This window comes from Phoca vitulina, unplaced genomic scaffold (genome assembly GCF_004348235.1).
Source record: "Phoca vitulina isolate PV1807 unplaced genomic scaffold, GSC_HSeal_1.0 scaffold35, whole genome shotgun sequence".
NCBI lineage: Eukaryota > Metazoa > Chordata > Mammalia > Carnivora > Phocidae > Phoca > Phoca vitulina.
The window spans coordinates 11,652,414-11,796,592 of NW_022589738.1; the positions used below are offsets into that span (position 1 = coordinate 11,652,414).

General features: G+C 38.8%; 1 protein-coding gene, 1 non-coding gene and 1 pseudogene across 2 annotated transcripts; 2 read left to right on the forward strand and 1 right to left on the reverse strand.

Moving 5' to 3' along the window:
• The first annotated feature begins 21,402 nt into the window (after positions 1-21,402).
• OTC (ornithine carbamoyltransferase) lies at positions 21,403-82,046 on the forward strand. The gene is made up of 10 exons (XM_032426679.1): positions 21,403-21,643; positions 33,272-33,410; positions 34,864-34,945; positions 44,511-44,598; positions 63,614-63,767; positions 65,676-65,798; positions 72,139-72,192; positions 72,273-72,422; positions 74,894-75,031; positions 81,370-82,046. The coding sequence occupies exons 1-10, from the start codon at positions 21,567-21,569 to the stop codon at positions 81,427-81,429; spliced, it is 1,065 nt and encodes a 354-aa protein (XP_032282570.1). The 5' UTR covers positions 21,403-21,566; the 3' UTR covers positions 81,430-82,046.
• Positions 44,928-48,613, forward strand: LOC116645974 (annotated as a pseudogene).
• Positions 82,047-100,097: 18,051 nt separating the features above from the next.
• On the reverse strand, positions 100,098-100,241 carry LOC116646184. Its single transcript, XR_004302081.1, has one exon. It is a non-coding gene; the product is annotated as a U4 spliceosomal RNA (small nuclear RNA).
• Between the last annotated feature and the right edge of the window lie 43,938 nt (positions 100,242-144,179).

Genomic DNA, 144,179 nt, shown 5'->3' on the forward strand with positions numbered 1-144,179 from the left:
TTGACGCAGCTCTACTCCCGGGTTTTCAACATAAGCAAATAGGGGAAGGGTGGTGCCATTCACTAAGATGGGGAACACCGAGGAAAGAGAAGGAAGGGTGGAGTTAGGTAGGCGGGGTGGGGAGAACATTACAGTTCAGCCTTGAGCACACTAAAGCATCAAAGTGGAGGTGCTGAGCTGAGCAGCCAATTGGCAAGTAGGAGCCCCAGATGGAGAGACGTATTTGGGGGTGCCTGGGTCTAGGTAGCCTCGGGAAAGACTTCTAGGTGAAAGACTGGAAAGTGACTATAGAATGAAAAGGAAAGAGAGGCTAGGATGAATCGTGCTAAAGGCCAACATTTAATGGCCCAGCAAGAGATGATGAAGCTGGAAAGCAGAGAGGAGCCACAGAGAGAGAGCCGACAGAATAGGGTTTCAACAGGAGGGTGTGGTCAGTTGTGTCACGTGATGCTGAGAAATGCAGTAAGGTGGAAACTGCCCCCTGAATTTCTCAATGCATATCATTAATGCTGAAAAGAAGTGTTTGGTAGAGTGATGAAGGAAGAAACAATACTGGAGTAGAGAGTGGGAAAAGATGAAAGAAACAAGTGTGGGTGAACAGTTTGGACATCCAGGAGACTGAAAGGACAGGAGATAGTATTTGGAGGGGCAAGAGAGGTAGATGGAGAGCTTCTCTTAAGTTTGGAGAGACCTGAGAATGGTGAGGGGCAAAGCAAATAGGTGAGAAAACACAGATTGAGGAGAGTGAAGGAATAACCAATACTATAAGGGACGAAGAGATGGTATCCAGATTGCCTGTGGAGGGACTAGTCTTAGCTAGAAGGGGAGACACTACTTTAGCATAACAAGAAGAAAGGCAGAAAACCTCCTTGCACAATATACCGCATATATATATGATATATATATAGACATATCTATATCTATCTATATATCATATATATATCATATCTATATCTTACATATGATATATATATACATATAAAAAAGATGGTATCTACATAAACTTGATACATATGATACAGATACATATTGCATATGTCATATAATATATAATACTATTGTCTGTCCTGGAAGGGGAGGTACTAGATCATGCACATGGAACACAGTGTGGTGCCTGGGCTAGGGAGTAACACTCAACAGTGTTAGCTCTCATGAATAAGGCAGAGTCAGCTACACTCCCTGTATGCGCATAACCCAGGCTATGCTACATCGCAAGCAACACTCAAATCTCAGTGGCTTAACACAAACAAAAGGGTTTTTTCCCTCACTCATGCTACATGTCCAACATGGGTCAGTGGGGAGGATCTGCTTTACCTGATCACTCAGGGGCCAGGACCACTGATCTCGTAGCTGCACCATTTGTGACTCCTGACCTCTTTGCTTGCCGTAGCAGGTCTAGAGAGAGAGGAAGCAGGAAATGAAATGTTTCAGGCCAGAGGGAACACGTTTCTGCTTCTTACCACCCCTTGGCCAGATCCAGTGTTCTGTGCCCCTGCATACTACGGGCAGGCGGGGATAGGGGGGAGCATCCGTGACATTCAGGAAGGAGGACGTATTTCCACCACACCCCCGTAGCCAGATGGTCTCAACCTGTGGAGTCACTTCCCTCGTGCTGGAGAAAGCAGGGAGTTCTGAGGTATAATTTTACGACTCTCGGCTGCAGTCCTGTGTTCTCACCGTGTGTGCTCCCCTTCCTAGCTGGCCAACCTCAGGAAATCATGTTGATATAGAGGAGTCATCACATGTCTGACGACATGCACAACTCTGGGCAGTTTCCCCTATTAATTCTAGTTGTTATTCATTTCTGGAGCATTCTGTGTCAACTTAAAAATAGAGGCATGTACGAACAAGGAAGACATTTGATGGATTATGCTTCCTGGCTGAACTAGTTCCTTTCTTGGCAGCATTCAACAAAACCTCCAAGGCTTGCATTTTGAATTGCATTACAATGCAGTTGCCAACACTGTTTCTTTCTTGGGAATCAGAAAAACAGGTGTATCTCCACTTTGAAAACCCCACTACGAAATCCCATAAACATCCAGACTTACAAATCAGATTCTTTTTTTTATATTTAAGATTTATTTATCTGAGAGAGAGCACACGTGCACACTGGGGGGCAGAGGGAGGCAGAGGGAGAGAGAATCTTAAGCAGACTCTGTGCTGAGCGGGGAGCCTGCTTCTCCCTCTCCCTCTACTGTTCCCCCTGCTTGTGCTCTCTCGCTCTATCAAATAAATAAATAAAATCTTAAAAAAAAAAAAAAGCAGCAGAAAGCAGGTGGGGACTACTATGCTATTACCCCAGGGAAGAAAATTTGCACTTTCTTAATCACTTAATCCAGTATTTAAAAATCTTTAATGCACATAAAAATCATCTAGTGGTCTTGTTAAAATTAAGATTCTGATTTAGCAGATCTCGGGTGGGCCCTAAGAATCTGCATTTTTAACAAATTCCCAGCTGATGCTGATGCTCCTGGCCCATGGATCACACTTTATGTAGCAAGAGTTTAACTCACAGAAAAGCCTAAGAAGTACTTTATTGAAGCAATAAACAAACAGGCTGGTAAATGTGACTATAGATAATTTGTTGGATAAAGGATCTAGTATTCAGAATACGTATAGAATACTAATGAGTCAATAAGAAAAAGACAAAAATATAAGAAATACAAAATAATCAAAGAATATTGCATTCGCAGAGATAAAAATCCAAATGGCCAATAAACATATAAAAAGATATTTAATCTCATTGGAAATAACGAAAATGCAAAATAAGGAATCATGAGATAACGTTTTATACTCATATTATTGGCAAAAATAGTAACATTATTGACTTTAAGTGTGTTTGGGTATTTAGGAAAACAGGAAGCTTGCTAGTGAGCATGCAAATTATTATGATCCCATTATTTAAATAATTTGCCAAAACAAAATAAAGCTGAACACGTAACTGTGCCCAAAGAGTCATACGTGAAGTTGTTCACAGCAGCATTGTTTATCCTAGAAAAAAGTGGAAATAACCTACATGTCCATCAGTAGAGGAATGGAAAGACTGTTTATTCACACAGGAATGAATATTGTATAGCAGTTGTAACAAATGAACCAGTTCTACATGTATGGACATGAAGAATTCTCTAAAAAATGTAATGTTGAGAAAAATAAAATTACAAAGTGATATGCACTATATGATGCTATTTTATTGAAAATAATTTAAACATGAAAAATAGAACATTTGTAGGGGTGCCTGGGTGGCTCAGTCCGTTAAGCATCTGCCTTCGGCTCAGGTCATGATCCCAGGGTCCTGGGATCAAGCCCCGAGTCAGACTCCCTGCTTAGTGAGGAGCCTGCTTCTCCCTTTTCCTCTGCCGCTCCCCCTGCTTGTGCTCTCTCTCGTGCTCTCTCTTTCTCTCAAATAAATAAAATCTTAAAAAAATAAGAAACAAAACAATTTTTTCTTTTTAAGTCAACTTGATTGGACATAACCGAAATAAAATAAACGCACCCATTTAAGTGTATACTTTGATGAGCTTTGGCAGAGGTTTATACCATTACACCATGTGACCACCACCCTAAGCCAGGTAAACATTTCCCCCTCCCCCTCCCACTCCCCTCTCCTAGAAAAAAAACCCATTCTGATTTTTCACCAGTCATAGATTAGTATTGTCTTTTGTGTAATTTCATGTCTAGTTTCTTTTACTCAGCATAGTGTTTTTGAAATGATTTCACGTTGTTGTGTTTATCAATAATTTGTTCCTTTTTATGGATATACCTTAATTTATTTATCCATTTACCTGTTGATGGACCTTTGGGTCCTTTCCAGTTTAGGGCACTCATAAATAAAGCTGCTATGGCTATTCATGGGTTTGTGTGTGTGTGTGTGTGTGGACAAATGCTCAAACTTCTTTTGAGTAGATACTTAGTGTTTGTTGTCAGTTTTATGTATTGCGAATATTTTCTCCCAGCCTATGGCTTGCTTTTTCCAGAACTTAAAGAAGAGAAAAGGAAAAAATAAAAAGAACCCAACCAAAAAAAAAAATCAATGCAGAAAAATAGGGAGTATGTACAAAAAAAAAAAATTAAACTTTAAACATTTGAAAAGACAATGAACTCTACTATTAAAAGTGCAAATAAAACCATAAAACTTATATTTATTTTTCCTACTAAACTGGCAAAGATTAAAAAGATTGCCAGGAGGGCGCCTGGGTGGCTCAGATGGTTAAGCGTCTGCCTTCGGCTCAGGTCATGATCCCAGTGTCCTGGGATCGAGTCCCGCATCGGGCTCCCTGCTCCTTGGGAGCCTGCTTCTCCCTCTGCCTCTCTCTCTCTCTGTCTCTCATGAATAAATAAATAAAATCTTAAAAAAAAAAAAAAGATTGCCAGGATATGGTTAGTAGGAGAATAAGCACATTTATTCACAGTTTTTAGAAATTCAGAAAAAATATCATCTTTTCAAAAGGTCATTTGGCAATATAAATTATAATTTTTTAAAAAAAGGTATATCATTGTTACTCAGTGTAACCATTTCTATAGATAAGTTCTTTCAGAACTTTTTCCTACAGAAATATAGAAATTTACACCAAGAATATGGGCAAGGATGTTACTGTAGCATTGTTTTTACAGTGAAAAAGAAAAATAAAGACAACTAAATGACTTCACGAAGCTACTGAATGAATACATTATTGGGCTTCCATACAAGGGGATACTATGCAATCACAAAAATCAATATAATAGTTTTATGTGAACTTAAATGGAAAAAATATCTAAGATCAAATTTTAAGTGATCAAAACACATTGCAAAATAGTATGCAGAGTACTATCCCATTTCATAAAAAGTAAATTAACATATGTGCATATATGGATAGGTGTGATAAACACATAGGTAAAAATCTGGAGCAACATTTACTACACTGTTTAATAGTAGTTCCCTCTGGGGTGTGGAATTAAGAGGCCTTCTAATTTCTTTTCTTTTTTTTTTTTATTTTTATTTTTATTTTTTTTTTAAAGATTTTATTTATTTATTTGACAGAGAGAGATACAGCAAGAGAGGGAGCACAAGCAGGGGGAGTGGGAGAGGGAGAAGCAGGCTTCCTGCGGAGCAGGGAGCCTGATGTGGGGCTCAATCCCAGGACCCTGGGATCATGACCTGAGCCGAAGGCAGACGCCTAATGACTGAGCCACCCAGGCGTCCCCATTGCCACCACTTCTTAATCGGTGTCCCTGCTTCCATCCTAACAGTCAGAAGGATTCTTTTTTTTTTTTTTTTTAAAGATTTTATTTATTTGACAGAGAGAGACAGCGAGAGAGGGAACACAAGCAGGGAGGGTGGGAGAGGGAGAAGCAGGCTTCCCACGGAGCAGGGAGCCCGATGTGGGGCTCGATCCCAGGACCCTAGGATCATGACCTGAGCCGAAGGCAGACGCTTAATGACTGAGCCACCCAGGCGCCCCTCAGAAGGATTCTTTTAAGAGCATGACATGCCTTCCTCTTTCTCAAGACCCTCTAATGGCTTCCCTGCTCACTGAAAATAAAAGCCATAGTCCTAACAGTAGTCTACATCATCTGGCTCTCCACCTCACTGAGCTCATCTCCCACTCAGAACCTGCAGCAAGGAATTTTTAAATCACTTTACAGATGTTAATGATCTGTAAGTGATTCTATTAGCAAATACTGAACCAGGAATAAAACTTGGTTTTATTTGACACTGATGATTAGACTCCCTATATTACACCATGCTCTAATAAAATGGTTAATTTTTTTGCAGTAAAATGACCATTACTTTTGCTAGACATAAAAGACATCCAAATGAGACATTTCCCCTTCTTCAGGAGGTCACTTAGTCTAGCACCACTGAAATTGTTGAGAACGTGCTTTGACCGTCTTGGAAGAAACTCCAGAGCTTGAGGTATGTTTCTGTAAAAAGTTACAGAAATGTAAGTCCTTAATCTTTGCATTTGTATTAGATTTTAGAAAATAGATTTGTTTTGAAAAATAACTTGAAACTTCAGTTGATGTAAAGTATAAAAAAATTTCAAGAAGAAAAATATCCTTTGGGGCAATAAATAAAGTGTGACTATTAAGAAATGGATCTGATGATCTCAGGTGGCTCACAAACTAACTCAGGAGCCAGGTACCAAAGAAGAGCTGTAAGGGAAATATGGCAGTAGTTTTATGACAAGGTGCTTTCCTGGATGATGACTTTGAAGGATCATGTAATGTGATGATAATGGCTTATATTATTATATTCTTATTTTGCCAGATATTGATCTAAGCACTCTATGTATTAATTATTAAATCTGCATATTGTGTAAGAGAAAACTGAGGTGCAGAGAAGTTAAGTTATCCAGCGTCTCTCAGCTAAAACATGGTAGCTGAGGTTTGAACACGTGCAGCCTGGTTCCAGAACCTATGCTCCCCACAACTACACTATACTGCCTTTTGAAAGAGCACAGAGCAGTGGTCTTCAAATTTTTTGGATCACACATCACTTATAACCAACAAGAAGTCAGATGATATAAGAGCTCATTGATGTGGCCCATACAAATCGGTTTTCCTGAGTCTATACCTAGTACGTGAGGCTATCAGCTGGTGTAGAGAATCAGTGAGTAGTTTGAGGGATGAGGCTCAGAAAAAATAAAGACAAAGATCAAGGAAAACTACCCAGTAGAAGCAATACACTTGCATTTACATATTTGTCTGCCTGTACTACTGTATGAATATATTACGTATATTATAAAACATGCACACAAAGATTTCAGATAATCTGATAAAAATTAAAATAACTAAAAGTTCTAACATTGGCTTCGCTCCACCAAAATGGATTGTCTTGACGATCTCCTGGGGGATACATGCCTCAATTTCAAAAATAGGCTTGGAATAGCATGGCTTTGAGTTGTGGCTTTACCACTTGTTATGTGAGTAATCTGGGAAAGTTGCTTACTCTTTGCCTCTGATTCTTCACCTGTTAAATCAGGAGAATAACTACTAATTTGCAAGACTGTACGGTTTAAATGAGATTATGGGTACAAAATCTGTGGGGCCTGGCTTTCAGCAGGCTCTTCACATATTGTTTATTTTCTTCCATAACTTTAATTCCCAGTTTTTGTTTCACGGTCCGTGTTTGTAGAATTTCATTACTTTGTATATACTCTAATAATGAAGCTGGAGGCAGCCCTGCAGTTAGGCTTGGTGCGTCTAGATGGAGCTAGATTAATAGCTTTTTCATGCTGCATTGTTCCAAACATGGTGCAGCTGTGTCTCTCTGACAGCGAAGAAAACTGTAGAGGAGACATGTGGAAGAACCTATGTGCATTTTCCTTTGTGTAAAACACCATAGGACTTGGGAGAGAGGGAGGGAAGACTTAATGACTGTCCAGACACTTAAAAATGAATGGCCCGACTATTCAGCAATTGTATGTCTGTGAACAGAAGCTTCCTTTTACAATCAACTGTTAGCCATTGCCCTTTATGATTAGGGGTCAGGTTTGAAGACTCTAAGTGGATTTTGAGCTATTTTTATCTATGCCTTTCCATGGGTGACTTTTTCCTAACAGAGTCCCTTGGCTATATTCAGTCTCATTTATTACCATTCACTGAAAATTTCACCCTTGACCCCAACTCTGGGCTTTGGCTCCTTCTTTATCCTCCTGTCAGAATGCTAAGTCTGTTGGGTTTCTTTGGCACAAAGTTAACCGGAAAATGAAGGCGTATCAGTCAGGTTTCTGACAAACAGATGACACCCTCTTATTAGGATAATTGGAGAAGGGTTTATTTACAAAGGAACTCATTTCAAAGTGTTGGGGGGTTGGGGCAACCACAAGGCATAGTGCAAGGACCCAGGGCTGACAGCTTTGGCCCCAAAAGACGAAGAGATGGTGAGCTTATTAGAACTTGGAAGGAGAGAGAGTTGTGTAGAGTAGGCCACCTTGGGAGGAACAGTGAATTTCTGTTGAGGAACAGCCAACCCAAGGTGACCTCATGAGAAACCAGAAGGATAAATCTTTTGACTTCACTCTACTCCCTCCCTCTATTCTCCAGCTCAACCAGAAGCTAGAAGAAAAGGGAGCTCATTGATGTAGCCCATGCAAATCAACTTTCCTGGTTGATATCTAGCACTTGAGGTTATCAACTAATGCAGAGAATCAGTGGGAAGATTGGGGAATGGGGCTCGGAAAAAAAAAAAAAAAAGTCATAGATCAAGGAAAGCTACCCAGCAGGAGCAATCTGGCTAGGACACCACTGCTAGACAAAGCCACTGCTTTCACCATGCTTCTAATCTCATTGTCCCTTCGTTTTTTGGCCACATTCTTGAGAGCAAAGTACTGGGTGGAAGCATCCAATTGGCTGGGGCTAGTTCACCTACTAGTTCACCTTCTTTGCCAAGGGGAGAGAAGACAGGGAATATTGCTTCCTTTGGCTTCCTTGATGAGAATTGGGCTGCTGCTTTCTTTCAAAACTCACACATTTGGGGATTTCTAGAAATTTGGAAAGAGCTCAAAAACAAGACAATGCTGTCTCCTCTTAAAAAAAAAAAGACAAATCTCCATTAACAAATGACCTCCTAGATATCCTTTATTAATCTGCAACAGTAAGACTATCAGCAAGAGTACAGAGATTTAGTTTTTGTTTCTAGTTCTCTGCTTGTTCTCTCTCTCTCTCATTTCCTTCCTTCCCCCATTTCCCAATCTTAGGAAGTTCCCTTTATGTCTCTAGATCCTTACATAAGAGAGCGGGAATAAGATTTTTAAGTCTAATTGGGCGTTCAAATGCTGGGCAGCCAAAAAAATATATATATATATTAGCCCACCCAATAAAATGCCCTAATCAGTGTTTTCCTGATAGAACACCTAAACCTCTTGGGTTGTTAATACCTAAACTCCATTGAACATATATTTCTCTCAACACAATGTTGGTGTTTTTCAGCTGCTATTCATATAGGAAACACTTGTCTCCAGTCTTTAATCTTGTCCCTTCCATGTCTCTAATCATCTGGCCAAACCATTAACAACTGCTTGTGAATTCCTATAGATTCATGCCTCAGGGCTTCTCTCCTTCCAGGTTAAATGCCAGTCAAGGTACTCTACTTGAAGTTTTGCCCACTAGGAGCATTTCCCTTCTTTACTCCTTGGATTCAATATAGCTACCCAATCTACAGTGAATCTTGAACTGTTGGATCCAGACCAACCCAAAATTATATCTCTCATCCTTGATCAAGCATCCTTTTACTCTATTCTCACACACCCTTTCAGAGTTTTTTCAATATAAACTAGAAATCCAGGAGTTCTTTGCCCTCCTTGGCTTCTGACTTTATCATTGCCATCCCCCTCCCAGAATTATGATGAGATCTGACAATCTTGGAAATTGGTGGGGGAGGATGAGGAGAACTGCCTTCATCTTACAAGGTAGCTCCCTTCAGTAAAAATACATCTTCAATCAAGGGAAGAACAGGGTCATTAGACAGGGTAGGAGAGATTTCTTGAGCTGGCAAGGGAGAGTCAATGAGAATGAAGGGTTCTCTAAATCCTCTCATATATTTCCATGTGAATTTTCTAGCGTTCAGTCTAACCCAGATAATGCCACAATATGCACCTCTGAAACCAGGGCTGTGAATACCACTGATATTGTAATTCATCAGCACACAGGATCAAACCAAAGTCTGAGTTTATCTTTGACCATCTCAGATCTGCTGAGGCAGATGACTTTTTTCACCATTAAGAAGCAGCCACCTCATTGGCTATCACTGAACTCCTCATACCCTTCACACGCTTCTCCTTAAATTGTACTCTCAACCAGCATTCCAGGTGACCATAAGCAATTATTTAATTGGCTGTTTTGCCACTGTATGTCTAAGGGGAGGTCAACCAACCCTGATTTTATCACTTTTCCCTGAGGGTCAGTTGCCTGCAGCTCACTTTGTGGTACCAATTTCTGAATCAGCCAGAGTTCTTGCAGGGGAGTGGAGAAGAGGATTAGTAGGAAATCATCAGGGAACCCATAGAATTAACAGAGGGTCTGTCTGGAGAGGAATAGCTTGGGCAAAGGGGGGAGACTAGGAAGGCAAGGCAGCCAGAGATTGGGGGAGGATGTTTCTGCTGACTTCGCTGTAGTCCACAGCCACCACTGGGCCTAGTCACCATGGCAAGAGGGTGTTAGCCACTGGACACAGCCAGAAATGCTGGTAGATTATAGCACTGTAAATCTCATCTCCCTGGCTCTTTTTCTTTTGGTCCTTCAAGGTTCAAAGCCCCAGATGGGAATGTCTGCTGGATTGATTATGTGTCCATGACCTGGATTTGCAGGGAGTGGAGGGAGGGAGGGAAGAGTTTTACACTAAGACTCTACACTAAGATTCCACAGTGAGAACTAGAGGGGGCAGAGAAGACTCCTCCTTTTCTGTCAATCAGTGAAGGAAAGAGCTTTCCCTAACAGTCAAGAAGCCACTTTATTTCTTGCTCTCTCACTTGCTTTTTCTCTCTTTCTCCCTCCTTTACCTGACTTTGAGTACGTCACGGTATTTCCCTGGTCCTCTGGAGAAGAGAGTTGGATTAAGATATTCAGGGTCCATCTATGTCTAATATTCCATGATCTCAGAACTCTCAAGAATCTAGTAAGGAAGATACTATGCTTACATTAAACGTTTAATAAATGCATAGCCTAAAATATTTCCTTTTTTCTAATGAGTAGTTCTAAACAGTCAGTTTGACCCAGTTTCTCATTGTCTATGAAACTTCTACCTATATCAGCAAGTCATAGTATTTGTGGAATTCCTCCTATGACATTAGATATTGAAGCATTCTAACCGTACTTGCCTTTTGACATTTCATGTTGATTTTTTTTTTTTTTTAAAGATTTTATTTATTTATTTGAGACAGAGAGAATGAGAGAGAGAGAGCACATGAGATGGGGGAGGGTCAGAGGGAGAAGCAGGCTCCCTGCCGAGCAGGGAGCCCGATGCGGGACTCGATCCAGGGACTCCAGGATCATGACCTGAGCCGAAGGCAGTCGCTTAACCAACTGAGCCACCCAGGCGCCCTCATGTTGATTTTAATAGCTTCCCCAGTATCCCCCATCCAAGTTAAGAGGTGTGTAAAAATCAAGGTGAACCTTAGGGAGAACAGTGATAAAGCAAGTTAATATTCCAGGAGGCCTTAGGGTCTTATCAAGGTTGATACATCAGTTTTACTTTAAATCTCTTATCTATCTAATTATTTCACCACTTTGATTAAATGAAGCTAAAATTGGTATTGATGAAAAGAGAAAGCACAATCAAAGAGGCAGATAAGCAAATAATTGAACGTAAATAACTTTTAATTATACTTACTTAATAGAGTTAAAGAAGAGTCTCAGGTGCCAATATTACTTTGTTAAATGAAAAGGCAGAGTCGGGATGAAAAAGAAAAAAATAGCACAGAATGTTCTGAAAATTGTGATCAATTTCAAAATTGTTAAACACTTTTATATGAGTTGGGTTCCAAAACAACCCTGAATCCTGGGTGGTGAATCTATCCAGAGCCTCTAACGGAAACCCAATTCTTTGGATCCTTCACCATGTCTCAGCCATTTGTAGAATCATACTAAAGTTCCCAGGCTTCCCCAAACACAAAGAAATAGGTGGCCTTCCAGGTATGGCAGTTATACCTAGCAAGTTCAAAATGTTGTCCCATTTGGAATTACAATAGGAAAACGAGCAAAGAGCTTTCACTTTAAGTTGATCAAACAGTTTCTTCTAAACTCAATAATGCATTTACTCTTTGCCCCCTACCTAACCTAAGGTTGCCTAGATTATTCATCCTCTGTGTCCAGTGTCCTGCTGTTATGATGCATGGTGCACAAAAACACCTGCAAGTGGGCGCCTGGGGGGCTCAGTCGGTGAAGCGTCTGCCTTCAGCTCAGGTCATGATCCCAGGGTCCTGGGATCGAGCCCCACATCAGGCTCCCTGCTCGAAGGGGAGTCTGCTTCTCCCTCTCCCATTCCCCCCTGCTCATTCTCTCTCTCAAATAAATAAAAGAAAATAAATAAAATAAAACACCTGGTAGTGAAATAAACTAACTCATACAAGACATGAGATGTGAACGGCACATTCCTTGCAGAAAAAGAGCTTGTGGGTGGGGGAAGAGTCAGTCATATCATTGGAAACTGAAGGTGATCATGAGGTGTTATTATACGAAATTTGCAAAATGTATTGCTGATGTCTCCAGACTTTTTGTGTTCAATTGATTAGGGACACCTACTTTGGAAAATCGACTGGACTGTTTTCATGTCCCTCATTGCTTTGCACAAACAGGCAATAATTATAAATTTTAACTGGCAAAAAGAGTAGTGGCCAGGATAGCAAAAAGATTTTATGATCTGTTTTTATTACACTGTTTCATTATACTGGAAAGCAACACTGGCTGTTGGCATTTACAGAGTCCTTTGTATTTTCAAAGCACTTAATCATTAATTACTTTATCTTATTTCCATCTCAAATGGGATAGGTTGGTTAGCATGGTAGGGTTACAGAAGGAAAATACTATAGGCAGTAAAAGATTCGAAACATGAAAAGTTAGTTGAAGTACTGAGGGAGAACAAAGTCCCTGGTTTTCCCATCACTGAGGGGGAAAAGGAAGAGAGAAGAAAACACATCATAGGTCCTCACTGAGAAACACTGGTTTTCTTTCTTTCTTATTTTTGATTAATTTAGAGGACAATGGTGATAAAAAAAAAAGTAGGGCGCACCTCTCTCTTATCTCTAGGAAAGTGACTATAATAAACCAACAACCGGGGTGGGGGTAGGGGCTCTCACTGCATGTTCTGATGCCAGTAACTACTAAAAGCTAACATTTATTGAACTGCTATAGTACTCTGTATCCATCAGTCACATTTCGTCTTCACAACAAAGTCATGAGATAGTACCACCAGTTAACAGAGGACAAAACAGGTTTAGAGATGAAGAATTTTCTCATAATAAATAGATCTTCAACTGTAATTGACTGACTCTGAAATCTCTGGATTAATTCTCTTTGTACGGCTTCCCAGATGATTTGCTTATTTCTTAATGGTAATACACTGAGGAACTATAGAGGATGGCCTGGGAATCCAGGAACTCCTTGGTTCTTTGGAAGAAAGGATGTTGAATTCCAGTTGAAGAATTCTGAAGGATGGAATCAGTCATGATGAGTGCCTAATCCCCATGACCCAGACTCCAAATGGTCAACAAAGCTCCAGGAAAAGGGCTTGTTTCTCTTTCACTTTAGAAACAAGATTCTCATAGTTTATCGTCTGGACCCTGGTTAGGTCCCATCTTTATAGGCCACAAAATGTTACCAGTAGAGGGGCGCCTGGGTGGCTCAGTCGTTAAGCGTCTGCTTTCAGCTCAGGTCATGATCCCAGGGTCCTGGGATCGAGCCCCGCATCAGGCTCCCTGCTCCGCGGGAAGCCTGCTTCTCCCTCTCCCACTCCCCCTGCTTGTGTTCCCTCTCTCGCTCTGTCTCTCTCTGTCAAATAAATAAATAAAATCTTTAAAAAAAAAAAAAGTTACCAGTAGAGCAGCCTTAAAAGAAGGCTATGTTTAGCTAGTCACTTAAGGTGAGAGCAGAGCTTAGAAGATATGGTCAAATAAAACAATTACTTAGAAGATATGGTCAAATAAAACAATCTTGAACAGATAAAGAGGACTTTGCAGGTAGTGTCTGAAGAGAGGGACCAACCACAAAGAGGACTGTAGCTTTCATCAAGAGCCAGAACAGGGTGGGGAAGGCATTCACCAGTGATTTTTGAGGACATCCAGGAAATGTGTCCTGGGCTCAAGGTGAGAATATTGCCACAGATACTACTTTTGGGACAGTGCTTCTAGACCAAGGGCTGGGCAGCGGGAAGCAATGCCAATAGCCTCACAGGGCCCCCACATCACTCAAATTCTAGAAGTATCTGGGGTCCTAGGGAGCATCAGGTGTAATTGTTGAGGCCCTTGGTGGACTTTGAACCGCTATGATTTCCCTGTTTGCTTAATGCCTGATAGCCTTTGGTTTGCTAATAAATCTCCTTTATGCACAGATTGACCTCTGTGCTTCCGAGGGGAGGAATTGGAATTAGCCTATTGGGAAAGAGATGGCTCTAGGATTCTGGGTGGGAGCTTAAGCAAATAAAAGGGCACCCATAAAAGATAACCTCACCTTTTGCATCTCATCTGCCTCTGACACTAAGGTTGGATCATTAACCACATTTATTTGCCCTTTTCCTACCTCATAAATTGTGTGTGCATTTCCTAATATTGCCTTCTAAGGCCAGAATTTACTGGATCACAAAACAAAGAACACCAGGTAGGAAAACTTGAGATTTCTGTCCTTATCTAAGCTCTGAAAAATTTGAGGTCCTGCTTAAAATCACTAACTGCCAGAGTAAATGATTAACAGAAGAGTGACTTCAATGGAAATGTGATTTTATGACAAGAGAAAAAAGAGATTACACTTGAATTTGATAATCAGCATTTCATGCTCTCATTCAGAATTTGGGATTTCACGTAGGACTCTGTCTACCTTCTTCACATGCCTCAATTGAAAGGATATGGTGGGAAAAAAGGTGGAGAGGGGATCAGAGATAATCTTCACTGATTTCACAATTTCCCCTACGGCCTGCATGTTTGAACAAATACTTAGCAGTGATGCAGCAAGAAAACACCCCTGAATCAATATTGTGACAAAGTCCTATTAATATCTGTTAATTAAAAAGTAATTTTCAAATTCTCTGTAAAGCAGGAGCTCTGTGAGTGATATATATATGAGAGAGAAACATGGTAGCCAGCTGATGGGTGATTTATTTCACAATCATAATCCTAATTTATTTTCTATTGTCAATTCCCATGCATATCCAAGCCACATCAAAATATGTTCTTACAATAGAACACAGCTTTACAGTTCACAAAGCATTTCAGGGACATTAACATACAAGGATTTTTTGAATTCTTCAGCAAATTGGATATGACCTAGGACATAGAGGGCTTTTAAGTAAAGGGAAAATGGATTCCTATATGCCCACCCCCTCCCCCAAACCCTCAACCTAAACTTCATACCTCAACAAAACTTAACTCAGAATGGATTGTAGATCTAAATGTAATTTGTAAGGTTATAAAACTTTCAGAAGACACAGGAGAAAATCTTTGTGACCTTGGCTTAGGCAAAGAGCTCATGGATATAGCATTGAGTTGAACTTTCCAAAATTTAAAACTTTTGTTCTGCAAAATACACTATCAAGATAATGAAAAGACAAGCTGCAGACTGGAAGAAAATATTTGCAAATTGAATATCTAATAAAGATTTGTATCAAGAATATATAAAGAATTCTCAAAACTAAACAGTAAGAAAACAAATGACTCAATTAAAAATTCAAATAGGCATGCTATATGAAATGTAGGAAAGTAATAGTTCTCATCACAAAGAGAAAAATTTTTCCCTTTTTTCTATTCTTTTTATTGTATGTATATGAGAAGATGGATGTCAGCTGAACCTATTGTGGTGATCATTTCTCAACATATATAAATCAAACCATCATGCTGTATGCCTTAAACATATGCAGTGATGTATGTCAATTATTTCTCAATAAAACTGGACAAAAAATTAAGTAGGCAAAAGATTTGACAGACACTTCACCAAAGAAGATATATGGATGGCAAATAAGCACATGGAAAGATGCTTAACATCATTAGCCTTTAGGGAAATGCAAACTAAAACCACAATTAGAAACTACTACATACCTATCTGGATGGCAACAATGAAAAATACGGACGATACCAAGTGCTGCCAAGGACCCAGGGCAACTGGAGCTCTCATGCATTACTAGGCAAACTGCAAAATGGTATAGCCACTCTGGAAAATATTTTGGCAGTTTCTTCAAAAGTTAAATGTATACCTACCACATAACCCAGCCACTCTACTCCTAAATATTTACCCTAGAGAAATAAAACTTATGCTCACACAGAAACCTATATACAAATGTTTGTGACAGCTCTATTTATAAGTTCTAAAACCAGGAAACAACCTAAATGTCCTTTAATGGGGAATGAATAAACAAACTATGACACACACACACACACACGCACACACACACACACACACACACACACACACACACTGGAATACTATTCAGCAAGAAAAAGGAACAAACTAGTGATAAACACAGTAATACAATGAATCTCAAAGGTAAGACACTGAGTGAAAGAAGCTAATGTCAGAAGATTACATACTGTATGATTCCATTTATGTTACATTCTGGAAATGGGAAAAGCATAGGAGAAAGAGAAAAGATCAGTGTGCCAGGGATTGGAGGTGAAAGGAGGGGGTGCCTACAAAAGAATTTAAAGGGGAATTTTGGGGGGAGATGGAACTGTTCCGTGTCTGATTGTGGTAGTGGTTACACGGATCTATAGATGTGCTACAACTCATAGCTCTTTGTATGCTGAGTACGCTAAATGTATGCTAAACATGTATTACATATTTACATATTTACTGTATGCTAATTTAAAAATTTTTTAAAACTTTAAATTACACAACATATTAAGTATGTTCTTTTAATCAAAATAAAAATATTTAATCAAAATAAATTTAATCAAAATTGAAAAAAATGAAGATGGGGCACCTGGGTGGCACAGTTGGTTAAGCGTCAGACTCTTGGTTTCTGCTCAGTTTGTGATCTCAGGGTCATGAGATTGAGCCCTACATGGGGCTCTCTGCTCAGAGGGGTCTGCTTGAGATTCTGTCTCCCTCTGCCCTTCCCGCTCATGCTCTCTCACGCTCTCTCTCTCTCAAATAAATAAATCTTTTTCAAAAAAAGAAGAGAAAAAGAGTATTGTTTTTGTTTGCAGATAGGAAACTGACTTGCCCAAGGTCATTCAATAAATAAATGATAGGTTCTGAACTAAAACCCACCTCTTTGAAGGACATTATTGTTTTCCTGTTGTTATATGAGAAATAAACCTTCAAAAACCTAAGCCAAATTGTGTATTAGTTAGCATGTATTTGGTTGTAAGTGACAAAAACCTCAATCCAAAGTGACTTAAACAAAAAGGACATGTATTATTTTATATAACAAGGTGTCTAGCGGTAGGGAGGGTCATGAGGATGGTTGATTTTGCAATTCAATGATGTCATAAATGACCAAGATTCCTTCCTTCTTGCATTCTGGCCAACCACAACTTCATTCTAAGGCTGCTTCTCCTCACGGTCACAGGATGGCCTCTGGTGTTGTTTCTCCTCATGGTCACAGGATGGCTTCTGGTCTCAGATAGGGATACATGATTTTTTTGTTCTTATCTAGTGTAAGATAGAGAGCCAGCAACAATCCCATAGAGCTGGTAACTAAAGTGTATACTGCATGCAAAAGCTTTATGTTTCTTAGGATCCTAAAGATTTCAGACAACCAGCTATAAAAAGTATTTATGTAATTAGTAACACTGAAATAAACAGAGTTTCTCACTGCAGTAACAGCCATATGTCTTATTTGTACAGAGCTGAAATTTGCAATAGATCTTTGGCAATAGCTATGCCAAGGCTCTTAGACACCGTACCTCATGTTTGGTTAGCATGTTAAACCTTCCCAAGTAGTGTAATAGCTCATTTTGTAAAACCTTTATTTAGACAGGTGAGGACTCTGAGGGTCTTAAAGGAACCAAGTGATTTGGCCAAATTCACTATCTGTTAGCAAGCCAGCCAGAGGTCACATTTGATCTTCAAGCATCCTTCCCACAATTCTTTACATCACATTGATTCCCCCTTCAATGCCTGGACTTCACTAGGGAAACAGTAAGCAATTTCAAAGGAATATTGCAAATTCATACATGATGCTTCTAAGCTTTAAATGTCAAGAAACTAACATTCTTTATATCCCCAATGGTAACATTTGGCCATTTGGAATTTTAGACTCAAATGTCAAGCGACAGGATAAACTTGAAATTCTGGAGTCTCATTAACTTTATCATCTCCCTTCTGTCAACATCCTATCAACTGTTCTGATAGGTGGAATCTAATCGCTAAATCTCTCTTGCATCCATCCTGTTTTCTATTTCCACATCCTCAGTATGTGCTCATGTCCTTGTTATAACACAATAACCTTTGTCTCTTTGCCTCAATTTTCTGTCCACTGTACTTCTTACACAATGCTGCTGGATTGATATTTTCAAAATACAATGCAGATAATAACATATGTCCACCTGTCTGCCCCAGCTCTAAAACTTTAGTAATCTTCTTTTGACTACAGATTAAATTCTTAACCTCATAATTTGGCTTTCAAGGCCCTCAACAATCTGGCTCCAATATCCCTTTTCAAACTGAGAGAGGATTCTCCTTTCTGGGTGGGAGTCACAGGCGGTGGTGTGCTCACAATGGCCTGCAAGAGCCAATTTTACACCTCTCTTCCCAACTCCATGTTCGGTGATGTCACTTTGGTAGCCTGAATCTGGCCATGGTGGGAGCATATACACCACACAAATTGGTCAATGCCACAGATCAGAGCTTTTTTTTTTTCTTTTTTTTAAAGAGCTGGTTATTAAACATTTACTAGCACACTACCAGTTTCAAGGTAACCAGGGCTCAGTCTGAGAGTGAGGGTTCCATATGGTGTAGGGAACGAAGATGTTGACACTGAAAGCCCAGGTACCAAATAAGAGATAAGAGGGTCTGCGGGAAGAGAACACAAGACAGCATTGAAAAGTTACTGAAAAGGTAGATCTGGGCAAATATTGAGTTCCCACAGAAGCAGATATTGAGAGAGGAATTTGAGGTCAAGTGATTTATTTGGAAGATGATCCCAGGAAGCACTGGCGGGGGAACAAGGGAAGGGAGAAAATGAAGGGACGGCAGCTCCTACAGGGTACACGGATGAGCAGGTTACTACTGTGGATAATCAATGCTCAGTCCCACCAGGGCCCTTTAAGGGATTGTGTCAAGTATGCCCCATGGTTGCCACACAGGGGTGAGGAGTGTCTTGAGGCAGACAGCTGTGGGTGCTCTCCTTAAGAAGCGGCAGGTACGTAGGGGGAGACTGAACGCAAAGGGGATACAAACAGGACATGGACACTCATGGTTTTATGTTTTTCATAATTTCCTGGGTGGTAGTGGGGCCTCATTTAAATGGTCAATGATGAGGTGGATTCATCACTGTGAAAGTTGTTGTTACCCCACACACCCTATTTATTCCTTCCTCTGGGTCTACTCACAGGTTCCTTCCTTTGCTGTAATATCTTTGGTAGCTCCCTCCAGTTTTGACAACTCCATAACTCTTCCCAACTCATCCAGGATCAACGCCACCGCCTCCAGGAACCGCATCTAATCCCTACCCCACCCCCCGCTGATGGAAGCTGGATGAAGAGCAAGCCAAGCTGGAGGTCCCATGGGGCCTGATGCAAGGAAGCAGAGAACAAGCCCCTCCCCCTTGGTTAGAATGCCTGGGTTCAGGGGAGGGAGACAAAATTTGTCCTCTGGAGTCATTCCAAATGGTTGACTCCATTTCCATGTGGGAAAGTACTCATCACTCTTGTTTATCACTCTATCCCTCAGAGCCCACCTGGTACAGAGACCCAGCCTGTGGCAGCTGCACAGCTGTTGTTGGTGGAAGAGAAAAATGAGTGAATGGAGGACTGGGTGAACAAAGGGAACGAGGTAGGGAGCCAAACCAGGCGTCGACATGGAATTAGAGGAGTCATGGTGTGGGTCAATAAAAGCCTCTGGATGAATTCTGAGGACTAATGTCAAATCCTGTAAGGTGCTTTCCCACATGTTACCCGGATATTTTGCCTCTTGAGAGTCAATGAAATTGCCTCTAACCTCATCCCACTTGTGGTGCAGCTTCTCTCTTCCAATCTCTCTTGGGGTTATGGGTGGTTTCAGTTTTCTTAGTCCCCGCTGGGGGACTGAGCTCCTACCTCCACAGAATTACAAGGGTTTCTGAGTTGCTTTGGCATCTCAGAAGTGCTGCCCCCTTTCAGACACTTCTCGATTTCTTCCCCAGCATTGCTAACATGAGTTGTTTGTGGAGGTAGCACACTTGACTAAGATAGAGGATTTACATTAGCATGCCGTTTGAACTCTTTTCCCTGAATCTCACTGCAAACATCCAGTTTCCTTCCTTGTATTACGTAGAACAATTTCACTCTCGGAAACCTATCCAACTGGCTTCTTTTGCCTCTTCAAAGATGCTTTACAGTCTTTTCCAACAAAGCAGTCATCTCTTCTCCCACTTGGAACATTCACTCTCTACCTTCTTACCTCTGTACCCTTGCAAACACTTGCCTCTACCTGGAATATTCTTTCCAGGACAGAAGATTTAGTAAAGGTTTGGACATTTCAGTCTTTCCCTCTCTGTTTCACATCATTCTTTGTAAGTAGAAGGGAATAGTATCAAGATTTATTTCCCTGCTGATATTAATTATGACATCACAACCATCCCTGCCCTTGTAGTGGCCATTATTGATTTTTAAATAACACCTTTTTTTTTTTTTTGCATTGCATAAACTTCTAGCATGTGCTTACCTGGGTTTGCCAAAGTTGTATAAATCGATCAGAAGAGGCAGCCCCCACCCCTTTCGCTCTTTCCCTGCCTCCCACCCTTCCCAGCTTAGAATACTTTCTCTTCCCTGTGATATGGCAGCACTTTATCTGGACCTCTCCTATGGGTCTGTATTATGGATATTTATTTACAAATCATATCACCCTTACTGAACTGTAAACTCTGTGAGAGTGAGATCATTTTCCTTCACTGAAATTCCAGCCTAGTCCAGTATCTGATACAGAACAGATTTTGAATAATATCTGACTTACAACTGTGGATGAATGAATAAATGTAAAGTGTTGAATGACCACTTAGTGATCTGGAGAGGCTACCAGGGGAGGAGGAACATATGGTACTCCGTCCCCACGTCTACTGATGGTGGGTCCCTGCAAGAATTAATAGGCAACTACTTGCTTATTGAAGACCTGCTATGTGCGAGGCACAGTGGGAGCTACAGGACTGAGATCTTTTTATTAGACCTCTATCCCCACTCCAGCTTCTTGCCACCAAAAAATAGCTCCAGGGCACTTCTTTCTATTTGTTTTTGTGGGAAAGCTGAGACTTAGAGTTACAAAAGTAATATCACTGGAAATACTCAGGGCTGTCATGTCTACCTCTGGGGTTTTGCACTGATGATTCACATTTTCTGAAAGGGTTATTTCTGTGTATCTTCACAGCAGCTAGTACTGCAATGCCCTGCATATATATGCTCAATGAGTACTTGTCAATTGATTTCATACAAGCATATGACAGCATAAATATATTATGAAAAATGAGGAGTCTGGGCACCAAAAGAATCAGGATTCCTTCTACACACACACACACACACACACACACACACTCACACACAGAGGGGTGGAGCTTGGCTTAAAGTTCAGGTGTCCCTGTACCCTGCCCTGCAGTATCGCTAACCAGGGGAATTTGATTAGTTGAAGGCTGATACTACCTTTGCTCTCTCACCACAATTGAAATCGTTCTTAGCTTTTAGGTGGACCCCACTGTCTACCTTGGTGAGGCGTTTTCAAGAGCATAGAATCATCTTTTTCATTATCAAAAGAAGATGCTGTTTAATTTGAGGATCCTGTTGAACAATGCAGCTCTTAGAAATGGTCACAGTTTCGTGGTTCGAAATTTTCGGTAAGTGATGGCCAGAGATTTGAGTCTGACTTAGGAACCATGGTGATAACTGAAGTTCTATTCTGAAAAGGAGTGCAGCCTGAAAAGGCCTCTTTCTGCAGGGTGTAGTGCCGGGTTCTACCCTTATTTGAGACAGCTGTCTCTAATTCCAGCTGAGCTTTCATTTCTCAGTCCTCTGTAATCAGATTTCATAGCAGGCTGTTTGTGGGGTGGGCGGGGGGGACGTTAACCTCGGCAGGTAAAACAGACTAAATGTTCTGGACATCTTCCATTTGGGTACATTTTAAGCAGGCTACTGGCTGAAGAAAATTAGAACTAATTTACACAGGGCCTTCAGTTTGTATTTGGGTTTGCTGGAAAATTATCATTCTAGGGAGTGTGGATTAATCAGTTCTTTATAAAATAAAAAAACCAGACTCCAAATAACAATTGGATAAATATTTACGAAGCTGCTGCAAAGGAGCCTTAGGTGTGATGAGGATAATGATATTTTTTTAAATGAAATCCATATTTGAAATCTATCCCTGAAATTCTTGGTAGCATATGAATGGAGGCTGTTTCCAATGAATTCATTATAAAAGCGACATCCTGTTTACAGCCACTGAACGTGCAGTGGAAGGTGGCGTGGAGTGTGTCTGTGGGGAAGGGGACAGGGATAATAAGTTAACCAAGGTAGGAAGGCCATGAAATGTGCACATCATTGCTAGAAAGCTTCTGGAGTAATGGCACGTTAACAATCACATAGAATTTTCCCAGAGACTCTTTACAACCAACCTCAAAACAACTTCACTGACTTCCTAAAGGGAGAAGCTTCTAGTCTGGAAGTTCTCTCCCACTGTTAGGAAGCAGACCTGTGACAGTGGCCCTGAGTACCTCCTCTGGGGCCACCTGGCAGCTTTGTGTTCTTTGGACTCTACCACGAGCACCATTTCTTCAGTGAAGAGAAGACTCTCGGAAGCCAGATGACATTGTAAATGATACTGTAAATTAAGCCTGTAGTATTAGACCTAGATGGGACCGCAGAGCCACAGAATATTAGCCTTCTCTTATTTTACAGATAAGGTCAGTGAGGCCCAGACGGATTATGGCATTTACTGATTAGTACTAGAGTTAGATCACATAACCTAAAGATGTGGAGTAAAGCTCAGGTTTTGGAGTCTAAACTAGATTCAAAGCCTGGCACCACCACTTGCTGGCTATATTGACCTTGAGCAAGTCACTAAAATTTTCTGTAATGTTGCTTCACCTATAAAATGGGAAAAAGAGTAATATCTGCTCTGCTTACATCACAAGGTCGTTCAACAAGTCATTTAATAAATACTTATTGAGCACCTACTTTGTGCCACACTCTCTGCAAGGTTTGGGGATACAGTGGCAAAGAAGGTAAGGAAGGTCCTTCATACCAGACACATGAAGTCATAGTCTATTGATAATCAGTGAGATAATATGTGTGAAAACTGTAAAGTGACAGACGAATGTTCATTATTTTATTATTCCATCCCACTGAGGTACATCAGATAAAAGTATGATGAAATTTTATTCCCGAGTTTTTAACAAAGAATCATCACTGAGCTGAAAATAATCAACTGAATGAATAACCAAAGCTTGGAGCTTAAACTTATACTCTTCTTTGAAAATTACAGTGATGATTGATTTTTAAAATAAGGACAACAAGTTCAATTTTTGCAAGTAAAACCCCTTCCAAACATTTGGGCTTCTTTGGTATTTACTAATATTCTATCGTCTCTATCCAATAGCCAGACTGTAATTCACAGAGTCTTGGCGAGCCATCTCTCACAGTGAATGGGGGCTGAGGCAAAAGCATGGCTAAATCAGCCTGAATCTATACCTGCTATTTGAAAATATGAAAGCCTCGAATCACCCATGTCATTAGAAACTTAAGAGCATAAGCCTCTTGTGAAAATGGGATAATGTTGAAATGGTATCGTTCTCATGTGGCATGGGTATTTTTTTTCCAACTATTTTAGTTAGCTATGCTACCTGCCAGCGAGATGAACTCAGAATTGCTGATCTCCAGTAAGACCTCTGGCTTTTGATGACCTCTCAACAACAGAGAAAAGCTCCTTGTCAACTCTGCCTGTATTGTACTTTTACTTTGATTTTCAGCCTTCCACCGAGATTCGAGCTCTTTATTTCCTCCATATCTCTTGGGAAAGGTGGAGAGACCTTGCTATAGAATGTACCACATGATCTTAACACTAGAGCATAATAAGAAATGTGTGGTGAGGTTGTGGCAATGCCACAAAATAGGGACTGCCCAGTTTTGAAGTGAGCAGCCATATTGCCATGGACAGGATAAAAATAACAGCTTAAGTGAGGCTGAAGCCATTCAGGCAGGCTCCCAAATCAATCATTTTTAGTCAATTATTATTTCTTTTTTTCTCCAAAATCAATAGGCTCAGACACCAAGACTGCCGAAAACACCCAATCCATAGGCTTTTCATCTCACAAACAAGGCTCTAGAGCCTGGCGGTGTTTGGATAATAGACAGTGTCCCATGATTTGTTGCCTATTAGGGAAACCACTTATAGCTTTTAAAGAAACCACTAAAAAAATCTCTTTCTTTATCAGAGAAGACCAATTTGTAAGTGCAGTTCAATTTCATCTCACAAATAGAAATTTCTTCAGAGAATATTGAGCTAAGCCACCCAATTTTGTGGAGGTTATGGATTGGGGTGGAGGTGACTCGTTTTCAGGTATTTCATTCCAGACCTCTCTTAAGGGCTTACATAACTCATTATGCTCCCTTCATCCCACACACATACTATCTCTATGCACGTGGACACATGGATGAAGCAATTATAGGCCATCCATGCTCTTGCCTAGAGGAGAGAAAATAATCCTCTTTGATTATTCACATCTTCTGTCATAGCTGAAAATGAATGCCCTTTTAAAAACATATTTCCTGACTTCAGAAAACTAGACAAGGTCTGAGATCAGACATGGAACCGGGTCATGATGTTTCCCTTGGCCAACAGTAAAATTTGAGTCTATTTCTAGTTTGTTATTTTTAGTAATTTAGTGATTTAACTGAGATAGAAGAAGTAGAGGCAGATACAGATTTTCAACAGTTTCGGGGTTCCAGCCCTTTAATAGTATCTGTACAAATCTAACCCTCTTCAATTTTCAGATGATGGGAAGTCGTGCCAGTTTAGAAGGCTGACGATCTCAGGTTTCTTAGAAACCACCTGTCACCCAGTTATAACAGTGACTTAGACCACATAAGAGCATGAGGCAACAGTGAGAAAGGTTGCAGGTCAATTTTTAGTAATAGACTACTGTTATTGTTGTTAATGAAGTAAAGAAATTTGGAGATAATTAGTGCTTTATATTTTCAAATCAGTATAGGATGAGATTCAAGGGTTTTGTGAAAATAAAGTCACTCTCCCTTGCATGCATTGCAGTATGACTTCTTGAGATGGCAAGAAAGGGATGAAATTAAAGGCAGTCACTGAGAATTCAGATGGCTCCAGTATGACCCATGGGAAGTCTTGCGTTTATAAACTTCATGGATGTTGTGGAAGACGAAGACAAGATGGATCACTGATTTTGAGTTGATTTTCTTAATTTTTCAGATGAGGAATTGAGGCCAAAGATAGAAAATGATCTTCCCAAGGTCACAGTTGAACTAGGACTAGAATTGGAATAATTAAAACCACTGCTCTTTTTTTCCGCTGCTTTGATTACTTTGATCTTTTCAAACTGATCAAGTTGGCCATTCTACCCTTGTACAATCTCCTTTTTAAAAATACAGCCAAAATATCTCAGTAAAGGAAAAAAAAAAAACACCAAGAAAATATGCTTTAATGGTTGCATCAATCTGCAACATTAAAGAAAGACAAAAATCTCAGCCATAAGGCCCACTGTCTCCCTCTTATGCCTCCAGAAGATAAAGTCTTCATCTCAAATTTTCCATGGGGATCAAAATACCATTTAACACTGAATTTTTTCCTATTCTGGCAAAGTCTGTTTCTGACTGACCACATTTTACTCGAATCAAGCACTTTCTCTTCCAACAAAATATAATTATACAAGGGAACACATCCAGATCTCCTTCCATGCTCCAAACAATTTACCAGAGTTGGAAAACACAGACTCTTGCAATGAAAGGTTTTATTCTGCCAATACAGAATATGCTTCCATTTTCTAGCTAGGAAGATATTTGGGTAAAGCTAACACAAAGGTCTACTATTACCTTGGCTTAACTTCTTAGCATTCAGTGATTTGAGGTTGAGAAATCTATGTAATTATTTTTTCAAGGGATAAAATTAATATAAGGAACTAGTCTTGCTTTTTTCAAAAGCTCTGGCTTTAGCCAGACTGCAATGACAGTTTTGACAGAAAATCTGCCCATGGTTCTCATTGTTTTCTCCAATATTGTATCCTCCCTATTGTGTGTTGGCTGAAAAATGATAATGTGGTTTAGGTCTGGTTTACCAAGGAGACACACTGAAGTATAAGAAAACCAAGTATTTTATGGGAGCACTAAAATAGTAATTCTGGCCCTGGTTCAGGTGCTCCAGAACCAGAGTAGGCTGCTTCCAACTGAGGCATGGGGTCTCTATAAGAACTTAGAAGCCATTTATGCCAGTGGCTTTAGCTGGCTGATTTGAGTTATCGATTTATCACCAGAAAGCAAGAAATGCTTGATACAGACCAGAAAAAAAGGGGGCCTGTGGCAGAGGCATTTCAACATGGTACAATTGTGGAACTCTTCTACTTTTCTCGAATTTTTAAATAGCTTAGGAAAGAGGTGTGGCAGCTCCATTTCAGAGCCAAGAGGAGGTCTATGAGGAGACAGTAAACAGGATAGGAACTTAAACTTGAACCATTGTGTTTGCTTTCCTTCCAGTGATAAATTTTCCTGGTTAGTTCTTGATATCTATGAAAAACAGCTATCTTTCCTATGCAAACATTTCCTGCCCCACCTCCTGAATAGAATCGAGAAAGGTGGTGACTCCTCTAATGATTTTTCAATGGTATGACTCCCCTTCACTGGTTGAGATGCAATTAAAAAATTTCCAGAATCTACCTCTCTACCCTTTTTGTCCCCAAGTACCCTGGGGACTTACTCTGTACAAGAGGGGCTCATGGAGAGAGGGAACCAAAGTATTGGTATAATTCACTGTTACTGTACTTTAGATTTGGCTCTCATGGTGCTATGGGCAGAAGTTTGTCCCACCAGGTCCTCTCACCAGTTTTCCAGGTTTTTGCACTTGACTCAGACTGCTGTGCCTGAGATCCAAGGTTATAATGCTCTTGTTTCACATGCATATGTCCAACTATTATTCCCAGGAGTGTAAATACTGTCTGAGAATAGTTGAGCCCTGGGGAATTTCAACTTTAACAACACACTAGGCCACAGTCAGTTTTCCTCCATGACTCTCAAGCCTTGTGTTCAGCCTGGGCCACAGCCCATACTTGCTTTTCCCTTAACATTAATTCTGTTTGGGGAGCTCTTGGTATTTTTTTTTTTTTTTTTTTTGTCATCAGAGTTTGATCAGGATATTGAAAATCCATCATGGCAAATCTCTCTAAATTCATTCTCAGAAATCTGCTGAATTCATTCATATACAAATTGTTCTACTTCTTCCCAGAGATATATTCATCCTTTTACCTAAGAAATATTTATTGAATACCTACTATATCCCAGACATTGCAATAAGGACTGCATATATATTAATAAATAAAACAGGCAGGATCCCTGCCATCATGGATCATATAGTTCAATGGGAAGGTAAAAAGTAAGTAATATAAAGAGACACATAAATATATATTTAAGAATTGTGGTAAATATCATGAACAAAATGAAGGCAAAACAGAGACTACTTAGTACAGTCAGGGAAGGAATCTCCCAGGAGGTGGTATTTAAGCCTAAGGATGAGAAGGAGCCAGCATTGAGAGCTGAGGGAATAGTGTTCTGGACAGAAAGAATGGTATGTGAAAGAGTCCTACAATGAGAAAGCATTTGGAGCATAGGCAGTCCTTCCTTTGCAAGGTCCCAACGTGCAGGAATTTCAATTAGTGCAGTTGAGTCAAATAACACCAGTCTTTCGAGTACACAGTTCAAGTTTCAGCTGCCATAGTATATTAATTGTGAGTAGCTGCATAAAGTAAAAACCTCATTGCTGGCACTTTTGTATACAAATCACTATGTAAATCACTATGTAAATAACAGCTGCACATCATGATCAGTGACCAATCACATCAAGTTTCGGTGATTGCTCACTGTGCATCTGTTATTCAGTCTACGTAAACAGCAAAGAGTATAGTTGTGCTGCTTTTTTCCCCAATGACAAACTGATGTGCCATTTTATAAAAATGAATAACTGAAAGGAGGAATTGTCTGACAGAGACCAAAGTGCAGCAGAGAAATAAAAAATAACACTGGCAGTTACATTTGAATCAAATGGGAATGCATTTATAGAAGAAATAGCTGATGGTGGGATTGTTGACCCTGCTACTGTTTGAGAGGCTCTAGCTATGCAGTCAGAGGAATTGAGTGAAGATAAACTTACCGACATAAATGAGGAAAATGGTTGTGACATAAAGTATAAAGATGTTCCAGAGGAAGTGACACCAGCAAAACACTTAGACATTCAAGGAATTATCAGAGATATTTTACATATTGGAAGTGCAAAGGATAAAATATTGGAAGTTGATCCAAACTTAGAAAGTACGGCAATTCACCAGAGCATAGACAAGATGTTTGCTCTGTAACATATGCTATATAATAAGAAGACAGCACGCACGGTTCAAACTACTCTTGACAGTTTTACAAAAAATAAAACACTCTAAGTCTCAATATTTCTAATGTTTTAAATTACAGTGTAATAAATATATTTTACTCTTTCATTTCCCTACACATTTATAACTGAAAATATGAGAGTGTTTCATGTCTTGACAAAAAATTAAAAGTCACGGAACAATTGTGATTTTTTTCCAACTTACTATTAAGGTTGCTCTGCACGGTTGCAGATATAATGGTCATTTACAGTCCCACACTACCATGCAAAGCCAGAATGATCTGTATTTAAAAAAAAAAAAAAGAAAAGAGAAAAGAAAAGAAAAAGCTTATCTGCTAATACTATTAGAGGCGCAATCCCAGGGCAAGAGTGAAGGCGATATTATCAGTAACTGCCCTATGGAGATTGGAGTCACAAGGAGGTATTCTTCTGATTACTTGTGGTCTGAAAGAAATAATTTGAAATAAGGTTTCTCTTGCTATATAAATTTTAAAATGGAAGGTCTGGACAAAATGGGAAGATTCAAGCAGAATGTTTGTATCTTCCTTTTATCTTTAAACTTGAATCTGTCAATGGAGAAATAACAAGAACATCATCTCACAGTGCAATCCCAACAGCACAACATTAACCCAACCCTAAACCCAACCCTAATCCCAACTTCTTGGAGTATAAGGACAAATCTGAGAAACACCCAGAGACCTTTTACTTCTCCCAATCTGTCTCCTGCTTATAAGAGCTGGAAGTTGGAGGTTTTTTGAAGTAGCTGAAGATGATGTTGGGTCTCCTCTTTCACCATTATTTTCCTGCTTTCTCTCATGGGAAGGGGGAGAAAAATTAAGTTCCATGCATCCTTTCTTTTTCTCTGAGATTCAACACCACCACCACCACCACAATTCCAAGATCTACGCTATTCTCTTGAATGAAACTTGTAGTCCTGTGTTTAGAAGGAAGTAGATACAACACAACCCTGCAAGGGCTGAGAGTGTGGGAGGGTACTGAATCCCTTAAGTGTTGCCCTGATGACTCAGCTTTTCTGGGCTCCAAAATTGCCAGGAGAATGAGCTTGAGCTCTCAGCAAAAAATAATTCCTCAAAATTAGCATATGAGTGGTTTCTCCTGTTGTCGATGGGAGTTCAACAACCATAGTGATGTTTCACAAATATTATATGTTGGCTAATTGAACATAATAAAAAAATTTCTCAAATCCTGGGGAGCAGGGTTTTCCAGCAAAGCTTTTTCCCTTTTAAAAATAATACTGGAGGAAGTCTTAAGTCATAGAATATTAATGTTTTATTTGAGATACAGAGTCAAGAGAGTTTATCCCCTGTGATTTTATCTTACTTGGACCTTATTCCAGAAAAAAAAAATTTTTTTTGCAAAGATGCCCTAAATGTGAATTGGGAAAGTTTAAGCTGCATGCCTCCACTTCAACTCAGACATGTTAAACCTGTTTACAGATACCCAAATTCAGTTGACTGTAAAAAATGCAAGAATATCAGTTTAAGGGTTTACTTCTCAACAATATCAGTACTTGTTTATTCCAAGTGTTGCTTAATGTTATCACTAATTAACATTATCAGAACCAAACACATAACCAAAATACATATGTAAAAATACATTTTCTGCCTAAATGTCATATCTTTAAATTATCAAATTTCTGAATAGTATTATCCAAATCTTGGACACAGTTTTGTAAGATTTTTACTAGGCTTCAAGTGGAAGGAAGAAAATGAAGGTCTATTCCAGAAACTTGTTTAGCCCGCAAAATATTTTTGTATATTTACAAATTTATTTTTTAAATATTTGGTTCTTCTCAGTCTAAACTTTTACATTTTCTAATGTTTTGTTTCGTACACAGTCTACTAGGGTAGTAACACATATATTATATAAATAAGTAAACATACATTGTAGATCCATGTCCAAAATGCTTTAATGTTGGGGGTCTGTAATAAAAATAAATTGTGGACCACTGCTTTAAAGAAACTTCAATTTAGAGAGTAGATGAATGACATATTTTTAAAAGTTGTAAGTGATGGGCACACCTGGGTGGCTCAGTCGGTTAGGCATCTGCCTTCGACTCAGGTCATGATCCCAGGGTTCTGGGATCGAGTCCCACATCTGGCTCCCTGCTCAGCGGGGAGTCTGCTTCTCCCTCTCCCTCTGCCTGCCGCTCCCCCTGCTTGTGCTTTCTCTTTCTCTCTCTCTGTCAAACAAATAAATAAAATCCTTTAAAAAAAGTTGTAAGTGATGAATCACTGAATTCTATTTCTAAAACCAATATTGCACTGTATGTCAATAAAAATTTAAATAAAAAATTTAAAAATAATAAAAAAATAAAAGTTGAAGGCTATGGTACATCTTTGAAACAGGTATGTTGACCAAAATTTTGATCCACATATTAGCTGAAAACACTAATTTCTATTGGAATTGAATATCATTAGTATCTTTTCTTAAAAGATATTTTATTTATTCATTTGAGAGAGAGAGAGAGGAAGCGAGAGTGTGAGCAGGGGAGAGGGTCGGAGGGAGAGGGAGAAGCAGACTCCCCACTGAGAAGGGTGCCTGACAGGGGGCTTGGTCCCAGGACCCCAAGATCATGACCTTAGTTGAAGGCAGCCACTTAACCAACTGAGCCACCCAGGCGCCCCTGTCATTAGTATCTTATATTAAATCAATCAGTCAACCATTAGCCAACTAACTCATAAACCCTCGATCTTTATGGAAGTTCCTTTCCTTACTAACTAGAATCTCTGAAGGGCTTAACGTCACAAAAAGTCAACTGAAAAAAATCTATTCATCTATCAAAGACTAAATGAACCAATCAACTCTGCCAGAAAGTTGGATGTTTAGTGAAATATTCCTTTATCTAAGTTATTTGACATCATGCATTGGAAACAACAAATTGAGTGAATTTGTGATTTTCCTACCTATCCTCTTGTCATCATTGCAAGACATACATAAATCCCACTAAAGAATTTACTCTTCATCTCAAGTAGTCCAAGCTCTTTCATTAAGCTGAAATTCAAGCATGATCATTTTGTGACAGTTGTTTTACTTCTAGTAAGATTAATGTTTAGTGCCTGTGGTGAACCACAATTTGCCCTTCATTATTCATAATTTCTAATTGTATACAATATAATTATTGTTAAATAGAGATAACACTGGGAAAATGAAAGAATAAACATTTTCAATCTTAGATACTGATTACCCCAAATAATAATTATTGTGATCACAATGTTACCAAATGTTAAAATGGGACTCTTTCCATCTCAGTTTCTGCTCAGGCCCAATAGGTGTTACTCTTCCCTCATTCCAAAGTGAGATGCTATGCCATTAAAACAGGAACAAAGGAGATACATAAGAATTAGTTTTGCAACCCACTGGTGACCACTTCCAGCTTCTAAAATGGACTGCAGAAACTAAGAGATGGGTTGTAGATTAGAAGAGGACTTTTAAAGTGTTACCACTGTGTATGACAGGGAGAGGTACTCTCCCCTCACCTCCAGCCTAAGGAAAGTGGCTCCAAGGGCATCGGTATCTTTAATAGGACAGCTTGAGGACACCATACACCAAATCCAGGCCTATACCTGGGAAATCTAGAGTAAGAAGGACAGGTTGCCTAGCTGTTTTGATGGCAGAACAAGAGGAGAGTCTATACTGGAATGAAACTGACTCTTGTCACAGCAAAGAGCATGAAGAGCTTCCCATGAACCAATACAGACTGAGAAAGAGACCTAGCATGGTATTGTTTCACATGATGGCCAAGAGACCTCTGGAGGTTGGGGAGATCTCTGCAAAAGGAGTCTGGATGCGTTCCCTCAGATGGCACGAGCAATGTAATTGTCCACCACCAAGGACTACTGTGAGAAATTCCCAGTGATGACAGAGTTCTCCGAAGGACCCTCCAAAGCACCCCACAAGAGAGAGAGCCTCAAGTACCTATACCAGTACTAGATTGCTAGAACAGAACCAGACTTTGTCTGACCCTTAACTCCTCGCCTTCCCTAGGCTTTACTTGGAGGGACTAAAGGCAGGGAAATAGAGGAAACAGCTCAAGGTCCCTCTTCCCTCTAGAGGGGGCCAGCTTGAATTAGGCATGAGCTGGAAGGAAAAAGGGTGTTAACTTGCAGTACATTTCTTAAAGTTAAAAAAAGTCATTATTATTATTACACATTATTTTACTGAGACTCTTAGGGGAGGAATAAAGTAAGCACAGAGGATTGTTTTTAATTTTATTTTCTGAAAGTTACTAGAAAAGCCACAAGGCCCATTGTATTTGACCAGGGACAAGTAAAGAACAAATCTCCCAGAATAGATTTGAAGGGCGGTAGGGTAAAAAGAATGGAAATGTTTTCTATTGTATGGACATTGTAAATTCTGTTTGTATAATCAATCATATAATCAATCAATAAAAGAGCTAAAATTTATCGAATGCTTATTATATGCCAGGCATTGTCTGATTTCCATGCATTCAATCATTTCATCCTCACAACCCTATAAGATTATTATACTCATTTTCTAGGTGAGGGAGAAATTTAGGTGCAGAGAGAGATTAGGTAACTTGTCTGAAGTTGCACAGTTCGTAAGTGGCAAAGCCCAGCAAATGGCTATTCCCAGCAAATAAGAATTCACCTCCTTCCTCAAATGTTTCTTTTCTCTCAACATCCAAAATATTGGCTATCTAAAATGTAAACCAAAGCCATATCAATTTTAATGCATTAGCACTTTGCAGAGACACATGAGGCTCCGTGTGATTTGCTATGTTTTGTTTCAAGAACAAAACAATGAATCACCATAGGTCATGGTTTTTTTTTTTCTTAAATATATATTTCTCTTTCTTTTTCTTTTTTCTTTTTTGTAGATGTGGACAACCACTACAAAATAAAGTACAGCTGAAGGGTCGTGACCTCCTCACTCTAAAGAACTTTACAGGAGAAGAAATTAAGTATATGTTATGGCTATCGGCAGATCTAAAATTTAGGATAAAACAGAAAGGAGAGGTATGTAGCATTTTCATCTTACTTTCTGATACTACCAACCAGCCTTTTTAAAGACAGCCTTTCCGAAGAAGGAGGGGAAAGAAAATATATTAAAATTCCTAAACAGTAGCTAAGTAATGAAATCACACAGTCAAGGTAATTGATTATCACCGAGTGTACAGACATATAAAAAGCATAAGAATCAGTTATTCAATGACAAGTCATTGCACTTCTTTCATGTGGAATGTTGAAATTCATTATTAATTGGATCAGAACCTAAGGAAGCATTTCTCTGGAAAGATTTTATTTTTATACCTTCATTCTCGTCTCTGTGCGTTTTCTATCAAGTTAAAAATAAGGATGATACTTTTTTTCCTGGCAAAAAATTTCAGTTGTGAATAACTATCAGCTATATGATCATTAGGATAATGTCCAAAAATTCATAGTGATGTGACAGTGTTAAAAATAATTTAGATTAGCAAAGAAACAATTAAGTGGTAACCAAGTAGGAGAAGAGATGGGATATGGTGCTTAGCTGTAAGCATTATTCTGCATTTTGAGCAATTTATGTTTGAAACACAATTAATGCAGCAGCTTCATTTAGGCTGCTTAATTGTGAAAGCATTTTCGTGTTCCAAGCTGGTTCAAAAGCATTTTAAAGAGCTGGTTTCAGGTTGAGGAAGTTTTACACAACCTTGGTTCTCTTATCTAGTTCATTAGCTCTCCAAGTTTAGAAAACAGGAGTGTCTCCAACTATTATGAGTTGACATTCTCATATAAGACCTGAAATAAGGAGAAAAGGTCCCCCACTACCCCAGGCCTATTCTTCATACTTTGTGTGTAAGGAAAGTTAGCTGGCAGGAATCTATTTGTTCCAGAACTCATCCTATCGGGAAGTCTATCTACGAGAAGAGGAAGGAGGAAAAGCCCCACCCCACACCCAAACTCTCCAGATCGTTTCCAAATGATTTCCAGAAACAAAGCGTTTGCACTCCCACAAGGATGCATGATGAAAGTGTAGTTGGGGCTTCATCTTTAGGAGTCTTAATGCCCCATGTTGTGACAGAGTAGCATTGTTTCTAGCTGAGAAAACACTTCTGAACCAAGCATCTTCAAGGTCATTGAGCATTGATATGGGTTTCCATGGATTTAGGTAAAAAGATGGCTCCAGTTGGAAATATTAACATACTTTGGAACAAGTGTTCAGGTTGAACCCAGAGCAACTAATATTTTCTAATTACAAGTCAATAAGCTGTAGGAGTTTTCCTGTTCCCTTCCTCCATTTGTATAGAACATGAAAAAAAAAACCACTTTAAATTCACTTTTTAAGTAATATTTTGAATGCTTATTTGGAAGCAGTGATTAATTATTCTACATCTTCTGGTAATGTAAAGAATAACTTTTGAAACATAATCTTTGATATTGGATATAAAATATTTTTCATTTTAATTGTATTCTTGTCCTTAATTTTCAGTATTTGCCCTTATTACAAGGGAAGTCCTTAGGCATGATTTTTGAAAAAAGAAGTACTCGAACAAGACTGTCCACAGAAACAGGTGAGTCCCCAGACAAACTCGCACTTATGCTGAAGAGGGGGCCAGAGGGTGAGGATTTGGGAGGAGTTGCCCAGTGGGGGAATTTGTCTGTCTTGTTAGCAAGCACAAAGGGAAAACACTGTCACTGGGAGTAGCAGTGTGAGCCTCTGAGTGTTCTTTCCAATTCTCAAAGAAGCTGTAAGCAGAAAGATTAGCGTCATCTGTAGGAATTCCATGAAGAATTGATTACAAGTCCCAAAGAGCTTTTCATGTTCAGTACAAAATATGAGTGGACACAAATTCTCAGCCTTCAAACTCATGTGGGTAAGAAATGTGTCCTAATAGGTAAAGAATTTTTTCTTGCTTGCTCCAATTTTGCAGGATGGTGGAAACCGAATCTCTGCAATGTTTGGCATCCTCAGTCATTTCAGGGTTTACTTTGTCAATGTAGGCTCTCCTCTTCCTTTCCCCACAGTCATGGGTAAGCCCTGGAGAGTATGTGAAGGAGATGTCTAGAGCTATGGGAATCTGAGCGTTGGTAATCAGGACATCATCATCAGATATCCACACTGGAGTCCACTGGGACTTCTATATCCCCATTGGACCTTGGCTGTCTCCCATTCACTGGAGTTTGCTTCACTTGGATCACAAGACCTGAAATGTTTCTTGGTTTGACTCTCTCAACCCTTGGCAGCTCTCCATGTCATACTGGGTACAGAGATACTGCAAGGCTTTCTCTATCCTTCCTTCTTCAGGCTGAGTGCCAGGGAGTTCTATAACATGTGTTGCCTCCTAGAGCTCTGTCTTAAAAATGAGACACAGGTGTTATCAACTCTGGGGTTCCCCAGACTCATCTGAAATTTCCATCATGCTTCCCACCCCTCAGTAGTTGGCCTGGGGGGCAGACAGCAGGGCACAGTGTCAAAGGTCCATCAATTTCTATTTCTGTTGTTGCTTCTCTCTTGCTTCTCTTTTTCTGCTCTAAGGTCCCAGTATTGGAGGCTAGGTGATGAAGCAGGAAGAAAAAACTGGCTCTGACTATCCAAGATTTCTTTCAAATCTACTGTTTGTGCCTGGAATCGTAAGCTATTGAAACTCAAAATTTCTTTTTTCTCAAACTATTATCTCTGTTATGTTTCAAAAAGTCCATTTTGAAACTCATAAACCACATATCACCTCTTTTCTTTTTCTCTGCATTTCTGCTCTGTCAGATCTCCCTTGAATCAATAACATGACTGCCCAAATGGACGAATGGATAGGATCAAAGAGGAGGTACCACAAACAAAAACACATTGGTTGATTCTTCAAATATTTCATCCTATCTACAAGCATCAGAGCTTTCTAGGGTTAATTAATTAATTAATTAATTAATTTTAGAGAGGGAAAGAGAGAGAGGAGGGGCAGAGAGAGAATCTTAAGCAGGTTCCATATCCAGGGCAGAACCCAACGCGGGGCTCGACCTCACAACCCTGAGATCATGACCTGAGTCGAAATCAAGTCAGACGCTTAACAAACTGAGCCACCCAGGTGCCCCATAAGAGCTTTCTAGGGTTTAGAAGCAAACAACTATTTTACGCAGTTCTTGCCTTGTAATAATCAGTAATGAGGTTCATCAAATATATAACAAAATAAAGTTCAGAGGGATTAAGTGACTTGGTAATACAAATAGCACCAGGATACAGATCTCAAGTTCACTGTTCTTGCTAATGCACTCCCCTTGCCCCTGGAGAGAAGAAAGGAGGGTGAGGGGAACCATATAAGGTGTCACCTAGTCTTTAAGTCTCAGGAAGAAAACAGATGAGAACATTTTGCTCTTTAAAGATGGCTCCTTTAAGAAATCATGTTGACATTTGAGGAAAAATGAATGTTGCATAAACCAGTCAGTAATTCTCATATTCTGCTCCTTTTCAATGCCAGCCTTCTATGAGTTGGGCAGAATTTTATTTTATCATTAGTACTTAAGAGAGGTGTTCTTTTTTGAAGTCATCAGAAGAATGGATTAATACATAGACATTTCTCAATTTTAAGGTTTTTAAAATTAATTTTTCTTAGTTGTTGGTGTTTTCTGCAACTTTTCTCTGTTCAGATGCTATGCTATTTTTGATGTCAAATATCCCTGAATAAGTGATCAGTTTTACCATTCACATATAATGTGGTAGTTAAGCTATTAATAAAACTAAGAGTGAAGACTTAATAAGCCTTCGGGTGCAGACCCTGTGCCAAGTGCTCTACATTAATTACAGGGATTATCTCATTTAATCCTTATGAAAATTCCATGAGGACAAGACAATTGAGGAAAACAGGCTGAAACGGGTTCAGCAAATGGCCCACAGACACATAGGTAATAAATGGCAGACCTAGGATTGGAAGCTATGATTAAATGTATTTTTTAAGGATCTAATTTAATTTGAACAGGTAATAGTCATGTTTTATTCCAGTAAAATTGTTTCTACAGATGGCATTAAGCAGTTTGTTGGATGATGGTTTTGTATCTAGAAGCGCTCTAAAACTGGCACAAAATTGCAAACTGTAACAACAAATACATGAGAAAAGCAACATCTGACCATAAAAAGTTATGGTTCACAGAGTATTCATCATTATCTTCAATAAATATCCATGAGTCTAATTGTACATGGCATCCTGCCAAACTCAACAGGAGGAGAATCTGTCAGAATAAGTAGTTGCTTTAAATGCTTACAGAAACAGTAAACCTCAACCAAACCCATAGCAGAGCATTTCTATAATGCGCATGTGCATCTTATTTGTTGTCCTTTGGCACAATTTTCCATCAAAACCTGTTACCTTGGTATTTAGAATGAAAGTAGGATGTAATTAAAACTGTCTATTATTGCCTCAGATTTGTGCCAGCCTCCTCATAGGAAAGTCCTTGAGGATTCCATCCCCAGCCTGAGTTGCAGAGATACAACCGTATTTCTACTTACCTCAGGGGACAGAATAAAATTCGCCACTTAACTTAAGCCATCTGAATTGTTCATGTAATATTTTTATTAAAGTGTAACATGCCTACAGAAAAGTGCACAAATCCTGAAGCTCACATAGTTCAATGAATTCTTACAGTAAACACATCTTCATAATTAATACCCAGAAAGAGAAACAGGACATTAAGAGTGCCCAGAAGCCTCCCTTGTATCTCCTTCTAGTTGCTACTCCCCCTACCCAAGGTAACGATGATCCTGGTTTCTAACATCACAGGTTAGTTTTGCCTGTGATGGAATCATTCAGCATATGCTCCTTTCTGTGTGGTTTCTTTTGCTCGGCATTATGTTTGTGAGATGTACCGACGTCGCTGTGGTAGTTGTAGATCATTCATTCCTCCCCCATTCTGTGTGTACGCCTGCCAGGCAAACTGCAATTCTCCTATGTGTCTACTGATGATTATATTCTTTTATTGCAAATTAAGTGAGCAGATAGAAGGATACATTTATTAATCTCGGTAAGTGCTGTAGCTGATAGAAAAAATGCACAAGGCATCCTAAGAGATGGTTCTTTTCATTATTTAACTTTGGTATTTCACTTTCAAGGTGACAGAGAAGCTGGTGCTTTCCAAGCTATTTCAAATGCATCATCTTTACAAAGGTGACAATGTAAAAAATCGTGATGCTGTACTGCAGGTATGAAAGTGAAGCACAGAGAGGCTCATGCTGCCTTAGTTCTACCAGCAAGAGCCCTCAGAGCCCTCACATTTCCAGTTCATGACTTCTATTTAAATACAAATAAAGCTTGCACAGATCTGTGAGGAAAAGAGAAAAATCAGATGTACACTTATTTTCCCAGGCAGAAACTAAGATATTAACAGAATAAACCCTTTGTTCAAAAAATATCCAACATGCATGCATAAACAAATGACAGATAAAAGCAGACTTCTCTGGATGAAGGGTGAAGAGAGAGGCAAGCCCTGTCCCTCTGCCCTCCTCTCCTCAGCAATGGCGGCTCCAGGAGTGGCTCTGAACCCCTGGTACTCTCCGGAAGCACTTATCACCAGCCAGGTCTGAGAAGGTGGCAAATGCTTGACCTGTGCTTTTAAACTGGGGTCTGAGGCTCCTTTCTGACAAGTGACCACAATTGCAGAAGAAATTCCTTCTCAGAGGCAATGTCCCCCCATCTTATCTCCTTCGAGAACTGCTGAAGGCTTGGACTCCTACTTCTTTTTTTTTTTTTTTTTTTAAGATTTTATTTATTTATTTGACAGAGAGACAGCAAGAGAGAGAGAGCACAAGGAGGGGGAGTGGGAGAGGGAGAAGCAGGCTCCCCACTGAGCAAGGAGCCCAATGAGGGGCTCGATCCCAGGACCCCGGGATCATGACCCAAGTAGAAGGCAGACACTTAACGACTGAGGCACCCAGGCGCCCCTTGGACTCCTACTTCTTAACATTTTCTATAACCCCTCTCCCTACCCCTACCTCATAAGTCCAGGCTTGATGTGAGTCTTCCTTGTAGCACAAAGAGGAAAGTGAAAAGGCAGCAACCTAATCCTGCATTGTTATAGCAAAATGACTTCTAGTCAAAGTAAGAGTATGACTTGGAGCAGACTTGCCAGGAGGTCTTAAACTCTTTGAAACCTTCCTCCATAGTTTCCAACCCTCAGTGACATTCATTTCTGTGCTAGGCAAACAGTAGGTGCACAGTAAGTACTTTCTTGGTGAATGTGCAGTATTCACATTTGTGTAGGTGATATTCCCTGTTTAGAAACAGATTAAATACTCAAGAGTGATTAGTGATTATAATCATCACTAAATTCCATCAGCTCACTTCACACATAATAGAAAATTCTGTTCTTTCTGTTAACAATATTAAGAGATGTTTGCAAGTGAAAAGAATGGGTCCCCTCCCCAGAGTCAAAATCCCTCCTACATTTGTTCAATAAGTATTTGTTGAGTCCTTACTATGTACCGGTATTTATTCTAGGTTCTTGAGAATGATAAATCAGTGAACGAAAGAGAGGAAAATTCCTGCCTTCGTTGAGCTTATGTTCTAGTGGGTACACAGACAATAAACAATAGACATAATAAATAAGTGGATGATATAGTATGTTGGAAACAAGGAGAAGAATGTTCCTGGAACTGAGGGCAAAACACGTACTCCATTATTTGGATTTGGCTTTTACTCCGAGTGAAATGAAGAATCTTTGGAAGGTTTTGAACAGAGGGACATGATCTAACTTGCATTTTATTTTTTACTTTTTTAACTTTTTTAAAGATTTTATTTTATTTATTTATTTTTTAAAGATTTCTTTATTTATTTGAGAGAGCAAGAATGAGAGAGAGTACATGAGAGTGGGGAGGGTCAGAGGGAGAAGCAGGCTCCTCGCTGAGCAGGGAGCCCGATGCGGGACTCGATCCTGGGACTCCAGGATCATGACCTGAGCCGAAGGCAGTTGCTTAACCAACTGAGCCACCCAGGCGCCCCTAAAGATTTTATTTATTTATTTGAGATAGAGAGCGAGAGCGAGAGAGAGAGCACGAGCTGGGGTGGGGGGCAAAGGGAGAGGGAGAAGCAGGCTCTCCACTGAGCAGGGAGCCCAACACAGGGCTCGATCCTAGGACCCTGGGATCATGACCTGAGCAGAAGGCAGATGCTTAACCGACTGAGCCACCCAGGCACCTCTAACTTGCATTTTAAAAGGCTCTCTTGGACTGCTCTGTTGAAAATAAACTGCAGAGGTTGGGGGTTGAGACAAGACAGAATCAGTGAAATCCATCAGTAGGTAGCTATAATACATGGAGGCAAGGGCCAGAGTGGTAGCAGTGGAAGGGGTAAGAGGGACACATTCTGGATATGTTTTGAAGGGACAGCCATCAAGATTTCTGATGTATTGGGTAAGAGAAGAGATGTTAAGGATGACTTCAAGGTTTCTGCCTGAGCAACTGTGGACAGGATGGACCAGGTAGAGCAAGATAGAGGGGAAGATCAAGGGTTCAGTTTGGGAAGTATTGAGTTTAAGACGTCTGTTAGATACATGAGCAAAGATGTTGAGAAGGCAGTGAGATTTACCCTAGAGATATTTGGGAGTCATCAGCATATAGATGGTATTTCAGGCTATGAGACTGGATATGATTAGAGAGGGATTAAGTATAGATGGAGAGAAGAAGACCAAGGACTGGCCCTGGGGGATATCAACATTAAGGGGTCAAGGAAAAGAGAAGAAACCAGCAATGGAGATTGAGAAGGAGCAACTACTAAGGTAGATGTAAAAGCAAGAAGGTGTGGTATCCTGGGCAGTGTGTGAAGAAAGTTTATCAAGGAGAAGGTGGTGAACAACTTTGTTAAATGCTGGTAATTCAAGAAAACTGAGAACTGAAGTGGCCATTAGCTGAATTATTGGTAACTGGCGAGAGGAGTTTTGGTGCAGTGTTGTCGGGGGGGGGGGGGGAGGTGCGTGCAAAGTGTTATGGGGATATGAGAAAAGAGGCACCGAAGAGAGAAAGAAAAAACAGTTTTGCTGCAAAGTGAGCAAAGAGTTAAAGGGGTACATAGCAGGGGAAAGAGGGACAAGAGGAAATTTGCATTTGTTTTTTATTAATGAGTGAAAAAATGAGAATAGCATATTCATGATGAAGGTAATGTAAGGGAGAAAGGAAAGAATTGCTAGAGCAATGTTCTTGAGTATGCAAGGAAGCATGGCTTCTAGTACATACATAGGGCATGAAAAGATCATCTATGCTTAATAGGAAGGAAAGCAGAATATATAGGTACAGATGCTGGCAGGTGGAGAAATGGGGGGTGGAATCCGGAAGTTCTCTGATTGCTACCATTTTATAGTGACACATGAAGCAAGGTCATCTGCTGAGTGCTGGCTCTACTTTCAAAATATATCAAGAATCCAATCACTTTCTCATCATTTCAGCTGCTACCATCCTGGTCCAAGCTATCAACTGTCACCCAGAGTTTTGCAAACGGGTCTAGGGACTGGTCTCCCTGCTTCTGCCCTTGCCCCACCACAGATGTTATATTAAAACATAAGTCCATCATGTGAGTCTTGTGCTCTAATCCTCCAATGGCTTTCTATCTTACTCAGACAAAAGTCAAAGTTGTTGTTTCCTTTCTACCTTCCTTCTGCAACCTCACCTCCTACTACTCTCCTCCTCACACACTCTGTACCTTCCCTACCAATCTTCTTGTGCCTTGAACCCACCAGTCATGCTCCTTTCTAAGGACCTCAGGACATGCTCTTTCCACTGTCTGGTATGTTTCAGTGTGGCTTCTTTGACCACATTCAAATTACAACTCATATTCCCTACATTCCCTATCTCCCCTCCCTGCTCTATTTTTCTTATGGCACTTACCAACGTCTACCATACAACATATTTAATTTACTCATTCAGTTTATTATTTGGCTCTCCCCATTGGAATGTAAGTTCTGGGTAAGCAGGGACTTGTACCCTGTTGTTTATAATGCTTTTCCCAATGCCTAGAATATCACCAGGCACATTCTTTTAGAATGAATGAATAAATTTCAGAACTATGCTGTGATGCCAGGGCCTATTGTGATCACTCCACAGAGACGAAATGTGCCTTCCACCAAAATTTGGTTTGACTGTTGACAGTGAGGATGCCACACACGCACCAGGAGAGTATGAAAAGGTTTGTTACTCACATAATGTGGCTTCCTGGGTAGGGTAGGACTCTCTCCCACGCTGGTCTCAAAGTGGCATTAGAGAGTGGAGAAATGATACTGGCCTGGGCTTTTTGTGTGGGTAGGAGGTGAGGCTGGGGTGAAGCTTCCCATGCACAGGGCAGGCCTTGTTTAGTTTGAACCTCCTGCTAGTGCCAAGGGAGGGAGCATGTGCACTTTCTTACCAGCTTGCCCAGATATAGGGCAGAAGGATAAGGGAGTGTGATGTTTGGCTTGAAAACTGGTAGCAGTGAAACATCATAAATGGAGTCAGACTCTTTACTACAGGATCCATTGCAAGTAGAATTGTTAGTGTGTTTCATGTTCTCTGACTCTACCTGGGACGTAGCACATCACATCTGTGAGGGATCTCAGGGCTCTAGGCAAATTGTTTGATTTTCCGGATGAAAATGACTGAGTACAATTTCACTATATTGTCCTGTCTTTGCAAATTCCAATGGAAGTTGGCTCAGAGGCTGGCTCCCCTGTGGCAAGCCCTAGGGCTGTAAGTTCTTAAAAACAATCTTGAACAAGGTTTTAAACTCTTGACTCTCAGAACCTTTGTGTATAAAATTCTTTTTTTAAATTTTATTTTATTATGTTATGTTAACCACCATACATTACACCATTAGTTTTTGATGTAGTGTTCCATGATTCATTGTTTGCATATAACACCCAGTGCTCCATTCAGTACGTGCCCTCTTTAACACCCATCACCAGGCTAACCCATCCCCCCACCCCCCTCCCCTCTAGAACCCTCAGTTTGTTTCTCAGAGTCCATAGTCTCTCATGGTTCGTCTTCCCCTCCAATTCCCCCCCCCCTTCATTTTTCCCTTCCTACTATCTTCTTCTTCTTTTTTTTTTTAACATATAATGTATTATTCGTTTCAGAGGTACAGATCTGTGATTCATCAGTCTTACACAATTCATAGCGCTCACCATAGCACATATCCTCCCCAATGTCCATCACCCAGCCACCCCATCCCTCCCACCCCCCACCACGCCAGCAACCCTCAGTTTGTTTCCTGAGATTAAGAATTCCTTATATCAGTGAGGTCATATGATACATGTCTTTCTCTGTTTGACTTATAAAATTCTTATATAGTAATATCTACTGTGCTTTTGTTAGAGTGAAGGTTTTAATGGAAGAATGTTTATAAAGTGCCAGCACATGGTAGTGCTCTGTGAATAGTCATTGCTAGAGTCAGAACATAGTACCCTCTAGCTAAAAACCATTTGGTCTGGGCATATTTAAGAGAACACTCTTAAACTGTATAAGATAGGTAGAATATAATTATTTCATTCCATTTCAGAAGGAACTACTTACTTTATTTTCCTTTTTTTTGGCCTACAAACTCTATCGAGGTATAAAACATTCCCATTACCCTAGGAAGTTCACCAGTGTTCCTTCCCAGGTACCCACACTCTCCAGAAGCAACTGCTCTTTTAATTTCCGCCACTCTCTGGTAGTTTTGCCTGTTCCAGAACTTCATATAAATGGAATTATACATTATCTACTCTTTTGTATGTAGCTTCTTTCATCTAGCATAATGTTTGGGAGATTCATCCATGTTGTATGTATTAGTAGCTCATTCCTCTTTATTACTGATTAGTATTCCACTGTAATTCACGATGAATATCATCATATATTTTAAAGAACCAAAACCAGGCATGGCCTCCAAAAGGAAACAATGCCCCATTATTGCCAGGTTCTGAACAATAGGGTGGAGAAATGGACACACATCTGAAGGAGAGTTGGGTGTACAGAAAATTTCATCTACCTCTCTCAGTTCCTCACTTTGCTTTGCCTGGGAATTCCCTAGCAGAGATGTTACAGAGCTTTAAAGAGTTTGACTTCTCAGTTGAGATGGTGTCAATTCCTCATAATTTTGTTTTCTACTTTAGTTCTTTTTTTTCAAAGTGCTATTTTTTTTCCTTTTTCTTTTATTGTAGGCTTTGCACTTCTGGGAGGACACCCTTGTTTTCTTACCACACAAGATATTCATTTGGGTGTGAATGAAAGTCTCACGGACACAGCCCGGTTTGTAAATCTTCTCTTCAAAGCTTATTTCAGAAGTGATGAATTTCAAAAAGAAAATATGCTTCTCTTTAAATAAGGTTTTTTTTTTTTTTCCTCTCAGCATCCTTTGTACTGTTCTCTGTTTCCTCCTTTCTCTCTTTACCTGATGTTCTGAATGCTTCTCCCCTCATCCTCTGGTCACTTTCTATCTGTTAAGATAATTTTTTTCTTAGCAATTTGAAGAGGTTTCTGATTATAAAATTTCAAACTTAGGGAAACCTAGAAAGCGTCAAGTGTAACTCATATTTGACAGTTGAAGAAATAGATGTCCAGGGAAACTGACATGGTCAATGACTCATAACTTAGTTAGCATCCCAGAGCAGGTAATACTATTAACAGCTAACATTTATTGAGCATTTATTATGTGTTAGGCATTGTTCTAACTCACTTAATCCTATAACAACCCAAATAGATTGGCATAACGAGGTGAAACAACTTAATTAGGAATGTACTAGCTACTATAACATAAAATCTCAAAACGTCAGCATTGGGTGTTATACGCAAACAATGAATCATGGAACACTACATCAAAAACTAATGATGTATTGTATAGTGATTAATATAACATAATAAAATAAAATAAAATAAAAATGTCAGTGGCTAACATAGTGTGGATATTCCTGATTGGTAAGAGGGAAGGATTAATTATTCATGTGGCCCTTCAGGGACGCTGAATGAGAATGGCTCTACCATTTTCAGCGTGTAGCCTCCAAGGTTGTTCTGGGTGTTAACATCCCATCAGGACCTAGGGGAAGAGAGGATGGAGATGGGATACTTGCTTCAAACTCATCTTAGCAGAGAAGTGACACAATCACATCCACTCCCATTCTATTGGCAAGTACTAGTAGCTCACCCCTACTCAGATGAAAGTAGAAGTAGGAAAAGCCTCTTAACAATTATATTATAAAGACTGAAACATAGGCCCCCTGATTCCCCATGCAATGATGTCACCATTATATCATGTTTGGTTGAGAAATACAAAGCAAATGTCTTTGTTTAAATATTTCGCCCTTGATATCAAAGACTAATGACTTTTTTTCCTGAAAATGATGTGCCATCAGTAACTCCTTGCAACACTACTTTTTATGGTACCTGCTCTAGTATATACTAAAGAATCTACCCCATTTGAATTGCTAAAGAGATTTGAAATAACTCATCTTTAAGTCTTTTAGTGACATTATTTCAGATGGACAATGTTAGTATTAAGAAGTGTGGCGTTCATCTTCTGGATGCATGGAACTAAAAGAATAAATAAACATAAATGAGTTTTTTTTTTCCAATTATGCTGCCACTGACTGGGATTACATTTGCCTACTAATTCTGCTTCCACAAAAGTAAACTATACTTTACTCAAATGCAAATATTACAGGCTGGTTAAGGGATGAAGCCAGGGGCACATCCAGGAGAGAAGTTTCAGTAGGGATCCTCCATATAGAACCAAGAGAACGATGGTGAATAAATCCTGTGTGAAGTAGTGGTTGGAAAAGGATAAAGTTGGAGGAATAGCTGAGCATCCAATAAAGAGTTAAGGAGTGCATATTGGCAGCCAGAAAGAGGTCAGGACCCAGAAATCAGTGGAGTGGGACCCAAAAGCAAGAGACAAATAGGGGTTGAAAGCTGAGAATGAGTATAAACATATTCTTTGCTGTGCTTGCTGTTCACACAATTCCCACTTCAAGTCCTTAGTTAGAGGAACTCTACACAGAACCTGAGAAAAACAATCTGCTCACAAGTTCTAACATAATTGGAACCTTTTAGTCTATATAATTAGTTCCATTGCTACATAGATATATGGATACATAAAAGTGGATCCATAGAATTCATTCTGATCGTTCCATCTTATCCAAAAGACTCTGAATAAAAATAATAGCTCCTCCCTAAAGGATGGGTTTCTTATACTATTATCTCTAAATCTTTGTAAAAACCTTAAAAATTATATATTATTGGCCCAGCTTTATAGACGACAAAACCACAACTCAGAAAAGTAATGGAGCTTAGCAGCTAAATCAGCATTTAGATCATGCTTTTTTTTTTTTTTAAGCGATGCTGTTTTGACTACCCCTACTACCTCTTATATATAGCCCACAAGAGGGGAAGTGAAATACATTATGGAAAGCATTGGCTTGCATGTCATGAAGTCCCCAAGACCACCCCCATGTTTGATGATTCACTAGGAGGATTCATGGACTCAGCATATAGTCGTAATACTCACAGCTATGATTTATTACAGTGGAAGTATAAGCACAATCAATGAAGGGAAAATGCACATGTAGCAAAGTTCAAGGGAAACCAGGTGCAAGATTCTAAGAGTCCTTTCCCAGTGGAGTCACTCAGGACATGTTTAATTCCCTTAGTAATGAGTTGTGACAACACCTGTGAAATGTTACCAACCAGGGAAGCTCCTTAGAGACTCAGTACCCAGGGTTTTTATTGGGGGCTGATCACATAGCATCCTCTGTTTGACATATACCCAAATCCAGACTCTCAGAAGGAAAGCTGGTGTTCACTTTAAACCATATTGTTTATAAGAAAAAAAATTTAGGCACAGTGAGCCACTCTTATCAGTCCTGGAAACCCTCCCCAAATCAAAGTTCCCAGATGCCATCCAAAGGCCAACCTTACATGCAGGCCTTTCTTTTAAAAAATATATTTATTTATTTATTTGAGAGAGAGAGAGTAGGAGGATGGGCAGATGGGGAGGATCTCAAGCAGACTCTGCTCCACGCTGAGCGCCTAGCCTGACACCAGGTTCGATCTCACAACCCTGAGATCATAACCTGAGCCGAAATCAAGAATCGGACGCTTAAGTGACTGAGCCACCCAGGCGCCCCGACACAGGCCTTTAAAAGGCTATTAGTCAGGCATGGATTGAAAATCACAAAGCTTGAGATCTAGTCCAAGCTTTGCCACTTACCTACTGTGACTCATAGGTGAAAACTTCCCTGGTTTATTTTCTATAAGATGAGGGCATTCTGAAAACTTCCCTTAGTTTACTTTTCTATAAGATGAGGGCATTCTGATCCTTAAGGTCCAATTTATACTCTCCAGTGCATGTGAGTGTATTAGATGTCAAGTGGTGGTCCTTACACAGAGGTGTATCCCAATGCAGAAAACTGCAGAATTCTGGGCCCCACACTCAGAAATTCTAATTCTACAGTGAGAGCTCAGATCGTTTTGAAGAATCTATATTTTAACAAGCCCCTCAAATGATTCTTTTGCATGGGTGGTTGGACCACACTTTGCAAAACCCTGAATTAGAAGGCTGTGTAGTGATCCTGGGCTGTTGTGCTGTCAATCTATGGTAGTGTGTGAGTGAAGGGAATGGTAAAGAAGGGTCAGCTAATAAAATATGTATATGGTTTCATGATAACTGATTGTGAAGGGTACATTGATAGTGGAGGCAAAATGATTTCAGATTTGTTATTCTTAAAATATATGTGGACACATTAGCAGAAGCAGAAAAATGAAAGGAGTTTCTGCTTTGGAGAGTAGGTGCTAGATTAGGTATTAGATATGTTGCATTAAAGGCTGAACCTCCAATGCAAATGTCCACAAGCCACCGGAGATAGACCTTGGGTGAAGTCGAGAGCTGGATAAGTAGAACTGTAAGCTCAGTGGTAGAAAATGAGCTCCAGAATCTCCCTGTGGGAGAACTGCAGAAAGTTGAACCTTGAGGACAGGTGCAGTTAGGGAAGGGCAGGGAGGAAATGCTTAGGGTACAAAGAGAATAAGGATAGTGCAATAACAGAAGAGGCTGAAATGGGCAATGGGGATGTCAGAAAGAGGGGCACAGTAGCTACTGTGGAATCTGACTTTCTTCTATGTACCCCGTTACTGCTTAATCTGCCAAAATATCTGACAAACAAGATATGGCTGAGATTCAGAAATTCAATAAATCTAAATTGAAGAAGACAAGAGAAATCCACTGCCTTTCACAGAAGCAATTGAACTGGAGAAGCAAGGAAGTGAATCTTAATGACATCTACCCTGCCAATATGCACCGTACAATCCATAGCAATTGCCTCTTTGCTTTCTGTGGAAGTCCAACTTTGTAAGATGCAAAGAGATTGGATGATGTTTAAATGACAGTGCTGGCCTTTTCAAATCAAGAGAATAGTGCATGCCTCACACTGATTGATGGTGTTGCTTCTCCATCTGCCTGTCTGGCTACTTTGGGGGCCTGGTGGAATGAAAACAGTGACTGCCCATTGGTGAAAGGAGAACCTAAGGGGGAATACAGTGAATGTGGCAACAGGAAAAAAAAAAAAAAAAAAGAAGAAGGCAAAACTGGGCTAGTCTCCTAAAAGCTGTTAAGTGCAATTTCCAAAGTGTTAATTATTTAGTCAAATGATTTAATTATTTGTTTATTCAAAAATATTTATTGAATGCCTAGTTTTTCTTCCAGGAATTGTTTTAGCACTGACAATAACACGCTGATCAAATCAAACAAAATCCTTGTTCGAGTGGAAATTATAGTTCAGTGGAAGAGGGCTTTCACTAAACAAAGAAATAAAGCATGAATAGAATAGCAGGTTGGGATACGTGCTATGATGAAGCAAAAGCAGGGTGATCTGTGGGTGGGGTGGGGCTGACTTTCGATAGCGTGGTTAGGAAAGGCCTCTCTCCGAGGAGCTGACAGTTGAGAACTGACTGAAAAGGCAGAGGCACGTATGCAAACCTGTGGGAAAATGCATCGCAGATAGAAAGAACTGCTGCTACAAAAGCTTAAGGCAAGAACAAGTTTAATGTATCCAGGAAGAGAAGGACAGCAAGCAATGTTTTAAAATTTGCAAGTAAACATATTTTAGATCTTCAGATAATTAAAAAAGTACCCTTACAAGTTGGTCCTGTCTTAGCCACCAAAGGAAAGATAAATCAGACCAAGAAGTACCTAAATACACATTCAAAATAAAATGTATTGCTCTTTACTTTCTTGACTACAAGAATAAAACCTGTCCACTCTTCAAAATATTGTGGGCAAATTCTCCTTAGCTAAGTCTGAGTTCAGTATTGTGTAATCTGAGGGTGCTAATGGGGAATAAGGGGAGCACTGAGATGGAGCTGTTGGCTGATATTGTGGAAGAGCTGGTGTGTCGGGTTCCCTAAGATCACCCCCAGGTTCAAGAATTCATTAGGAAGGCTCACTCATAGGACACAACATACGGTCATACTAATGGCTAAGATCCATTACCAAAAAAACCAAAACAAACAAACAAACAAACAAACAAACAAAAACATACAAAGGAAAATCAGCAAAGGAAAAAGGTGCATGGGGCCCAGTTCAGGGGAGACCAGGCACAAGCTTCCAAGGGTCCTCTCCCTGTGGAGCCACACAGGACATGCTTAATTCCCCCCAGCAATGAGTTGTGTCAACACATGCGAAATGTTGTCTATCAGGAAAGCTTATTAGAGACTCAGTGCCCAAGATTTTTATTGAGGGCTGGTGACATAGGCACCCTCAGGCTAGCATAAACCCAAATTCTAGACTCCCAGAAGGAAGGGAAGTTTTCGGTATAATCCATAGTATTTATACAATTTAGGCAGTGAGCCATCCTTACTATTTCCAAGAATGGTGGAAACCCTCCAGAAGACCAAGTTCCCAGATGCCAGCCAAGGGCCAACCCTGTAAGTAGGTCTTTCAAAAACAGCCATCTCAGGACTGCTGTGTTAACTCATGTTTTGCACTGCTGGGTTCTCATCCCTTCTGGATTTTGCTAAATGTCCTTTACCTAGATACACTCTAACTGGTAAGGGAGTATATATTGCATCCACGGAAGGAGAGCCTCAAGAATTAAACTGTTTCCTCAGTTCAGTGTGGATCCCTGTAGGGCCAAGCTCCCAACAGACAGAATCAATCATTGCTCACTTCCCTCTTTTGAAAAGTCTCTCTTAGCAATTCTTTTCCATTCCTAACATATCATAAGACACAAAAAATACGTATTTTTTCATTTAAATTTGCTTCAGATTTGAGGGCGTTTTCAGATTTTGGCAATTCTCTGGTGCTCTACTGGGGTTAGAGTCCCACTCTTAACCTCTAAGCCTTCACTCTGGGCTTGTCCTTTTAGATGTGACACCCAGAAGTGACACCTTAGCATGACTGAGATCATGGATTCCTTGGAAGTTTAAAATTGGATGGAATTTCGCAATGGCAGTGGGACATTATCTCTCCACATTCGAGGCTTTCTGTGTCTTCCATAATGATGGCTGTTGGTGCCTAATGCTCTGAGTCCGCCGTTGAAAGGGGTATAATAACTTTACACTCATCTTCACTTTCATACAGCACCTAGTGACGCAGCCTCAGGAACGATGTGTATGAAAGGCTCCACAGAAAACCAAACAGTGTAACCTTGTTCTACTCTAACTACTTTCCCTATAGACATAATTAACTTACAGTACCAATGGCTAAAATGTGTTCCACCAATGTAAAACTAGTAGAAAGGAAAATCAGCAGAAACTACTGTATTTCTTAGGGCTGCCATACAAATGACCACAAGCTTGGTGGCTTAAAACAACAGAGATTATTTATTCGCTCACAGTTCTGGAGGCTAGAAGTCCAGAATCAATGTGTCAGCAAAGCCATGCTGTCTCTGAAGGCTCTGGGTAGAATCCTTCCTTGCCTTGTCTAGCTTCTGATGGCTCTCGGCAATCCTTGGTGTTCCTTGGCTTGTAGCTGCATCCCTCCAAACTCTGCCTCCATGTTCACCTGGGCATCTTCTCTGTATGTCTCTGTGTATCCCCTCCTCTTCTTATGAGGATATTGGTTATCGGATGTAGGGCCCACCCTACTCCAGTATGACCTCATCTTAACTCATTACCTCTGCAAAGACCCTATTTCCAAACAAGGTCACATTTTGAGTTTCCAGGTGGATATGAATTTAGGGGACACCATTCAACCCACTACACAATCACACATCCACATGCCCCTGCAACAGCATGGAAAGGTTTCAAATCATAGTCATTCTGACAGCTCAAATAATGGAAGTTATAGAGGGATTTGTGGATGAGCACAGTCCTCAAGAGAAGGAGTGAACCACTATCATATTGAAAGGAATGTTTTAAAAAAGCTGGAATACTATTATTGAAGGTATTTATACAAGTGATATTAAGACCGAAAAAGGCAATCTTAGATTTCTTACTAAAACGTTTTAAAATATTGCACCTAATTAGATACTAATAAATTGATATATCTATAAATTGAAAATATGGTATCTCCATGAATCTTTACAGAGGTCACCAAAAAGCTAGCAGGCATGGCTGTTTTATGTTCTTGGGTAAATGGTAACAAAATTCAGTCCTTCACAACATGAACTATGACTCTTCATAGTATAGAGGCAGTTTCCCATAGTGTAAACTGCAGGGGCTTTGAAGCAAGGTTGGGCTTCAGTTTAAGTCACAACTCATACCACACTGGACTAGTTGCTTCTGAGTCTTAGGTTCCTCAGCTGTAAAATGGAGATACAAATACTTATCTCAATGAGTTACATGAGGATGAATGACATAATGGTTATAAAGGACAGGCACACAGAATAGATTCGAGCAATATTGACTGAACCAAGTTATGGCCTGATTCAATCTCAGTAGAGCTCTAATTTAATTCGAGACATCACTGTGGTCTCATAGTCAGCTTACAGTGACCCAACACTGAAATTCCTATAGCACATTTTGAGGAGGTCATTGTCAATGCCATTATGCCCTATCCATTTATCCCTAAGGTCCTCAAAACTAGGCACTAATACCTAAGTCAAAATAATCTGGCCATTATAGAAGCTTTCATGAATAAATTGCATGTGGCAATTATTCAACATCCCTGGATTTCTTCTAACACCAGCCCGTTTGAGAGGAGCCCATCTGCGTTTGCTAAAGGTATTATTTTGTGTCCTCATTGTTCTTATATTGATATAACTAAAATTATAACCTGGGTAGAGATATCAGAGCACTGGAATATTCTCCATCCTGGAGGGAGACTCAGTTAACCAGTTTATTCCTTGACCAATTTACTTTGGGGATAAAGTCTTTGCCTCCTCTAAGGCCTTGGCCTGCTTCAATAAAAAATAAAAATAGGAACTATCCATTTTTTAATAATAACAGATTTCTCCGTGGTATTATGCATAGCCAAAAATTCCTCCCACTGCTCGCCAGTCAGCTATTCAACTGACTGGAGGTGTCACTGATAACAAACTGGAATTTAGGGGGCACACAATCTGATTCAAGGCAGGATAAGGACAAAAGGAAGAATGCGTGGCAGGACCCCATGAGAATACAAGTTCCGTTTGCTTTTGGCTTTTGCAACACATTCACCACGTTCCAATACATTTAAGAACAATTCAACTTCTAACAGCATCAGGATTATTGTATGATTGTCCATCTCACCAGTATCCATGTTTGCTCTTAAGATCTGGCCCAGGACACTATTGATGTTTTCTTTTCTGTTTTGTTGCTTGTTTTGTTTTGGGGGTGTTTGTTTTGTTTTAGTGTCTGTTCACCCAACCACATAGACTCTGCATCAGGCCTTCCTGGGGCCATGGGGGACTTTGCTTACGGTATTTTTTGCTTTGTTTTGCTTTGTTTTGTTTTGGTCTTCTGGGGGTTTTAATTAATTCCTAAAAAAGTTTTGATCTTACACCAAAGGTAAAAATATCAAAGAATAATAGAAATTCGAGGTCAGAAAGGTCTTTATGGGTTATTTAGATCAGCCATCCTTTTCATGCCTCCTCCACACCATTTCTTCAAAATTGTCCTCGAGTTTACATGAAAATATCCACTATCAGGGCACTCTACATACCGTGCGATCTTGTCTCATTTTTATGCAGTCTGACTGTTCTGATAAGAGTTTATACAAACTGCCTGAGAGTTCTCTTCTACATTAACTTGAAATTGGTCTTATGACTCCTGTCAATGTTCTTCTGTTCTTTCATCTCTTTGTAAACTCATTTTGAGTTTCGAACTTTTAATATGTTCAAAGGCTTCAATTCATTGCAGTTATTATTCTTATTGTTGCTCAAATTACCCCATATTTGGCCAATGTGATCCATCCTCAAGTTGGCTACTGGGTCATTTTGACATAACTCTATCAGGCTTTGATAACTCCCTTGTTTTTTGATATGGCAAAATGTTCCAGGCTCATCTTGTACATTTCTTCACCAAGGCTAAGAATTAGCCATTGCTCAAAGAAGCCTTAATTCATTCTCAATTACTTTCAAAATCATGTTTGGAAGAAATGTTCTTTTTTGAATGATATGAGGTTTTTTCCCTTGGTTATTATAGTAATCATCCTTTTGGTAGAAAATACTAAAAGAGATAGAAAAATATAGATAGAACCACCAATACTGCCATCATCCTGAAATAATCAACGTTAACATTTTATCTCCTGACCCATCTTTCCATTTAAAGTCCTATGCCTCAGAAAAGAGGTGATGGGGGTAGGGGTAGGGGGAATAGACCACATTTTAAACATTTAAGTAAAATCAAGTTGAATAGATGTTTTAACTTGTGGATTGTTTTTTATAAACCCTAATATTGGCCATTGAACATTCAGAGGAAACTGATACATGTGAGAAACTTTAACTTTGGGTAATTTGGATCTTGCAAAAGCTGTTTTGCTACCATCGTTGACAGAGGCCCAAGATTGTCTACAAAGCTGCAGGAATCCACCAAGTGGCAAACAGAACTCTATATATTCAATGGAAATGAAAAGAGACAAAAATCAAGTCATTATAGAGCTAGAAAGAGTATTTTAACTTGTCAGCCTTTCATTTGTAGCACATATAACTCAGCTCTTACAATGCTTAAAGCTGGGGTTTCAAATTGATGGAGAGGCATAGAAAGCCCAGATTACTGTTAATGGCTCTGTAAGACCAGCTCTAGTTATAGCTTTGTCATTGTTTCCAGTGAAAAGGTTTTTTGTTTGTTTGTTTGTTTGTTTTAAAAAGATCTTTAGTAACCTGGAAGAAGAAAAATAAGAGTGGTAATTTCTTTATGATTTATAGCAACTTTAAACATTAAGTAGAAAGCAGCATCATTGACAAAATAATAGAACCAAGTAAGTAAAGGTCTTTATTCTCTTTGTTTCCATAAGTGATTCCAGTGTGAAAACAATCTGGGAGCTGTTCCTTTGCCCCTTGTATCATTAATTCTATTTCACCTTCAGCTTCTGTGGTGGAAGGATAGAAGTGGCATTTTCTATCAAGCTTTGTCGTACTCCCTTTTGCCCAGAGATGCTTGAATGTCCACAGGGCTTTCTGTGCCTAAAGCCATGGACCCTACTTTTTGTACTTTGTTGACAGTCCAAAATATTAATCTTATGAATTTATCAAGCATTTGGCATTCCTTTAAACATAAAAGAGCTAGCATTCCTTGGTGGTTCTCCAAGTGTGGTCCCCAAGCCAGCAGCATAAGCAGTGTCTGGGAGTTTGTTAGAAATGCAAGTTCTTTGGGGCCCCAACCCACACCTACTGAATCAGAAACCCAACCGACTGTGTTCCAACAAGCCCGCCTGGTGATTCTGACGTGTGTTCAAGTTTCAGAACAACTGCTTTAAACAGTCACATACTACTTAACCAATAAATCAAATACATATTAAATGAACAAAACAAGTCTCCTCAACCGTTTAAACACCGATTGCAAACTTAAATCAAATGCTTTTAAACATTTAACTTAATCACAAGCCTAGCATTTTTTATTTCCTTGGATGCTCTGAACATTGTAAAAAGGAAAAGACACAGATAAAATAGCCCATTGATTACAGAGCTGATTAATATTTTAACAACAAAACTGGGCACCACGCTATAAATATCATAGATGTTGTTTTACATTCTTATCCCTACTTTTATTCTTATCCTTATATGGCCCTGGAATTGAAACTTCTCTACATTGCTGGTTTGTCAGGAATTCTACAAAAGACTACTCTGACACCTTTTCAGGACTTATCTCTGTAATTTTACCAAACTGGGAAGAAAAAAAAAAAGAGTATCTCAGGAGGGTAGGGAATGCAGGTTAAGTGGATTGCTGAACACTCAGTTTTGGTTGGGTTGTGGTAGTTCAAGATGAACTAAACTCACATGGCTGGCCACTAGGCTGAATATATTTTTAGCACATCACTTTCACTTTTTAGCATGGATCTATATTGGTTTCCTATTGGTGCCTTAACAAATTACCACACACTAAGTGACTTCAAACAACACAAATTTTTATCTCATACTTCTGGAGGTCAGATGTCTAAAATGAGGCCACAGGTTTGTGTTCCTTCTGGAGGCTCCAGGGGAGAATTCAAGTCCTTACCCTTTCCAGCCTTCCTCCATCTTCAAAGCCAGCAGCACAGCTAGCTAGCATCTTCTCTCTTTTCTGACCTCTTGCCTCTCTCTTATGAGGACCTTGTAATTATATTGGGCCCACCCCAGGATAATCTCTCTGTCTCAAGACCCTTAATTTAATCATATCTACAAAATTCCTTTTGCCATCTAAGGTAGCCTAATCACAGGTTCTGGGTATGAGGACATGGGCATGTTTGGGTGGGGCAGGACTCTGTCTACCATAGGATTCTGATTTTAGTTTTTTCATACAGATTCTGACTTTTCACAGAAATTAAAAGATAAGGTATCCTTTAGGTTTTATTTTCTTTGTTTTTCATCTCTGGCAGACCCACTGCAATTTCTTCATGATATATTAACCTGGCCTGGTTTGGATATTTTAAAATATATGCCTTTCTTAATGACATTGTTTTATAATTAGTCGGGTCATCAAGAAGTTTTATTCCCAGGGAGGCAGGAAGGTGAGTCTGAAAATTTAGATTCTTCTTCAGGACAGTTAACTAAGTTATTTTGGAATAAATGGTCGTATCGTCTTTCTAATTGGAAACTGTATATGGCAACTGGTGCTAGTTAACTGCTAGACTCCCTTTCTACTTCACTTTATATAAAACCACAATGCTGATGGCATCTGCTCATTTATGTTAGTTTCTACCATTTCTAGGAATTTGGCTTATAAGTTAATGTAATTCTTTGTGATTTACACACATTAAAAATGGTATGTATCTATGCTTTATAAACAGAAATATACTAATGGATCATTGAACACTACATCAAAACTAATGATGCACTATACAGTGGCTAACTGAACATAAAAAAAAAAGAAATATACTTAACAGGAACCCATAAAAGATCTATCTGTATATATAGTTATATATAAACACCTTACTTAGTAAATAAATTCAAATGTACATGGTAATAGTCATTCCTCACTGATACTACAATTATATTTTTGTACATTTTTTTGTATTAACTCTTTATTAGCATGATGGACTTTTACAAGTGCAACTTGTTTTATTTGATGATTTTTATTACTGTAGGTGATCACAACTTGACAAATGGGAGCCTCTTTAAGTTGATTTTTTTTCCTTTTAGCACTGCCTCTACCATTTTAAAATCGCTTTTGCTTCCTGGGAACAACAGGGTGTTATAGATTTATACTGATTTTGTCCAGCCTAAGGACATAGAATCGACTATCCTGTAATAGTTTCTGGTTTCCTTTTTTTTTTTTTTCTTAATAGAACAATATTAAGACCAAATTCTGGGCACTAGGGATACTTAGAAGTGTTGAAGAGGAAAAGATTATAGCTATTGCTGCTGCCATGGGACTGTTCCTGGTAGCGACTGAGCTGAAAGGAAAATACGTCTTTTTTTTTTAAGATTTTATCTATTTATTTGTTTAGAGAGAGAGAGCAAGTGCACGGAGGGGGAAAGGGAGAGAGAGAGAATCTCAAGCAGATTCCATGCTATGCGTGGAGCCTGAGGCAGGGCTCGATCTCACAACCCCAAGATCATGACCTGAGCGGAAATCAAAAGTCGGCCACTCAACCAACTGAGTCACCCAGGCGCCCCGAAAATACCTCTTTTATAAGTGTATAAGATCTTGTTCTTTCCAGTATAGCATATCATGTTGTTAGTTCTTACTTTTCTTATACTATGGGATTTCAGCGACTACTAAGACTTTCTGCCTCTCCATTGTTCCATCTCACAGCAGAATATCCCACTCTCCTCCCACCTCCTCTCTCTCTATTTTTGAGGACAATGGTTCTCAGTCTTGTTTTCATATAGGAATAACTTGGTAAGCTTTAAAAATATCGATGTGAATTCTCCACCATATCTTCTGCTTTAACTTTCCAAAGGGTAGAATATGGCATCAGGATTTTTATACCTCCAGAGGTGATCCTAATGGGTAGTCAAGGTCATGAACCTCAGTAAAACAGACCAGGTACTCTCCCATAAGATTCTACCATACAGTTTCCTGGGATACCAAGTCCATATTATAAACAGGGCAAGTAAATGTATGCTTGCCTTTTGGCTGCTTTGCTTTGAGAGCTCTTGGGATTGTTCAAGGGAGGGAACCACAACTGCCCTTTTTCAATCATCTTGAAAACTTCATGTCTATAGGGCATTGACTTCTCCAACTGCTCCCCTCATGTCTCCCTCTTTCAGCCTCATCTTTCTGCATTCTTTCCTAATCTTGCTCTAATTACTTCAAGGTTTGCAAGGCCTTGGTTTCCTTATCATTGAGGTTAAGATAACATTTACATGTAATACACATTAAATCTAGCAAAACTCACCAATACATTGTAAATTCTTGAAACAGTAAGAGGTTGGAGGCCCATGGTTCTAGCTCCCTAAAATTATTTGAGAAGCTACAATAGAAGTAAAATCGGACTTCCCTTCTGAGATTCTAGAAGGTCAACTGCAATGGTTAATCCAGATTATTTTTTATCCTATTGGTACACAATTTAGGAAGTGATGCATATTTAAAGAAGTCCTTTCCAGTCAAACACTCCTCTACATCTCTCTCTCATAGGATTTTAGGTATCATAAAGATAACCAATTCTTCTGAAATAGGGAATTGATAAGTGATTACAGTTATAAACCTTAGTGGGATATCTACCTTCATCTAAGTGACTTCGTCATGATAGAGTTAAAAGCCTGCATTCCATACCATGAAGCATCAGTATATCTGTACTGGGGAGGCAATTTTTATTAAGATCTTGAAGAAAAGGAAGAAGATTTAAAATTCTTTTAACATAAAGCTTTTGCCTTAGAACAGTGGTTCTCAACGTTTGTAAGGTTATCTGAGTTACCTGGGAAACCTGGTAATAGTACAAAGACCCAGACTTCTCCCCTATTTCAGGAGCTTGGGCCTCTGTAGTTTATTAGTTTTTTATTTAGTTCTGATACACACCAAAGTTTGGGAAACATTGCCATTGGTCATCAGATGGCTCAGGGCCTGGTTATTCTAATGAGGGAGGCCTTAATGGAGTGGATTATTCACTTCTTAGGATTTCAGATGCCTTTTTCCTTCAGTTGAACTAGAAAGCACTCCCTACCAGAGATTACGGACAAAATCCTGTTTTTGTGGGCTGCCATCTCTTGGTAGTTTTTTTTGGCCTGGTTAGGGTTCTAAGAAAAGAATGGATGGTACTTTTAAAAATATGGTGGCCTCAATTCTGTCTTTATTAGGCATCTCAAACTTTAACATGAAAATTATCACCTGGAAACCTTGTTAAAATGCAGCTTCTGATTCAGTAAATCTGGGTGGGGCCTGTGATTCTGCAGTTCTTTCTTTCGTTTCTGGATGGGGCCTGTGATTCTGTAGTTCTTTCTTTCTTTCTCTTTCTCTCTCTCTCTCTCTCTTTCTTTTCTGCAGTTCTAACAAGTTCCCAGGTGATAGTGATGCTGTTGATCTGAGGAGTGAGGTGCTAGCTTTGGTTGTCAACCTTGGATGCACATTGGAATCTCCTGGAAAGTTTTTAAAAAATACTGATCCCTAGGTCCTATCCCTAGAGATTCTATTTTTCTGACAATAATTGATAGAGATTATGGTCTGGGCACCAAGAATTTAAAAAAAAAAACTCTCTAAGTGACTTTTATATGCAGCAAACATTTGAAAACCCGTCTTAGACATCCATCAAACATCATTTGTTTTGCAAGAGAAACTCTAAAGTGGCTCTTTCATTTACCTCTTTCATGCTACAATATACAATGTGTTTAGATAGTTAAGAGCACTGGATTCCAAATCTTGACCCCTCCACTGATGCCCTGCCATGGGAAGTTTTCTTTCTTTCTTTTTTTTTTTTTTTTTAAGATTTTATTTATTTATTTGACAGAGAGAGAGAGACAGCGAGAGAGGGAACACAAGCAGGGGGAGTGGAAGAGGGAGAAGCAGGCTTCCCGCAGAGCATGGAGCCTGACTCAGGGCTCGATCCCAGGACCCTGGGATCATGACCTGAACCCAAGGCAGACACTTAACGACTGAACCACGCAGGCACCCTGGAAGTTTTCGTCAGAAGTGGTCAAATAAGAAACATAAAGATAATATAGTGAATTTCCTAACCTAATTTAATTCAATTTCAAGGATCATTCTTTCAGATTAGGTCATTCATACCTCTTTTGGCGTTAAAATGCCCTTTCTTTTATTAAATGAAGATATTAACATATTATATGTGTATAATTGCTTGTTGTTTTATGCCCCTAATTTGCTAAGCAAAAAGTTGGCAATCTTATGATCTCCATGTGTTTTTGGAAATTGTGCTGATCCATGAAATCTGAAAATCTGGGAACTATGGGTATGAGAAATCTATGAAAATTTGAAAAAAATGTGAATATTGTTATAGGGAAATGGTTTTCAGTATTTAATTCTCTAATCCCTGGGGGCAAGGAGCTTTTTTAGTGGTTCTTGAATTTTATAAGCACCAACAGTTTTCTACCGATTGAGGTAAATAATATATCTCAGATATATAAGAGGGACTCATTTTCCAAATATATGATAATTAAAATACAAATTTATGAAGACCTTACTGAATATATACTAGCTTTAGTTTTTATGCATTAAAAAATTTTTTTTAATCTTTTTATTCAAGTATAATTAACATACAGTGTTATATTACTTTCAGGTGTACAATATAATGGTTCAACAATTCTATACATTTCTCAGTGCTCATCAAGATAAGTGTACTCTTATCCCCTTTATCTATTTCACCCATCCCTCCACCAACCTCCCCTTCTGGCAGCCACCAGTTTGTTCTCTGTAGTTAAGAGTGTTTTATTGTTTGTCTCTTTTATTTTTTGTTCATTTGTTTTGTTTCTTAAATTCCACATATGAGTGAAATCATATGGTATTTGTCTTTCTCTGACTTATTTCACTTAGCATTATAACCTCTAGATCCATCCATGTTGTTGCAAATGGCAAGATTTCATTCCTTTTATGGCTGAGTAATATTCCATTGTGTGTGTATATATATCTATATATCACATCTTCTTTATCCATTCATCTATTGGTAGACACTTGTGTTGCTTCCATAATTTGGCTATTGTAAGTAATGCTGCAGTAAACAGAGGGGTGCATATATCTTTTTGAATTAATGTTTTTACTTTCTTTGGGTGAGTACCCAATAGTAGAATTACTGGATCATACAGTAATTCTATTTTTAACTTTTTGAGGCATGTTCATTCTCTTTTCCACAGTAGTTGCACAATTTGCATTCCTACCAACCGTGCATCAGCATTCTATTTTTTCCATATCCTTGCCAAAACTTATTATTTCTCATGTTTTTGTTTTTGATTTTAGCCATTTGGACAGGTGTAAAGTGATACCTCATTGTGGTTTGATTTCCATTTCCCTGATGATTAGTGATGTTGAGCACCTTTTCATGTGTCTGTTGGTCATCTGTATATCTTCTTTGGAAAAATGTCTATTCAGGTCCTCTGCCCATTTTTTAATTGGATTATTTGTGGGGTTTTTTTTTGGTGTTGAGTTACAGCTTCTTTTGACATGGTAATAATATCTACTACTTTTTTGATCTCTTACTATGAATAAGGCATTGTACTAGACACTTTAAATAGGTAATCTCATGAAATCCTCATAACTCAATAGGATAGATATTATTATTATGACTTTAAAGATGAAGAAACTCAGTCACAGAGAAATTAAATAACATTTCCAAGGTCACACAGCTAGTAAGTTACAGAACCAGAATAAGAACCCCAAACCAGATAGTTTATAATCATGACTATATTTACTCTAACTACTATCATGAGAGGCTTTCCAAATTTTTTTGTCATTAAAAAGAATTCTTTAAAACTGGAATGGTTAGAAGCCTCTGTTGTAGAGGTTTCCCTTTAAATAATAAGAAACCAAGATTTTAAACCAAAGGCTATCTTTGCTAGTCTTGCAAGGTTGAAGACTTAGCTGAGGAACCACCCTCACTCTGATGCATGGAAAAAAGTTAAAATCTGGATCCCAGGCTTTCCTTCCAGATATTTTCATGTGCAAAGTTGAGGCAATGTGTTGTAATGGTAAGAACATGGACTTTTTTTAGATTGATTTATTTATTTGAGAGAGAGAGAGAACGAGTGGGGAGAAGGGCAGAGGGAGAAAATCTTCAAGCAGACTCCCCACGGAGCACAGAGCCTGATGTGGGGCTCAATCTCACAACCCTGAGATCATGACCTGAGTGGAAACCAAGAGTCAGACACAACCGAATGAACCACCCAGGTGCCCCAAGAACATGGACTTTTGACTTCAATTGACTTTGGTTTGAGTATGAACTCCTCCAACTTAATTAGCTGTGTGATCTGGGGCAAGTTTCTTAACCTCTTTGTGTCTCAGGTCCTTCAGCCATAAAATGAGAATAAAAACATCCATCTTTCTGTGTGTTGTTTGAATTCACAGCCATGATTTGGTTCGTGTTGCTTTTTTGGTGGATTTTTGTGTTTACGATGTTGAATACTTTCTGTCTTTTTCAGAGATGCTGATAGCTATACAGGGTGCAGGGACAAAGGCTGAATGCCTTCTCAGGCTTGGCCCCTACAGGAGTTTATTGTGGTCTGTGTCATTCAAGTTCATGGAGAAGTAGACTCCAAAATGGAATTAGAGATGCAAGAGATTTATAGGGCAAAAGAACTGTGAAGGATGAAGGAGGGAGGAAGCAGGAGTAGGCAGGGAAAGCCTTCAGACCACAATGCAGGTCCTACCCCAGTGAAGGGAAAAGAGGGAAGAAGGAGGAGGGTAAAAAGAACCTGAGACTGCAGCACAGCTCTGAGAAAGCCTTGGCCAGGCCAGTGGGGGACCTCAGAGCAAAGACTGCCCATTGGAGCAGCCCCATGTCAGGCACAATCGCTCTGCTCTGGTGCCCCCACTGGGCTCAGCCATTGGCTGGGAATAGCGTGGGGGGAGCGTGGCCTTAGTGGAAACCCTACAGCGTATCCCAAAAGTACAGCAGCTGGGAGTTGTCCGCTAATGGGACTCCTCCCAGAAGGTTTCCTCTGGTGCGGCGATCTGCGTGTGTACCTTCATGGCTGCCACACAGGTACTTTCAATTTTACAATGTATACACGTCTGGGGGATGATGTCAAAGAAAATGAGCCACATGCCAGGTCATTAATGTTTCTCTGTATACCTTGTTTTTTGTGTTGTCCCTTTTAAGTTTACCAACTGCCCCTTATCGATTATAATTCATCATCATAACTTGTTAGGCCCACAATTGTTTTCTTATCTCTGTAAAAAGTAGTAAAATCAGTGGTCACTGGATGAGATCAGTGGAACAACATCTGGCTTCTATAATGACTACATGTTTAATATTGCTTTTATTTTTTTTAGATTTTATTTATTTGAGAGAGAGAGATAGTATGAGAGAGAGAGTACGAATGGGGGGAGGCGCAGAGGGAAAGGGAGAAGCAGACTCCCTGCTGAGCAGGGAGCCCTGAGGTGGGGCTGGATCCCAGGACCCTGGGATCATGACCTGAGCCAAATGCAGATGCTTAACCAACTGAGCCACCCAGGCGCCATAATATTAGCTTTTAAATCTGTCATGTTGATAGGTAGCTGTAACTTAGTAAAAATTCTCATTTATTAGCGTTTATTCCTGTTTGAGATCATGTTTAAAGAAGGAATTATTAAGCATGATTAACTTAGATGATCTTTTCTTGGTTTCCTGCAGTGTGTTGTCTAGCATGACAGATGCAGTGCTGGCTCGAGTGTACAAACAATCAGATCTAGATACCCTGGCTAAAGAAGCATCCATCCCAATCATCAATGGGCTGTCAGATTCGTACCATCCTATCCAGATCCTGGCTGATTACCTCACGCTCCAGGTTGGCTTATTTGTTTGCCTTACACAAGAGCAAAATAAATAAGTTGTTCCCGACTAGCTCTAAATGGAACGATTTAAATCATGGTATTGTTGTTTTGTTTTCAAATATCATTTTGGCAAAGAATTATAGCATATGTGTGAATATTAGATCTCCAAGGGAGACGGGGCATTTAAAAAACAGATCATCAGATCCTTCTGTTCACAACTCAATTCCCAACCTCTTTTAGCAGCCCCCCCAAACCCCTCTTCTCTCAATCATTTTGCTTTTTGGTGACATATTTAACACAATGGATGAATAGAGAATGCTGGTGCATACAGAATCGAAAAGCTTTTTTAACCCTACATGTATCCGGCTCTGTGGCTTGGGAGTGAAGACTGGCAGAGTATGCTTTGAATATTCAAAATGGTCAACTACCAGATCACTTTCTGAGAAGGAGGTCGTTTTCTATCATTTTAATAAACTAATTGTTTGAGACTGGAGTTAAGAACATGTAGAATTTATAGAATTGAGGCAAATTTAGCCATGTCCCCTTAAATTAGAAACTTGAATAACTTTGAAAATATTCATCTCATTTGGTTTGCCACAGCCAATCTACATGGTCTTGCCACCAGGAATCCTGACAACCATGGTTTCTGTGTCGATGGACTGTCCTGGAAAGACAGGGAAAACTGGATAGGTCCATATTTCTCCTTATTTGAATAAGCCACACACATATTAATGTGAAGTTAAACTCAAAATGAAATGGAACTCTTTGGTGATGAGGATAAGATTCATGCAGAGAAGATGACACAGCAATGTCAGATACCAAGTGGCTGCTTGCAGCTGTGGCTTTACATATATGCCAGATAATTTAATGCTTCCCCCTGGGGCTTCATCATTACTAGATTACAAATTTGTTGAAGGACAATAAAATTTCCTATTCACCATATTGTCCCCTGCAGGACCTGGTGCAATGCCTTGATACAGAAGATACTCAAAACAGTAGTTGAATGAATAAATAGCAGCTTATTAAGAACATGGCATCTAAATCAGATGGACTTGGATTTAAATCCAAGGTTCGCCATGTAGTAGTTCTGTATCTCAAAGTTGCTTAGCCTTTCTCTTTTTAAAATATTACCTTTATGAATATATAAAATCTGTGAAACCTACAGACAGTTCAAGAAAAATAAAACAAACACCCTTGTGCCCATTACATAGTTTTGTCAAATCTTACTTTAGGATTTTTTTGTTTTTAAACAGAGTTGAAGCCTACTGCGTAACTCTCCCTGATTCCATTTCCTTTCACCCCACAAAGAAATTATTATCCTGATGTTTGTATTTATAATTCCCAGGCATGTGTTTATACTTTAACTACACATGTCTATATCTGTAAACAATCAAGAATATTAATGGGCATGTTTTTTAACTTTATATAAATGCAAACATAGACACCATGTTCCACTGTTCCAGATGCATTGTTTCCCCATTCTAATACCAATGAATGTAAGCTCCATAAAGGTAGTGATTTTTTTTTTTTTTTGGTCTCCTTTCTTCATTGTTCTCTCTCCAGGGCCAAGGAAAGCCTCTGGACATTGATGGCACTCAATTTGTTGAATGAATGAATGAATGAATACAACAAAGATTCAGATTTGAAATGTATGAAACTATGAGTCTCTGTATGAGTTCATATGATGTCATGGTTTAAGATATTAAGTCGTTTTGCTATTTGTTGTGATTGTACATTCATGTATTGAATTGCTCTGTATAATGCAAAAAAAAAAAAAAAACCAACCAAAACCTAGTAGTTTATTCATTCCAACAAAGCTTTAAAAATGAGGTGAAGACTGTTTCCTTTATTTTAGCCTTAATAATTTTTTCACATAAGTGGATTTCCTCCTGGATGTAATCTTCTCCTCCCTTGCCTCTTAGGAACACTATGGCTCTCTGAAAGGCCTCACCCTCAGCTGGATTGGGGATGGGAACAACATTCTGCATTCCATCATGATGAGTGCTGCAAAATTTGGGATGCACCTTCAGGCGGCTACTCCAAAGGTAGGGGGACTTTCTGCCTTGACACTAAGCCCTTCTTAAATGAAAACAACCTCTCTTCCATTCAAGGAAAGCACAGGTGAGCCCACAAACTTAAAGCTATGTTACCAGCCTTACTATTACAGCTACGTGGCCTCTGGAGTGCCCATTTCCCTCTGGAGTGCCCATTTCCCTCTGGAGTGCCCATTTCCTCTGGAGTGCCCATTTCCCATCTTGGCTGATGCCTCTCATCTGTGAGGCTTTCCTAAAAGCCTCTCTGAATTATCCCTCTGACTGCCCTGAAACCAGCCATTATGATGACTGGCATCCTTGTGCACTGCTACCACAAAGGCTGAAGAAAGCAATGAAATCCAGACAGCAGAGAATTCCCAAGGCATGGAGAGAATGTTGTCATTTTTCTAATACTGCAATTTAGTAGAAAAATGTCAATCTGGTGTGAAGGTCACAGTGATGGCATCTACACCAGCTTATATTTAAAACTCAACTCCAGCAGCCTTGCGGCTTTTTAAATCTGAGTCCCAGGCGGCTGTGAAAATGCCCCCTATATACTTCCTGCTCTGCTGCTAATCTCACACAGCACGTACAGGAGCCATGACTTCTTTCATGGGTCCAAAGTAACCCTTTTGATATGTAAGAAGCTGGTAATGGTTGCTGCCTCTGAGAAGGGGAATTGGGAGGTTCAAGGACAGAGATAGGAGGGAGAATTTATTTTCATGGTATATCCTTTTATATGGTTTGAATTTCTTAACATGTTTATATTTTACCTACAAAATGACATAAATCCATAAATAAATACACCCAAATAAAAAATATAGATGCCCCAAAGAGAAGCCCTATGTTAAGATACCCCCAGTCTCATACAAAATAAATAGGCATTTTAGAGGACAAAAATTAACCCTCCAAGAGACTCATACACAAACCAGTCCTGAAGGATCCCCACAGAACCTTTTAAATACCCCATCACTAATAAGTCAAGCAGAGAAAGTCAATTATCATAGGGTTTCTCTTATTTGTGGAACATAAGAAATAGCATGGAGGACATTAGGAGAAGGAAGGGAAAAATGAAGGGGGGATATCGGAGGGGAAGACGAACCATGAGAGACTATGGACTCTGAGAAACAAAGGGAGGGTTTTAGAGGGGAGGGGGGTGGAGGGATGGGTTAGCCCGGTGATGGGTATTAAGGAGGGCACGTACTGCATGGAGCACTGGGTGTTATACGCAAACAATGACTCATGGAACACGACATCAAAAATTAATGATGTAATGTATGGTGATTAACATAACATAATAAAATAAAATAAAATAAAATAAAATAAAATACCCCATCACTACTGAATATTTCCCCATTATGTTTCTGATTGGCTACTAATATCCAATCAGGAGTCTTTAAAGGGAAAACTCCCCTAAACAGAGACTGCTTCAGAAACAAAGTGAAAGATAGAATTGGCCCTCTCATTAAGAGATGACTATTCACAATTACTGTGCACTAGTGTGTTTCTGGCCAGGCATGTGTTTGCTGTTATCTCAGTAGTGAGTGTGAGGGTTCACTCTGATAAGCTAAGACATCCAGAGGCAAATATGTCAGGCCTAAAAATCACTCCCTGCTTCTGCTTCTTGAGTTTGAGATGTTTATTTGCCAATCACCAGGAACATGAATTACACAATGTGGGTTAATGGCTGAACTTCTCTAGTAGGAAATACCCAAATCCCCAAGGCTTTCATGTGCTTTTCACCCCTTCCTGCATCAGTGTCTTCGGCTGGGTTCCCCACAAGGGATTTGATGAGGATTTGTGTACAGGTGATTTATTAAAGAAGTACTCCTAAGGAAAACCTGTAGGAGAATAGGAGAAGAACAGAGAAAGGGAAGAATCTAAGCAAGAGGGCCATTTATAGTCACCAACCATCCCGGTTTGCCTAAGATGGAGGGATTTCCAGGAACATCGGACAATCGGTGCTAAAACCGGGAGACTCCCAGGCAAACCGGCATGATTTGGTCACGCTTGTGCCACGTCAGGCACCATCCTACAGAAGGAAGCTTCAGCCTGATCCCACAGGTGAGCTCAGGAGCATAACTTATGCCCCAGAGTTGTCTCAACCTGAGGCAAGGAGGGTGGGCTTTCTTTTTTTTTTTTCTTAAAGATTTTATTTATTAAAAAGATAGAGAGAGAGAGAGAACACGAGCGAGGGGAGGGGCTGAGAGAGAATCCCAAGCGGGCTCCACACTGACAGCCGATGCAGGGCTCGATCTCAGGATCCTGAGATCATGACCTGAGCCAAAATCAAGAATCAGATGCTTAGCCAACTGAGCCACCCACGTGCCCCCGAAGGTGGGCTTTCATCCTTTGAACCAGTCATTGGTCAAGGGCAGCAAGGGGAGGTAGGGTGGTAAATCCCCTGGCACTTTTGGTAGGAAAAGCAGCTGGGTAGCCAGAGGGCTGTCTTCTGAGGAAGAGCTGCAAGTGCTGTTAAAAGCCCATTGAAAAGGGGAGAGGGAGCAAAAGCTATAAAAAGGAGTCCTAGGATGGCACCTGGGTAGAGCACCGGCATTGTCCGCTGCCTCCTGCCAAAGAAAAAGGAAACAAAATACTTTTCCCTAGTGCTCTTGCTGAACCAGTTTGAGTCAATGCGCCCTGCTGCCTCAGTTTGCAAGGGCTGCCATAACAAAGTACCACAAACTGGGTGGCTTTGAACAACAGAAATTTATTGTTTACAGTTCTGGAGACTAGAAGTCCAAAATCAAGATGGTGGCAGGGCCCACGCTCTCTCTGAAGCCTCTAGGAGAGGATCCTCCTTGTCTGTCTCCACAGCCCCAGGCTTCCTGGGCTTGTGGCTGCATCCCTCCAGTCTCTGCCTCCATGTTCTTGCCTTTATGCCTGTGTTTCTTTATACAAATGCCCCTCTTCACAGGAGGACATCAGTCATGTTAATGTAGGCCCACCCTAATCCAGCACAACCTCATCTTAACTCATTACATCTGTGAAGACCCTCCTAAGTAAGGTTACATTCTGAGGTTCTGGCTGAGAATGAATTTTGGGAGGATACTATTCTACCTAATACACTTGCCATAGAAGGAATGGCGGGCACGGACCATAGCATGTATTAGAAACCACCCTATTATAGTAAACTGTGGGGACTCAGAGAGAAAACTCTTACAGCAGATAATTCTCTTTCATTCAGTATAAACGGAAATGAAGGGTCAGATCCGACATGTGCTTAAGGCGGTTCTTCTTCACTTTATGGGAAAAGTTAGCACACTGTCACTACAAATCCAGTTTGAAGAAAGGCTCTGTATTAATGCAAACTATGATTGCATTTGGTTTTTACAGTGAAAACATATCTTAACAATAACTGTTCCCTGCTAGAAGATGTTTCTGGAGAGGCTTTATTCTGTTGGAAAAATATAGGATTTAAACATTTTATGGTGTGTCAGAGATGTTTTATTAACACCAAAGGGAAAAATTTGAGTCTTACAAAGTAGGTTCAGTATTGTTCTTATGCAGAAACTCATTTAAATGACAGAGAGCGCTGAAACTTTGTTAAATCTTAGTGGGAGTAAAAGTTTGAAAAAGTCTTTGGGAAAGTCTGATAGTGCAGAAGTTGTTCAGTTAATTTGTAAGTAGGCCTATTTTCTTTCAAGATAAAGCCAGGAGATTTATTGTAAATTTAAGAAGCCCTGAAGTTTCCAAGGCCATAATTAATCTATTTCCCCATTCTTCAACTGAGAATAACTTACATGTTCAAGAAAACATAATTTTGTCCTTGACTGTAAAATTGCTCCATAAACTATTGATGGTAATGATTTTAACATTGTTCTAAGTGAATATTTAGACTGAACTGGGTTTGTTAATCACCTTCTTCCTCTGGTTTTAAGATTTATGTAAAAGCCAATGAGTGATTTAGTATTGAAAGCTGAGCTGTGAGTAAAGAATTTCTCTTTGTATTCTCAGTCATGGCCCAGTGCATGCAAGGTTGGGTGATTTTCTAATTTCCAAACCTCTCTGTTGGTTCTCGAAGTACTTATTGATTCCTTCTGTAAGAATGATTATATGTAGGGAGTATAAAACCTGCTCTCTAGAGGGAAGGCTAAATTTTCAGGGCAGGAGGCACACGGGGTAATGGCCAAGTCTCTTCATTTATGTTTACTAGTATGAATGGTCACAACATTAGTTACTAAATTAGCAAAGCTTTATTAATTACCTTCTCCAAATCCCGATAAAAAAGCTCCAGAACTTATGGCTATTTGAGGGTGCTAAAATGTCTGCAGCCATCATCATCAGCGTCATGCATAGTTTCTTTTGAGAATTTTGTAATGAGAGAAGGAACTACAGTAGACAGTCGTGTGCAAATAGACACAGTTTCAAATGAATGAACCTGAACATACCTGTGGCAGGATGAGGTTCCTGGGAGTAGACTCTGAGACAGAGTTTGGTGTGCAGGATGTTTATTAGGGCATGCCCTTGAGATCAACATCTGTGGAAGGGAAGGGAAGGAAGCAGGAGTGGGCAGAGGAAGAAGCCAAGCCGTAGTGCAGGCCCAACAACAGCCTCATCTGACCTTGCAGAGACTTCTAGATCCGAGATGGCCATTTAGAGGTGTTCCAAGTTGGGAGGAGGGAGTCAAGTTTCCATCCCCTCCTGTCAATCAGTCATTGAATGTAGGCCGCCCCAGAAGGGGATGCGACCTTGGATGAGTCAGCTCTCTGCAGCTGAGGCAGTGCCCAAAGAGGGTTGGCGGCTGAAAGCCATCTTCTGGCAGCACGCCCAGCAGCTGGGGGAATAAGTCCTTTATTCACGAAGGGGGGGATATGAATGGCATATCACAGGGTGCACCACAATGCTCCACTGAGCATTTATAAAACCCGACTTATAATAAATGCTAAGAATTCAAGAAAATGAGAAGGATAGAGGAAGGTGAGAATAACTGTGGTGTTTAGACTGACAAGACCTCCATATGGAGGGTCCAGAGGTGAGGCTGGGCTAGAGGTTTGACAAAAGAAGAGCTGACATGTTCCAACAAAGCCACCCAGGAGGGGACAGGGGGAGGTGTTCAAGGGTGAAAGGCTGAGATGGCAGAAAAGGGCAAGACATGTACGGCGCTAACAATAAGATTGGCTTTCCTGCAGCAAGATGTTGAGAAGAATTAAAAGAGACAGAAACAGGGAATGTTGGCAGGGGGAGAGACTCTTAATCAGCTTCGACTTAAGGAACAAGTGGTAAACATTGCAGGCTTCAGAGAAAACAATCCTCGCTGCTGTGTACAGAACAGGTTGGAGGGTGGGGAGGGAGGCAGCGGGGCTACCGGGGGGTCTGGAATAGCTCAGGGGGGGCTTTAGTGCCCCCTAACGTCCCCTCACCTAGAGTTGAGACTAGGCCAAGCAAGCAAGGCTCCTCTTGTGCTCGCAAAGACTCTGACAGGCCTGCTTAAACCCTGTGTCCCAGGCACCTGGCGTGCTTCACCCAAGCCCCGACCCCGCTCTCACCAAACCATCCCAAACAAATATATTTGAGCAAAACCAGCGTACTTGTGGTGTAAATGCCATTTCAAAGCACGCGCCCTGCACTCAGAATGCTGCCACGTGGCCTGTGAGTATTTAGCTGGGGTGCTTGGGGAAGGTTCTTCTGAGAAGGAGACATTTGAGCTGAGACCTGAAAGCATTATCCACAGGAAGTGAGTGGAGCAAAGCATTCCAGACAAAAAAGCATTAAAAAAAACTAACAGACTCTTAATTTCAGGAAACAATCTGAGGGTTGCTGGAGTGGAGGGGGGTGGGAGGGATCGGGTGGCAGGGTGATGGACATTGGGAAGGGTATGTGCTACGGTGAGCGCGGTGAATTGTGTAAGACTGATGAATCACAGATGGGTACCCCTGAAACAAATAATACATTATATGTTAATAAAAAAATAAAAAGAGAAACAAGTTACAAAAAAAATAAATAAATCTTAAAAACAAAAACAAAACAAAACAAAAAACCCACACAGCTCGTGGAAAGATGGAGACAAAACTGCATCAGCTTGTAGAATTATGTATACAATCCTTTTACGCTATTAGAGGAAGGAGAAGAGGCACTACGGAGAGCTGGAAAGCACCACGCCCTGTTTATCTTGCTAATTAAAGAAGTCAAGGATAATAAGAGAAAGATGGGGCAGCTGGTTACCTTGTTAAATTCCCAAAAGCACTATGAAGGTTTGGAATTCTAGATGTAAATATCGTATTCTACTGAAGGCGGCTGAGCTACAACTTGAAGGACAGCGAGAATACTGTTGAGAGTAAAATAATGCATATATAAGACAGCCTAATACAAAACAATTGCCTAAATAATAGTTGAATTCTTCCCTCTGCAGGGTTATGAGCCAGATCCCAGTGTGACCAAGTTGGCAGAGCAATATGCCAAGGAGGTATGCTCCTTTTATGTAAACTTAGAATGGCCTTTCTCTGTCCCATGAAGTGGTTTAACTGGCATGCTTGTGTATGCTAGAACGGCACCAAGCTGTCGCTGACGAATGATCCACTGGAAGCGGCTCGTGGAGGCAATGTATTAATTACAGACACGTGGATAAGCATGGGACAAGAAGAGGAGAAGAAAAAGCGGCTCCAGGCTTTCCAAGGTTACCAGGTTACAATGAAGGTACAAATTGATGCCTCTCTGAAGGTTCATTAATTCCATTCATACAGGGCCGAACCATCTAATCACTCGTTCACTTTGGAGACAGCTGACTGTCCTTTCCTTCCCTATAAAGGACTCGCTGACTGCATCCTCCAGGGATTTCTCTCCTCCTGAAGCTTAGCTATGTCCTTTGGAAAGACACTTTTGTCCTGGATGCAGGAATTTGCAACCCGGGCGGAAGGGAGAAGCAAGCTTTTCCCTCTCACAGCAATGGAGGCATGGAGGCATTGGAGTGCTTTGCTCTGTGTGTATCTAGAGACACTGCTACTTTTGTTGCATGCAGTTTCTTCTGATTTCTCCTCTAAGAAAAGCTGCATAATTATGTTCTTCAGGCTAGTCCTTGCCTCTAGTTGTTAGGGACTCTCAAGTCCGGTTTAGCTTTGCTTACTGCTTCCAGGGCATTCATTCCCAGGGGAATCCCATCTACTCTGATGCCTTTCATTAAGATCCGAAGCAATGCTTCTCAGTGTTGAGCCTGCCTCCGGATTGCCTGGAGCTGTTAATACACAGCCGGCAGGACCCCACTCCCCTGGGGTTCAGAATTAATAGGTCAGAGGTGGGACCCAAGAACTGCAATGCTGCTGCTCCCGGGTCACACTTGGAGAACGGCTCTTCTGGAGGAATACTCTACCAGGCAAGTGTACATTGGGATTTTATCAGCAGAGCAGCTAGTCTGTTTTGGTGGAGAAAGGGACTGAGCAAACACAATAGATATTTCATTGATAAAGCAATATATAAATACAAGCTCCTTATTTATCCATGTCAATAGAATGAAGTTTGGAAAATAAAAAGTGAAAGTGTCTTTCCTTCATCCCTTCAACAGTGACTATTCCCAGAGGGAGCCACTGTTCAACAATTTGATGCATCTCTTTGCAGACCTTTTCCGTGTATTTATATATGCCTTCACATACACACACACAACTATTGATTGCTCATAAATGGCATATTAGACATATTATTCTGACTTACATTTCCCACTTAACAAATCTTAGATTTTCTTGTCCATTTATTTAGATATTTTTCATTCCTTTAAATGGTTGCATAAAATTCCAAAGTCTGGGTGGACTGTGTTTTATGTTGATAAATTAGGCTATTTCCAATGATCCCAATTACAAACAATGCTGCAATGAAGATCCTTATACATATTTCTTTGTGCAAGTATTATTGGAGAATAGATCTCTGGAAAAATAATTTCTGGGTAAAGTGGTATATACTTTTTAAAATAGATAAATGCTGCTAAATAGCCATCCAAAAAGAATTGATAATTTATACTATTAAACTATAGTTTATACTCTCCACACTCTTTCTATTCTTATTTACATTTTTAATTTTTAAAATCTGTATCTCATGCTTTTTAAATTTTGCATTTCCTTGATTACTAGTGAAGCTAAACATCTTTTCATGTTTACTGGCCATTTCCATCTGTTTTTCTATAAAATGCTATCCTATCCTTTGCCCATTTTCTATTTTTTTTGCCATTATTGGTTATAGGAATTATTTATACATTATGGCTAATCCCTTGTCATATATGTGGCAAATACGTTCATGGAGAAATTCTAAACTCCTTGTGGTTTATCTCGTACTTGCCTTGACCAACCTTATGCATTTTTGTGGTGCTGGGACTGCAGGCTTGAAGGACATTCATCTCACTGATGTATGACTGACTCAAATGTTATTCCTTTCCCATGTTACTTTGCCATTATTTTAGAAATTTAGAAGGTTCTGAACCTCGAACAAGTATGGGAAGTAAAACAAAATTTTAGTACAAAGGCAGTAATTTTGAGGTAAGAAATTATGAGGGAATGCAGTTTTGAATCTGTAAGTGAACAATGGAAATGGATGGAAAAATGTAGCTTTTAGGACTTAATGGCTGGAGAAAATTAAAACTGTTAGGACTTTTGCATTAAGAAGGAAACCTCTGGTGCATAGTGCCCATAATCCTGTTTAATGCACTCCTATCTCAGCACGCTCTCTTTCAAAAGTGTTTTAATTAGTGATGAAGTGTGCTTCAACCGCTAAAAACCGTAACTTGGAGATAAGCTCAAAATATAACATAATCCCATAAAAGTGACTTTTAAAATATATTGGGGCATAATGGGTGACTTTTGCTATCAGCCACATATTGTACCGATAGAACTCTTTACTGAAATGTCCACAATCCCTCTAGACAGAGAACCAGAAAACTGAGTTAGTGGTTTAATTTGGAGTAATGATCTCCCAAATCAAAAAAAATGGCTATAAAATTCCATAAGTTGAAAGTACCATTTACGTTTCCCTTTGGTGCCTTGAATTTAAACCACCACTCTGCCTCATCTCTCCCTTTGCATTTGGTCTCTGACTCCACACCATATGTGTGTTTAAATATTGAAGAAGACAAATGTGATAGCCGCATATGCTAGTCAAAACACAGTCTCATCCGATCTCTTCTTTAGACTGCTAAAGTTGCTGCCTCTGACTGGACATTTTTACACTGCTTGCCCAGAAAGCCAGAAGAAGTGGATGATGAAGTGTTTTATTCTCCACGATCACTAGTATTCCCAGAGGCTGAAAACAGGAAGTGGACAATCATGGTAAGCAAGAAATGGGGAATGGAGACTAAGAAGGGGTTCTCTGTGTGGCCCTAACTTAGTCATTCATACCTTTTGGTAAATAATAAGCAACTGAGATTATCCACCTACATGACTTGCTCATATGGCATCTATTTTTTTCCCAGAAAGTTCATAATAGATTATTATTGCTTATTAGCATTTATATTATGTTTTTAATGGTGTAAAATTGATCTCCTTCCAAATATATCTATTCTATTATTATTTTTTAGAGAGAGAGAGAGCAGGGGGGAGGGGCAGAGGGAGAGGGAGAGAGAAAATCCCAAGCAGGTTTCACACTGGGCTCAATCTCATGACCCTGAGATCATGACCTGAGCTGAAATCAAGAGTCGGGTACTCAACCAAATGAGCCACCCAGATGCCTCCAAATATATCTATTTTAATAAAAATTCTGACTGCTCTTGATCAGCCTGAACGCCAGCCACCATTGCCTGCCAACCATTATATTGTGTAATTCTTATCTTACAATCCCATTGTTAATGTTTATAGAGGTCCCTAATTCAGTGCCTGGCACAAAATGAGTGTTCAAAGAAATTGTATTTCCTTTGTCTTCTCTTCCTTTCATGACTTACCTAGCTCATTGTTTTGGTTCTCTACTTGACTTTGGCTTATAGATATATCTGTTTTAGGTATTGAACATTTTGAGAACTGCAACAAATCTTAAAAAATACTGGTCCCCTTAACATAAGTTTCACCTTCATCACTGCTATTCTAGGAAATACTAACCTCACATCTGTGTGTTACAATATTCCAAACATCACCTTCTTCTCTAGAAAACTGATATTCAAGTGCCATAATTTAGTACCACTGTTTTTTCATTTTTAGTTGATTTAACTGATCTCAATTTTTGTACCAGCTGGAGTCTTACTGGAAAACAGAGTCCACTCAAGGAAAGATAAAAAGATAATATAGGAATTTATTAAAAGACATTTAGCAGTGCCCAGAATCTCTGGGGAAAGACGGTGCAGCAAATCATTCTTGGATACCACATATTCAGAAATATAGGCAGGACAATCGCCCAACAACATTGTGGTTCTTTAGTAGCCAAACACCACTGACACAGCTACCCAAAGCCTGGTACCTAAGACCCCTGAAACTAAATGCCAGATACCCCATTATCGCTGCCCCAGCAGAACCAGATACCCCCACCTGCAAATAGACCAGAAGATCTAATCTCCCAGAGGGTGGCTTCCACTGCACATTGTTCACTTATGGCTCTAAGACTTGAGTAGATACATTTGAGTGGCATGTCTGCACCTTAGCTTCTGGGAAATGTAGTTTATAGCTTGCAACTTCTGGAGTACAGAAAAACGAGCTGGAAAAGACTCTGGTAATTTTTTTTTATCTAATGGGAATACATTTTATCTAAATGGGAATAGATAGGGTTATTGTGAGCATTAAAATAATACATGTAGAGCATTTAGTATGGTATCTAATACACTGTAAATATTATTACAATTATTATCACTGACATCATCTTCATTGTTGACCTAATACAGTGACCAGCAGGGGTTTGAGCTCCACTATGGCTGCTTGAAAGCCAATCATGATTCCCTTTTCAAAGGAAAGTTATGTGTCAGGCCTAAATTTGTCATACCTAATAAGAGGGATGGGTTTTTTTTACTGTGCTTTCCAGCTTGCCACCTCAGGACACTAGCTTTGGTCAAAATGGCAACTGCCACGTTATCTAGACCAGTGCTTCTAAAGCTTCAAATGTCTATTTGAATCACCTAGGGATCTTGTTAAAGTGCAGACCCAGTAGGCCCGAGATGGGGCCCAAGAGCCAGCATTTCTAACAAGCACCTAGATAATGCAGATGCTGCTGTCCTGCAGACCACATTTTGAATAGCAAAGATCTAGATGACAAAAAAGAGAATGTGAGCTCTCCAACCATATACCTCAGGAAGAGGCATGGCAAAAAATTTTCCTCAAGCTCTATTCTTTCTCAGAAAACAATTGAAGTTACAAAGATAAATCAACCTAAATCTGTTAAAATACGACCTTTGTAGAAATCCAGTGGGGAAAAATTAAAAGAAATGTTGCCAAAATATCATTTATGGAGATGCTCTGCGCTTCCGAATTTTTGAAGAGCTTATTAAACAACATCTTTAAATTGAATTTACTTTATTTTTTAAAGATTTTATTTATTTACTTGTCAGAGAGAGAGACAGAGAGAGAGCACAAGCAGGGGGAGTGGCAGGCAGAGGGAGAAGCAGACTCCCCGCTGAGCAAGGAACCCGATGTGGGACTCGATCCCAGGACCCTGGGATCATGACCCGAGCCTAAGGCAGAGGCTTAACCCACTGAGCCACCCAGGCGTCCCTTGAGTTTACTTTAAAAAATTAAATACATCATGTATTCACATTGTTGATATGCTTACAAGGATATATATATATATATATATGTGTATACATATACACACACACATATATATATATACATACATAGATAGATAGATACACATACACACGTACATACACAAAGTGAAATTTTATGCCCACCTATTTTCCATCTGTCTAAGCCCTACCACCATCTCTCCATACCCCACCTTCCTGAAGTGTCCACTATTATTAGGGGAAAATATACTTTAAAGCAAACAAGAGGCATAGCCATGTTAAAATGAAGGTAGAGCATCTAAAATAGAATACTTGCCTGCGAGTGAGGAGACCTGTACCCTAGCTGCATTCTTTACATACTGCTTACTTTATATACTTTATATAGTCTTAATGCTAGTCAGCTGTGCCATCTTGGATAGGTATTACCTCTCTGGTCCTGGTTTCCTCACAAATAAGATAAACAGGTCAAGCCATATCGATGGCAAATGATTTTTTTCATAGGTCCTCAATCTCACCAACAGGCTACTGAAGTCCTATGTTCTGGAAGAGAGGAGGTGACACACATGCTACACTCTTCATGCCTCTGAGCTAGACGATTGAGGTCCCACTGAGTGAAGTTCATGTTGGCAATCATACACTATGCATCTACTGGGTGCCAGTCCCTCTGCCAGGCACTGGAGATTTAGAAAAAAAAAATGAATAGTATGCAGTCCCCACTCAGCCTGTACAAGTCATAGGAATATGACATTTTCAAGAGAGATGAGACCCTAGAGATTGTCTAGTCTAAATTCCTATTTTACGTGCAAAGAAATGATTCTTACGTAGCTTATTTAGAATGGCGTTTAGGCTCAACACTACTGAGATAGATTTATCTGGGATGTTCTAAAGTCACAGTATCTGTTTTCCTCTAGAACTTCCCTATCCAATGCAATAGCTACTAGGCACGTGTGGCTATTTCTATTTAAATTTAAACTAATTAAAATATAATACAATGTACGAGTGAATTCCTCAGACACGCTAAGCACATTTTAAGTGCTCAATAGCCACACTTGGCTGGTGGCTACATTATTTGTATTTGACAGCAGAGACATAGAATATTTTAATAATTGCACAATGTTCTACTGGACAGGACTACTGTCTAGAGAATGATTTCCACACACAATTTCATTTAAAATCAGATGGAAAAAGAAAGGAAAAATATAATCTAGCCTCAAGTTCTAACATGTCCATAATGACTGACACTGATGGCAAGTATATAACTAAATTGGGTGGGGCTTGTTCTAAAAGCATATAACATTTTTAAAGCAAATGCATACTCTTTCAGTACTTACAGGAGCTTTTCAAGGCCTCCATGTTGGGTGAATTCTAGCTATGCTTGTCAGAACACTCTAGTAATCATATCATTCTCTCCATAGAGCACAGGCTTTTGGATCCCTTTTTTTTTTGTTTTTTAAATATACCCTCTCCTCCCCACAAAGGTTGCTTTTGCATTTTTCAATAATTAGTAAGGTTGTAGGACTCATAAAATGTAAAGTACCTTTCTTCCTTTGCCTACAATTTTTACTGTGAACCTAAAGTAACCTAAAGGGACCCTGCAAAAGAGCGGATACTTCAAAGCACTGCTATCAGGATGATCCTTAGATAATACAAGACCACTGCAAATCTAATTCACAGTATTTTAGTCCTTTATTTCTCTCCAAGTGAGGGGTGCCAGATCAAATACAAGATACCCAGTTAAACTGGAATTTTAGATAAACAACAAATAATTTTTTAGTATAGGTATGTCCCATGCAATATTTGGAACATACTTATAGTTTTTTAAAAAAAATGTTGCTTTCTGAAATGCCAATTTAACTGTCTGTATTTATTGATTTAACCAAATCTGGCAACTCTACTCCAAGTTGACTTTCTAAGATTTAACATTTGAAAATAAATTTGACACATGCAATGACCATTAAAAATAAAACAAAACCTGAGATGTGATCCTAGAAACCCATAAAGAAGCTAAAATATTTTACCTGGGAGATGTTCTTATCCCTGAGTTTGGCCTTCCTAGTTTATTCTTGTCATTCAGATTTCAAATGTCATTCCTTTAACAAGGGCTTCCCTGGCCACCCACTCTTAAGAGGTTCTCCAGCCTCCTTTATCCCATTTTTAATTTTATTTTATTTAAAGATTTTTTATTTATTCATTTGAGAGAGACAGAGAGAGAGAGAGAGAGCGAGCAAGCAAGAGCATGAGCGGCGGGGAAGGTCAGAGAGAGAAGGAGAAGCAGACCCCCTGCTGAGCAGGGTGACTGACGTAGGGCTCAATCCCAGGACCCCAGGATCATGACCTGAGCCAAAAGCAGACACCCAATCGACTTAGGCACCCAGGTGCCCCTCCATTTTTTATTTTATTTTCTAATGACACTTATTACTACTTGATATTTTCTTGTTTCCTGTCCCCCTACTATAATGAAAACTCCTTCATAAGAGCATCGATCTTGTCTATATTGTTCTTCGTTATACCCGGGATGGCGCATGACACCCTAAATATGTGCTCGAAACATTTTTGTAGCCCAATGGCGATATAGGATATTGGTTCTAGAACACAGACTTTGGAAATCAAGTTAAAATCTGGCTCTCTGTGTGATCTTGAGCAAGTATAAGTCCAGTTTATTCATATGATAATGGAGATAAAAATAGGAACAACTTCATAAGTTTATGAGGATTAAATGAAGTAAGAGTCATCTGAGCATAGTGGTTCAGGTCTTACGGACAGGCAGATGCAGATCTATCCCCTACTATCACCACTCAGGAAAATACCTACACCTTCCTCCTCTGGATTTTCTCTCTCTTAACAATTCATACAAGTAGGGAAGGATATTAAGTGGTATGATGCACATTAAAGCACTCAGTACAGGGCCCAACACATGGTAACTGTTCAATAAATACATTCATTGAATACCTATGAAATATAAGACCTGCATTTCTGATATAGGCTAGGGACACATATACAATATGGTCAAAAGGAGACAGTAAGTACCTGTAAGGCAGTAAAACCACCTCCTAAGGGTGAAGTCAGAGAAACCTGAGTCCAAACCCAGTTGTGCACTATCTGTTGTTTCCAGGATTTTCCCATCTATAAATGATAATAACAGAAGTTACCTTAGAAGCTTATTGCATTAAATGAGATAATGTATAGACATTTCTCTCTAACTTACCTAGCAGCACCTAGCACAGTGCCTGGCAAATATTGCTTAAGTGACCAACATATGATAAGGCACTTAGTCTGGTACATAGTAAGCATTCAGTAAGCATTGGTTGTGGTGGTTTCTGATATTATTACAATTGTCATTATTGTGGAAGTTGGGAAGAGTAACAGTGCAAATTACCATTTGTGGGTGACAGCCTAATGGGAAGCTATATTCTTGGTTATAAATATTCCTTCATGAGGACCCAGATTCAGATAGACATTGTTCACTAGCCCAAACGATCTACTTTTCTTACTCTACATCTGATTGATTCTAAACTTCTCTAGGTTACAAGTGACCAAACCACAGCATAACATCAGGATGAGAGGGATTATATTTCTCCAAAACCAGCCAATACCTAGGTTTCACTTATGACTGGAAAATCCAGTCATGGCTACCACCATGGTATCTCATTTCACCTCTCTCACCCGCTAGTCCTGGAATGAGGCCTAAGTAAACATCGGGTTTCTGCATTTATTCGGGTCAGCCTGATCCCTCCTGACCTTCCTCTATCCAAATAAAAATAAATATTAATTCAGAACTGTCCCCTTGTCATTTCCTTGGGAAAACACATTTTAATGACAGGCCTTCAAAGTGGCAATCCAGTTCCTCTTCCTTAAGTCCCTAAGCAGACTCTTGCTAATGTTTACCCATTTCTTTCTTTCTTTCTTTCTCTCTTTCTCTTTCTCTCTTTCTCTCTTTCTTTCTCTGTCTTGGTTGTGTCATCCCAGGCTGTCATGGTGTCCCTGCTGACAGATTATTCACCTCAGCTTCAGAAACCAAAGTTTTGATGCAGCGATGTTTGTCAAGAGAGAAACAATGTTCTTCAGTAACTGAATGAGTCCATTTATGGAGGAAGAAGAGAATCTAAGAAACAACTCCTGATACACAGTATAGGTGAATGAAATGATATTGCTTTGCCATTGCGGAACCTTCCTGAACACCTTAATTGAAGTGCAGATGTACTACAATACATGGCTTGACTTGGTTTAAACTCTCTAATGCACAATTTCTGAGTTACATTTGGGGATCATATTAATCATCATATACATTTGCTTCAACTAAACATAAAATACTGTGTTCATAATGCATAATGTCTAAGCCATTAAATGTAATCTATGCTTATTACCTTAATAAATTATCACCCGTGCTAATTTATAAGTAAACATTTACCAGCAGTCGGCTGCTGGTAGATCTGTGGGCTGTGTTCATATCCCCCAGGACCAACAAGGGAGCCAAATGATCCATCTTGCTGATGTAGTACAGTTTTCAGGCAAATGAGGTGCACAGACTATTCACTTATGGAGGCAAATGATGAAATTCTCAGAAAACAGCTATAACCATGCCCAAACTCAAGTTTTTTTCCAGTCATATGTGGGAAGGAGGATTTTTCAAGAGCACACATCTCTTCTCCGTAATGAACACTTAATGTCAAAAGCCTAAAGAAGCCTTTGTGAACAAGTGGCAAAACCATGGAAACCTAGCTGGGAACATAAGATCCATTACAGAGTGACATTTTCATAGGTTCAAATTCTCCAGCAGGAGCGATTTAATTTTTTCATGTTTGTGCTTATTGTGCATCTACTCACACCACACGCTGAATGTGTCTATAAATCTACTGCTTGCCATATTTTAGTCCATTCTTTCTCTACAATTTTTGTTCAGGATAATAAAAATTTGCATCACTGGATTATTATAATGTAATTAAAGCTACATGCTTTTGTGGGTGACCAAAATTTGTACTGTTGAATTATTATGATACAAATTAAACATTTTTAGTTAAAATATTAAATAACATAAGTGGAACTTTAAGAAAATAATGTATTTTGCAGAGGACAAAAAAAGTAACCATCTTTACGTTTCACCTCTACTATTAGAAGAATGTTTCCAGGCTGGTTGACAGATATTCTTTAGCAGATACCTATGACTTAAATGAGTAAGAGATGAATTACAAAACAGATTTGCAATGAACATGCAATAAAACATATTTTTAGGGGGGGAAAAGGCTGATAATGTTACAAGAGAAAAATCAGTTTTTCTAGTAAATATCGAAGTTGACTTTCTTGTCTATGATAATTTCTTGGGACCACTTAAGAAAGAAATAATGCAGTTTAAAAGACTATCTTCTTTCAGTAGAGACTATAGAATGATTGAACCAGAAGGTGCCATGTAGACTGTGGAGGCTCTCCCTCAAATTACCTACATACAAAGGACATAGTCCTGAATATCCTTCCACTTTCTAAATGGTTGCCCATGGCATGGCACTTAAAAACTACCAAAAACAGAACGCAATTAAAAACATCTCTCTTTACTGCTTACTCTCTGAACCAAATGGAAGGTATACTTTTCTTCACTCAATCAGAAAGAACTTCTAGTCATTTTCTTGTCATAATGTAGTCACTTTACCTCAAAAATCCTCAAAGTTTTCTTTTTTGCATACACACAATTTAATATCTTTCTCAACCCAAAACCCTAGGAATTTATTTGCTTTAACTTTTCATCTTAAGAAGACATTATTTATAATATTAGGAATAAAGAAAACAGGGAAGGAAGATTTAGCCTTAATTTTTCCAAAGCTATTTTTAATCTCCTGTTTCATTTTATGCTTTCCTCCCTCATCACCCTTCCTATGTATCTACTTCATCAACAAAGATTAACAAAAACTCTAGCAATGACCCTTGGGTCTCTGGTGTACATAACAGATCCTATCCACTTAATATAATTAGCCAAAGGGTTCCTTTCTTCCAGGCTTTCTTCATTGCAATATTGGAAGTAAAACATCAGGTAATTACACTGCAATGATTTCAGTGTTGGGGAAGAATTAACAGTTTTTTTCCCAATTATAAGTTTCTAGGAACTTTAGAAAAGTCATTCACTGTCAGATATTTCTAATGGCTATTGCATTAATGATCTGACTGTAGTAAAATCCCCAGGCATATCTGCACAGTTTAGCATGGCAATGCCACGTTAGACCTCCTACACAAGCAAGTGACCCTAGAACCTCAGTTAAAATGGCAGGGACCCCTTGGTCCAATGCCAAAGTTTCAAGGCAAGTCTCCTCATGTGATAAAAATGAACAAAGAATACATACAGAGAAGGTATATCCAGAATATATTTTGGGGGGGCACCTTTCTGTTTTGGAATCTCTCATCAACATCTAGATTATGGAGGTGGTTGAGGCACATTCTGAGACATGGCACCACTCAGCAATTTTGTAGGATTGATGTCTTTTGATAAATATAAAGGGTTATATCAAAGAATGGAAAACCAGTTCAGTCACAATGATCAGACTCCTACAACTGGGAACCCCATATACTGATATGAAAGTTGTGAAAGGATGCAGAAAATAAGGGATAATGCATATATTCAACACCCTCTGCAAACTAGCTGGGATCCTACAAATGTAGCCACTTGACCTGATTTACCTTATAGGCTGAGTGGAGAACAGAAAGCTGGCTGGTCCAAGACTATGGTTCTGTGAGGCCAAGGGATAGAGAGGAGAGTTCATCCCCGAGGCAGGCATGGATATAGATCCCCAGGGATATGAGCGGAGATCCAAAAGATACTGATGTAGTAAATACTGTTGGTGCCCCATCCAGATCCCTTTTATCTAGGTTTGCCCATCCCCCAACTGCCATCAGGGTTGTCTGCTAATAGCTCACAGCTGCCCTGAAGTGCTACCCTCAGCTACCAGGAAGCACTTAGCCCAGGAGATTAGACTCTCACCGTCATCCCACCACCAGCAGCGCACAGTCAGTGAGTGACTGAGAGAGGGGTGTACAAAGACTCGGCTCCCTTCCCTCCAGATAGGACCAACTGTGGTAAAATTCATGCTCCAGAGCTCCCCACGGGATCAGGCTGAAGCGAGTATCTGTTTAAGAACACATCTTTGATTAGCTTCCCCTGCTGCTTAACCTGTGCCCCTTCTCCCGAGAATGCTTTCTCAATAGGTTACTTGCACAAGAGTCCCCATCTCAGGCTCTGCTTGTAGGGAATCTGATCTAAGACAATCCCCAAATAAGGGTTTTTAGAGGTCTGTACTGTACTGCTCATCCTTCAGGGCATCAAGGGAGGAGTAGGGAGTTAAGAAGCCATTAGAAAATGGTTCAGAGCTTGTGCTTAGCAAGCAAAAACTTCTCTGGTTACCAGGATCAGTCTTTCTTAGAAGGAAGCAGAACATTATACATGGCAAATATTATTTTCCTGCCACATGTACAAATTCCTAATAAGGAATTTATTAGCTGTATGGAATAGGAGACCAATTCCTTTTCCCCACAGAAGAGTAGAGCTGAGTTAACTGACAATATTTCTGGTTTATTTCTGTAATATTTTAGTATCTTGATAGACTTAGTTTAGTTGGCCTGCCCTTTGTGTTTGTTTCTTGACATCCCCCAAAGCTTCTTATTCAGCAGGTCTGGATTGTGGCCTGAGAATCTGTGTTTTTAACAAGTTCCCAGAAATGCTGATGCTGCTGGTCCAGGGACCACACTTTGAGGATCATTGGTCTGAGGCAATTCTAAAGACTTAGTTGAAGTATTTTTATCCCCACATCCATAAAGCATTTGACACAACCCAGATCCTCTATTAATCTGTCTTTGGAGCTACTGAGGCCTTGATTTCATATCTCCTCTGCTATATAACAACTATCTCCCTGCTCTCCTTATCTGTAAAATGGGAATAACAATGCCCACCTCATAGTATGTTGGGAGGATTAAATGAAGTAACATATATAAGAGTATTTGGCTTAGAGCAAGTGCTAAATAAATACTAGCCTCTTTTTATTTGATCTATTATTTCTAGTACTTTATTTTTTTCTTTGGCCCTTCATAACAAAATTATATTCCACCATCAGAAATATATTGAGTAGAATAGTTGGTGTCCAAAAAGAAAAAATGCAAGGAATGAGCTTGCCTTCTTAAGTTGGCAGAACCCAGATGAGGCTTCAGTTGAGCTATGTCTCTAGGAACTGGTTTGTGAATATGTTACCCAGGTGAGCGACCTGGCTCTTTGCCAAGTCAAATCATTGATGCCAACAAGTTCAAAAATCTAACCAAAGTGACTGAACTCTTTGCTTAGGAAAACATGATGGGAATGTACATTTATGTGAACTAAACTAGAGACATTTGGCAATTGTTGGACTTGGGGTCTAGCTGATAAAAGGAGAAAGGGATTAGAAAGAACTCATCAGGATTTATCTATCTCTGAGGCTAGAACTCCTCAAAGAAAGAAGTTTTAAAACCGTTAAGGCAGTAGTTCTTGAACATTTTGGTCTAGGACCTCTTTACACTCTCATAAATTACAAAGATCTCAAAGAGCTTTTGTTTATGTGGGATATATGTACTCATATACACAGTAGAAATTAAGACAGAAATTTTAGAAATAATTATTTATCGATTCATTTAAAAATAACAATAGTAAACCCATTACAGGTTAACATAAATATTTTTATAAAAAGTAACTCTGTTTTCCAAAACAAAGTTAATGAATAAAATGGCTGACACTGTGTTATACTGCTGACATGTCTTTGGTGCCCACCTTAATAGAAGACAGCTGAATTCTCGTATCTACTTCTGCATTCCATCTGTGGTGCTATGTTGGTTTGAAGTATAGGAAGAACATCCAGCCTCACACAGATAAGTAGTTGGAAAGGGAGGGCTATTTTAATAGCATTTTGAAACAATCATGGATATTCTTAGATGTTACACTGAAACTCCTCAAGTGGTAACTCCTTGAAGATGAATTGCAATTTGGAGTCTGAAACCACATCAATGAACTTTTTTCTACATTGTTACATTAAGCCTCATGCCTGTCCTGCACTTTGAATAATTTTTTATCCATGTGTGATTCCACATTGGTCATTTGGAAAATATTAGTTCACTGAATTATGCAGATCTTCCCAAATGATGGCATATTACATTACATAAAATTTTAAAAATCACATTTGTTAATATCACCACTGGTATGGTCTGAATGTGTCCCCCCAAATTTCATATATTGAAATCCTAACCCCCAAAGATTATGGTATTGAGAGGTGGGGCCTTTGGGAGGTGTTTAAGCCATGAGGGTTCTCCATTCATGAATGGAATTAGTGTCTTATAAAAAGAGACCCCACAGAGCTCCCTAGCCCTTTCTACCATTAGGGCACAGCTAGAAGTCAGCTGTTTAGGAATTGGGAAGTGGGCCCTCACGAGACATTGAATCTGCCAGCACCTTCATCCTGTACTTCCCAACCTCCAGGATTGTGAGAAGTAAATACCTGCTGTTTATAAGCTACCCAGCGTGTAGTAGTTTGTTACAGCAGCCCAAATGGACTAAGATAACCACCTCTCTCATTAGAAAAATCTTAAAGTATTGCAAAGCAGATACAAGTTTTACACAAATCTAATTTTCTCTTGGAAGCTCAAATTTTATCTTTGGCAATAAATACTGTCAGTTCATCTCCTTGAAGTGACAGGTTTACCTCGTTCATTTTCAAGATATCTGCCAAATACCAAGACCTAATGACCATAGTTTGTCAGTTGTTGTTTTTTTCCTAATTAAAACTGGTGTACCATGCAAAAGGCAGCTAGTTCAACACACAACACAAGGAATTGCACAGGTGCTTTTCTTCAAGACAATTACAATATTTTGTAATGCTTATGTCTCATGTCATTACACAGAATATTAAAGAGATGTGTATTCAAGGGTTGAAATTTAATATTAATGATATTTACCGCTTCATCAAGGATATTCATAAGTGAATCTGGCTTTTAAGAACACTGCCTGAATGTGCTAGTGAAGAATAAAATGACTTTTGGTTCTACTGCTTTGATCTGTGCTAAGGTGTCGGCAATTTTACCCACCGTTCCTTTTGTACCATCCACTGATGCTGCTGGCGCAGCGACCAGCCACTGTGAAGCAAGGGCCTATACTGCCTCCGGGGGTCCAAGGGAGGCCATGTGGGAAGAACTCTGGAACACTCAAACCTGATTAAATCACAGCAGCTGACTGTACTCTGATTTTATCTGTACTTAGTAGCATCCCTAAAAAGATGCTGGTGGAAAATAAAAAGTTTGTAACTCACTTCTATAAAGCAAGTCTTGGCTGCACTAACTATGGATAAAATCCACATTGAAAAATTTTTTTATTCATCCTGTGCATACCAAGTCATCTATTGTTTTGAGTGCCAGCTTTGTGCCCCACACTGGGTTGAGCACTGGAGATAGAGTTACTGACAAGAAGGACACGGTCCCTGCCCACATGGTGCTTATCGTCTAGCAGGAGACCCAGAAGACCAACCGCGTGTAAATAGATATTGTGATAGAGCTAAAGGAAACAAATGGGAGGCTCTAATAGGGAACAAAGGTATGAAAGGAGGGATACACATCTGAATCAGTTCTCAAACTTTGGTGAGTATGAGAATGACCTGGAGAGCTAATACGGAATACAGAGGCCCTGATTTATTAAAGTAGGGAGGGCCTGGGCCTCTGTGGTTTGACCAAGTGATTTTCTAAATTTGACCAGTGCTGCTTTAAATACAGTGCCCAGAGCAAGCCTCTCAGAGAAAGTGATCTTAAAACTGAGCCCTGACTGATGAGAATCATTGGGGGGGGGGGGGGGGGTGGCGTGGCAGTGCCCAAGCTTTTCACTGGATTTGGGTCAGGTTTGTCTGAGGTGATGCCAATTCTTCTACAGCTGTAGGTTGAACTTTAGGGCTGGTAAGTTCATTTATTGCTTAAGCGAGCCCATTCTGTTTCTTATTACAAAAACATTTTGTCACTTTAGTGAACTATAAGTTTCTATAACAGTTTAATGAGCAGAAGTGGTTACACTAGACATTTTGTATTTACAATCCTTGTCATAAAACATCTCTCTGAAGATCTTGTCCCATTAACAAGAGACACAGCACGTATCTTTATTTTTAAAAATTTATGCCCCTATTGGCTACCTTCCAACAGTGACTTTTTACAGGGTCACTGGAATGTAAATGTCCTCTGACTTCTTTTTGTTATCTTCCTGAGACTTGTACAGTCATCATGACACTTTGAATTAATTCTCAAGGTGCTTATGCTAATAAGATTATCTCCCCTCAAGGCTTTTCATTAAATATAATTGTAAAAATTACATTTCTTTAACTAAAATCAGTAAAAGAAACTAAGGTATTTAATTTCTGATCCTCATATAATTAAGTGAAAAATGCAGGATAAGAGTATTCCAGCTAGAGGGAATAGTATACAGGTTCGGCCCTGAGGAGAAAAAGGGCTTGGCTTCTTCAAAGAACTGGAAGAAGATGGTTATAGCTAGAATGTAAAGAGCAAGGGAGAGACGAGCACAAGACAAGCCTGGAAAGCTCAGCAGGGGTTAGCCCATGTAGGCCTTTGAGACCAACACAAGGATTTGGGTTTTTATTCTAAATGTAATGAGAAATCAATGGTAGGACATATCCATTATGAGTGTTCTGTGATGACAGCTATGAGTTGAATGTATTGTAAAATAGTGTCATTGTACACAAATATATTGTTATCTGGATTATCTATAGATCTCTTAGATATTTGGTGGGTATAAGTTAGTCCTTAAAGTCTACTCAACTATTGACAAACCAGTAAGATGGCATATCTACAACTTTAAAGCTGAAAACTAAATATCTGACTGAATTTGAGCCATTGAAGAATCTACAACAGATCTGCTTCTAAAAGGAGGACCCTGGAAGACAAATGTTGACAGAACCAGCTCCAGAATCCTAAGCTCCATTTTATTGGCCCATGTGTCACTCCATCTTTTTATTTCTCCATTGTTAATTCTTTCCCTCCTCTGCTTCTCTGAATTCATCTTTCTATTAGTCTTTCAATGGGTCATTTCCCCCAGTCTCCCTTTCTTCCTCCTTGAGAACACATCTTAAGTGCACTATAGCCTAAGGGATAAGAATGTGGGTTATTCAAATCCCACCTCTCTTGTTATTAGCTGGATGACCTTGTCTAAGTCCTATAACATCTCTAAGCCTCATATTCCTCATCTGTAAATAGAGGATAAAAATAGCGCCTACTTATAGATATAAATGTGCAAATTCAGGGAAAACAGTGTATGGTCTGTTGCATAGCACATGCTCAAAAATGTTACTAATATATCTTTAATTTTCTAATTAAATTTTTCATATTTATCATCCTCTCACATTTTGAGCTCTTTCTGTTCAAGAAGTATATATTTTCAAATCAACCATGCCACCTTTCATTCTGTTGTCACTCTATAAATAATTCTCTGTCTGCTTAATACAACTGTGAAATGCCACAAGACTTCAGAGAAGGGAGAAAATACCTCCCTTAGGGCTGATAAGAAACCCTTTAGGTCAGTAGATGGATATGACTCCATCACTGAAGGACTGACAACATTTGATTAGGCAAAAAAAAAAAAAAAAAAGCATTCAAGTCAACAGGATTGTGATCAAATGTGTGAGATGGGAATGTATAAGATGAGAATTCTTATTTGATGGTCAGTGAGTAGTCCAAATTATTAGAAATGGAGGATTTGTGTGTCTGTCGAAGTATTTGGAAAAGTACGTTAATGCAAAACTGAGGCGCACCTTCATCAATAAGGTACTAAGTTTAGAATTTTTCCTACCAGCTTTGGAGAGCCATTGAACAGTTTGACATGAGAGAGGGACATAATGAAAGAGTTCTTTCATCAATATGGATCTGATGATTGTGTAGATTTATTTGAGAAACTAGTTTCATTACTATTTTACTGCCTGAACTGCAGTAGCAGTTGGGGGAAACAGAAGATTTGATCCAGGAGAAAACGGATGGGGTTTGACAATTGAATCTAAAAGTTAAGGAGAAGAATAAACACTTTGAATTTGAAATCATTATGAAACATAAAAGCAGGTCACTTTGCCTCTTTGCCTCTGTAATTCTATTTTAAAAGCAGTGTTAATAACATATAATCTCTCAGCTACACAGGGATGAGAACATAAGCAAGATACTCAGTGTGAAGCATGACTATGATAATAGATGCAAGGATCCCTAGCCCCTTACCCAGCATAAGGAAAGCAATGAATAAACACTTGTTCATTTTTAATTATTTTGATACCTTAGAAATAGAGCCCCACATTCAAATCAAGGCAGTTTTATACAGTAACACTAGATCAGGGAAAGGATTAAAGGAAGTGCTAGATCTATATTTCTTGTCTTCAAATCCTGATTTACACATTAATAGATTAAACAAACATTTCCTGCTCATGGGCCTAGGAGTAGAATAAAGCAGGGAAAATCCTTAGTTATAATTATTAATGGTTTCCCTGTCTTTCCTCTTTCATAAGTAAAAGCTCAGAACAGTGGAACCTCATGGATGTAAACATCTGTTTCTCTGACCTAACAAAGTCCAAGTTCTTTGATATTTAAATTATTAATCCTTTAATTGCCATTTAGAAGAAGCTATACATATTTAAGTAAGAGTGGACCGTTATTCTCAGTAATAAAATGCAGGGTTCATTCCTTCCTCTGAAAATGACTTCTCTGATCCCTGAGGTGACCATTTCCCCCCTCATCCCACTTCAATTTGGACCATAGATTTGCCTTTCAGTTTCGAGGAATCATTTCCAGTGGCTTTTCTAAGGGCCTTTGGAATTGTAAATCTGTTCTTTCTAGAGGTCTGCTTCCAAAGAACCAAGAATACCATAATAAGTAGTCAATAAAATAAACCCACATCAAAACCCTGTACATCTAGCAGGGTAAAATCATGCCAAACTCTCTAAGAGGTTCTGAGAGCACTGACATGGCTTTTTCTTGCCAGGTAATAGCCCAGTTAGTCTTACTTAAAAGTGGAGAATCTCTACCAGAATGGCTAAAATTTAAAGGAATTACAGTACCTATTGTCTGTGAGGCTAGGATAGGATAAGGAATAACTAAAACTCTCACACCTTGCTGATGGGAAGGTGAACTGATGCAACCACATTACAGAACTATTTGACAATATCTAACAAAGCCGAACATACATATGTCCCATGACCCAGCAATTTCACTTCTGGATATGCACTCAAGAGAAATGAGTGTTCATGTCCATCAAAAGACATGTTCAAGAATCCGTAGCAGCTTTTTTCATAATAGCCCCAAACTGGCAACAACCGTAATACCCATCAATAGTAAAATGGGTCAGTAAATGATAGTATATTCATGCAATGTAATACTACATAGCGATGAAAATAAATGAAACATAGATGAAATTCATGGACATAATGCAGAGTTAACCCAGGCACAAAGGAGCTCATAAAATTAAAGGACAGGCAAAGTTAATATATGGTTATAGAAGTCAGAAGAGTGGTTACTTTTACATGAATGGGTCCTGACTGGGAAGGAGCATGAGGGAGCCTTGGGGGTTTTCAAAATGATTTTTATTTTGATCTGATTGGTGGTTACATAGGTGTATGTAACCTATGTACTGAACTGAACCATTCTTTTAAAATTTGTGCACTTTGAAGCATATAAACTTTATCTCAATTACAATTAAAAATAAATAAACAAATGTATTTATATTTTTGAACATTAAAAAAGGTAGGGGGATCCAAAGCAGAGGAATTAAATGAGTTGTCCAAGGTCATCTTTTGTCTGGATTTGTATATATATTCCACTGCATTGCTTCAACTACACTGCTTACCAAAGTGGAATTACATTTTGAAAACATTTTATTTGATTACAGAAATTGGGCATCTTCTTTATTAGAATGAAAGTCTGAATCTTCTGCAATTGGTAGATTCACCAACTTTCTGCTTTTCCAAACTATGAAACAAGAGAGAGATTCAAGATTGAAAAGCCTGTTGCTGTTTCCCAATCCCAGTGCTAAAACTATCCCCAGAATGAGACTATTTTGGCTGGGATCCTTATTGGTTACCCATCCAACATATTCAGATTATCTATAATGTATTTAGTACTGTACCTTATATTAAGAGGATATAGGCTCCTCCCTTTTTAATGAAGAGGCTATAATACATCCTTAAGAAAGTTACAGTGTCTTTTGAAGATGTGTTGCTTATCTTTCTAATTCACTTTTAAGTAGCAAACCAACAGTCACTGAAAAGATCCTGATAGGACAGTGAAAAGAAGGGGCACACGCACCCCAATGTTCATAACAGCAATGTCCACAATAGCCAAACTGTGGAAGGAGCTGAGATGTCCTTCAACAGATGAATGGATAAAGAAGATGTGGATCATATATACAATGGAATATTACTCAGCCATCAGAAAGGATGAATACCCACCATTTGCATCAACATGGATGGAACTAGAGGGGATTCTGCTAAGTGAAATAAATCAAGCAGAGAAAGGCAATTATCATATGGTTTCATTCCTATGTGGAATATAAAGAGTAGCGCAGAGAACCATAGGGGAAGTGAGGGAAAACTGGGAAGAAATCAGAGAGGGAGACAAACCATGAGAGACTCTGGACTCTGGGAAACAAACTGAGGGTTACAGAAGGGAGGGGGTGGGGGGATGATGGGTATTAAGGAGGGCACGTGTTGTGATGGGCACTGGGTGTTATATGCAACTAATGAATCCTTGAACACTATATCAAAACTTAATGATGTACTGTATGTTGTCTAATTGAACATAATTAAAAAAAATCCTGATAGGACAGAAAAAAAAAGGCCCACAGAAGTCTCTTGTTAAACGAGATCAGCAATAAATTCTGTAAATGGGTGTTCTTAACCATCCATGTGGTCCAACGAATGGACTTGAAGTGGTCCATGAACCCCACAAAATTACACACATTTTTCTATGCGTATATTAGTATTTTTCTGTGAAGGGTAACAAAGCTTTTGTGGTAGCCATGAAAATGGACCTCTCAAATCCACTGCAAGGACCATAAGTGACTGATGGTCCCAGCTGCTGCACTCTGAAATCCATCACTGTGTTGATGCCAAGGCCATGCTTCCCACAGCCTGCTCCAAGCCAATGATGCGGGACTTCTCTGATGGCACCTCTGGCTCAAGGACTCCCTGACAGCTTTGCAGAATGCCTTCAGAACTGCACTGCAGTCTAAGACCCAACCTTCCTCCCTTCTCTCTCTTTTACCCAGAGTCAGATCTGCTTTGAGGGCTCCAGCCCCCAGGTTCCCTCCCTATTTCCTCTCACAATCACAGTCCCCAATAAATCTCTTATATGGCTAGTTCCATTGTGGCATCTACTTCTCATGAGGCCTGGACTACATAAGTAGTACCAGGAGTCTGAGAATATAGGCACTAAGATATATAATTAAAACTTGGCCATTCACTGCCCTCAGGTGAATATGACACTGTCCTGGTTGGTAGGTGGGGCACAGACTGTCCCTGGCACAAAGTAGTGACTTAATTGCTAAAGATTTCATAGGTGGTTATCCCAGTGGAGGAGTCCGGGGTCACGGGCATGCTGGAATACTCTTTTCAAAGTAAAAAACAGTGCTGTGTCTTATATCCCCTACCACAGAGAAGCACAGCATCTGGGAGGCCTCTTTGGGTTTTGGAGGTAGCACATTACACTCCTAGGAATATTCCTCTGACATGGAAGACTGCCAGCTTTCAGTAGGGTCCAGAGCAGGAAAAGGTTCTGTGGCAGGTCCAGGTTTTTGTAACACCATATGGTCTGTTGGATTGTACAGCCCAAGTGGAAAGACTTTATGGTGTTACAAATATCAGTGGTGGAAAACGGTATGGTATGGAACTTATGGCAAGCCCCAGCAGGAGAAAAGCAATGCAGGCCCTGGGAATCAGAAGCAAGGGCCATCCACAGCAGAAAATGATATGCCTTTTGAGAAACGAGTCCTGATATGTTACTGGGCCCCAGGAGAGACAAAATGTTTGACTACAGGTACCAGTGACCATGCAGCTGGAGCTACCCATTGAGCTGAGTTTTTTCTGAACTGTCAAGTTATAAAGTCAGATAGGCCTAGCATCAGTCCATAATAACATGGAAATGGTACATCCTGGATGGGACCTGGGCAAGGTGAGGGGAAACAAGTAAACTGCATGAGCAGGCATCCCAGATGCCCATGTCACCCATAAGGGTCATACTAGTGCCCCACCAAGGCTTGAACCTATAGCTATATGGTGGAGGGTTCTCATATGACCAGCTGAAGGAAGAGAATAAAGCTCTTGCTTGGTTTATAGATAGTTTGGTTCAGTGTGTGAGTGAAAGCTGAAAATGGATGGCGGCTATATTACACTATGTTTAGGAGTATCCCTGAATAATAATGAGAGGAAAAATCTTCCCAATGGGTGGAAAATAAATGGTGCATCTGGTCATCCACTTTGTGTGGAAGGAATGATGGTCTGAGATAAAAATATTTAGATTCACGGGCAGTGGCCAATGGCCTGGGAGGAAAGACTCAAAGATCAGATATAAGAAGTTCTGGGGTAGAGCAATGTGGATAGAAATACAGGAGTGGGTACAAAATGTGAAGATATTTGCATCACATGTAAATGTCCACCAGAAAGCATATACCACAGAAGAGGCACCAAACAACCAAGGAGGCAAAATGACTCAGCTAGTTGACATCAGCTAGCCTCTGTCATCAGCCACTTCAGAACTGGCATGATAGGCATATTCATGAAGTGGCCATGGTGACCAAGATATAGGCCAATAACATGGATTCCCACTTATCAAAGCTGATCTAGTTACTGCTGCCTCTGAATGTCCAACCTGTTGGCAACAGAGATCCATACTGAACACCCAGGTATGGCACTTCCCTTGGTCATTTGGTGTTAAGTCAACCCATCCCGGAAGGGTGGGTATGGGTTCATCTTTCCTGCTTGCAGAGCCTCAGTCAGTAGCACTATCCAGGCGATTATGGAAGGCCTGATCCACAAGCATGCAACATAGCATCTGACCAGGGGGCTCATTTTACAGCAAAGGTGGGGTGGAAGTGAGCCCATGACCATGGGATTCACTGGTCATATTATGCACCATATTATCCAGAAGCAGCCAGCCTCATAGAACACTGGAATGGTTTTGAAATGAGTAACTAAAGTGCCAGTTTTGAGGCAACACTCTAAAAGAAGGGGGACCTTCAGGACACAGTGTATATATTAAATCAGAGACCTCTATCTGGTGCTGTGTCCCCAGTAGGAAGAATACATGGATCCAGTAGCACCTGGGTGGCGCAGTTGGTTAAGCGTCTGACTCTTGGTTTTGGCTCAGGTTGTGATCTCAGGATGGTGAGATCAAGCCCTGTGTCAGACTCCACACTTAGCACACAGAATCTACTTAGAGTTTCTCTCTTCTTTTCCCTCCGCCCCTCCCCCACTCTCCAAAAATAAAAAAAATTAATTAATAATAATAAAAAAGAATACATGGGCGCCTGGGTGGCTCAGTCGTTAAGCGTCTGCCTTCGGCTCAGGTCATGATCCCAGGGTCCCGGGATGGAGTCCCACATCGGGCTTCCTGCTCGGCAGGAAGCCTGCTTCTCCCTCTCCCACTCCCCCTGCTTGTGTTCCTGCTCTCGCTATCTCTCTCTCTGTCAAATAAATAAATAAAATCCTTAAAAAAATAAAAAAATAAAAAAATTAATAATAATAAAAAAAGAATACATGCATGCAGAGACTAAGGGGTGGAAGTACCACTGGAGGACTCTGCTTCTAGTCCCATCAACTCTGGGCATGACAGGGTTGGTGGTCATGGTCTTCAAAAAGGACACACTCTTGCCAGAGGATGCAGAAAGGGTCCCACTGAACTTTAAGCTATGGCTACTACCAGGAAACTTTGGATTTCTTGTGCCCAAGGATCAGAAGGCAAGAAGAGAAGTCTCAGTCATGGCAAGAGTAACTGACACTGATTATCAGGAGGAAGTAGGGCTGCTTTTACATAATGACAGTAGGGAGGAATATGTGTGATACACTTGGGCACCTCTTGGTATGCTCTTACCCAATTATAACTATGAATGGGCAAGTATAGCAATTCTAGCTTCAGAAGAGTATGATTCCCAAAGGCTTAGATATCTCAGGAATGAAAGTTTTGATTATACCATCAGGTAAAGCCAGTAAGACCTACAGAGATGATAATTGAGGGTGAGAGAAATTTAAAATGGATAGTAGAGGAGAGAGATGATGAATTCTAATATGCAGCTCCAAGACCAACTGTAGCAACGGGGGTTACAATTTGCCCCACTAAGCCTCCTTTTCTGAGATTTCCCCTCAGGAAAAGAGGCCCATGGTGGAGGATCTGTTCTCTGAATTTGTGTGAGGTAGTTCTGTGCAGCACAAGAAGTAGACAGACAGCCATGAGAATGCCCTTTTTAGACCTCTGACTGTAAGGAGTGGAAGTGACCCATAGCCCATTGGCTCCCAGCCAGTGAATGAGTATGGTAGGAATACTAAGGCAGGCATGTTTCTGGCAGATGTAGGATTCCTATGACAGGCCAACTTTGGCTCAAGGACTCCTGAAGGACCTTGCTGAACTCTCTGAAAACTGCACTGACGTCTAAGACACTTCCACCTAACTTTCCTTCCCTTCTTTTCTCTTCCACAGGGAGTCAGATCAGATATCCTCAGTCTGACAGCTCTCCTAGCCTCCCCTGTTCTGCCCTCCCCCTTCATATTCCCTCATGAGCCTCTCTCTCAATAAATCTCTTGCACAACTAATCCCATCTTAGAGGACTTGACTCAACACAGCTTTCATCAGATACTCAAAAATTCTGTGACCTAAAAAAGGTTATGACCCATATGCCAGATGCTGAGTTTGCATTCTTGCCTTGGAAGAACTAGGAACAGAAATTTGAAGAGTCCCTGACTAAGATCAATGGTCTCATTCTTGCTATGTCAAGGTGAATAGGATTGTGCTGATGCATCTGGGAAGATGAGTCAACACTGGGAATAAGTTTAGGCCTAACAGTGATTTCTCTTCTCTCTGGCCAGACAGGTCACCCTTCCAACGGAGTCAGCCTTATTATATAAACTATGGGGATTCAGTGGAATGTCACAAAAGCAATTAAGTTAGAGAAATAGTCTGCTTTAAATTTACTTATTAAAATAATATATTAAAGAGAATAAAAATCCTTCCCAAATCATCCAAGTTGCAATGCTATCAGTCACTCTAAGAACTTGAAGTATACCACAAACACAATGGCTTTCTCCATCCTGAAAAATGCAGTGATGAGGGAAGATGATTGCAAACCATTTCTGGAGAAAATTAAATACATACATTTTAGGTTTTAGACAGTTGGCTTTTTTTTTTTATTATTATAAAATGTGCACTCTCCAACCACACTTGAGCTTTCTCCATGACATTAATTGTGTTTTGCTGTCAGGGAGGGGGACAATATCTACCTAATGGATCTATTACCCATGGCGGGGAGTTTCAGAGGCTGGCAGCATCCTCCTCTCTTATTAATGACAAGACTGATTCAGAGTACTCTTCCCCGACCCATTTATTCATGGGTATGTTATCAAGAATAATCTTAAGCTTTCTCTTTCACAGCATAATAAAAAACAAATGGACTCAAGCAAAATTTGTACTCTGTCTGCTTTCTGTCCCACTCTTGTCCTGGTAAAATTGCGTGGGTATTTGCTCCTCAAAACAGCAATGAAATAAAAACCTTTTTTTAAAATTTCAATGTCTGAAATCTCTTCAAGATGTCAGCCCAACTTAAAGTAGCCAAGGGTATGACTCGTCTAGGGTAATGTGAGGAGAGAGGAGAGGCTGAAGTTGGGATCCAGGGATATATGTGGAGTGAAGCCTTTTTCAAAGCAGAAAAAGTCCCAAATAACCTTTCCTCAAGAGTGATGTCTCTGGGGGAGCATCCTGGTGGTCACAGCAGGATATTAGGATGAAGAGACTGCTGGAATATCAGTAGATTGATTGGATCTCTTCTTCATTCTTACATCCATAGCTGATCTAGTTGCCAAAATCATCTGGGAATTCTCTTAGGGACAAAAAAAAAAAAATACTGGAGGTACATTCCAGCTCTGCGATTTAATCAGGAGACCCAATTCACCAAGGGACTCTAGTGGAAGCATTTAGTTTCTTGCACCTAAATTCATCCATTTGTAGAACTAAGATAATGTTACTTATCTCTTCTTCATTCCATATGTTCTTATGAAGAGGAAAGATACCTTGATTTTAATTTAATCAGGTTATAATGGCCAAAATAAAATGTCAAACGTGATTCACAGGAATCTTTCAACATTAACCATGTTGGTTTTGTATTCATCAAAAGAAAACTTAGCATCCCTATCAAAATGCCAATAGTATTTTTCACAGAATTAGAATAATACTAAAATTTGTATGAAACCACAAAAGACCCCAAAAAGCCAAAGGAATCTTAAGAAAGAAGAATAAAACTGGAGGTATCACAATCCTAGATTTGAAACTATATTATAAGGCTGTAGTAATCAAAACCGCATGATACTGGCACAAAAATAGATGCACAGATCAATGGAACAGGATAGAGAACCCAGAAACAAACTCACACTTGTATTGTCAATTAATCTGTGACAAAAGAGGTGAGAATATACAATGGGGGAAAAGACAGGCTCTTCAGTAAATGGTGTTGGGAAAACTGGACAGCTACATGCAAAAGATGAAAACTAGACCATTCTCTTACAACATACACAGAAATAAACTCAAAATGAATTAAAGATCTAAATGTGAGACCTGAAACCATAAAACTCCTAAAAGAAAATGTAGGCAGTAGTCTCTTTGATATCAGCCTTAACGACATTTTTCTAGTTATGTCTCTTCAAGCAAGGGAACAAAAGCAAAAATAAACTATTGGGACTACACCAAAATAAAAAGCTTTTGCATAGCAAAGCAACCATCAACAAAACAAAAAGGCAACCTACTGAATGGGAGAAGACATTTGCGAATGATATATCTGTTAAGGCATTAATATCCAAAATACATAAAGAGCTCATACAACTCAACACCAAAAAAACCTAATGATCTAAGTTCAAAATGGGCAGAGGACCTGAATAGATATTTTTCCAAAGACATACAGATGGCTGACAGACATATGAAAAGATGCTCAGCCTCACTAATCATCAGGGAAATGCAAATCAAAACCACAATGAGCTATGACCTCACACCTGTCAAAATGGCTAGTACCAAAAGACAAAAAATAACAAGTGTTGGCAAGGATATGGAGAATGGGAAACCTTGTGCACTGTTGGTGGGAATGTAAATTGGTGCAGCCACTAAGGAAAACAGTATGGAGGTTCCCCCAAAACTCAGAAATAGAAATACCATACTATCCAGTAATTCCACTGCTGTGTTTTTACTCAAAGAAAACAAAAACACTAATTTAAAAAGATATTGGTACTCCTATGTTCATTGCAGCGCTATTTATAACAGCCAAGATACCGAAGTAAGCTAAGTGTCCACTGATAGATAAATTAATAAAGCAGCTGTGGTGTACACACACACACACACACACACACACACACACACACTGGAATATCACTCAGTCATAAAAGAGAATGAAATCTTGCCATTTGTGACAACATGAATGGACCCATTATGCTAAGTGAATTAAGTCAGACAGAGAAAGACAAATACCATATGATTTTACCACTTAGATTTATGTGGAATCTAAGAAGTTTTCAATTAGCAATCAATAATCGCGCCTCGGATAAACCTCATTGTCTACGATACTGCCACTGCGCAAAGCTCTGTGTGGAATCTAAGAAAACAAACAAAAAATAAACACAAAGAGAAACAGACTCATAAATACAGAGAACACACTGGTGGTTGCCAGAGGGGAACAGGGTAGGGGGAATGGGCAAAATAGGTGAAGGGGATTAAGAGGTACAAATTTCCAGTTATAAAATAAATAATCAAAATAAATAAATAATTACAAGGATGAAAAGTACAAAAAAAAAGAGAACATAAAACATGGTAGCTCTGACAGACTCAAAAGATGCAGCTTGAAACATTCTTTGAGACCCTTGAGGGGGGAAAGGGACAAAATAAAATGTTACTAGTTAATTATTACTAGTTTAAAGACAACAATGTTTGTATTATAAAACTGTTCCCCACATGGTGTTGTTCTCAAAAGAACATATTTCATGCAACTAATGGTAAATTCTAAATAGGTTAAATATTTTTGCTTATATTTCAACAACTCCGTGAAGGGAAACACACAGTCCTCAGCAATAAGTCTTAAAATTCCCTTTTGTATTCCTTTCCCATACACTCCCATCACACACCACAGGTGCGCCCTTATCTCTCTCCTTCCAACCAACATTTCGACATTAGCAACCAATGTTTACATGGATGAATAGTCCACATCTAGGAACTCATGATTCCACAAAACTCTTATCTATACACTCTGCTTCACCATTTTTTTTCTGACTACAGCACAGAAGCTCTCATACCAATTTGTCATCAGAAGTCCTTCCTTGGAAGACAGAAAAAGGAATGAATAAGACAAGAGTTCATTTTAAAAGGCATGGGGAGGGTAATGGCCATAAACTCTCAAATGTCAAGAATTTTTACTCCATTGCACTATAATCTGGCTTGCACCTACCACATTACATATTTAAAAATATTAAAATATTTCCTGAATGGTTTTTACTATTAGCATATAAAGAGTAATGGTTCTCATTGGAAGGAGAAACAAGCCATTTGACATGGAAATAACAATAGCCTCTGTCTCTAGTTGGCCAGCTGCAGCTACACTAGTAATTGAGTTGAATGTTTTCCGAAGTTTCATTCACTAAGAATTGTTCATAATGATGTCTAGGAGAGTTTTTCCTTCTAAATTTCACAAGCACCTTTCAAAACAAAAAAAAAAAAAGGGAAAAATTATATATATATGTATATATATATAGAGAGAGATATATATATATTATCAAATTAAAAAGTTTTAATAATAGTTGGTATACATGAAATAACTTCTTTGGACATGGCGTGCATGCATGTGCATATGTGTGTATGCATGTGTGTGTGTAGCATAATTGGCTATTTCAGATAGGTAGGTCAAGTCTGCAGAAAATATGTTCATGTGCTAGGAACTAGTTCTTATTTTAGAGCACATATTGTATTCTACACCTTGTATTATTATCATTTGTTAGCAGATTTGGCTCCATTAGCTCATAAATCTCTTAAATTTAATGGCAGTATCTTTTTTTCTTTGTATTCTCTAAAGCAGTGCTACACAAATGATAAAGGGAACAATCCAACAAAAAGATATAATAATTATAAATATATATGCACCCAACATGGGCACACTCAAATACATAAAGCAACTATTAGCAGACATAAAGGAAGAAATTAATAGTAATACAATAATGCTATGGGACTTTAACACCATATTTACATTAATGGATAGATCTTCCAAACAGAAAATTAACAAGAAAACAGTGGAATTAATGATCAATTGGACCAGATGGATCTAACAGATATATTCAGAACATTACATCCAACAGCAGTGGAATACACATTATTTTAAAGTACACGTGGAACACTGTCCAGAACAGATCACATGTTAGGCCACAAAACAAGTCTCAACAAATTCAAAAAGACTGAAATCAGATCATGTGTCTTTACCAATCACAATGGTATAAAACTAGAAATCAATTGTAAGAAAAAATCTGAAAAGGACATAAATGCATGGGGGTTAAATAAACAATGAATAGGTCAACCAAGAAATCAAAGAGAAAATTAAAAAAATACTTGGAGACAAATAAAAATGAAAACCCAAAGGTCCTAAATCTTTGGGATACAGCAAAAGCTGTTCTAAAAGGGAAGATTATAGCAATACAGGCCTACCTCAGGAAGGAAGAAGAATCTCAAAATAACAGCCTAACCTTATACCTAAAGATGCTAGAAAAAGAAGAACAAACAAAGCACAAAGCCAATAGAAGGAGGGAAATAAAAATCAGAGCAGAAATAAATGAAATAGAGACTTAAAAAACAATAAATCAATAAAACCAGAAACTGGTTCTTTGAAAGATTAACAAAATTGATAATCCATTAGCCAGACTCATAAGAAAAAAAAAGAGAGACAGAGACTCAAATAAAATCGGAAATTAAAGAGGAGAAGTAACAACCAACACTACAGAAATACAAAGGATTATTACGAAATAAAAATCTATAATTATCTGTAATCTCTGAGAGATATCTGCAATCTCTCTACAAAGAGAATATTATGAAAAACTATATGCCATTGCTTCCCTTGCCTTTGGTGATGTTTCTAGGAAGAAGTTGCTGCGGCTGAGGTCGAAGAGGTTGCTGCCTGTGTTCTCCTTTAGGATTTTGATGGACTCCTGTCTCACATTTAGGTCTTTCAACCATTTTGAATCTATTTTTATGTGTGGTGTAAGGAAATGGTCCAGTTTCATTCTTCTGCATGTGGCTGTCCAATTTTCCCAACACCATTTGTTGAAGACTGTCTTTTTTCAAGGGCAAAAATGAACTATTGGGACTTCATCAAGATAAGAAGCTTCTGCACAGCAAAAGAAAAAGTCAACAAAACCAAAAGACAACCGAAAGAATGGGAGAAGATATTTGCAAATGACATATCAGATAAAGGGCTAGTATCCAAAATCTATAAAGAACTTATTAAACTCAACACCCAAAGAACAAATGATCCAATCAAGAAATGGGCTGAAGACATGAACAGACATTTTTCCAAAGAAGACATCCAAATGGCCAACAGACACATGAAAAAGTGCTCAACATTGCTTGGCACCAGGGAAATCCAAATCAAAACCTCAATGAGATACCACCTCACACAGTCAGAATGGCTAAAATTAACAAGTCAGGAATGACAGATGTTGGCGGGGATGCGGAGAAAGGGGAACCCTCCTACACTGTTGGTGGGAATGCAAGCTGGTGCAGCCACTCTGGAAAACAGTATGGAGGTTCCTCAAAAAGTTGAAAATAGAGCTACCCTATGACCCAGCAATTGCACTCCTGGGTATTTACCCCAAAGATACAAATGTAGGGATCCGAAGGGGTACATGCACCCCAATGTTTATAGCAGCAATGTCCACAATAGCCAAACTGTGGAAAGAGCCAAGATGTCCATCGGCAGATGACTGGATAAAGAAGATGTGGTATATATATACAATGGAATATTATGCAGCCATCAAAAGGAATGAAATCTTGCCATTTGCAACGACGTGGATGGAACTGGAGGCTATTATGCTGAGCAAAATAAATCAATCAGAGAAAGACATGTATCATATGAGCTCACTGATCTGAGGAATTCTTAATCTCAGGAAATAAACTGAGGGTTGCTGGAGTGGTGGGGGGTGGGAGGGATGGGGTGGCTGGATGATAGACATTGGGGAGGGTATGTGCTATGGTGAGCGCTGTGAATTGTGTAAGACTGTTGAATCACAGACCTGTACCTCTGAAACAAATAATACATTATATGTTAAAAAAAAAAAAAAAGAAGATAGCAGGAGGGGAAGAATGAAGCGGGGGAAATCGGAGGGGGAGGCGAACCATGAGAGACTATGGACTCTGAGAAACAAACTGAGGGTTCTAGAGGGGAGGGGGGGTGGGGGGATGGGTTAGCCCGCTGATGGGTATTAAAGAGGGCACGTTCTGCATGGAGCACTGGGTGTTATATGCAAACAATGAATCATGGAACACTACATCAAAAACTAATGATGTAATGCATGGTGATTAACATAACATAAAAAAAAAAACTATATGCCAACAAATTGGACAACCCAGAAAATGGATAAATTCCCAGAAACATACAACCTTCCAAAACTGAATTAGGAAAAAATAGAAAATTTGAACAGACCAATTACAAGAACAATATTGAATCAATAATTTAAAAACTCTCAACAAACAAAATTGATAGTCCATTAGCCATACTCACAAGAAAAAAAAAAAGAGAGAGACTCAAACAAAATCAGATGGCTTAGCAGGTGAATCCTACCAAACATTCAAAGAAGAGTTAATACCTATTCTTCTCAAAATATTTCAAAAAATAGGAGAGAGGAAGGAAAGGTTCCAGATTCAGTGAGGGCAGCATTACCCTGATACCAAAACCAGATAAAGACACCACTAAAAAAGAGAACTACAGGCCAATATCTCTGATGAACATAGATGCAAAAATCCTCAACAAAATATTAGCAAACTGAATCCAATAATACATTAAAAAAATCATTCACCATGATCAAGTGGGATTTATTCCTGGGATACAAGCACAACTCAGTATTTGCAAATCAATCAATGTGATCCATCACATCAACAAGAAAAAGGATAAAAACCGTATGATCATTTCAATAGATGCAGAAAAAGCATTTGGCAAAGTAAACCATCCATTCATGATAAAAAAAAAAAAAACTCTGAACAAATCAGGTTTAGAGGACACATATCTCGACATAATAAAGGCCATATATGAAAAACCCACAGCTAACATCACACTCAATGGTGAAAAACTGAGAGCTTTTCTCCTAAGATCAGAAACAAGACAAGGATGTCCACTCCTCCACCCCTTTATTCAACATAGTACAGGAAGTCCTAGCCACAGCAGTCAGACAACAAAAAAGAAATAAAAGGCATCCAAATTGGTAAGGAAGAAATAGAATTTTCACTATTTGCAGATGACATGATACTATATTTAGAAAATCTTAAAGACCTCACCAAAAACTACTAGAACTGGTAAATGAATTCAGTAAAATTTCAGGATACAAAATTAATATAGAGAAATCTGTTGCATTTCTATACATGAATAATGAAGTAGCACAAAGAGAAATTAGGAAAACATTCTCATTTACAATTGTACCAAAAATAGTAAACTATGTAGGAATAAACTTAATCAAGGAGGTGAAAGACTTGTACTCTGAAAACTAAAACATTGATGAAAGAAATTGAAGATGATACAAACAAAAGGAAAGATGTTCTATGCTCATGGATCAAAAAAACCAACATTGTTGAAATGTCCATATTACCCAAAGCTATCTACAGAGACAATTCAATCCTTATCAAGATACCAACAGTATTTTTCCACAGAACTAGAACAAATAATCCTAAAATTCATATGGAACCACAAATGACACCAAATAGCCAAAGCAATCATGAGAAAGAACACAGCTGGAGGCATCACAATCCCAGATTTCATGATATATTACCAAGCTGCAGTAATCAAAACAGTATGGTACTGGCACAAAAATAGACACATAGATCAATGGAACAGAATAGACAACCCAAAAAGAAACCCATGCTTTTATGGTCAATTAATCTGCAACAAACAAGGCAAGACTACACAATGGGAAAAAGACAGTCTCTTCAATAACTGGTGTTGGGAAAACTGGGCAGCTACATGCAAAAGAATGAAACTGGACCACTTTCTTACACTATACACAAAAATAAATTCAAAATGGGTTAAAGACCTAAATATGAGACCAGAAACCATAAAATGCCTAGAAAAAAAACACAGACAGTAAGCTCTTTGACATCAGCCATAAAAATATTTTTCTAGATATGTCTCCTTTGACAAGGGAAACAAAAGCAAAGTCAAACTATTAGGACTATATCCAAATAAAAAAGGTTTGCACAACAAAGGAAACCATCAACAGAACAAAAAAGACAACCTATTGAATGGGCAAAGATATTTGCAATTGACATATCCAATAAAGGGTTAGTATCTAAAATATATGAAGAACTTATATAACTCAACACCAAAAAACAAATATTCCAACTTAAAAAAATAGGCAGAGGAATTGATTAGACATTTTTCCAAAGAAGACATACAGATGATCAACAGACATATGAAAAGATGCTCAACATCAGTAATCATCAGTGAAATGCAAATCAAAACCACAATGAGATATCACTACACACCTGTCAGAATGGCTAAAATAAAAAACACAAGAAATAACAAGCATTGGTGAGGATGTGGTGGAAAAAAACAAACCCTCATGCACCGTTATGGGAATGCAAATTGGTGCAACCACTGTAGAAAACAGTATGAAGGTTCCTCAAAAATTAAAAATAGAATTACTATATAATCCAGTAATTCCACTATTGGGTATTACCCGAATAAAATGAAAACACTAATTCAAAGAGATATATGCACCCCATGTTTATTGTAGCATTATTTACAATAGCCAAGATAGTGTGCATAGATAAATGAATGGATAAAGAAGATGTGGTATATATAGCCATATATACACAATGGAATATTACTCAGCCATAAAAAAGAATGAAATCTTGCCATTTGCAACAACATAGGTGGATCTAGAGGGTATAACGCTAAATGAAGTATGTCAGTCAGAGAAAGGCAAATACCATATGATTTCACTCATATGTAGAATTTAAGAAACAAAACCAATGAATAAAGTAAAAAAGAGACAAACAAAAAATAGACTCCTAAGTATAGAGAAGAAATTGGTAGTTGCCAGAGGGGAGGTAGGTGGGGGAGATGGATGAAATAAGGTGGGGATTATTCATGGAACACTACATCAAAAACTAATGATGTAATGTATGGTGATTAACATAACATAATAAAAAAAAGGTGAAGGGGATTAAGAGTACCCTTATCATGATGAGCACTAATGTACAGAATTGTTGAATCATTATACTGTACATCTGAAATTAATATAACACTGTATGTTAATTATACATATCTATATTATATGTATGTGTATGTGTATGAAATAAAGCAGTGCAACTCAAAATGTGGTTTATGGACCAGAGCTGGTCCCTAGCCTATGAACTCTTTGTTGCCAGTCTACAATAAGTACACAAACTGAGGGTATGTATTTACAATCTTTTATAGAAATTTAACATTTCCATATTGTTTAAGTGCGTGATCATCGTATTCATCTTGCTTAACAAGGCATAGACCGGATTAGGTGTTGAGCTTGCTCAGATGAGCTGTATATAGTATGAGCTGTATACTTGTCCTGGGCAGTAATAAACAAAAACAAAAAGCTGGGTTTTTTTGTTTGTTTGTTTGTTTGTTTATTTTTACCATAGAAAGTTTGAGAAGCGCTGCTCTAAAAAAGTAGTTGGCAAACTATGGTCTGTGAGTCAAAAGCTACTGCTCATCTACCTGGTTTTGTACAACTTTTAGTGGAACAAGTCTTGTCCATTCATTTCCTTATTATCTATGCTGCTTTCATCCTACAGAGACAGAGTTGAATAGTTGTAGCACAGACAATGGCCTTCAAAGCTTAACATATTTACTATATGATCCTTTAAAGAAAAGGTTCACGGATCCTTGCTCTAAAGCTATTTTTTTAACTTTATTTGACTGTAATCCATAGTAAGAAGTGCATTTTACTCTGGAAGCAAGTAGGCACATACATACCTATGTATCTGAGATAAAAGTTTTACAAACAATATTTACTCACTCTACATTTGATGCACTCTTATATTTGTATTCTATTCTGCTTTGCTCTATTTTATTTAAAAAACATTGGACACACATAATAAATTAATATTGCAACCTATTATAGATTTTTACCCATAATTTGAAAATCACTGCTTGAAATCCTGTAGCATGTGCGTGGCACAAAGATGGCACATAGAAAACATTTATGGAATAGTTCATTGATATTTACTCATATAAGAGTTATTTTCCCTCCATGTCATATAGAGTTTACTGATATAACATAGTATTATTTCAGTATTATAATAATACTATATTATTATAATAATAATTATAATAATATAGTATTATTTCCCCCTTCCATGTTCTTCCCTATACCACAAGGACTGAAAGCCTGGAAACTATATTTTCCAGATTCCTTTGTCATCAAGGTTCCAGTTAGATTTTGCGATGACAGAGTGAAGGAGGAGCTATTATTCCCTAATGGCAGGTACATGGGGATCAACAGATGCAGGCAGTAAGCATAGGATTTTGCCACACTTCCAGTCATCCACTTGAGAATTATTCTCTCCAGTGCTACAAGCAGCTGAAATAATTGGTGGCAGTTTTGCTGTGCTTCCTGCTCTTCAACAAAAGGAATTTGAGGGGAAAATTACACAAAGGAAGAATTATAGTCAGTGGTATGCTGGTAAATGTTTAACAACTGGCTGTCCTATTTGTAGGGTGTGCCCATTTCCATGGTGTAAATACTATACCACAATGGCCAATTTCACTGTGGTGTCAATGAATGGTGGAGTTGGGGAGAGATGCACAGGATCAGGTCTGTAAGCTAGTGGGAGCTGGCTACAACACACTAGGTATAGTGTTCCTAGTCCCAGTTTTCACCCACTGTCTAGACATTCCATCTTTCACTTCCCAAAATATTTTGAGTCTATTCTTGTTATTCATAGTAATGTTCTATAAAGTCACTGCAAACATTGAATTAGCCAATACTGAACCAGTGCTCCTAAGGAAAATACAGGGTTAGGTTCCTGCAAGTCTTTAGTCACAACACTTTCATCAACTGCTCAGCATGTAACTTTGTTTTATCTGTGTTTCTATTTAATGATACCTGACTTCATACACATTGTTGGTTCATTAACATTGAACTAATGGCAAAAGCACTATGCCTGAATGAAACTTATCCAACACAGGTATTTTCCCCATAAAGCACATCACAGCCTTCTTGCACTAGGAATACTAGGAACACTAGCCAGAACTTCCAACACTTTGCTTGGCAGCCATTTTAAACAGCAAAATCACCAGCAGAAGCACAGAAATGGGGAAAACCTGGCACTACATAGGCTGCAATAAGGACCCTTGTTTATAGTATAAGACCTTAAGCAAGAAGGCGGAGCCCTGCCATGTTCAACCTCAGCTAGGAACATGCACAGTGAGCAAGCAACTCAAAATTTTCACCGCTCTGCACATGTCTGTGAATGACAGCAAAAGCACCACTAGCATTCATTTGGGTGTTACAAATAAATTTTAGTTAGTAGGCAAATTCATAAATAAAGAATCATGAATCCATTTGTGAATCATGAAGATCAACTATCTATTATGATCACCCTAGTGATTAAGTGACAAAAATAATTAGGTCTTTTCATGGATAGAAAGAATAGGAGCGCTGGAAGAGTTAGTTGGAGAGGAGAAAAGATTTGGAATTTGGGCAAGATTTTGTTGAAGAAAATTGTTTAAAAATCAACTTAAAGGAATTGCAAAGGGCCAAACAAATTAGATTTGTTACAGGGTTTATCTTTCTCTAGAGCCCCAGGAGCTCAGAATTCTAACCAGATCTAGACTCTTACTATAGATGTTTTAGTCTGCCAGTTGGCAATTGGGATGAACAACAGGGTCACTACCTTCATCCTGAGGACTTTATTGGAATTTGGAATTTACTGGAATTTATTGGAACACCAACCTGCTTCTTATTGGTTTTCAAAATGAGGGAGAAATTGAGAAATCCTGAATTCTGGGAACATCCTTATGAAGTCTGATCTTTTGTTCAGGTCTATTAAAGAATCAGACTGGTGCTGAAAGTGTTTATCACTTATGCATCAGATATTCCCTATTTATGCCTCCAGTTTTACTCCCCATTTTTCTCCATCTTGCTATCTGCCCAAGGAGCCAGCTTTTATAGATTGCATCAACAAATTTCTTTGCTCTCTGGCTCCTGGTTATCCAGTGATAGACACCCATAAATCATAGAATGCTAAGAGAGTAAAGTCAAGGTATTCAGTCCTCTGATTACTTCCCTGTTGGGTTGCCACGTGGATAGTGGTTACATTTCTTTACCATATGACACGGCTGCCCTTGGGTGGCCTTCTCTTTCAGCTACAGCTCTCTTTTTAGATTCCAGGCACTGCTCTCTACCTTTCCAAGCCTAGGGTTAATGGTCCCCACTCATACAAATTCTAGAGTACTTCATTGTTCTGTGTTGGTTTTCCTTAACCATGCCCACATCTTGGTAAATAGTCTTTTCATTAAATTGCCTTATTATCTTTTTTGGCTTGTATGACAGTAGGGTTATATTGTTTCCTTCTGTGACTCAACTGAAGACAGTAGATAGGTTCACGTGCTGTCAGCCTGATCCTTCCATTATAAAGGTCCCTGTTGACTTCCACCTAATGATTTTTACAACTTTTGATGACTGCTGCTAGAATTCTTCAACTATATAGTTAGCCTAAAATATAGATTGTACAAGAAACAGAATAAATATTTGATTCTTTCTCTTTATTAATCAATTTTTATTAAACATTTTTAAAAATTTTATTATGTTATGTTAGTCACCATACATCATTAGTTTTTGATTTAGTGATCCACGATTCATTGTTTTCGTATAACACCCAATGCTCCATGCAGTACGTGCCCTCCTTAATACCTATCACCAGGCTAACCCATCCCCCCACCCTCTCCCCTCTAAAACCCTCAGTTTGTTTCTCAGAGTCCATAGTCTCTCATGGTTCGTCTCCCCTTCCGATTCCCCCCCTTCATTTTTCCCTTCCTTCTCCTAATATCCTCCATGCTATTCCTTATGTTCCACAAATAAGTGAAACCATATGATAATTGACTTCTCTGCTTGACTTATTTCACTTAGCATAATCTCCTCCAGTCCCATCCATGTTGATGTAAAAGTTGGGTATTCATCCTTTCTGATGGCTGAGTAATATTCCATTGTATATATGAACCACATCTTCTTTATCCATTCATCTGTTGAAGGGCATCTTGGCTCTTTCCACAGTTTGGCTATTGCAGACATTGCTGCTATGAACATTGGGGTGCATATGGCCCTTCTTTTCACTACATCTGTGTCTTTGGGGTAAATAACCAGGAGTGCAATTGCTGGGTCATAGGGTAGCTCTATTTTTAAATTTTTGAGGCACCTCCACACTGTTTTCCAAAGTGGCTGTACCAACTTGCATTCCCACCAACAGTGTAAGAGGGTTCCCCTTTCTCCACAACCTCTCCAACATTTGTTTCTTGCCCTGTCAATTTTTGCCAATCTAACTGGTGTAAGGTGGTATCTCAATGTGGTTTTGATTTGAGTTTCCCTGATGGCTAATGACGATGAACATTTTTTCATGTGTCTGTTAGCCATTTGTATGTCTTCTTCAGATAAGTGTCTGTTCATGTCTTCTGCCCATTTTTTGACTTGATTATTTGTTTTTTGGGTGTTGAGTTTGAGAAGTTCTTTATAGATCTTGGATACCAGCCCTTTATCTGTAGTGTCATTTGCAAATATCTTCTCCCATTCTGTGGGTTGCCTCCTTGTTTTGTTGACTGTTTCCTTTGCTGTGCAGAAGCTTTTTATCTTGATGAAGTCCCAAAATTTCATTTTTGCTTTTGTTTCACTAGCCTTTGGAGATGTATCTTGAAAGAAGTTTCTGTGGCCGATGTCAAAGAGGTTATTCCCTCTGTTCTCCTCTAGGATTTGGATGGACTCCTGTCTCACATTGAGGTCTTTCATCCATTTTGAGTTTATCTTTGTGTGTGGTGTTAGAGAATGGTCGAGTTTCATTCTTCTGCATGTGGCTGTCCAGTTTTCCCAGCACCATTTATTGAAGAGACTGTCTTTTTTCCCATTGCATATTTTTTCCTGCTTTGTTGAAGATTATTTGACTATAGAGTTGAGGGTCCATATCTGGGCTCTCTATTCTGCTCCATTGGTCTATATGTCTGTTTTTGTGTCAGTACCATGCTGTCTTGGTGATCACTGCTTTGTAATACAGCTTGAAATTGGGCAACGTGATGCCCCCTGCTTTGTTTGTCTTTTTCAACATTTCCTTGGCGATTCGGGGTCTTTCCTGATTCCGTACAAATTTTAGGACTGTTTGTTCCATCACTTTGAAAAATGTCATTGGAATTTTGATCGGGATGGCATTGAAGGTATAGATTGCTCTGGGTAGCATAGACATTTTAACAATGTTTATTCTTCCGATCCATGAGTATGGAATGTTTTTCCATCTTTCTGTGTCTTCTTCAATTTCTTTCATGAGTGTTCTGTAGTTCCTAGAGTATAGATCCTTTACCTCTTTGGTTAGGTTTATTCCGAGGTATCTTATGGTTTTTGGTGCTATTGTAAATGGAATCGTTTCTCTAATTTTTCTTTCTACAGTTGCATTGTTAGTGTATAAGAAAGCAACTGATTTCTGTGCATTGATTTTGTATCCTGCCACATTACTGAATTGCTGGATGAGATCTAGTAATTTGGGGATGGAGTCTTTTGGGTTTTCCACATAAAGTATCATGTCATCTGTGAAAATAGAGAGTTTGACTTCTTCTTTGCCAATTTGAATACCTTCTATTTCTTTTTGCTGTCTGATTGCTGTTGCTAGGACTTCTAGTACTATGTTGAACAATAGTGGCAAGAGTGGGCATCCTTGTCATGTTCCTGATCTTAAGGGAAAGGCTCTCACCTTTTCCTCATTGAGGATGATATTCGCTGTGGGTTTTTCATAAATGGATTTTATGAACTTGAGGAATGTTCCCTCTATCCCTATACTCTGAAGAGTTTTAATCAGGAAAGGATGCTGTATTTTGTCAAATGCTTTTTCTGCATCAATTGAGAGCACAATATGGTTCTTCTCTCTCCTCTTATTAATGTGTTCTATCACACTGATGGATTTGCGAATGTTGAACCACCCTTGCACCCCGGGGATAAATCCCACTTGGTCGTGGTGGATGATCCTTTTAATGTATTGTTGGATCCTATTAGCTAGGATTTTGTTGAGGATTTTGGAATCCATATTCCTCAGGGATATCGGTCTGAAATTCTCCGTTTTGATGGGGTCTTTGCCTGGTTTGGGGATTAAGGTAATGCTGGCCTCATAGAATGAGTCTGGAAGCTTTCCTTCTGTTTCTATTTTTTGAAACAGCTTCAGGAGAATAGGTGTTATTTCTTCTCTGAATGTTTGGTAGAATTCCCCAGGGAATCCATCAGGCCCTGGACTCTTGTTTTTTGGGAGGTTTTTGATTGCTTCTTCAATCTCGTTACTGGTTATTGGCCTATTCAGGTTGTCAATTTCTTCCTGTTTCAGTCTTGGCAGCTTATAGGTTTCCAGGAAGGTATCCATTTCATCCAGATTGCTCAGTTTATTGGCATATAGCTGTTGATAATAATTTCTAATAATTGTTTCTATTTCCTTGGTGTTAATCGTGATCTTGCCCCTTTCATTCAGAATTTTATTAATTTGGGTCCTTTCTCTTTTCTTTTGGATAAGTCTGGACAGTGGTTTATTGATCTTGTTAATTCTTTCAAAGAACCAGCTTCTAGTTTTGTTGATTAAGAAATTTTTTTAATTTATTCATTTGAGAGAGAGAGCACATGATAGCAAACATGAGCACAAAATAGCAAACCTGTCCCCCTGCGGGGACAGGCAGAGGGAGAAGACGACTCCCCACTGAGCAGGGAGCCTGACACAGGGCTCGATTCCAGGACCTGGAGATTATAACCTGAGCTGAAGGCAGACACTTAACCATCTGAGCCACCCAGGTGCCCCTTTATTAATAAATTTTTAAAACAGTGACTTGATGTTCTAGTAACTTCCCAACAAGCTCATTTTTTTTCAAAAATTGTAAAATCATGGATATTTATATATTTGGTGTGCTTCATTATTTTTTCTGATGCTCAAGGTGTCCCGTCTTTCACCAGCAAGAATCTTTTTGTCATGACTCCAATACACTTTGATAGCTTCTTTGCTTTCTAGAACATGATATCTCAGATTCCTTTCATAGATTTCCTTCTCCAGACTTGGAACTAAACATAACTCTAAGGAGCTCTGATTCCTTTTTGTGGAAAATGCTATTTAGAGACCATAATTGGAACTTCAGGGATCCTCATTCCTACCGGGTTTTCATTGCTTCTGTACTTTTTCAGTGAACAGAATTAGGAAATACATGCATTTTTAGAAAGTAAAAAACAAATCATGAGTTTATACTGATATTTCCAAGTCAAATTTAAAGTTACAGGGTTCTTAACTTATTTGATTTTATATTTGTATCCCTTTTCTCCTACAGTGAAAATATTTGTTCCTAATTAAGTTAACATAATTAATAATTTGATTTATCCTATTTTACATATCATTGTCTTGAAAACAACAATATTTTAAAGATTTATTATTTATTTATTTGAGAGAGAGAGCATGCACACAAGCGGGGGGGAGGGGCAGAGGGAGAGGATCTCAAGCAGACTCCGTGCTGAGCGCGAAGCCTGATGTGGGGCTCCACCTCACAACCCTGAGATCAGGACCTGAGCCGAAATCAAGAGTCAGATGCTTAACTGACTGAGCCATCCAGGTGCCCCCCAAATAACAATATTTTAAAAAATAAGTCTATTGAGGGCAGTATAAGGGGGTTATTTGGTCTTTAGGATATAGCCCTCAAGGAATGTAAAGGGATGCAGAAGAGATGCATTTTAAGTCACTTGAAATAATTCTTCTATGGTTAAGCTACCATATGAATCTATAAGTTCCATCATTAAAGTTTGTTCTATATTTTAGAGGTTGCTTGCTTTTTATTCTAATTTAATTTTGGTTTTTGTGTAAAAAAATCTATGATTCCAAAGTCAAAAAATGATAGAATAAGGTACATCCAGAGAGTTCTGGCTTCCATCATTGTTCTTGCCCTCATATTCCCTTCCTCCCTCCTGTAAGCAATACTCTTCATTAGTCCCTTCATTGAGGGACATTTGGGTTATTTCCATTCTTTTTGCTTTTACATATAGGATGAAAGGAGCAGTTTTTAAAAAAATATGTCATCTTGTGTTTTTGCTAGAGCTAGAAGTGGGATTGCTTATACACAGGGAAGTGCAGATGTAATGCTTTAGTGATGTTAGAAATTCTTCTCCAAAGGAATTGCATTTTCAATAGCTCCATAATGAGAGTGTCTGTTTCCTCACAGCCACAACACCAGAGTATGTTGTCAAACCCTGAAATTTTTCGCCCCTCTGATAGGTGAAAATAGTATTTCAGTGTAGTTTTGGTTTTCATTTCTCTTATCATGATCAAGATAGGGCATCTTTGCATATACTTGAGGGCATTTGCATATCTATTTGTATGTACCTCTGTCTTTTTGAGAGAGGAGAGATTTGGATGCTCTTTAAATTATGTAACATGAATGTCTTAGGTTGCTAAGAGGCAGACCTTGAGACAAGGATTCATGTGTAAGTGACTTATTAGGAGGTATTTCCATTAGGCAAATGGAGAAATAGGACAAGGAAGGAAAGGAGGCCAAGCTGGGGTGTGAGAGCAAGCAACATTTCAAGGAATATTACTTTGGGTCAGTCTCAGAGGGGCGTTAGAGGGACAGTGTAAAACACATCTAAGAATTGTCCCCATCAGGGGGAAAGGGAGCTGTAATATTAATCCTCTTCACTGTCCGTCATTGGTTAGGTGCTGCTCTCAGGGGATAGAGATTCCCAGGTACCTCCAGTTTTCCCTGTCTCCAGACATATCAAGTTTCAGCTGCCTAAGGGTAGTCAGCCAACTAAGAGATTTAGGTGCTGACTGCTGGGAATGAAAGCCTGCATAAGGACAGAAAGCATGAAAATGGTAAAGGGATTGGAGGAGTTACGGGTAGAGCACTGGCAGCATCTGCTTCAGGGAATAACTACCCATCCCATATTCATGGGGGGTGAGCACTGTACAAAAGAAACATTTATCAGGCCTGATTTCAAAATCAACACTGGTGTCTATGATATATGAGAGAGCATCACTGGCATTTTATGTACTTGATTTGACTTCTTAACTGCTTGCTCATTACATCTGTTAAAAGAAAAATACAGTGTATTTTGTACACCCAGTTTTCCCTAGTCACACAATGTTGAGTCAGATGGCTCCTATGAGGCTGCCTTAGAACTTCCACAGACACCTAAACTAATCCGTTTGTGTGAAAGCAACACTTAGACCTGTGTTGGAATTAAACCAGGGTCCCCCTGACACTAGCATCAGAAATAAACAGAGCCTTGTTTTTCCTGCTAATGAGAGCAAACAGTTCTATCTCAGGTGGCCTTCCTTAGAGGTCTTGCAACTGTAAGATAATCACACGCAGGCCAGAGGTGCAGTTCAACCATCCTGAATGAGAAACCAGGAAAAGAATAGAACAAAATGCCTTGCTTGACACTATCTAGTGTATTAACCTGTGGCAAGAAGTTTACTGACAAAGCAAACAGATTTTACCTGTTAGGCCTTTGACCCTGGACTCCATGTTTTGATTCACAGGAGGATCTAAACAGCTGTGAGAGCTCAACATCTCAGAGAGCAGAGAGCTGTTCCTAATTTCAACTATTTTCTTAAAGCTTAAAATTAGTGAGTAGAAACATAGAAATTGACCCAGAGGGTAATTGCCCCACATCCATATTTTTTTCCTCCTCAATTCTAAAGTTGAGCATAGGCAAATTTTAGGGTGAACTAATCTGTCTCAATTTTCCTGGACTTTCTTGGTTTTAGCATTGAAAGTCCTAAGTCCAGAGTAATCCCTTAGTGCAGGGCAGACTAGGATAGTTGGTTATCCTAGCAATTTCTTGAATAATTTTGGTTATATTAATGGTTTAGGACTGGGCTTCTCAAACTAAAGTGCATCCAGATTCCCTGGATATCTTGTTAACATACTGATTCTGATTCAAGAGGTCTGGGGTGAGGGGCCTGTAAGGCTGCATTTCTAGTTCCCAAGTGATGCTGATGCTACTGGTCTACCCATGGACCACACTGAGTGGCTAGGGTCAAGGGCAGGCATAATACTGATGCTAAGGTTTTGCTACAAATCTCCAATATTTGAAACTTAATTTTAGTTCATCTCTGCTTTTAACTTAATGAAAGAAAAATGTTTGTGCGATAATATTATTCCTTTATGAATACTTGCCCATAATGCAGTGGGTTTATGAAAAACAGTTTAAAGGAAGGGTATTCAACTTACAACAAAGCAAATTTTAATTGATATGAAAATTATAGATGATGGTTGTTGCTCTACTTTTTGTATTATACTATTCACCTTTTATTTAGTTCTTTTTTCGGATTTTGAACAAATTTTGAACATGATATTTTTAGATAATTTTAATTTCATTAATATATCTGTATTGCCCATTCCTATCAACCATCTGTATCTTCGAATGGAGTTGTGTGTTTTTAAACTGATTTCCTTATTCTTACTTTACAGGGACATAGTTCTTTACAAATCTTATATATTTCATATATAAGATAGGAAAGTGCTTAATAAGGATTATTCCTAGACTTATTTCTTCAACTCCCTATCTAAAACTTCATTGATTTACTTTTCTTTGGGCACACTTCCCAACAGCAAATTAGCTTTGGACAGCACGTTTCATTGATGCCATGAGACAGTTTGATTCTAGGAAATAAAACCTGATTTTGAGAATTCCTAAATACCACAGCAGCAGGGCTCCTTGTTATTAATCTCCATTGGTATCATTAACATGATAAACAATATCAAAACCCACACCATGCTTTTCCAATGAGTTGTCTAGCATTATTTTTTGCCAGCTTTCTCAATTACAGGGTATCCTGTATTTGTATATTTGGTCAAGTTTCTATCTATTACAGGAGAGGATTCATAGAAAACAGCAACCATTTCATTTATTAGTCTTATCACAGTTAAGAGTTATCCTCTCAAATCCACCAACTTTATTGGACTTCTAAATATATTAATGGTTAATAATTGTGTGTGCATGTGAACTAGTAAGTATAGTGAAGTGAAAATACGTATTACCTTTGTCTATAATAAAAAAACCAAATAAATTTATTTTATTTTATTTTAATTTTAAAAATTTATACTCTACCTTGTACTAGAAATTATTTCACACATCTCAACATAAAAAAATAGCAAGCATTAAAAATGGGGTGAAAATAAATCAGAGGATAAAGTGAAACTAGGAATAAATGCAGAAGTAGATACCATACTAATATTCACATCTAGAGTTTAAGTTTCTAAAATCGGGTTTAATAGTGTCTAAGAGATAAAAGCAAGCCAACTGATCTATATCTTGCACAGGACTAGTTCAATGTAATATTTCATCTTGTTCCACTGGCACCAGTGCCAAGAACAAACTGTTTGTCCTAAGAAAATGAAACTTTCAATCAACTAAATTGACATGTTGTTTACATACACTAAAATGTACCTATTTTAAGTGTATATTTTGATGAGTTTTGACAAATTTACAAACCTGTGTAAACACTACCACAAATAAGCTGCAAACATTTCTAAAACGCCTAAACAATATTCCCATGTACCCCATTCTAGGGAGCCTCCCCACCTCCAGCCCTGGGCAACTACTATTCTGCTTTCTGTTAGGATGGATTAGATTTGTCTTTTCTAAAATGTCATTTAAATGAAATCATAGAATATATATTCTTTTGTGTTGGGTTTCTTTCCTTCAGCATAAAATTGTTGAGATTCAGCCATGTTTTTGTGTGTATCAAAAGTCTATTTCTTTTTATTGCTGAATAATATTCTGTTGTGTGGATATGCAATTTGTTTAATCATTCACTGGTTGATGGACTAATGGTTGTAAGAGAAGGAAATAGGAAACAAACAAGCAAAACAAAACCGTAGACCTGTCACTTTGGCTTTATGAATAACAGCAGATACAAAGAGAGTAGGATTCTTGTTAAAATATTCTTTAACTCAACAACTAAACTTCTGCCTCCTTTTCTTTTTCTGGGCCTGTTGCTTTTCTAATAATTAGTAATAATGTTATTGTACAAACCTAAAATACTTCAGATTTATGTAAATTGCCATTGGCAGAAATCAAAGCATGTCATATTGATCAACTTTGGCTCACATATCATCCCTGAGTGGCAGGCAGATGGCAGAATCTATGATCCTCCCTCAACTCAAAAGGAAACTTCTGGAAGTAAACTAATATTTGGGGCTGTGGCAGAAATTTGGGACCAAAACCAGGAACACATATCGAGTTCCCAAGCCCCAAATTATTCCTCTACTCTCTTCCCTCAACCTGAAATTTCAACTGAGAAAAGAGGCAGAATTGAAATGAAACAAAAGTACTTATTTGGGGTCTCATGATTGTAATCAGGAGCACAGATTTGGGTGGCACCCTAAATTGTGTCCCACTAGGGAATAAAGTCAGTTTTTAAAGACAACAGGAAATGCTTGTTTATGCTGTTTACAAAGAATTTTGATCGGTGTTGGTGGCAGAAAACTAATCTTACTTAAACATAATTGGTTGCTAAGGCTATCACTAAGCAAAAAGCTGTTACTATAGCAAGTTGCAGATGTTTATGCAGAGTCCTTGGAATATCTGCAGTTTGGCCCAGTTCTGAAGTTCATGGTTCCACCTAGTGAGGACGAGCATAAGGCCCACCACCTTAATGGCCTCCAGGCTTTATTTTAAAACCCTGTTGACGTAAGTGACTCCACTTTATTTCACCTTGTACATTATCCTGACGGGGTGGGGGAGTGGACTGAAACGGTAAGGCATGGCCCTCTTCCCCTCATCCTCCATCCAATCACCTCTTCTCACTTCAACCCAAGCAGCTGGTCTTTAACTTGTTTTATCTATTGAATTTCCATGTAAGATTTCATTTGCTAAAATGGTTCTCAGGTTAAAAAAAAAATTGAAAACCCACTGAACCAAATCATCCTAAGAAAATGAGGATTCTATTTTAAAATACAAACTTTCGGTGATATAATAATGCCTTCCACTTATATGATACTTCTACTTCTTTAAAGACTTTTCACAGACATTTCATTTGGCCAGAAGAACAAAGTTAATCAATAAAGGCAATCAATTAAGAGTATGCATTCACAAATGTGTTAAGTCCAGTTAACATTTAACTATCCTTGGTAATAAGAAATGAACCCAGTATGTGCATGCAAAATCCACACACACAAACTAAAAAATTAGAGCAAGTAGTTTCTAACTTCTTTCTCATTAAATTTTGCCTGGAAGTCCTAAAGAGTATCCACAGTGTCCACCCCCTCCTCCAAAAAAAAGGCAATGTGTGTGGGTTTCATTTCCTGTCTCTCCCGCAGGAGTGTGGTGGTGGAGAAATGAAATAAGAATCGTGGGAAAGCAGAATTTTTTTAAACCCTCAAAAATGACTTTCCAAAAACCAATTGCCAAAATTTGACATGATAAAGACATATCTTTTAAAAATGACTTAAAAGTCTTTCAACGGGCAAATATTAACACATCAACAAGAGCATGGCTTAACTTTGGGCGATTACTGAGACCAAGAGAAGGGGCAGGCCATAGGAGAGCAGAGTAACAATTGATTTCAGTTTGCTTGGACAGTTACAGTTAACAACCATCAACCATTGTCCTGGCATAACTGTTTCTAGCTCTTTCACTTTCACAAGTGTCCTGATTTGGATGATAAATTCTATGGTTATCCTAGCTATGAGGAAATGGTGCTAAGCACAAATGACCAAAAGTGGGGGCATTTCCTACGTGTTTTTACTTCTCCTTCCCCAAAAGATGCTCAAACTGACATCTTGCGTGATCTAAATTACAGATACAATGAGACTTCCGCTTCTTCTATTCATTTCTACCACTGATTTGCAGCCCTGTGCACTTGTTAGAATTATTAAAAATACTGATGTCTGAGAAACATCTTGGAACAATTAAATCAGTGTTGCTGGAGGTTGGGCCTAGTCACTGATACTGTCTCAAAGTTTCCCAGATAATTCTAATGTGCAACCAGGGTTGAGAACCACTGAGTCTGACAGGTATCAAGCAATTATTTTTATTACAAGGCACCTGGTAATCTGAGTGATGTTTGAAACTTATTATCTCCTTGGGGAAGAAGGATACCCCTGCCCACCACCCTTAACCAAGGACCATAGTTTACTCCCCTTGGCTTCATCCTCTGAGTGGCCAAAGGTCCTGCTCATTCTTGTTATTCTCTGTGCACACAAGAATAAATCATTCTACTTTTTCCTCTGAAATCTTCAATGCCCATACTGACAATATAACAAAGCTTGAATTGTAAAAGTCCAAGTGAAGAGCTGTTTTGCCCTGAGATAAAGCCACTTGAAGTAATAAGTGATAAAAGCATTTGAAGGGACCTTCAAGTTGGCCACTCATTTGATGGAAGCTCTGACATTCCGAAAGCTTAGCAACCGAAGCTAGGTGGCAGTCCTGCTTAGGCAATTAAAGGAGATGCCATTAAGACAATTATAAAGATCCACACAGAAGAAAACCCAAAAGAAGTCACTGATGTAACACCAGCATGGGATCAAGAGGGCACAGCTGACTTGCTAATATCGTGCCTTTAAATATAATCTTCCTTATCAAAGTTGGAGAGTTTCCCTAAAATTATGACAACTCTTGAATTTTCTGGATGCTTCTCGATATTCTCCATAATTTTTCACATTCCAGTTTTCTGAAGATTGCCCCTACCACCACCTCTCAGGCATACATCTACAAATGGGCACTAGCTAATTATATATTTTCTATAAAATGAAATCATGTGAAGGGATTATGGAGAATATTGAGAAGCATCTGAAATAGTAATGTATATTACAGATAGCCAAAACAGTGGCAAAATGTGTTTCTTTTAAAAGAACATTACCTATGTGTCTATAAGTATGTTTACCAAAATATGAATAGCATTTATCTCTAGGTGGAAGGAACTGTGGAGATGTTTATGTTCTTACTGTCTTGTTTAACTTGTTTTATAATAAGCATATTTTCTTTTATTCTAAAATTTCACTGTTTTTATGAGAGTCATAATGTCCTTTAACTTACTAATGTCCATTAGTGATTAGATAATTAGCAGATCATGACTGTTTTCTGTCATGTTTATTCTCAGCCCAAGGCCTGCTTTACTTTAATTGATGGGTCCCCTAATTAGAGTTGTTAATGGATGATGCCAGTGTGTGTTCATCCCAGACAATCAATAGATTGTGCTTGTATTCACTCTAATTTGGAAAGCTAACCAGAAGTTGATATTTTTGTTTGTTTGCTATTGTTTTGGGGACTACCCAATATGAGGCTAGGGTATATTGAGTTGTGTAGGTTTTATACACCCTAAAGTGTTTAACAAAGTATTTTTCAGAGCACATGTAATTTTAGAAATTAAAAGATAAATTGCTACATCAGAACTAAGATCTCAAAAATATTTTGTGATTCTTCTAAACACATGTTCATTTAGTTATCTGAGTTCAGCACAGTACATTAAGAAGAACAGTTGGGAATACAACTGACAGTAACAGTTGAGTAGCCCAATGCCTGATCAACTGTTCTCAAAAATAATGCTTTGATGTGTAACCAGATATGGAGTGGGATTTTCCTGCTACCCTTGCATTACAACTAAGGCCCAAGTTTGATGACTAAAAACTAATTAGTACCCTAAATCTAAGTTCATTAAGCCATCTGTGGTTGGGGCTAGCCACACCCCTGCAAGAAATATAAATCAGAGATGAAAAAAACAGACACTACCATTACCCACTCTACCCCATCCCTCTCCTAGTCAATGTAAAAGGAAAACTGGGGGAAAAGCCCATGGGCTTTTAGTATCTGTAAAGTAAGCTGTTTTAACCCTCCACCATTACCATACACCTTTTCTCTGGGTTGGAGGAGGATGCTTCCTGCTTCCCTTTTTCAAAGCCAAGATGGGGGCTTCAAGAGACTCATAAAGTTATGGATGCTTTCACTCTCTCCTTGGATGTCTCCTTAGCCAGAAGACTTGTTGAACTGTCCCTTTACTATGGGAGGAGGGAAACAAGAATTGGGAGATGGCAAGGTAGGGGACTACCAAACAGAGACTATCAAGCAGGAACAGACCCCATTTAAGTTCATGTTTCCTGAGAGGTATAAAAGATGTATTCCACGTGGACAGAAAGAAGATGCAACTGGGAGTTCCAGTCCTGCCGTACCACTACAGCATGGGAGGAAAGAGGCTTAGCCATCAGAAGAATGTGTTGTGGCAGTACCAACTTGAAGATCTAAAAAACTATCTAGAATGTAGCCCAGAGACAAGAGATAAAAACTATAAAAGAATGATTAAGGGGTGCCTTGGTGGCTCAGTTGTTAAGCGTCTGACTTCAGCTCAGGTCATGATCCCAAGGTCCTGGGATCGAGCCCCACATTGGTCTCCCTGCTCAGCGGGAAGCCTGCTTCTCCCACTCCCACTGCTTGTGTTCCCTCTCTCACTGTGCCTCTCTCTGTCAAATAAATAAATAAAATCTTAAAAAAAAAAAAAGATTAAAAGACAAGGAGGTAAATAACCATTTAAAGAGATCATGGATGAGAATTTTCCAAAATTCTTGACAGACAGTAAATCTGATTATGAAATCTTAATAAATCCCAAACAGGCTAAATAAAAAGAAATCCACACCTTCATATATCCTAATGAAACTATGGATTAACAAAGACAGAGAAGGGCGCCTGGGTGGCTCAGTCGTTAAGCGTCTGCCTTCGGCTCAGGTCATGATCTCAGGGTCCTGGGATCAAGCCCCGCATCAGGCTCCCTGCTCCGCAAGAAGCCTGCTTCTCCCTCTCCCCTCCCCCTGCTTGTGTCTCTCTCTGTCAAATAAATAAATAAAATCTTAAAAAAAAAAAAAAAAACAAAGACAGAGAAAATACCAAAATCAGACAAAGAGAAAAGACGAATAATCACTTATAAAGGAATGGCTATTAGATCACTGGCCACAATTGAAGTCAGAAGATGGTGGAATAATATCTTTAATATTCTGATATTAAATAACTGTCAACTTAGAATTTTGTACCCACAGAAACTATATTTCAAGATTGACAATAAAGTAGAAAACTTTTTTGGACTAAAATTAAAACGTCTTTATCAATAGATCCTGAGTAAAGTAAATTCTAAAGGATTGCCATTCAAGCAAAAGAAAATAATCTCAGATGAAGATCTAAAATGCAAGAAGGAAAGATAATGAATAAAATCCAAATTGAGTATATAAAATAATAAGACAAGTGAATATATGGATAGTCTAATATATGGATATCTAATATTTAAGCACATAAGGAAACTGAGAAAGAGGAGATACACCTCAGTTCGTTCGATGACATAGATGTAGTCAATATACCCTCATGATCATAATAGCAAACTAAAGATAAAAGGGACCTTCTTTAACCTGATAAAGGACATCTATGAATATTGATAGCAATTATTGCACTTAACGGTGACAAAATGAAAGGATTACCGTTAAGATCAGAAAAAAAAAAAAGACAAGGGAGACTTCTATTACCACTTCTAGTCAACAATGTAGTGGACATCCTAGCCAGTGCAATAAAACAAGAAAAAAATTTTAATGTGTAAGAATTAAAAAGGAAGGAAAAGCTGTCATTATGACAGATGATGTGATTATCTGTGTAGAAAATCTGACAGAATTTATAACTTATTAGAGTTAAGAAGAGTTTAGGTTTCCTGAATTTAATAAAAAAGTATAAAAGTCAATTACACTTTTACAAACAATCAACAATCTGTTAGAAGATGTATCTCTTCTACTTCTTGAGTTTTATTAGTAATTTTATTGCTTCATTTCCATATTTTACATTTGCAGTCTACCACTTACTTTAGTGTGAAGTTAGTGCCTACTGCCAGTTCATTTGCCATGGAGTCTCCATTCACTTTTGAGAAAATTTATTTTAGTTTCATCAGGAAGATTTCAAAGGAGTGTATTTCCTGAATTCTTGTGTATCTGAAAATATTAATCTGTTGGCTCTATACTTGAACAACATTTTAGATGGTTGTAATAGTCTTGGGATTCTTTTTTCCTTAGAAGTTTATAAGCATTACTGTACTTACTATTTTCTAGGGTTGAATATTACTGTGTAAGAATCAGAAGTCAACCTGATTTTTCCCTTTGTAGATGGCTTTATCTTTATGGGTTTTTTAAAAGATTTATTTACTTAAGAGAGAGAGAGAACACGGGTGAGCAGGGGAAGGGGCAGAGGGAGAGAGAGAATCTCAGGTAGACTCACCGTAGAGCGCAGAGCCCAGAGCCCAGTGTGGGGCTTGATCCCATGACCCTGAGATCATGACCTGAGCTGAAATCAAGAGTCGGACACCCAACCAACTGAGCCACCCAGGCACCCTTATCTTTATGTTTTAAGGCCAATAGGATACCCTCTTTATTTCTGAGTTCTAAAAAACTTGCTAAGATAGGTTTTGTTCTTGCTCACTCTATCAGCCAGGGTCCAGTCATTAAAAGAGACTTCATACTGAGTATTTCAACAGAGGGAATTTAATACAGGAAAATTCTCACAGATGTGAGAGAACTGAAAGAACAAAAGGAGAACACTGGGGGAACCCAGAGATAATATTTGCAGGAAACAGCTATCCTTTCTAAGACTAGGAAAACAAAGGGAAGTGATGATCAGAACCTAGAAGCCTGGAGGAGGGGACTCCAATCCCCAAGGAAAGGCTGCTGCCTGGCTGGTGCTGTCACTTAAGGAGTTTGAAGAGACCATGCAGAGCTGAACGTCAGACCTCTGAAGATTATGCACTTCTGACTGCTGCTGTTACCTTGAAGGAGCAAGATCAGTCAGTTATGTGAATGCCAAAAGAAGCTGGAAACAGGAACCAGCTCTATTCAGATGAGGAGTATCATGCAAACAAAAGGAAAGATGTTCCCTAGTCCTGCCCCCTATTGGCAGAGCCTAACAAGGAACAAGCTGGCAAATGAAAAATGTAATTTGCAGAGTCTCAGCCCTAGCATCACCAAATGGAATATAGAAGGGTATGTTTAGAGCTGAGAGACTAATAACTGGCATGCTCATGAAATGTCAGATTTTCCTGGGATACAGTATGCCATTCCCATCTGTATATTCAAGGCTCCTTTTGTTTCAGCAATGTTTTCTTAATTTATATTTGTGATTTTTTTCCCCCATTCCATTATTTGGTCCTTAGGTTTTCTTCTTGTGGGCTACAGATTGGTGAAAAGAAACCACCTCATGCAGATACCATATGGCTAAATTAATCCCAAGTTTGTTAAGCATAGCATATGTAAATCTAGCAGGAGGAAAGTGGCTACACAGTGCAGCATGGCTTTGCACGCCTTTCAGAGGTCACCACCACCACCACAATTGCTACACCCTTAACAGGGAAACACAGGTGCCATTGTCACAGTGTAGGGCCTTGCTGCATCTCAGAAGCTAAATTTCTTGTTTGTAATCCAGGATGATACTCTGGAAAAATTCTCCTAATGTCACAGAGATAGTTTTACTTTTTTCATTCCCAGCCCATTTTAGAACCACAGATCCCTTCTCCTGGGGTCTGAGAAAAGAAATCCAAACAATAAAACCAAAAATATATTGAAAATAAAAATCATATAGTGACTAGTTTTAAGATTCTTTTCTTTCTTGTTCTATTTACAGCTTTTGACTAACAAACTTTCCTCAAATCCTTACCTTTAAAAGTATCAAGAGTGACTAGCACATAAAGTTCAGTTGAAGATATTTTATCTGTGTGCTTGTGTAACCTTTAGTTAACACAGAAACCAAAAATTAGATGTGGAAATTGCATTTTGTTTTAGGATGATTGCTCTCCTCCATAATGATGAGTATGGTGGGTGGATTTGTGAGCATTCCTCACCCTGATATAGTCATCTTTTGCAAATTGCTCTTCCAAATGGCAAGCTTCATCTGAAATTAGACACTTTACTAGAGACATTATTTGAGTAACAATTTGAAAGATTCTAAGCTTAAAGGGAATGGGGGGAGGATGATAACTACATCAACCATAGGAAGCTGTAATGAATGAGTTTATTTACCTGACCAGAGCCTGCAAAGACAGGAAGAATACTTATATTCTCTTGACCTCAATCTCTTCTGGTGACACTTTAGATCTAGCTCCATCAATTTATATTTTTAATTACTTCCGTTTTACTGTTCCTTCCCTTTGCTTACATTTTTAGGTTCTACCTGGTATTAAAAATAATTATATCCTACCTCCCACAAGCTGCCAAACTCATTGCAATCAAACTTCTTGAAAAAAATTATTCTCATAATCTGCTCATTGTTTATCCCCTTCAAATGTGGATTCCAGTTTTGCCGCCCCACTAAAACCACTCACCAATGTCACAGATGACTTGCTAATTGTCAATCTCATTGCTGTCTCCTTTTCCCCATTCCTCTCCATCTCTTTCCATCTTTTCATCTTGTTCTCCTTGAGTCTTTCTCTTCTCCTTTTATGATACAAAAGCCTCTTTGTTCCACTTCTGGATGCTCCTTCTCTGTCTTCTGCACTGATTTTCTTCCTCCTCTTGCTCTTAAAGGCTTCCTAAGACTTGTCATCCTCACTCCTGCACCTTGATGAGTTCATCAATGTCTGTGGTTTCATCTTACCAAACCTACATCTCAATTCATTTATTTCTTCAAGCTCTATTCCTATGTTCACAACTTCCTGATGGACGTCACTCCTGGGATAATTCAACAACATCTCAAATTCAACAGATCCAAAGATAAATTCATTATGTTCTCCCACGAATTATCTCCTTTCCCAAAGGCTGGAAGCCTGTTCTTTGTTCCTCACTATATCTAATCAATTAGGAAATCTATGGCTCTCTGCTTTTGCCACATCTGCATCTGCCCCTTATACTCCATTTTCCCCCTTCTTCTCCATTTGTTTGTTTTTTTTTTTTTTTTTGAGTATAGCTGACACACAATGTTACATTAATTTCAGGTGTACAACTTGGTGATTTGACAAGTTTACACATTATGCTATGCTCACCACAACTGTAGCTCCCATCTGTCCCATTACATTGTTATTACAATACCATTGACTATATTCCTCATGCTGTACCTTTTATTCCCATGACTTACTCATTCCATAACTGGAGGCCTGTATCTCCCACTCCCCTTCACCTAACTCCCCTACCCCCTCCCCTCTGGCAACAATCAGTATGTTCTCTGTATTTATAGGTCTGATTCTGCTTTTTCTTTATTCTTTTTTTTTTTTTTAGATTCCAAAGCTGTAGTGTTCAAAACAGTATAATCCTGGCACGCACACACAACAAAACTACATAGATCAATGGAACAGAATAGAGAGTCCAAAAATAAACTTACGCTTATATGGTCAATTAATCTAGGACAAAGTACATACAATGGAGGAAAAGAGAGTCTTTTCAATAAATGGTGCTAGGAAAACTGGACAGTTACATATAAAAGAATGAAATTGGACTACTTTCTAACACCCTATACTCCATTCTTAACACTACTGCCCTTACTCTCAATCCTCACAATCATTCATATTGTCTTTTGTAATAAGCTTTTAATTTCTCTTCCCCTACCCTTCTTTTTTCACTCCAATCCATCATATTCAGCAGGTCAAATTAATTTCCAAAACTAGAGCAATGGTCATTTGCTTGCTCAAAAGCCTTCAATAGCTCCCTAGTTCCTTCTCAATTAAGTGCAAATTTATTGTCCCTACATTCAGGCTTCTTTGTGATATATTCCCAACTCATCTATGCCTGGCTTCCCCCCCCTACTCCTACTGTACACTACAAGAAAACTGAATTACTTGTTGTTCCCTATACCTGTCCCTAGATTCTCTATGCCTTCGTTCATACCACTTGCCTCATCTCTACTTGTAAAATCCTAACCAATATTCAATATCACTTTGGATGCCTTCTCTTCCATCTTCTCTTATAAAGATTTGGTTGAAACTTTTTCCAAGACCCAATCTGAAACTTCAGTTATGTCAATTATGTCAATTATTACATCTTGCATCTAATTACAGTTTTCTGTGAACTTGTCTCATCCTCCTACTCAGACTGGAACCTCCGTTTTTTAATTGGGTAATATATTGGACAATATATCTGTGCTCCACAGATCCCTTTTTGCCTTTTTATTATTATGTGCCCTTCCTCCACCAACATTAGTGTTCTTGGAATTGCCAGGCCAGCACCTGTGGTGGCTCTTCTTCAGACAGTTGCCCTCCGCCTATTGGAGCCACTTTGCCCACAAGGTCAGATGGCTAATGCTGGGAGTCTCTATCCTCCCACTCTACCCTGAGGTGGGTAGTTGTTAACCAGTGGATATAGATCATAGGACTATGAAAGCACAGCTGCCCGACCTCAAGATGATACAACTTACAAGGCTAACTCACACTAAGAATTCCTTGCAGGGAAAAAAAAAAAAAGAATTCCTTGCAGGATCAGGCTAAATTTGCCCCTTGTAGGATCTTTGCTGAGATTCTATCCTTGCTTGTCTTCTTCTCCTTCCCTGCTCCCTAACCCATCGGCCCATCTCTTAGGGTGCTGCCAGGGAGGCCTGGCTAAGACAAGTAACATTTTTAAGTACCTACCGCATGCCAGGAACCACGCTACATGTGCCTGTAAGTAATTTCATTTAAATTTAACCCTCACAACCACTCTGAGAGCTAAGTACTATTATTCTTCTGAATTAACAGATGAAGAAACTAAAGTTCAAGAAGTTACTTTTTCAAGGCTATATAGCTAGCAGGTGGCAATATCAGAAATACAAATAAGGATTCAGAGGCAGCTCAGTCAATCATTTTGCTATGCTCCTTCCAAAACTACTAAATGGAAGGTATATATCTAAAGTGGCTCCCCATGATTCCTCCCTCCTGCTATTCACACCCATATTAATCCCTTCCCCTTCAGTGTGACAGGACCTAGTGATTTGCCTCTAACAAATATAATATGGCATAAGTGACGAGATGATACTTCCATGATTAGTTATTTTAGACTGTCACTTCCCTCTTGCTAACAGGCCCCCTTGTTGGCTTTGATGAAACAAGCTCTCATGCTGGGGAGGCCCGTGCAGCAAGGAATTCAGGATGGCCTCCATCAAGAGCCAGCAAGGAACTGAGGCCCTCGTCCAAACACCTGCAAGAAACTGCATCTTGCTGACAACCACAAGAGTGAGCTTGGAAGTGAATCCTTCCCCAGTGAGACTACAACGACAGTCCACATCTTGATTGCAGTTCATGAGAGATCCTGAGCCAGAGGGCTCAGCCAAGCTGTGCCTGGATTCCTGACTCCCAGAAACTGGGAGACAATACACGTGTGGTGTTAAAAAGTGTTTTTAAAACCTGCTGCCCAGAAAGCAGAGAAGGAGTCAGTCTTACTATTCTGTGTAACACTTGCAACTTCTGGCTCAGCAACTCACCAAAGGAAATGCTAACCGATAATCTATCACCTCAGGTGATTTTACAGTCCAGTAAACTTAGCTAGGGGGCAAAGCTTAGGGTGGTGGCAATAAACCGCTTGAAAAGCATTACCTTTCCAGTGTGATTGATACTTGGAATCCTTAGAACCAAGTAAACAACAAATAAATTATGACTGAGGATTGGGTAAAGAATTTTTTAATGTATCCACAATAAGTGTTTGGTTTGGTGCTTATTTCAATCAATCAATAAGGGGTGATGCAAATCAGGCACCAGCTGTCTTCTTGCACCATAATAAGCGAAGTTATGTTCAGCATCTCCCAGTCAACATCATGTTTCCCAACATGTGTCTGTCTCTGCCCCTGCATCTCCACCCACATATAGCACAGCTGTCATGGAAATGGATATCGGCCAAGGATGCTTTCTCCAACTCTTTATTCCTCTTGTTGCCATGGGATGACAATTAAAATGCAGAAAAGATAAAAGTAAAATTGAAAAATATGCAGCCCTCCAACTTTCACAGCAAGAAGAGGTAATAAAATGGAACAGATGACATTGAGGCACAGCTAGCCACGATGATGGTAGGAGTAGAAAAAGTCCAGAACATAAAGGCAATTGCATAATGACCCATGGGGGAAAATACACACCCTCTCCATCCTTTTCTTTATCCTTTAAGTGGCTGACAACAACTGTCCTGATTTGTCTGAGATTGTTCTCATTTTAGCACTGAACATCCTGTGTCCCAGGAAACAGCTCAGTTCCTGGCAAGCCAGAATGGTTGGTCACCCCTAGCAACAACCATTAATTCCCAAAGGGCTCTGCTCCCAATGACATTTGCTTTTTAATTGGAAGGGGTGTCAATATAAAGCAATTTTCTTCAACTTTCTCTGTGAAAGCTATAAATGGCAGGGCCTATTTTTTAAGGTAGTGCCACAATTTCTATTTCTTCCACTAAAGAGTGATAAAGACATTGGAAAGATTTTACTGATCTTACTCAGGTGAAGTATTAGAGCTGAAAGGTGGGGGATGAGATACGGGAGTGGGTTTGGAAGACAGAAAACTGTCAAAAATATGGACTAAGAACACATTTAAATTATCAGTATATTATTGATTAATGGAATCATTTGGCTAGATACAAAGGCACAACTTAATTATGTTGGTAGTCACTTTTCATCCCTAGAGATCTGGGCCTTACAGTCTGTAAATTTTACAGCCAGAAGATGTCTGAGAGGTAATTCAATTCAAACCTTGACTGTTTAGATAGCCTTCAAGGAAGCCTCAACTTGCATTTTGCTGCCTGTTACTGATACTGGTTTGGGTAGATCTAAACAGGTGTTATATGGTAAAAGGGTTCCTTGGTCTTATAAGTTTGGGAAATATCAAGGTAAGCAATATCAAACAAGTTTCTTGATTGCAGAAGTTTTCTAGGCATTTTATATGCTCACAGTGACTCTCAAAAACATACATTAGGGGTGCCTGGGTGGCTCAGTTGTTAAACGTCTGCTTTCAGCTCAGGTCATGATCCCAGGTTCCTGGGATGGAGCCCTGCATCAGGCTCCCTGCTCCACGGGAAGCCTGCTTCTCCCTCTCCCACTCCCCCTGCTTGTGTTCCCTCTCTCGCTGTCACTCTCTCTGTGTCAAATAAATAAAATCTTTAAAATATATATATATATATATATATATATATATATATATATATATACATACATACATACATACATATACACACATTAGAATCACCTGGGGAACTTTTAAAAACTACAGATGATTAGGCCCCACGCAGATCTAGGGAATAAGAAAAAAAAAAACCCATCAATCTCTGGATAGTTCTGATGTTCACCTGATTAAGAATCACTGGCTAATGCATACTGTGAATCTACAAGAGTAAGAAAATACCTGCAATATCGGCTGTCACAACATTTTTCTAGCTATGTCTCCTCAGGCAAGGGAAACAAAAGCAAAAATAGACTATTGGCACTATACCAAAATAAAAAGCTTTTGCGCAGTGGAGGAAACCACCAACAAAATGAAAAGGCAACCTACTGAATGGGAGAAGATAATATTTGCACATGATATTTATGATAAGAAGTTAATATCAAAAAAATATAAAGAACTTATAACTCAACACCAAAAAAGCAAATAATCTGATTAAAAATGGGCAGAGGGACTGAATAGATATTTTTCCAAAGAAGATATCCAGATGGCCAACAGACACATGAAAAGTGCTCAACATCTCTAATCATCAGGGAAATGCAAATCAAAACCACACTATCACCTTACACCTGTCAGAATGACTAGAATCAAAAAGACAAGAAATGACAAGTGTTGGCAAGGATGTGGAGAAAAGGGAACCCTCATGCACTGTTGGTGGGAATGCAAATTGCTGTAGTCACTGTGGAAAATAGTATGGAGGTTCTTCTAAAAATTAAAAATAGAAATACCATGTGATCCAGTAATTCCACTACTGGGTATTTACCCAAAGAAAACAAAAACACTAATTTGGAAAGATTTATGAACCCCTGTTTATTGTAGTGTTATTTACAATAAAGAAGATATGGAAGCAATGCAAGTGTCCATTGATAGATGAATAAATGATAGATAGATGAATTGATAGATGATAGAAAATGTGGTGTATATATATATATATATATATATATATATACAATTAAATATTGGCCATAAAAAAGGATGAGATCTTGCCATTTATAACAACACAGATGAACCTAGAGTATTATGCTAAGTGAAATAAGTCAGACAGAAAAAGACAAATAACATATGATTTCACTTATATGTGGAATCTAAAAAACAAATGAACAAACAAACAAAAAGCAGAAACAGACTCTTAAACATAGAGAACAAACTGGTGGTTGCTGGGGGGTGGGGGGTGTGGGGGGATGGACAAAATAGGTAAAGAGGAGTGGGGGGAATAGGCTTCCAGTTATGGAATGAGTAAGTCACAGGGATAAAGGGTACAGCATAAGGAATACAGTCAATAATATTGTAATAGTGTGGTATGGTGATAGATGGTAACTACACTCATGTAGAGCATAGCATAACATATAAAGTTGTTAAACTATTATGTTGTACACCTGAAACTAATATAACACTGTGTGTCAACTATACTTCAATAAAAATAAATAAAAATGACAAAAAATAAAAACAAAAAAATCTGCAATATATTCTAACTTTACTTAATCATATATTTATATATACAGTTATATGTATATATATATATATATATATATATATATATATATATATTCTTTCTTCCCTCTCTCTCTCCCTCCTTCTGTCCCTCCATCTCACCCTCCCTCCCTTCCTTTTTCCTTTCTCTCTTTCTTTCTTTTCATTTTGGTCTGGGGAAACACTGGTTTATATTTTCAGGTTTTGTTTGTTTGATCAATTATTCTAAAAGGAGAAAGTGGAAAATTATAATGATATCTGTAAATAGAATTTGATTTATTTAAAAACAGATTACCTTATACTTTATTTAACTCTTTAATCTGAAAATTTAAAAACATATAGGAAAGTAAGAACAGTAGTATAATGAACCCCCTTATACCATCACAAAGTTTCAACAGTTATCAACACACAGCCATCTTGATTCATGTATACTCTAAACTACTTCTCCCCTCTCTCTACCACTAGATTTTTTTTGAAGCAAATCTCAGATAATCATATTATTTTATTCATAAATATTTCAAAGTGTCTCTTTAAAAGACAAGAATTCTTTTTAATGTAATTGCAGTATCACTATCATATTAAAAAACTAACAATTCTTTAATACTATTAAATATTCAGTCAGTATGAAAACTTAGAAGTTAACTTAAGATGAATTGACAACTTAGTGTCAATAAGTTTTCCTAACCCAGAACACAGTATGCCTTTTTATTTTTTCATGTGTATTTTTGTGTATTTCAGAAGTGTGTTATAATTTTTCTCATACAGGTTTTAGACTTTTAAAAATAATTTTCACCTAGGAATTATATTTTATTTATTTTGGCTTATTCTCTGCTGTTTTTATTTATTTTTCTTTTTTTATTTGAGTAGTTGACACACATTACACTAATTTCAGGTGATGCAGGCTTCCAGTTATTCTTTGCTGTTTTAAATGGGTTTTCACTTCCATTATATTTTTAACATGTTACCATTGATATATTTCAAGTTTATTAATTTTAATAAACTTTATTAAGGTATAATTTACATGCAACAACATGTGCAGGTTTTAAGTGTATAGTTCAATGAGTTTTAATAAAAGTACATACCCATTTAACCACCATTCCCATTATTGATTTTTATGTGTTGATTTTATAATCTGCTAATTTACCAAATTCTATTTTTTAATATATACCTTAAAAGTTCTTACTAGCTTTGGGCCAGTCATTTCAAAAGGCATCATATTCCAATTTGTTTTTTCGGTTTTACTTCTCACTCTATCCCTTCATGCCACAAAAGATTTTCCAGTCAATACTGTTATAGGAACAGATTTAATGTCAAATTTTGACTGCTCCTAGAGATTTAAATTGTTTTTACATGCATAAAGAAACATGCTCCTCTTTGCAACAGGTGTCATGCTAAATACAAGTTTACTGATGTAAGCAGCTAATAATAATTGGAATGTGAGCTGACTCAAGAATAGAAATCCGGCTCGTTAATATTTGCTTCAGAGAAATAGGCTCAAATGTTCTCAAGTCTCAGTGTGTCCATGATCTGGATGTTTAGATGAGTAAATTTATAGTTGATTCCAATACTAAGGTTGTCATTACTCAGAGAATTCCAAGTGACCACTGTCTGGAAAAATGTGTTTACCAAGCCCCAGCTGTTGTACTTATGAATATTTAGGAAGTTACAGTGGCTGGTAATGGTCTCAGTGCCACCCCCCCCAAATGTGACAATTTATCTGAAAGTTGAAAGGCAGCCAACTCATTTCCCTAGCTGAGATCAGAATAAGAGCAGCAGTTTTGCATGGGAGTCAGAGCTTTCCAGGCTGTGTCCCCCAGAGCCATCAATACCATGAGGATACACTCATGTTATCTGTTATCTAGGGGCAAGGTAATGAGCAATATATGGAGCAAGGTAGTGGGGGCAGAAGAGTGAGGCATACTGGTTGGAGGATAAAAATAGAAAATAATGGGGTTTTCCAGGACTTCCTAGAGCTAATAGAGACTATAATACATGAGTTATTCCTTCATTTTTGTCTTAGTTTGTGGTTGTGAAAAAGCAGACCCTGAGCAAAGGTCTGGGTACAAGTAGTTTGTTGGGAGAAAAGGTGTGATCTCCAGAAGCACAGTGAAGAAGGAAGGAAAGGGTTACTGTTGTGGGAAACCCAGGTCTCCATCTCACTGGGTACTTCCTGAGATACTTTGTAAAACATGCCTCAGGATTGTCCTACTGAGAGCTGAGGACACTGAGATATTTATGTGCTAATTTCCATCCCTTATCAGTTCAAGGTCGCAGTGAGGAAAGGGGTGAGAGTTAACTCCGGGCACTTCTGCACTCTCCCACATACAGACCAAGTGTGCTCCCGGTGGCCTGAGTGCCCTTTGGCAAGGGGTTGTATGGGAACGATTTACAAGCAATTTCCAGGGTAGATGAAGAGGATGTGGGTTCTTTGATTCTATATTGCTTGTGATTGTTTTTATGTGTGAGTTTTATTCACTAGCAGGCATGGAAACTCTGAATGCATGGGCCAAAGCTTATCTTTGTATTGCTTCCTCCATAAATTCTGGCCAGCTCCTTGCTACTGCAAGATTAAATCCATTAAGCCCACCATGACCTAGGCCTTGCCCAAATGTTCTCTCCAGACTTCTCTTTGTGGCCACTCTCTCATTTCAGGCACTCCAGTCATTCCATTTACCTCAAGTGCCTAGAACATCTTTTATTCCCTTGTCAACACCGATCATCTTTCAAGATGAGCTAAGTAACTCTTCTTTCATAAAAGTGTTCCATGTTCCACCCAAGTAGAGTAATCCTGTCCTCTTTTGCAAACCACTACCTGGCTCTCACCTCTACTACACAATTTATCACACTGTACTGAAGTTATATTTTTATGTGTTAGTGTTGACTACCAGAGTGTGAGCTCATTGAGGAAGTAAACTCTATCATACATTTCTTTATCTGCAGCACTTAGTTCAGTGCCTGGTATGGAGTAAATGCTCAACAAATATTTTTTGAATGCGTAAACAAACATGACAATAAATACTTCCTGATTGTGTGAAACAAGAGGCTGGACATACCTGCTTTGGACACTTCTAATAATACCTCTCAAATATTTTATATTGAATAGAGAATATTCCTCCAGAATAGAGGTGTCATTGCCCTTCAGGCAAAGATGACCAAAAACACATCTGTAGTACTTGCACAAAAATAGACACATAGGTCAATGGAACAGGATAGAGAACCCAGAAATAAACCCACACTTATATGGTCAATTAATCTATGACAAAGGAGGCAAGAATATACAATAGGGAAAAGATAGTCTCTTCAATAAATGGTGCTGGGAAAACTGGACAGCTACATGTAAAAGAATGAAATTGGACCACTTTCAAACACCATACACAAAAATCAACTCAAAATGAACTGAAGACCTAAATGTGAGACCTGAAACTATAAAACTTCTGAAAGAAAATATAAGCAGTAGTGTCTTTGATGTTGGCCTTAGCAACATATTTTGGATATGTGTCCTGAGGCAACAGAAACAAAAGCAAAAATAAACTACTGGGACTACACCAAAATAAAAAGTTTTTGCACAGCAAAGGAAACTATCAGCAAAACAACAAGTCAACTTACTGAATGAGGGAAGATTACTGCAAATGATAAATCTGCTAATGGATTAATATCAAAAATATATAAAGAACTTAAACAACTCAATACCAGAAAAAGAGAATAATCCAGTTTAAAAATGTGCAGAAGACCTGAATGGACATTTTTCCAGAGAAGACATACAGATGGCCAACAGACATATGAAAAGTTGCTCAACATCACTAATCATCAGGGAAATGCAAATCAAAAACAATAAGATAGCATCTTACACCCATCAGAATGATGAGAATCAAAAAGACAGGATACAGGTATTGGCAAGGATGTGGAAAAAAAGGAACCCTTGTTGACTGTTGCGAACCCCCATGCACAATGCAAGTTGGTGCAACCATTGTGAAAATCAGTACAGAGGTTCCTCAAAACATTAAGAAATCATGAAAACACTACTTTTGAAAAGCTATATGCACCCTTATGTTCATTGCAGCACCATTTACAATAGACAAGATATGGAAGCAATCTCAGTGTCCATTGATAGATGGATGGATAAAGAAGATGTGTACACCTCCCCCCCACACACACTGAAATATTACTCAGTCATAAAAATAACAAGATCTTGCCATTTACAACAACATGGATGGACCTAGAGGGCATTATCCTAAGTGAAATAAGTAAGACAGAGAACACAAATACCATACGATTTCACTGTAGAACTTAAAAAAACAAACAAAGAAAAACAGAAACAGACTCATAAATAGAGAAGAAACTGATGGTTGCCAGGGGGGAAATAGGTGAGGAATGGGCAAAATAGGTCAAGGGGATTAAGAGGTACAAACTTCCAGTTATAAAATAAATAAGTCACATGAATGAAAAGTACAGCATAGGGAATATGGTCAATAATATTATAACAGTGTTGTATAGTGACAGATGGTAACTATACCTATTGTGGTGAGCACTGCATAACGTATAGAATTATTGAATCACTAGTGCAACTGAAATGAATATGACATTGTATATCAACTATACTTAATATTTTTTTAAAAAATCAAAATAAAAAACACACCTGTAGTTAAACAAATTGGAATTTTACTCATTGCAGAAAGAAAACACACATCATGAAGGACTTTGGGTTCTCACTAAGAGTATGTTTGAAAGAGACTATGATAAGATTTGGGCTTATGATAGATGATTTTGGGAGGAACAAAGGAAACAGAGATTTGCTCTAGATTAGATGCTGTCAGAAAGCATGGGCAATGCTATGATTATTTTGTGAAGGTATGGTCACTGATTTTGTCTGTGCTTAGACAAAATTATGAAATGACCTCCTCATTTTATTTCATTTTATGATGATTGCGGAGTAACTTTATCTCAGTTTGGTATTCTGTGAGATTGTTTATATCCAACAGAACAAAATGGCCTGCCTGTGAACATCATTTGACCAGCTTGTAATAATACTGAGGCCCAGTTATAAACCTCAGGTATGTTTTGAACATCAGGGAATGCTCTTTGTTTGTGATGATGAGTGGGAAGGAAGGCCCGAAAGAAAGGCTCTCTAAGTACAGGTACTGATAGTATTCACAAGTGTGGAATGAGAACTGAAAAGAAGGGAATAAAAATGAAAAACTGAATCTTCCATCCTGCTCTGTGACCTTTCAGTTTGACAGGAGTTTTAAATCCCGAGGCTCTGCATAGTACTAAAGGCATATAATAGCTGAACAAAAGATTTTTTCTCCAGAAAAGCAAGTAGCACAGATTCTCCTTTGAAGATATAAAACCATAAGGTCTGAAAAATTAAAATACTCAATCCAGCAGTGCTATCACTCATGTAGTGATAAAATGATAGGATTTCCTTTTCCTTGCCTCCCTGTTCTGGCCACTCTCTTTAAAAAAATTGTTGACATCCTTTTTGGGGATGAGGGTTAGATAAGAAATATGTAAGTATATAATTTATATTCAGGAAGAAAAAACGAATTTGGAATTTTCTGGTAGTTAAATTGTTTACGAAGCCCTGAGACTAGAAATCTAAGTTCACAGGGTCATTTGAAAGCTGTTACATATTTATTCAACAAATTCCTTTTGAGCTCTTAGTGTAAGTTAGTTACTATGCTAGATGCAGTAGTTACAGGACTAAATTATCTGTGATTGGCTTTTGTGGGACTTCTTATTTAGATACAATTCCAAACTTACAGAGACATTTTTTTTTTAAGATTTTATTTATTTATTTGACAGAGAGAGACACAGCAAGAGAGGGAACACAAGCAGGGGCAGAGGGGAAAGGAGAAGCAGGCCTCCTGCGGAGCAGGGAGCCCAATGCGGGGCTCGATCCCATGGGATCATGACCTGAGCCAAAGGCAGACGCTTAACGACTGAGCCACCCAGGTGCCCCAAACTTACAGAAACATTATAACATCAGTTTACCCCTCATACAGACTCACCAATTGTTTTTGTTAACTATATGCAACTTGGAGAAATTGGACCCAGCCACCCCTAAATACTTTATAGTGTGTATTTTCTAAAAGGAAAAACATTCTACTACCTAACTACCATTCAATTACTCAAATCAGGAAATTTAAATTTTTTTAAAGATTTTATTTATTTATTTGACAGAGAGAGACATAGCGAGAGAGGGAACACAGCAGGGGTTGTAGGAGAGGGAGAAGCAGGCTTCCCACTGAGCAGGGAGCCCGATGCGGGGTTCGATCCCAAGACCCTGGGATCATGACCTGAGCCAAAGGCAGATGCTTAATGACTGAGCCACCCAGGCACCCCAGGAAATTTAGTGTTGATATAATACCACATCGAATTAAAATTTTATAAATTATCTTAATGTCTTCATTGTTTTTTTTTTTTTTTTCCCCCTACACAGATCCAACCCAGGGGCATGCATTTAGTTGTTACGCATTTTAGTTCTTTAACCTGGGACAATTCCTCAGTCTTTCTCTGCCTTTCTTGGCCTTCATGTTTTTGAGAATTACAAGCAAGTTGTTTTGGAGAATGCCCCTCAATTCAGATCTGTCTGATGTTCTCTCATTATTAGATTCAGGGTATGAATTTTTTTTTTCTTTTTTTTAAATATGTTATGTTAATCACCATATATTACATCATTAGTTTTTGATGCAGTGTTCCATGTCAGGGTATGAATTTTTAGCAGGCGCCTGTGCTTGATTTTAAATCCCAGCATAGTCACCTCTACCCACATCTCCCACACTTTGACCGGACACCTTGTGCAGGTGGAGGACCTCTGAGGTCTCCTGGTGAAATGCAGACTTCTCTCTGCTTCCTCTTACGATCCCTAATTTAGTCATCAGAATTGCTAAAATCCTGAGGAGGATGTCTGCTTCCTGAAGAACTTATACTTAGCTGAAACCTTTTATTAATTCAAAACTCTTTCCCAATGTGTGGCCCCCTCCCCAATTCCTCATGTGTTAGTGCCTGCTTCATTATTATTATGAGGAGTAAATTACTCATCAAGGTGGATAAATGGGTTAGGGAGATAAATAACATGACATGAATGCAGTAAAAAGGTTTCCCTCTTCTAAATAAGTAGCATTTTTAGCCCAGCCCTTTAAGATTATACATCTCTCTGGAGAGAAACAGTCAACTGCACAGTTCCCCCAAAACCAGAGCTTTAAACAGGCCCTACAATAAAGAAGTTCAAGGCCTCAGTGATGCCTGGGGTTTTGACTGTGCCTATTCAGTCTCTGCTCCCTCATGCTGAATATCCAAGGCTACCATGAACTGGAAGGAGGAGGATGTGTGGGTTAAGAGTGGGCAGAGAAGACTCCCAAGAATTGGAAACTATGCAAAGTGTAGCAGCCAGCAGCTAATTAGTTTCAGCTCTGAAATGACCCCTTTGTGTGGCTTGTCCTTCCTGAGAGAAAGGTTAAAAGGCTGTCATGCCTGCTTTTAGCAGTGTGGTAATTAAAACAATTAATCCCAGATCCTAAATAAGGTGACTTCGCTTATTTGGCTGAAGAGAGAATGGTCCTCCTTCATTTTTTCCCCCTCCTACCCACTAAACATCACATCCAAGAAATGAGAAAATCCCTACATTTTACTTCTACACATAGGGCCTATTTAGAGGGAGGAGTGATCATTAAGGAAGATTCTAGAATCTACAGTTGTCTATTTTTCTAAAACTGAGAAGCAAACTTATTTTGAGATGTTACTATCGTAGCTCTTTATGAAGCTCTGCTCATATACAAAGTCACTTGATAAAGATAGCTAATAATTATTGTGCATTTAGCATGTGCTGAGCCACATCGTAGAGATTTTATATGGTTCATCCTATTTAATCCTCCCTAAAATCTATGAGTTGAATAGTATTATCCTCATTATAATCCTGTCTAGTTTGTCAGATCAGGAAGCTGGGACCAAGAAAGGTGAAAAGACTAGACCATGATGAGTCAGAGTGGAGGCAAGATTGGAACACAGGCGTTCTGGCCTAGAGTCCATTGTTCAACCACCATGCTACCTGTATTTCAGATCCCAACTTCCCTATAATCTAGCGGGTATCACAAAACAACTAAAAGAAGATGAATCCTTGCCAGATGAGTAGATCAGGTTCATCAGGAAAGATTTCACAGAAGAAGGCAGATTTAAATAAGGCTGAAAGGTAGACTGAGTTTGATTTGGTGAAGAGGGGTATGAAGGGCCTTGCAGGGAAGGGAAGCTATATGAAAACTGTAAGTACTGGGACAAGAAACTGAATACTTTAGCTCTGGCAGAGAGTGTCTGTAGCCACTTGCAGGAGACCTTTATCTCCTAGGCCTCATACTTCTTCTTTTTAATGATTTTATTTATTTGAGAGAGAAAGAGAGAGAGAGAGGGCATGAGCAGGGTGGGGGGGAGGAGGGGCAGAGGGAGAGGGAGAAGCAAACTCCCCACTGGGATCATGACCTGAGCCAAAGGCAGATGCTTAACTGACTGAGCCACCCACACCCCCCTGGTATAAGGAATTTCGTCATAGCCTATGGGAATCATTTATTATAACTCTCTGTGCAAGTATACACACACACACACACACACACACACACTGGTTAGCAGTAAAGGAAATCACTGTTGGACCTGTTTCCAAATTAATCTCTAGAGTTTTAATGTCATCAACTCCCTATTTTTCCACAAATAAGCTTGCCAAGAACCTTAAGTCATTTTTAAAAGCCAAACTAATATGTTGTCCATATGCCTTTGAATCATTTATTGTCTGCCCTGCAAATTGCTATTTTCCAAGAATTATGTGATGACCAAAGAACATTTCAGCCTATTTGGGAGACTTTATAAAGCTTTCTCCTATGGCCTTATTCTTGACATTAAAAACACTAATAAGTAATGACAAATATAACGTTATTATTTGGGAATAAATGTTTGCATCTTTCTTCCTAAATAATCTACCTTAGATTATAGTCTTTCAATTGATCTCACAATATTAGGTAATTTTTTTCTCATTCTGATTTATGTGTTTATTTTGATTGCTAATTTGAAAATAATTTTGATTTTAAGTATAGAGATCCAAGTTTTAATTTAAATCTGAAAATTGTTAAGTGCTTCCTTATATCTCTTACTGCCAACTACAAGCAAATGGGCAGAATTCCTTTCTCCAGGAATAACTTTTCCAGTATATTCTTTTTTATTATCAAAAGACTTTGCATGAAAACAGGAAGATAAGGTTTTCTCCTTAACTGAGCAAAACAATTGTCCCAATCTCTGTATAATATTCTTCCTATGCCTCTGACCCTTGTAAGATAAAAGAAATGGTAGTATGCCTTTGGTCTTCCTGCTCCAGGAAGGAAAGGTGCTGTAGAAAAAGAATTGATTTTTTCAACTTCTGTGGTTTGAGAACAAGTTATAATTCCAGTTTTGCAAAGGGCAAGGAAAATAATACGTAATTATTACATTGCTATCTGTGGGACACAAATGTATGGATTTAGTAGAAAAGAACTCACCAGGAAAATGAAGCACATTTTTAAAAGAATGCTACATTACATTTTACTGCTTCTCCTTCTTTTGGCTTCTGGAATTTAACCTCCATCTGACCCACCTCCATTCTAATCACTCTGGCACTGTTAGTGCTTCCTTAAAGTTATCTTCTCTTTTCTCTGAAATGAACTGCAGAGCCATTTTTTAATCAGCATATTTAAAGTTTATTTATCTATTTATACACAACCTTGTTCTAGAAAGGGCTTAAGGTGGCTTAAAAGAATCCATAACATACACCAAGAAATTAGTAACAGCAGAATCAGAGATGACGCTTGTGTAAAAATGCTTATACAATCCTACTCTTTTAACTCTGGGTGGACCACAAATTTGGCTCTAAGCTTTCTCACAGGCAGTCAGAAAAGGAAACTTAATTAGCTACATCATTTACAGTGTCCATAAAACAAAAACAAACCAATTACCCAAGTGAAGAACTCTTATTCCTAATACTAAGACCAGAAAGAAATTTCTCTTGAGAGGCTTCATAAAGAGGTCAGTGTATGATATAATAATCAGTGTTCTCAGTAGCAACCTAATTGGAGACACAAAGATGAATTTCGCAGGGCTTTTTCTTATTATATTCAATATAGCAGATGGCATCACAGGAACTTAAAAACCAGGAAAATCAATTTTATCATGAGTTTGAGGGTTGGGGGTGGGCACAATATGATATGGTCAAGGTACTCAGCTCTCTCCTCTGCTAGGCAAAACCAAAGGTAAATTTTAAAACAATAGAGTTTAGTCCAGTACCAAGAATGGCTTCAGAGAAATTCTAAAACCTCTAAAATTGTATGCATTTTATGGATAGGTAAGGTCATTTTTCTTGACAGAGAAAACATAGTGTATCGGATCCTCAATGTACACAGGCAATTCACAAAAGTTAGGAACAATTTCTTAAGAAAATCTAGAGAATTAAACATACTACAAATCCTTCATCGTATTCTGTATATTTTCCCCCCCGCAGCCTA

Coding starts and splice junctions, on each gene's coding strand:
- OTC (XM_032426679.1), top strand. CDS start 21,567: ATGCTGTTTAATTTGAGGATCCTGTTGAACAATGCAGCTCTTAGAAAT. Junction 63,768..65,675: donor CTGATTACCTCACGCTCCAG/GTTGGCTTATTT, acceptor CTTGCCTCTTAG/GAACACTATGGCTCTCTGAA. Junction 72,423..74,893: donor GTTACCAGGTTACAATGAAG/GTACAAATTGAT, acceptor TCTCTTCTTTAG/ACTGCTAAAGTTGCTGCCTC.